Genomic DNA, 121,896 nt, shown 5'->3' on the forward strand with positions numbered 1-121,896 from the left:
TTAAACCAGGGTGCCCCGTTACTGAAGGAGGCAGGTCTCTGGGATGCTTTTCACCAAGAAAGGCAGGGCCGTGTTTCCACTGGAAATTAGTGCAAACAGCCCAACTACGATCCTGGACTACTCGCCCTCCTTTGTATCAATCACTGGGGGATCAGAGGGACAGAAAACCAACCCAGACTCCTCTCCGACCAGAGATGCCGGGGCCTGGCTCCACGGCGCCAAGGCTGGCCAGAGCTTTCCAGAAACCCCCGAGAGTGGCACCCCATCCCCACCCCCTCTCCTCCACTTGGCCGCCCCAGACTTCCTAAATCTGAGAACTACTGTTTGGCACACACTTTCTAATCCAAGGACCTCAGCCCAGCTAGTAAGAAAACCTCGCGCAGAGCCACATTCAGGCCCCACGCACACAGAACCCACCATTCTCCATGCGGGACAGCTATGCTCCAACCAGCAGCTCCTTTCTCCTGGCCCTGACCTCCGAAGACACTCGTAAAACGGTAGAGCCGGGCTCTGCCAAGTCTCTTTCAGCATGCAGGAGCGCCATTAGACCAGGGACAGAAAGCGATCCGAAGATCGCCTGGCCACCAGGCCACCAGCCCTCATTGGCTCCCCCAGCCCAGAGCGGAGCCCAGCGCCCTGCTGATTGGACGAGGGGCCACTCTGGCCTTCAGATCAGCCCCTCGGTGCCCCACTCCATCTTCCCGTGCCCAGCAACAGCGAGCTGGTTTTCGAAAAAAACTATTTCACTATTCCCTTAAGCGCCCCCCACCCACCCCCGACTGGCCCCCACTTATTTTTAAGGCTGTAATTACATTCTTGGCTCTCTTCCAGCTTGGGGGTACAGACCCATTCAGTACACGAAAATGTTACATCCTACTATTTTAGGACTGGGGAGAGGGGCCCCACTAATTTTTTCTTCGTGCGGGAGAGGAACAAAGGGCTTGTGAACGGGGTTAGCCCCGCGTCCACCGGGGCTTTTCTCTTCCCAGACCACAATGCTGATACCTTACAGCTACCCAACCTGGAAATAGCGCTTCTTCCCACCAACGCACAACCGGCTTTGTCAACAGTGTGCGGGAAGATCGATCCCCCCTCCAAAAACGGGTCCACTTGCTGGAAATGTCCCAACACCCTAAGGGTGAGAGTTCTTAGGTCAGGGAAACCGATTACTTTTCGCAGTGATTTTTCTGAAGAACCCAGAACAGGATACTCAAGCAGTCAGGGACTTAAGTGTGAACTCCTTTCATAAAATTATTGTGATTCACTACAACGAACTCACGGCAACTCTTGCTTCATCTCCGCCGGTGACAGGGCCATTTTTAAGCTTTCCTTCAGGGAAGAGTTAAGGACCCAGATGACACAGTGCCAACTAAAAACACCGTAAAACCAAAAAACAAAACTCCACTGACCTTCTACTAAGGACGTCAGGAGAGTGACGTGAGCAGCTTTCCGTCTCCCAGCTGGCAGATTCAACCCGATCTTGTCCAACTTCTCCCGCAAGGACCGGCCTCCATTTTTAGACTTGGCTCTGGGTACAAGAAAGTGAAGGGGCAGCTAATTTCAAAACACTGCCACTTCGAAATTCTAAATTCCAGCTATGCTGTGATCAAAGCAGAAATCTGCGGGAGTATCTACATTATGTGGCTCATAATCAGGTGATACAGGAGTCAGTCCCCTGTAATGAATGCTCTCTCCTATCATCCCCAACATTTTTTCTTTCCAATCACAGAACATTCCGAATTGTGCTGGAGCAGATGAATTTACTGTAGCAGCCTCCAGGGGCAACAAAACGCATGGGGGTCCCCCTTCTCCAATGGGATGCCACCACTTCATACGTGCAATCAAATCCTAAGCAAATGATAATCTGTGAGCGCTGTTTTAGCACTTCCTTCTACATCTGGCACTTTCCAAAAGGGAAGGAATGTACTAAAATTCTAAGCCGATTAGAATTCAGTGTTAAGTATAAATGTTACATAAATGTTAAAAATACCTCCTCGGTTCTTTTATGTTACTCACGGTCAACCACCCAACCACCGACCACCATGGCCAGAGTGTGTGTCCCCCCATGTACCTACCTTCTGAGAACACCTCCTAGCAAGGAGGCATTTAAACATTCAGGCGGGGACAATCGCCTCTGGACTTCAGCAACTGTTACTTTGTATTTAGACGTGGAGCTGAGGAGGGACAATCTTCCCGGGACTGAGCAGAAGACCTCGCTGGGATTCATCACAGCCCCCACAAGCTCCTTCTGACATGGGAGACTCAGTGGGTTCTTGGTCATTGAAATGGGACCTGTAAAGAAGATCACGAGTGGCAGTCCCAAAAGCTGCACTTAGGAAAAAGGGACCCTTGCAAACCACTCACCAAATAACACTGCACGTTGGACTATGTAAATTACAAGCAGATTTTTTAAAGTCATAGTCTTCAAAGAGAATCGAATCTGAAATTCACAAGTTAACACTTTACAGATAACTAGTCATGACCCCAAGCATGGAAGGTTTTCATTTTTGAGCCACTGTTAAAATCTGTTTTATTAGAACACTTGTTTTCGAAAGACTGCTTCAGCCCTAAATAAATGGTGATTTTTTTTTCTTCCTCACTCGTCAACCAAAATCACCAGACACATGCAGATCCCCGAGACTTTCAGTGTGACTATCATGGTAAAATTTTAAAATACAAACAAACACATTCTATTACGAGTTTCCTGGGAAATCCAGTTTATTTTCTGAGTTTTTCTTCAAAAAACCATTTCCCAACTGATTTCGAGCAGTTTTAAGTTCCAGTAGCAGAACCTAACTACCTTTCACCCAGGACCAACTCCATCTCCAAAACAGCCGGGTGGACTGCTAATCCCCTCAGTCCGCAAGCTAATTTCTCCAGACACTCCCTGCCTGATCCTATTTTCCAATCCCCTCCCCCACTACACCCTGCAGAAAGCCCAGCTCTCACACACACTGTCCCACCACCGTCCTTTTCAAGCTGTATATTTGGTAGGCCAAACTGTTTCAAAACCTTTTCTTACAGGTTAGAATAGAATCACATCCACTCTTTCAACAATGGTCACAAAATCGACCACCCAACTAAGGTATGTGGTGTCTTTTTTTTTCATCACTCTGGAAGACTAACAGTGTAAAACCACCGCCCAATTCAAGGGATCGTATTCCCCAAGAGAACACTATGGAGTAACAAATCCGGATTAATCTCTTACTGGAGACAGGTCCTAAGAGTTTTCCTACCATCCTTTCTCATTTAATGTGGAAAGAGATCTCTTTTTACTCAGAAAAACCTACCTTCCTCCAGCCCCCGTCAGTCCCTTCCCCAGCACAGATGTCCCCGGCCGGCCACCAAACGCCCCCACCTTGCCAGGTTACATGCGTGGGCCCGGGGGGGGGGGGGGGGGGGGGGGAGAGTTCGCTCTCACTACCTACCTTTGCGAATAACAGTCTGATCGTGCAGAAGCAGGTGCTGCTCGTCAACATTCTGGGAAGAAACAACAAAGTTTCTCTTAAATTCGGGGGAGCTGGGGGAGGGTGGTAGAAGCTGGGGGGCGAGCAGGTCCCGGTTCCCGGTTCGAGGGGCAGGAGCTCAGGAGCCGCTCACCTGCACCTCCTCCATCTGGTGCGTCATATCGTGCAGCCCCAGGTTCTCAGCCAAGCCCGCGGCGTCCAGGGCGTGCGCGTGGGGCAACAGCAGGTCCGAGCGGCGGTAGGCATCCCTGCGGGCGCTCATGGCGCCACCCTCCAGGCCGGAGAGGTGGGGTAACAGGCCCGCCGGGCGCCCGTGGTGCGAGGGCAGGCCAGCCCCCTCCTGGCTCTGGCGGCCCGGCCAGGCCTGCTGCTGGCTGCCGGTGGGGGCTGGCTGGTGCAGGGGGTTGATGGCAGCGGCGTAAGCTTCTCCCAGATGCGAGTAGGGGTCGGCCGACTGCGAGTAGGCCAGCTGCTGGTACGGCGGTGGGAAGTAGGGTGGTGGTTGGTATTCAGCGACTCCAGTATGGGAAAGGGGTGGCGCGGGGCTGTAGAGGTGCTGCCCGGCGGAGGAGAGGTGGGGGAGGCGCGGGTTCCCATTGCTGCTCGCGTCGTGGCGATCCTGGGAGAGAGAGAAGCAGAGACCCCGCTAGTACGAAACCCCGCTACTGCGAACTGACCGCAGCCGCGGCGCTGAGCGGCGAGCCCCCACGGGACCCACCACACCAGTACGGACCCAACCCGCTGGGCCTGCCCTCCGGCCGGGGGGCATCCGGAGGCAAAGTGCCCCGGGGGGTTCGTTGCAAACCCCGAGTCCACGGAGTAAATAGAGACTTCGAAAAACCTGGGGGAAGGCGTCCTCAAAGCCCGGCGGCCTGGGCCCTGCGACGCCCAAGGCGCTCTGAAGCGCCCAGTCCGAACCCCAGGCCTTGGGCCGGGAGAAGGCCAGGTCCGGGACAGGCGAAGAAGTCGGCATGCGGCGAGCACGATGAGGAGCCCGCTCGCTCACCAGCCCGCACATGGCGGCGCCAGACCAAAGAACCTGGGGCAGCTCGGAGCGCGGATAAAGCGCACAAAGCGGGAAGTGCGCATCTTCCCCGCCCCGGGGACCCTCCCCTTCCACGCCCTCAGGACAAAGACCTCCCGGGAAGCAACACTCCCGAACAGGCTTGCCACCCAGCGCCGCCGAGCAGCTAGGGGAGGCACGCACCGCAGCTGGGGCTGCCCTCCCTGCTAGCCGCGTCCCGAACAAGAGGAGATGCAGCAAGTGAGGCCGCCCTGCCCGGCCGCGATCAGTGTCCCCACAGATCGGGGCAAAGGGGGAGAATGAAGGACCCCGAATATTGGGCAACCTTGCCTGCGCACGTCCCTTGCCCCAAGGCTCTCTGACTTAATTCTCAAATGACTTGTCTCCCTGGGTTCGAGGGGTCACAGGGGTAGCGGGGAACCCGGAGAAACATGGCACTGTCGCCCCCTAGTGGAAGTGCCCGGGCCTGCCGACAGAGGCAGCCCCTTGAGGTCCCGCGGGCGCGCAGCCCTCGCGCGGCCCCCCAGCCCGGGCTCCGCTCCGCCTGCGCCCTGGCGCGCACCTCCGGCCGCCCGCGTCTTCCTCTTCCCGCTCGCCGCCTCCCTCCCTCCCACTCTCCGAAACTCTAGCTCAACCTGTCCGACTGGCTGGAGCACTCCCGAGCGCTTACGGCCCCATCTGGCCCCAGGGCCCCCCCCCCCCACCAACACTCCCCAGCCCCCACTTCACTTAAAAGCCAAACTTCTGTCCTTTTCTTGTTTCCCCGAGGAGTTAGCGGGGCAGGTGACAAGCCCGCCTCGGAAGAGACTCTGCAAAGGTGTCGCCGGCAAGTCGCCTCGTCTGACCCCTTTGGACCGAGATGTGGTGCGTAAAAGCCACGTCTAAGGGTTGTAGACGGGACGCTCTTCCGAGAAAAGGGGAAGAAGGGACTGTTTTGCTTCGCAGGAGACCGACCGGTAAGCTCCGCGGGTGGGATCTGCCATTCTCGTTCCAGGCCCTGTTCCCGAGGGTGGGTGTTTAGGAAAAGGCCCGATTCAGGAAGAGAGCCCCGGAGAAACGGACTAGGGGGCGCCCGGAAAAGTGGACCCAGTCCCATCGAGGGGCAGAGGCCGGTGCCTGCTCGCTGCTCCCGCGCCCTCGCCCTCGCCGTCGCCCCCACCTGGGTCCAGCGGCCCCCGCCTCCCGGGCTGTACTCGGGCGGGGCCAGAGTGCGCCCCTGCGCCCAGCTCACCTCACAGTCCTCTTCATACTTGACATTATCGGTTATTTTCCACAACATGGCGTCCGGCGTCCCCCAAAACAGTCGCCAGTTCAATCCAGGCTCCCCCCACCCCCCGAGCGGTAAATCCAAAATGGGGGTCACGGTGGCTAGCCGTCTGCCGCCGCCCCCGCCACGCGAGGGCCTCGCTGTCCCGGTCACTGGACGCGCATCGGCGGCTCTGCGAGCGTAGATGCTACCGCCGCGCGTGTACAAGCCGCTGCCGGGGACCCGGGAAGCCGCGCCCGCACTGTGTGTCCCGGCAATAGCCGGGGGACCCGGGCGCCTTAATGAGAAGGAAATTATCATAACTCCTCCCCGGGGGCCGGCACCAAGGCCCAGGCTCCGGGCGGGGCAGCCCCCAGCCAGTCCCAGCCTAGCTCCGCCCTGCACCCCGGCGGGGCGCCGAGCTGAGAACCAAGCTGCGGGGGGCAAGGAGAGGAGGCGCGTGGGCGGCCCCTCTCTGACAGCCGCCGACCAGCTAGGTCCGGGTCCCCAGTCGCGCCTTCCATCAGTCATCCCCGACATGCGAGGATGGCAGAGCTGGGGCCCGGGATCCGCATACCTAAGAGCCCCCCTTCTTTTTTCCAGCGCGCCGTGCCCCATCCTCCAAAAGACGTTGTCACCTGGAATTAAGAGACCCCGCGTTCGGATATCTTAGCAGCTAGGGCCCCCCTCAGCTGGGAAAATGTCCCACCGCACCCACTCACGGAGACTTAAGGTTTGGGCTGGGATCTTGCAGCCAGAGCCCCGACCCCTCCGAGAGACGCCTCCCCTTCCCTCCCTCTCCGTGGTCATAGCGCCGGCCCATTCCTCCGAGGGGCTGGAAGAGCGAAGGCCTCCGGGGAAGTCTGCCCCGAGCCCCACGGAGCGGGCGGGCCTCCACCAGCCAACGGCGTCTGGCCGCCATCGCCCCAAGGTGCATCTCCGCCGCTGACTGCGGCTGGGGGTCACCCGCGCGCCCTCACCCAGCCCTGCCCAGCCCTGCCCAGCCCTGCCCAGCGCTGGCTCGGCAGCTGCCTCCGAAGGGCCAGGCACTCAGAAGCCTCAACCCATGCAGGAAAAGGTGCGGGGCGGAATACAACCCAGGCGCCACGCGCGGGGGAAGGGAGGAGGTGGGAGAAGAGGGGGGGGCCGGAGACCGACCCCGCGCGTGGGATGTTACCCCAGTTCTGCAGATGCAGACGGAAAACGAAAGTTACGCAGAAACCCTGCCTCTAGCCCCAATATTTATTTGCCACCCAAACCTGAACGCAATGCGCAATATTAAAAAATTTTTAAAGAAACGAAATCCATTGGCCCAATTACTGTAACTGACCTTTTTCACTGCAGGGAAAGTCGCTAATTTTCAAGGGTGAATTTTACTGGGACGTCCCGTCTGGCTCCAGGATTTGAATTTAAACATTCTGACAGAATTGGAGAAGGGGACTATTTCGATCTGATTCCGAATCCGGCTGTGCAGTAATTAATACCCGTGGGTACAGGGCCCGGCCTGGGGCGGACGCTGCCCCATCTACAGAATGATCTGCGCACACCGCCTTCCTGCTCCGTCTCGGGGTGGTCTGAGCTCTGGCATGTCTTCAGACCCACATGGGCCTAAAATAAAATAACTGAAATAAAAATGGGCGCCCTCCAAGCGAACGTCCTCTGTTGCCTTAGAGTAGACAGAGCTGAGGCGATAGTCCTACCAAATGTGGGAACAAAACCTGGTAGTGAAACCACCGGGGGCTTTTCGGGGCTTTGCACTATAAAATACAAAGGATGTTGCACACACTACCCCGGACACCTCGCTTCCACCGAGGCCTGCGGGCAAAATAACCTCAAAAGCAGCGTTCCTGGTATGCGGGGTGGGGGGCGGGGGCACCTGTGCAACGCAGGAATCAGAAAGCTGGCGCAACAGGACGTGGAAGGTTGGGGTCCCGGGCACTCGCGAGAGGGAAGCTGCGCGCCTCCTTCGGGCTCTCCAGACTCCCAGAGCCGTGAGGCGGAGGCTCCACGCTGGGCCTTCTAGACCCGGGTTTGACTCAAAGACCCCGCCTGGGGTGCAACTTGAACAAGTTGTCTTGTCCACGCCGCCAACTTTTCCCCCAGGCAGGTTTGGAACCTGGGCAGGGCAGAAAACGGGCCACCACCCCACCATCACCACCACCACCACCACCAAACCCCAGGCCCCGCTGTCCCTCCTTCCCGCAGCAGCTGTGCCCGAAGCAACCCGTAGGGACAGAGATTCCTCCCAGCCCGGGGGGAGAGGCAAATGGAGCCGATGGCCCCGAGGGACTGCGCGCCTCCTTTCGGGGAGCCCCAGGGGCCTAGACGTTTCCGAAACGCTGGGCAAGGGCCATTCATTCCCCAGGCAGCGCCCTGGACACCCGCGCTGCCCCCCTCTCTCAGGGCACGCGTTCAAGCCAGAGCGCAGCTTCCGCGCCCGGATGAAGGCGGCGCAAACAAATGCTCCATCTTCTCGGCCCTGCAGACCCTGCCCAAACACGCGCACCCCCGGCTCGCGGCGGGAACCCAGGCACGCGCGCGCCCAGCTCGGGGCGGGAACCCAGAAACGCGCGCGCCCGGGAGGGAAGCCTCAGCCCTTCTTTGAGCTCTAGGTTTTTTCACTCTGCGGGAAGCAGGGAGCGCATGGCTCCCGCACCCGGGACCGACCTCCCTCCGAAGCTCCCGCCCCTCACCGCGGGAAGACCCGGGCCCGCGCGGCGGCGCCCCCGGGAAGCCGCCGCTCCAGAAAGGGTACCCCCTCAGGACCCTCCGAGGCTTCGCAGCCGCTTAACTGTAAACAGAATTAGGCGATCCCGGGGGTGAGCCTCGCAGGACGCCACGCAAAATCGGGGACATGGGGGTAGGTAGTGGGTTGTCCGCTGCTCTCTCTGTCGCCCCCTAGGGGGCCTGCGCTCGCACGCACTCGAAGCGGGGACCCCGGCCCCCACCCAGCCCGCTCCGACCGCCCAAGAAACCCGAATCGGAAGACCGGGAGGCGTCCGCGTAGACGCGCAGGCGGGAGACCGCGGCCGCCTCCAACTTTCCGCCCCCGCAAACCGAGGAAGGCTGCCGGGCGGGTAGAGCTGGATCCGGGTTGGCCCGAGTCTTTTCCCGCCCCAGGGAGGGGGCGCCCGGAGCTGCAGGTGGAGGCCCCCGAGCGCTCTGGAGGACGCAGCGCCGCGCAAGGTGTCTGTCCCGCCCCTTGGAGCAGCGTGAGCTCCCGCAGAGACCGCGGCTAGGCGGCCAGCCGGGTTAAGCAAAGCACCAAAGCGGGGGCCTGCAGCAATCGAAGAGCGCGCCCCTTCACGCGCCCTACACCCTACTCCACGACCTCCCTTCGCGGCACTGTCATCCCACTGGACAAACACACTTGGCAGCAGAGTCCTCCCAACGGTCTAAGCCCACTCCAGGGGCACGCCCTGGGGCGCCACATGCATCATTTCACAGCCACTCCAAAATAACAGCAATAACATAAAAATAGCAGGTTGTTTTGATAGTGTGCGAGGCGGCCGCCGCACACACATAGAGGCTTCCTACTTAACCCAGGCTCCGACCGACTCCACTTACTGCTCACGTCTGGGCGCGCGGCCACAGGCCGGGGCTGGAACAGGGCTTCGCGGCCTGCAGCTCTTCTTCCCAGAATCTGCTTTTTACAAATGAACAGAGAGTCGCGGGTGCTAAGGGAACCTGCGGGACCCAGGCCCCGGGAGCGCCCAGGTGCATCTCTGAGTCCCCGGCCCAGTCCGGGCGCTCATTTGAAGAGCGCTCGCCAGGTGCAGAGCCCGTGGGTATAGTCTCTAACTTGACGATCACAGCCCCATTTCGCAGCAGGCGAAGGTGAATTTTTGGTCGTCCAACTACCTCAAAGCCACAAACATGCCTGCTATTCAAGGCCACCTCCCTCGCGGCTCTCCTGGAAACCTGTTAGAGACAAGCCTAGCTCTCGCCTCCCCCCTCCCCACGCCCGGGTGGACCGCCGCCCTCCAGAGGCCACGCTCGGCTCCAGTGCCTGTCACTTCCCCCACTAAATCCCAGGGCCCACCGGGGCGCATTCTAACCGCTCCGAGCGCAGGCAGCCGGGCTAAGGCTCCAGCCCCGCGTCCCCGGAGGCCTTCTGGGCTCGGTGTCCTGGGACACCATCCACCTCCAGGCCAACTACGCCCGGCGGCCTTAACGCATTTCTCTGATCGCCTCCAGGCGACGAGGAGGCCCATTGTGGCCAGGCGCCCCGCGACGCGGACTCGGCTTCCAGCGCCCGGGAGCCACCCTGCGATCCCACGCGCGCCCTCCCCACCCGGCGGGCATCCTCCCGCACGTCTCTCCTCCCTGCGGGTCGGCCCTCCACCCAGCACCTCTCTTCTCACCCTTAGGAGCTGGAAATTCATGTCGTCACCTCTTCCACTTCTGTTGAGTGGAGGATTTTAAAAATGGGAGCAACGCTGGAAGAGATCCCCAAGGGCCCAGTCGTGTGCCGCAAAGTGCTCCGAGGTTTATTTAATTAACGGAAGGGGGAAGTGCAGAGGGGTGGGGGGGGGGTTCAATTCACAGCCAAAACCGGCTATCGCGATTGGAAGACACACCTGAAAGGTCGTGGTTACTCCTCCCCCGCCCCCTCCCCTTGGAAACTGTAAACTCGCCAATTGAAAAGGGTCTTCCCCGGCGTCTTGAAGGATCTTGACGCCTGTGTGACAAGCAGTGTGCACGAGGGCTGCTTGCAGCGCGAAATTCTCTTAAATGTCCTCTACGGCTTGCTGGCAAAGGACATTTTAAATCTATCTGGTCTCCGAAGCTGGATCTGTTAACATTGCCGTCAGTTCTCAGACGTCTTTTCTGGCTCTGATGGAACTTGAGGCTCCACACAGGGTTCCAGGTCCCGTTCAAACTGAACCACACTGCGCGGTGAATTCCCTGGAGGAGAAGGAGTTGGGCGGACTTGGGGCGTCTTCCTCCTTCCCCTGGGGAAATTTGCCTGCACCTTGGTTATCCCCATTATTTGCCTTAAGAACAAGGGTGAAGAGCTGTGGCTACAACAAACAAACAAAACCCCCTAAGAAACAAAAACAAAAGGGGCGCCTGGGTGGCTCAGTGGGTTAAAGCCTCTGCTTTTGGCTCAGGTCATGATCCCAGGGTCCTGGGATCGAGCCCGGCACCGGGCTCTCTGCTCCCCAGGGTCCTGCTTTCTCTCTAGGCTTGCCTCTCTGCCTACCTGTGATCCCTGTCAAATAAATAAATAAAATCTGGGGGAAAAAAAAAAGAAACAAAAGCAAAACAGTGGAGACAGCCCGGGAAAATGCAGTTTTCTAAAGGAAGACAGTCAACACAGAAGTAAATGCCCCTGAGATCACCCCGACCCGCAGGAGAAGTTTGATATTCAGAGAAGTGGTCCTTGGTTCCCTGTCTCCTGCATGGTTTTTACACAGAACCTGCCCAGGCAACCCAAAATTCTACCCCCCCTCCCCAGGGAGGTGAGTTGAAAACTTATCCAAGATATGCCTTTAGAAAAGAGAAAGGAGGGGGGGGGGCAGAAAACCTGCAGGTTTCAACCCCACCTACTGGTAAACACCTTCCAGTTTCTCTCTTTCCCAGTTATCTTCACAGGCACGGTGTTTTTAAGGGCGCCATGCTAGAACCATTCATGGAGGGAAATGCATATTTTTACATTTCTCAAAACAAAAACGGATACAGGCACAGCCACAATTTAGCATAAAGGGGTTTAAACATGGATTCTTAGCCAGCACCGATCTGGGCAAAAACAGAATACAAAACTACCTGGAAACTGAGCTTGGTTGCAGATATCACTGGGATTTTGATCATTAATATTCTTCTAATCTAAGATCAACACATGCTGCGCTTTCTGGTTCTGCTGCAGGAATACCTACAAGGCCACAGGCCACACAGTTTTGGGGTAGCCACACCCAGCAATAGAATAAGGCTGAGGGGGAGGGGTGTGGAGAGAAAACTGTCTTTATTTCCTTATGGTTGGGCTTTTGTTTTCCTTTGGAAGGGGGTTGCAATTAATGGGTCTTGCTTTAATTTTTTTAAGTTCTTATTTAAGTCGTCTCTACACCCAACGAGGGGCTCAAACTCATGACCACAAGCAAGAGTCGTTCATGCCTCCCACCAAGCCACCCAGGCGCCCCTTAATTGTTTTTGTTTTTAATGAACACACTAATCACCATTAACATCCTGAGATTATTTCAGAATTTCATCCAGAGAGGAAGATTTGTAAGTTATTGTTGTTGTATGTTTCTGGTCCTCTGGGTCTTAGTTTCATAAATTAAAAAAAAAGAAAAAAATACAATAGCCACTGTTAATGTCCAAATATATTGTTTGACTCTAGAAATGGGAGCACCTTGTAATGTTACAATTCATAGTTAGGAAAACCTGGCACGGGGGCAGGGTTTCACCCCCACCACCACCACCACTACCCCCTTTCCTCTAGTGGGGTCTTCAGGGAGCTGGAGTGGGACCCCTGTTGGAGAGCTCTCGGCTCCCCAGCAGCTCCATGGGTCCTTTCGCCTCTGCCCACTCTTTTCAATCCCCTAAGCCGGGCTGCAGTATCTTCCCTTTAACCCTGGCATCTTCCTCACGTGGCTTACAAACGTTGGCTTCCCTGGACCTGCTCCCAGGCTCCTGAGTTCTGCATGTAAGAACTCATTTCAGTGGGGCCTTCGGCCCAAAAACAACAACAACATTTAAAAAGCCAAAATGGCACCATGACAACCCAGGGATTCAGAGGGGAAACTTTAGCCAGCAAAGATCAACACCAAATTAAAAGCAGAACCTAAAAGAAAGAAAAGATATGATTCCTTAAATCCACGCTATACTATAAAATAAATACCTATTTCCAACCCTTTTGAACACCAGGCACACCAACCAAAAAAAACCTGCAAAGGCTAATGCATCTTTATATATATTTTCCTCACCAGAACAAAAATCTTTCGCCTCTAAAACTAATAATTAGAAATGTCTTGTACCAACATTTCCTTTTTCTAAGAAGCTTAGATATGCTCAAAGAAGATTCGGATCACGACCCTGCGCTAGTGTATCCTATTAGGCAATAATGAGTGTTTATTTTGTTGGAAGATGTTTCTGCTGCTGCATAAGCAAACCAGTTACGACCAAGTCCAACTGCATTTGTCAGTGGGAAAGCTGTCATTGGAATCTGGGACAGAGCACAGAACCATGATTCCCACAGGGAAGTCCAGGTCCAGGAGCGTAGGCAGTACCTGTGCGAAAACTCCCAGTTCTCAGGGGCCACCCCAGCCAGACTCACTGAGTCTAGAGCTCTGGTGGTGGGGGGCGGGGGAGGAGAGCCGGCAACTTCCATTGTGGCAAACCCCTCAGGGCAGTCCGGTACCTGCTGAAGTCGGAGACCTGCGGGCATAAATGATTCCCAGGAAAATAGTATGAAACCATTTCCTCCCTGGTTTGTATGTGAGACTCTGAAACTCTGTATAATGAACCAAACATACATGTTCCCAAACCATAGCATGTAAATTGGGTTCCTCTATTCGTCTCCACAGTCTAGGTCACATGAACTCTTTTTTCTATTAAAAGGATGTTCTTTGGTCTCATCACAAATTTGTCGTTTAAACAACCAGTTTGGGGCGCCTGGGTGGCTCAGTGGGTTAAGCCTCTGTCTTTGGCTCAGGTCATGATCTAAAGGTCTTGGGATTGAGCCCTGCATCGGGCTCTCTGCTCAGCGGGGAGCCTGCTTCCCGCCCCCCTCTCTCTGCCTGCCTCTCTGCCTACTTGTGATCTCTGTCTGTCAAGTAAATAAATAAAATCTTAAAAAACAACAACAACCAATTTGCCCTACTCAAAACCACTCCTTTATTATTTTTTAAGATTTTATTTATTTATTTGTCAGAGAGAAAGAGGCATGGGCAGAGGCAAGGGAGAGGGAGAAGCAGGCTCCCCTCCGAACAAAGAGACCACCGCAGGATTTGATCCCAGGACTCTGAGATCATGATCTGAGCCACCGAAGCGTCCCTCAAAACCACTCATTTAGGGGCGCATGGGTGGCTCAGTGGGTTAAAGCCTCTGCCTTCGGCTCAGGTCATGATCCCAGGGTCCTCAGATCGAGCCCCGCATTGGGCTCTGTGCTCAGCAGGGAGCCTGCTTCCTCCTCTCTCTCTCTGCCTGCCTCTCTGCCTACTTGTGATCTCCGTCTGCCAAATAAAATAAATAAAATCTTTAAAAAAAAAAACCACTCATTTAGACTTTGATTTTGTTTGTTTTAAAGAAACAACTCTTTCACTCATGTGTACATGGTATAAAAACTCAATCATTCGTATAGATTTGGGGGAAAGGGGAAGAAAAGGCAAGGAAGTTTAGTCTTTTCAACTTTTAAATATGAACTTATAATAAAAGAATCTGATGGTTTCTTCCTGTCTACATCCCTTCCCCCACCCAAAGGATTAGATTATAAACCCAAATTTCAATTACATTCAGGAAAATACTGGGACTCCAAAAGAAGTGATTGATTACCGGAAACCAAGTCTGCCCCGTCCCCATCCCATCCAAATATGTAAGTCATCTGTTTCTTCTTTGGACCCCCGTCCTTCAGACAAGTCAGAAAACACAGGTTCCCCTCACCTGGACCAGCTGGCTGCCCCAATGAGTCTTGGTGACCCCCAAAAAGAAGGGCAAGTTCAATTTACTTGCAAGGTCAGCAACAGCACGGTAATGACCAAGAACCAGGGTAAGGAAGCAAAATAAAGGACACCAAAAAAAACTGTAATCAAGACAACATTTAAGGGACGCCTGGGTGGCTCAGTTGGTTAAGCAGCTACCTTCAGCTCAGGTCATGATCCCAGCATCCTGGGATCGAGTCCCACATCAGGCTCCTTGCTCAGCAGGGAGCCTGCTTCTCCCTCTGCCTCTGCTTGCCATTCTGTCTGCCTGTGCTCGCTCTCCCCCCGCCCCGATAAATAAATAAAATCTTAAAAAAAAAAAAAAAAGACAACATTTAAATGCAACATTAAAAAAAAAAAAAATCAGCGCGCCTGGGTGGCTCGTGGGTTAAAGCCTCTGCCTTCGGCTTGGGTCATGGTCTCAGGGTCCTGGGATGAAGCCCCGCATCGGACTCTCTACTCAGCGGGGAGCCTGCTTCCTCTTCTCTCTCTCTCTGCCTGCCTCTCTGCCTGTTTGTGATCTCTGTCTGTCAAATAAGTAAATAAAATCTTAAAAAAAAAAAAAAATCAAGGGACGCCTGGGTGTGTCAGTCGTTAAGCATCTGCCTTTGGTTTAGGTCATGATCCCAGGGTCCAGTTCGAGTTCCACATCCCTGCTGGGCAGAAACCTGCTTTCCCTCTCCCACTCGCCCTGTTTGTGTTCCTGTTCTCGCTGTCTCTCCCTTGGTCACATCAATAAATAACATTTTTTTTTTAGATTTTATTTATATATTTGATAGAGAGAGATCACAAGTAGGCGGGGGCTGGGGGGTGAGCAGACTCCCTGCTGAGCAGAGAGCTCGATTCAGGGCTCGATCCCAGGACCCTGGGATCATGACCCAAGCTGAAGGCAGAGGCTTTAACCCAGTGAGCCACCCAGGCACCCCAATAAATAAAATCTAAAAAAAACAAAAACAAAAACTATTTAATCCTTTAAAAAAAATCAAATGAGCCCAAATAAATCCCTGATAAACAAAACATCGAAACTGTAAATGAAGTCAGGTTTCGGTTTTGTGACCCTGTGTTAGTATGCATTGGGAATAGTGCTTTCCAAGCCCGAGCCTCTCTGTGTCCCCAGGCAGGTGTCTGGTGACAGATGCTGGCCAACAAGCAGATTGGGCATGAAGGGGCTTTGTGCTGAGCCCTGCTTTTGATTGTAGGGCTTTAAAAAATATATTTTATTTATTTACTTGACAGAGAGAGAAAGAGAGCTCAGGCAGGGCGAGCAGCAGGCAGAAGAAGAGGGAGAAGCAGGCTCCCCAGTGAGCAGGGAGCCTGACAAGGGGCTCGATCTCAGGACCCTGGGATCATGACCTGAGCTGAAGGCAGGCGCTGAACTAACCAAGCCCCGCAGGCCCCTAGACTATAGTTTTTAATCACTTTTTTGCCAACTGAGAGGATATGTTATAAGCATATATAGACGCACCTGTTTTTGCCTGGCCTCAGGTTCCAAGCATTGCCTTGCCCTGTCTGGCAGGGCAGTGGGGAGGCTAAGGCCCCACCATCCTAAGCGTGAGAAAACAGGGGGCCCAAATGCTTGAACATCCTCTTGTATTCAGGCTTGCGCTTGATGATGGGAGGCTGGTGCTGTCTGTCTTTCCCAGAAAGAGCCACACCTCCAACCCTTACTCCTGTGGCTAAGACTACAAAGGTGGGAGCCCCACCTCCTCCAAATCCCAACTCTTTCTACCTTAAGTCCTTCAACGCTCCGTGCCTCAGTGTTCACATCTGCAAAATGGAGAGGATAGCTCTATCTCCTAGGGTTGGCGACTGATGCTTTAAGGAGATGACGTATGTAAAGTATTTCTAACAATTCCTGGCAGGGGCACCTGGGTGGCTCAGTCGGTTGAGAGCCCAACTCCTGATTTCCACTGGGGTCCTGATCTCAGGGTTGTGAGATCAACTCTGCCCTGAGCCCTGGGCTCAGGGCTCAGTGCAGCATCTACTTCTCTCTCCCTTGGCCCCTCCCCCTGCTCAGTAAATAAGTATATAAATAAGATAAAACAACCCCTGGCATATAGAAGCCTAAAATCTAGGAAAGTTTCCTCATTAAACTTTTTTTTTTCTTTTGGCTTTTTTCACATGTCTGCTTGCTGACCTATACTGACACTGTGTGTACCTTACTGCTCTAAGTCCTTTGCTTGTGTTTCTCGTTTAATCCTCATGGAAACCCCTTGAGGTGGGGGGCTACTACTGTCCTTTTTTTTTTCCCAACTCATTTGTATCACTTTGTTTATTCATTTATTTATTTAGGGAGGGGGAGGGGCAGAGGGAGAAGGAGAAGGAGAATCTTAAGCAGGTGTCTTATCCTCAGCATTGCTGAGCCTGATGCTGACCTTGATCTCATGACTTGAGATCACCACCTGAGCCAAAATGAAGAGTCGAGCAGTTACCTGACCGCACCCCCCAGGCATAACAGGATTTTTTCCTCCGCCGAGTGCCGTTCTTGGTCACGCCGCCGGGAAGAATGAAGAGATAGACCAGAGTAGGGGCCGCCAAGCAAGCTTTGTTGAGTGATAGCAAAATGATGGTACCAAGCTCCCAAGGAGGGAGGGTCCTGAGAGGGTTGCCCTATTACTTTCCACTGAGGCTTGCAGGGATGCAGGAATGTCGTGGTTGAGTAACAGGTGGGGAGCCAAGCAGGCGGCAGACAGGGGTAAGACATAAGGCGCTAAGCTGTGGACAAGGAAACACACCCCCTAAAGAGTTGAGTCCTATTGTCTCTTGAAATTGCCTGTAGCACAGACACAATGTAGCCACAGGCTGTTTAGGGCCTAGGGGCCCCCGGGGTGAGGGCTGGGAGACTTTCTGGGGCCTGCAGAAATGCAGGTGTACCCTTCCCAGGTGTGACACCTCCCAGAGGAGCTGGGTTCATCCGAACCTGGTAGCTGGCCTTGTGATCTCCAGGCTCCTTTATACCCCCATCAGCAGGGCAGAAAAAAATGCCAATTTCCTTGCAATTGCAATGTGGGGAGAGGTTATTTTACCAACCCCTCATTTAGCCCAGTCAGGTGGCCCCAAGGAAAATGGTACACCTGGGCGCCTGGGTGGCTCAGTGGGTTAAGCCGCTGCCTTCGGCTCAGGTCATGATCTCAGGGTCCTGGGATCGAGTCCCGCATCGGGCTCTCTGCTCAGCAGGGAGCCTGCTTCCCTCTCTCTCTCTCTCTGCCTGCCTCTCCATCTACTTGTGATTTCTCTCTGTCAAATATAAATAAATAAAATCTTTAAAAAAAAAAAAAAAAAAAAAAAAAGAAAATGGTACACCTGATTTGCATCTTTTCAAATATTTGTTGGTCATTTGTGTTACTTCTGCTGACCGTTAGTGCTACTTGCCCATTTTTCTATCTAGGAACCTTTTCTTTAACATTTTTTTTCTTTAAAATTTTTTTACCTTTTTTTTTTTAAGATTTTATTTATTTATTTATTTGACAGAGAGAGAGATGAGAGAGATCACAAGTAGGTAGAGAAGCAGGCAGAGAGGGGGGAAGGAGGCTCCCCGGCGAACAGAGAACCCAATGCAGGGCTCACGATCCCAGGACCCCCGAGATCATGACCTGAGCTGAAGGCAGAGGCTTAACCCACTGAGCCACCCAGGTGCCCCTTTTTTCTTTTCTTTTTTTTTTAAGGAAACTCTACCCCCAACATGGGGCTCAAACTCTACACGCCCCCCCCCCCCGACCCCAGCCAAGAGTCACATGGCCCCACTGATTGAGTCAGTCAGGTGCATCTCTCCAATCTTTGTTCAACTCCGTTAATAAACGGTGGTTAATGTTTAATTTTTTTTTTAAAGATTTTATTTATTTATTTGACAGAGAGAGATCACAAGTAGGCAGAGAGGCAGGCAGAGAGAGAGAGAGGAGGAAGCAGGCTCCCCGCTGAGCAGAGAGCCCGATGCAGGGCTCGATCCCAGGACCCTGAGATCATGACCCGAGCCGAAGGCAGCGGCTTAACCCACTGAGCCACCCAGGCGCCCCAATGTTTAAATTTTTGATGCGTTAACTTTTCCCAAAGGAGAGTTGAGAGTCACTTGCCTTGGCAGTGTGGATGGGGCCAACTGAAAGGCTACTCTTCCTCACCTAAGTGGGCCTGTAAACATGGGAGGTTTCCTGACCCCTTACCTGTTTCCTTCACTAGTCTCTTCCTACGCCCATCCCAGACTCAGTTCTAGTGACTCTACCTTTTGCCCTTATTTCCGGATTTGTCTCGACTCCTTGATTCGAGTCTTCCAGAATAGTGTCATGTTCAATATTGTCACGTTCTTCCCCACTGCCTCATATACACACGCACACACACACACACATCTCACTTCACTTTTGAGTGAAATTACTCTGGATGTATAAAGATCGGGCATCTTCATACAAGGCTGGGATTTGGCCTCTTTTAGGTCTAAAAGAAAAAGGAAACCGCCAGCCCTGAGCAGTGGCTCTCAACAGGGTGATTTTATCCCTAGGGGACGTTTGGCTATGTCTGGAGATATCTCTGATTGTCACAGCTTCAGGGGAAGGTGCTCCTGGCATCTTGTGGGCAGAAGCCGGGCAAACTGCTGACACCTAATGGGACACAACACGGCCCCCCCAGTGTTGGACCCACTTTGGCTCTTGGTCCTAAGTGGCAAGAGCGTTGAGAGAGGTTGAGAAACTCTGAGTTAACTTGGATTTGTTCATCAAAATCCAGATGGTTGACGCGGAAGGAAGATGGCCAGCATGGCCAGAGCACTCAGTGGCTCCCCTGCAGCTCTGGCCGGGGACTTCTCATGCCATGGGGGTGGCAGCCCAGGATGGGGGCTGGGCAGCACTGAGGTCCCCCACCAGAGTTGAGGCTGAAGCAGCATCCGGGGTCAGCGCTGTCCCCCTCTCCTCTTTGATATGCTCATAGGGGTGGGCATCACAATCAGCTCTTATGATAGATAGAATTTTTCTTTCCTTTCTTCAAGTTTTATATCAACTTTATTGAGGTCCAACTGCATACCATGAAATGCACTGATTAAGTGCACAGTTTGATGAGTTTAGAAAATCAAGATGCAGAATATCTCCATCATGGGGTGCCTGGGTGAGCGTCTGCCTTCAGCTCAGGTCATGATCCCAGAGTCCTGGGATCAAAGCTGGCTCCCTGTTCAGAGAGGGGGCTCTGCTTCTCCCTCACCCTCTGCCCCTCCCTCCTGCTTGTGCGCACTCACTCTCTCTTTCTCACTCTCTTCCAGATAAATAAATTTAAAAAAAAAAAAAAAAAAAGAATATTCCTGTCACCGCAAACAGTCCCCTCCTGTCCCTTTGCAGCCAGGGCCCAGCCCCTATCTCCAGTCCCACCCAACCTTCAACCTGCTTCCATCCCCATGGATTATTTTAAACTGTTCTCAAGTGACAAAAGGTTCTAGCAATACAATGGACACAGTATGTACACCTTACTTGCGGCTTCTTTGCTCGGTGTGTTTTGGGGGGTTTAGCTATGCTGTCGGAGCACCGGTGTTTCTTCCCTTCGCAATGCTAAGTAACATCCCGTTGTGTGTATGCCACAGTCTGTGTATTCTTTTGCCTGTTGGTTGACATGTGGATGATTTCCAGTATGGGACTTGTCTTAGCTCAGCTGCTGGGACATAATTCTATAGCCAAGGTAGCTCATAAACGTCCTCCCTGGCTCTCTCACAGCTCCAGAGGCCAGTAAGTCCAAGATCAAGGCTCCTGCAGATTCAGTGATCTTTGGAGGGCCTGCCTACCGAATCGGAGTGGGCCACCTTCTCCCCGCGTCCTCACAGGGTGAGAGGGAGCTCTCTGGGACAGCAATCCCATTCCTGAGGGCGCCACCCTTGGGACCTAATCCCCTCCCTAAGCCCACCTCCTACTGTAATGCACTGAGTATTAGGTTTCCATGGATGAATAGGAGGGTGGGGGCAAACATTCAGTCCATTGTGGGACCGTCACAAATAAAGCCACTTTGTACTTTCATGTACAAGTCTTTGTGCGGACATATATTTTCCTTTTCTTTTTTTTTTTTTTTAAAGATTTTATTTATTTATTTGACACAGAGAGAGATCACAGCTAGGCAGAAAGGCAGGCAGAGAGAGAGGGGGAAGCAGGCTCCCTGCCGAACAGAGAGCCCGATGCGGGGCTTGATCCCAGGACCCTGAGATCATGACCTGAGCCGAAGGCAGAGGCTTTAACCCACTGAGCCACCCAGGTGCCCCCTATATTTTCCTTTTCTGTGCTTAAATGCCTAGGGTGGGCATGGGTTATATATTTATGTGTACAGTTACGTATACAGTTATATTAAGTTACATACGTAGTTTTATATATAGTTACATCTCTGGTCATATACATAGTTATATATATATATGTATATACATATATATATATATAAATTATATTAGTAGTGTGTGTGCGTGTTTTGTTTTGTTTTTTTTTTCCCCCATATACTCTCTACACCCAGTGTGGGGCTTGAACTCACCGCCCCCCATCAGGAGTCACATGCTCTTCGCACTGAGCCAGCCCGCACCCCCCCCGGGAGATATATACATATTTTAAGGAGAAGTAGCTCAAGCAATTACGGAAGAGTGGGTAAGCCCAGGAGAGCTGCTGTCAGCAAGCCGGAGACCCAGGAGCGCCCACCGTGCAAGCTCCAGTCTGAAAGGCAGCAGGCTCAAAGCCCAAGACTACCTCAGGCTTGATTCCAGTCCAAAGGCTGAGAAAGACCAGTGAGTAGGTGAGTAGGCAGAGCTCAGGGGCAGCCGCAAGCACCTCCGCCTCCTCTCCCTCTTCCTTCCATGGAGCCTTCATTTGATGGCTTGAGGGCCTCCCTATTGTGGAGACCATCTCCTTTACTCAGCCCACCTATTCACATGCTGATCTCGCCCAGAAACACCCTCACACACCCAACCAGAGGATGTTAGACCAAAGGTCTGGGCGAACAGTTGCCCAGGTCGAGCTGACACGTGCAAGTAACCATCAGGACACCCCAGCAACGACTCAGGGAGGGGGGGTCCCCTGAGTTTTCTAGACTTCTCCGAGTTGCTCCCTCCTCTCCATTTCCTCATATTCTAACCAAACCAGCCTCCCTGACTCAAATCTTAGGCGCCCTGAACCGCCTACAGAATTCTCCAGGTCTGCTGCAAAAGGAAAATCCAGGTCCTGGGTAAAAGTTATGATTTTCCAAGATAGTAGCAAGGTAGCAACCCAAGCGCAAGGACCTTCTAGGTGTGGGACTGTAGGCAGCTGCACACATCACACACCCAGGGAACTGGCTTGCCACCTCTAACTTTCCTCAGCCTTGTTCTGCTTTCCCTGCCCTGCGTCCTAAGCCAGGAGGCACCTCTGGGCGGAGAGCTCCGTGCTCGTGGAGCACACATCATGGCCTCCCATTTGGGGAGCACGGTCCGGGACACTGGTTGGCCGCTGTCTGAAAAGGGCTCGTGTACTTTGTTCAATTTCCAGTTGCTTACAGCGGGCAGTAGGGACATTTCCCCTCCAAGCTGCTTCGTCAGCCCCAGAAGTGGAAGTCTTGGTCCCTCTGTGATCAAAATGGGGTGTCAAACAATGGAGTTATTTTTCAAATTCCATTGCATAGTAATACACGAGTATATTTGTCTGGTAAGAAAAAAAAATGTGAGAGACTGCAGGTAAGGTTCTTATCTCACTGGCTCACCATTCCCAGGTCCAGGTCTCGCTCCACCCTTGCCCCTGCCTCTCAAGGGGGATCTGGTGATCACGGTTACAGAGCCTTGGTCTCCGCTTTTACCTGCATACCTGAAAACCCACAAGAAATCTAGACTCAAGGGGGCCTGGCTGACTCAGTAGGCAGAGCATGCAACTCTTGACCTTGGGGTTATGAGTTCGAGTCCCACATTGGGTGTAGGAATTACTAAAAATAAAATATAAGGGGCACCTGCGTGGCTCAGTGGGTTAAAGCCTCTCCTTAGGCTTGGGTCATGATCCCAGGCTCCTGGGATCAAGCCCTCCATTGGGCTCTCTGCTCAGCGGAGAGCCTGCACACCCCCTGTTTTTCTGCCTGCCTTTCTACCTACTTGTGATCTCTGTCTGTCAAACAAATAAATAAAATCTTAAAAAAAAAAAAAAAAAAAGAAAAAGAAAATGTAAAAGAAAAGCACTATATTAAAAAAAAAAGGAAGAAAGGAAGACTCACAGAGGCAGTAGGCCTTTTATGACCTGGCAATTCTATACCTGGGTATTTGCCGGAGAGAAATGAAAGTGTACTGAAAGACCCGCGGATCCCCTAACCCAAGAATCCAACACTGCCACTGGATGCAAACAGCAAAAGGAGATGTTCAAGAATGTTCTGAGCAGGGCGCCTGGGTGGCTCAGTGGGTTAAGCCGCTGCCTTCGGCTCAGGTCATGATCTCAGGGTCCTGGGATCGAGTCCCGCATCGGACTCTCTGCTCAGCAGGGAGCCTGCTTCCTTCTCTCTCTCTCTCTGCCTGCCTCTCAGTGTACTTGTAATTTCTCTCTGTCAAATAAATAAATAAAATCTTTAAAAAAAAAAAAAAAAAAAAAAGAATGTTCTGAGCAGCTTTGTCTAAAACAACCCCAAACTGAAAATAACCCAAGTGTCTGTGAACAGTGGGATGAATAAATACGTTGAGGTATAAATACACAATGGAGTTCCGCACGGCAAGGAAGACACAAGACCCACCACTCAGTGCTAGAGTCTGCGTGCATCTCACGACATTAAAGCAAATGAAGCCGGACACCAAAGTATATCCTGTGGGGGTTAAAGTTCAAGAACAAGGGACCTAACCATTGGTGGTAGAAGTCAGAATAGGGTGAGGGGAACTTGAGAGGTCACAGAATGTTCTAGGTCTTCATGCGGGTACTGGTTCCAGGAGCGTATTTACTCTGTGACTGTTGATTGAGCTACACACTTAAGATGTTGTGCTTGATTGAATTGTATACAATTTTTAAAAAGTGAAAATAATCATATAACTGACCCCCTAGGAAGAAAGTAATTAAAGCAAGTATGAAAATGACAAGGATGTGATTGACCCTATGTGACTGATGCGTTAGGAAAAGTTTAATTTTAAGGATAGTGATGAGTTTTGTAATATAATTTTTTAAAGATTTTATTTATTTATTTGTCGGAGAGGGAGACAGAGAGAGCACAAGCAGGAGGAGCGGCAGGCAGAGGGAGAAGCAGGCTCCCAGCTGAGCAGGGAGCCCTAACGAGGCTCAATCCCCGGACCCTGGGATCATGACCTGAACTGAAGTAGACACTTGACTGACTGATCTGCCCAGATGTCCCTATAATAACATATTTTAGATCATGTACTTTGTAAGTCTATTTTAAATTTTTGCTTTCTTTTTTTTTTTATTTTATTTTAAGTAAGTGTCATGTCCAACGTGAGGCTTGAACTCACACCCCCTGACCCCTAGATCAAGGGTCACATAACCTTCAGACCGGGCCAGCCAGTCACCCTTAGTCTGTCTTAATTTATATGAGGTCTTTAATTATATTTGTAATCGACACTCAGATATACAAGATAAAAACACACTACTGCTTTAAACTATATAAGGGAAATTAGATTTCAAATTAACATCTAAACATTAGATATTTAAGAGGAAAAAATATGTGTTTAAATGCTTTATAAATAAATGGTGTCATATATTCCTGTTCATACATTATCTTTTGACAACTTGCTTTTTCCACTTAGAAATATATCTTCAGTGCAGGGGGAGGGGTGCCTGGGTGGCTCAGTCAGTTAAGCATCTGCCTTCGGCTCAGGTCATGATCTCAGGGTCGTGGGATCAAGCCCCATGTCAGGCTCCTGCTCAGCAGGGAGTCTGCTTCTCCTTCTGTCCTTCCCCCTGATTCTGCTCTCTATTAAATAATTAAAAAATCTATCTATCTATCTATCTATCTATCTATCTTAGGGGTGCCTGGCTGACTCAGTAGAACATGCAACTTTGATCTCGATGTCATGTTCGAGGCCAACACAGGGTTTAGAGATTACTAAAAAGATTTGATTAATTAAAAAAAAAGAAAGAAAGAAACGTACTTGATTGATCCATTTATTTAACTCATGATGCTAAGATCAAGACCTGAGCTAAAATCAAAAATTGGATGCTTAGTCAACTGAGCCACCAAGATGCCCCTAAAATCTTTTTTTGTTTGTTTGTTTGAGAGAGAGAGCGAGGGAGCCCAGGTGAGGGGGAATGCTGGTGGGGCAGAGGAGGGAGAGAACCTTAAGCAGGCTCCATGCTGGACACAGAGCCTGACACAGGGCTTGAACCCATGACCCTGAGATCATGACCTGAGCCGACATCAGGAACGGGATGCTTAGCCAGCTGAGCCACCCAGGCACCCCTTGAAGCTTCTAACCATGTTCTAATACCGCATGTTAAAAACGCTGCATAGAATTTCCTAATATGAACTCTGCTGCTTTACGCTTGTGACCCAGGGTCAGGCGCGTAGGAGGTGGTCGATAAATATTTGTTTTATGAATGAAAACTCACCTTTTCTCTAAACTATAAAATCCTCGAGGGCCGAAGAATGTGTTTGTGCATTCTCTGCACTGGGGAGAAGCCACATCACACGTACTCGTCGTACTAGTTAACTATAAAATCTCTTTGACTCTACAGTGCTCCCATGAGTCAGATCTCAGCTCCCTCACCACTGAGAGGGGGCGGATGAGGCTCAGAGAGGCTCTATAACTCGCCCAAGGCCACACACCAGGTGAAAACTGGAACATCAGGCTTCGGGTTCTGAAAAGTCTGAGCTGAGCCGAGACACTGCGCCTCCAGGGAAAGCTCTGGGGCCACATAGACGAACAGGAAGAGGAAGTCCAGGGAGGAAGATGAGGAGGGAAGAAGTCAGGGGAGGCTGAGGAGGAGGCTGCCTGGGCTGCAGGGTCTCGGAGGCTGGTTGGTGACCCCGCAGGCCCCTCTGACCCTCCTGCCCTGCACCAGCCCAGGGGGGTGCTTAGAGCCTGTCTCCTTAGCACACGAGTCCTTCTCAGAGGGTCATGAGGTCATGACTGTTTTGTAACCTGTCATTTGCCTCTCTCACTCTGTGCAGTGGAATTTTCCACAGGCTACGTGATGTGTGATAGCAGCACAGACTGAAGACAGAAGCAGATGTGAGAATGCAGTCTGCCTTGTATTAAGCCAGATATTAAAGGGAAGTCGCAGAATGCAAAGAGCAGAACAGAACAAAACAGTACCACCACCCTCACAAGACTTTTTTTTTAAGTTTTGGAAAATATGGTTATTTTTTTCCATAGAATGTTCTCCGGTTAATACATAATGGGTTTATTGTGACTTTCAAGTAATTTTTTTTTTTTTTAAAGTAGGCTCCATACCCAAAAATGGAGCCCAGTGTGGGACTTGAACTCACAACCCTGAGATCCAGATCTGAGCTGAGATCAAAAGTCAGACACTTAACGAACTAAGTCCCCCAGGTGCCCCTCAAATGAAAATTTTTTAATGTCTCAGTAATTCCCTATACAGTAAATATTGATAACCCACCTCATCGAAACCTTCTTGAGAATATCAGTAAGTTTTGAAAATGTAAAGAGGTCCAGAGAGGCTGGGTGGCTCAGGAGGTTAAGTTTCCTAGTCTTGGTTTTGGCTTAGGTCATGGGATGGAGCCCCGGGTCAGGCACCACACTCAGCAGGGAGTGGGCTCAGGGACTGTCTCGCTCCCTCTCAACTCCTCCCAAATAAATAAAACAAATAAATCTTTAAAAAACCCCAACAGGTAAAGAGGTCCTTAGACAACCACGTTGACATTCTCTGCCCTTGGGGTTCCTCTGGACACCACCACCAAGCAGGCGTTCATGAAATGGAGGCAGGAAGGGGCAGATGAGTAGGAAACGAATTCGGAATTATGGTTTGGGATACATTTGAGGACAGACGATCTACGGCTCTAAACATCCACAGAAGGAAGAGAAGCGGGGAGGGACGAGAGTTTCCTCCTCTGTCGAAGGACCATCAGAGCCTCCCAGAGGAATGTCCTGCTCAGGCTCTTCCGTGAGAGCAGCCCGCGGAGCGCCTGGCGCAGGAGAAGGAGGGCCGGGGGCACAGACGCGAGAGAAGCCCTCTGGGTGCCTTGCTGTCCTGCCCCCACCACGGGCAGGCCTCTGGTGGGAGCCTCCCGTCCACGTTCTCCCGTCCCCTCCTAGCCTCCTCGGCACCCCACCTCTAGGTGTGAAAATCTCCCGCGTAACTGAAGGGGAAGAGAAAGTTCTGGAACCACAGAGAGGAAATCCAACAAGATCTGGGCAGAACCAGGGGTCAGCCTGTGCACCTTGAGAAGGCAGCTCAGGGGGAAGGGGTGGGGGTCCGGTTTCCACAGCCCTGCTGAGGGGGGGTGGCCAGGGTCCCAGGGTAAGTACCCGACCCAAATTCCACCAGGAAAGGCTTCAGTCAGCCGGTGGAGAGAGAGGGGAGTACCAAGCGGCCATCGTGAGGGCTGACCCCTTCACGGAGTAAGGAGGTCTCCGGCGTTCCCTGTCCCTTGGCATCTGGGGGGCCGACAAAGTGAGAAGCGCTCTCTGCAAAGCCCCCAGGGAGCACCAGAAGGGCGGCTTTGAGTTTGGAAGGTCACTCTGGGGGGTGTCCAGCATCCACGGGTTTCTAAGGCAACCGCTCCCAGCAAGGCCTGGCTCTCCCTGGACCTCGTGTCAGCCCTATATGTCACCTTCTCCTGCTGGCCTTCCCAGCCACCCGCATCCACAAGGTTCCCTCCACCCTGTGATTCCTTATCTCTGCCCCGAGTTGTCTCTTTTGCATTCCTTCATTCCACAAATATTTACCCATCGCCTGCAACGTGCCAGGCCCTGTGGTGAGAAGCTCCTGGTCCAAGGGAGCCAAACCCCCGAGGGCCAAACCCCCGTCTTTGGGGCCCTACTGTTGCCAGTGGGAGACAGACCTCGGCGAAGGATGACACAACTTCCTCAACATTTACAGGGGTGGCGCTGGGAAGAAACGGGGTGCTGCCTCTGGAGGGCAGTCTGGCCCAGTTCAGGGACCGGACCGATTTCCACCGGCGGCAACACTGCGGTCCTGAGGGCCTCAAAGGACTGCTAGGAAGCTGAGGGCGGGGGGAGGGGGCCCCAGGCTCTGGGATGTCCTGAGCAGGAGCCGGGCTCCTGAGCTAGTAGCTAAGATGGGGTCAGGAGCTCCGGATTCCCGCCCACAAACACGCCTCCTGTTATCTTCGCAGAGCACGGCCCTGCCACTGTGGGTGTTTGGTAAATAGGAGGCTTGTCTTGAACTGCAGGGTGGTGGCCGAGCTCGTCCTTGGAGCACGAGCCCGCTGCCCTCCGAGGGCCCCCGAGATGCCCGCTCTGGCTGGGGGAGGGTGGCAAGGCCGAGCAGCAAAGTTCGTCCTCGAGCAGAGCTTACCGGGCAGGCCTGAGATCCCCAGACAACCGGGAACCTCATCCTAAGGTGCTACTAAGGGCAGGTGCTACTAAGAAGGAAAGAGAAGAGATGGGACATTGGGAAGAGGCGCGGGACTCCCCACTGCCCGCTGGAGGGATCCCAGTCACCCGGAGCTTTAAGCCTTGCCCTTGAGGGCCAGGTCAGCCGCTCAAGGGCGGGAGTCTGATACCTGCTGCCAAACCACTTGTTTTAAGACAGAACCATTAATTACCTTGCCTGATTGAGTCACCTTTTAATATGGCCAATGGCCCTAGCAAAAGCCACCCACAGGCCGTTGCCTGGCCAGGTCGCGTGAGGATTCAGATCCCATAGGATCGATGGGACTCGAAGAATCCCGCAGGTGTGTGCCTGGTGTAAAGGCAAGAAGGGTGGAGCACCTGGGTGGCTCTGGGGGTTAAGCCTCTGCCTTCGGCTCAGGTCATGGTCTCCGGGTCCTGGGATCGAGCCCCGAATCCGGCTCTCTGCTCAGTGGGGAGCCTGCTTCCCCCTCTCTCTCTGCCTGCTTCTCTGCCTACTTGTGATGTCTGTCTGTCAAATAAATAAATAAAATCTTAAAAAAAAATAAAAATAAATAAATAAAAGGAAGAAGGGGCAGTGTTGTGTCCAAAAAGGCAACGGTGCTTCATTTAGTTTCCAAAACGCTGTGAGGAGTTTAAGGACACACCCCAGTAATGCAGAGAGGGCCCAAGTCCTCCTAAGGTCGCCCACAAGGGATGGCCGAACTCACACTTATTAAAGAGGAGAAACTGCCTAGCTTCTCCCCAGAAATCACCACGATTAAGTGGGTTGATGAGTAAGAAAGAAAGAAAAATAAATAAAAAATAAGTAAAGAAGTTTGGTGAGTGCCCTTTGAGTCCTTCTTATATATACTTAAGTTCGTGTTGCCGCACCCCACTTGTCTAAAGAAGGTCTTATTCCGTGCAATTTCACCAGAATTGATCCCGGGGCAACACTGTTGGCTACCGTGCAGCTCTGGGACCCGCGCCCCGGCGGCTGGATCTCTCCGCACCTGATGGCGGAGGCGGTGGGAGGCCGGGCGGCTTCTCTCACACTCGCTGACCCCCCGCATCTCGGCTGTGAGCCGCCCGCTCGCTCCCGCTCAAGGTTCCACCGCGCCCTGCTTTGACCCGCCTCAAGCAGAGCCTCAGCCTCTGTCTGTGCCCGTGGGAGGTGAGCGTTCGTGTGTGTTTGAGGTTTGGGGAGGAGACCCATGGGGCAGGTTCCCCGTGGACAGACTGCAGCCCACCGCCCCCACCGCATTTATTTTACGATCCCTCCCATTCGAAGCGCTGCCTCTGTCACTGCTCAGGCTCCCTCGTGGGCGTGGGTCCCGCTGTCTTCTGTCCGTCCTGCCGTGCGGGTTAACCGGCGGGCTCCTCCGCCACTAGGATGGAGCGCGAGGGCTCTCAGGCGTGTTTCCACACCTGTCTCTCTGCCTCCCTCCTGCTCAAGAGCTGCAGGGTCTGTTTAGTTCTTCTCCAGCTCCCAACCCTACCCTATCCCCACCCCCCGCCTCCACTCCAAAAAAATCCTGCTTTAATTTTGAGTGGAATTACTGTGAATGCATAAACACATTTTGAGACACCTGGGATCGTTATACGGACGAGGCTGTGGTTAGGTCGCTTTTATGTCTAGAAGAGAGGTGGGGGCGGGGAACCCAACCCAGCTTCTTAATGCAGAGCCCTCAGGTTAAAAACATAAAAATCCAGACGGGTGACCTGGAGGATAGCCACAAGGGCATAGAGTCCTCAAAGACGCACCTGCAGCCCGGGCTCCAGAATTCTGACACAGCTCGCGGGCAGGGGCGTGGCCAGCCCCGAAGCAAGGCAGCCAGCCCAGGGTCAGCTGCTCCTATCAGCCCCGGATCAGCCCCCTTCTCTCCTAGGAACTGGTCCTATGAGTACAATCAAATAGATCTCTTTCTTTTAAGGCTAATTTACACACTGATCACTATTAAGTATTTTCATTGTTCAAAACGTTTTCGTAGACTTTCATTTAGCAAATATTTATTCTACACTTCCCATCCTAGCCAGGGAGAAAAGCCAGGAGCAAATAAATTGGCCACATCCAGGTCCAGTATCTGGAAATGAGGTCCGCAGGACAGGTGAAGCAAGAAGGGAGAGAGGCGGTGCCAGGGCAGTGGGGACAAGGTGTCCACACCTGGTGCGACTGAAGTCGGTGGTCAAAGGGTGGCCTCTCCTCCAGCTGATATAGGAGGGATCACATCTTGAAGTTTTGTTTTGTTTTTAAGATTTTACTTATCTATTTGACAGAGAGAGAGAGATCACAAGCAGGCAGAGAGGCAGGCAGCGAGAGGAGTGGGAAGCAGGCTTCCCGCTGAGCAGAGAGCCCGATGTGGGACTCCATCCCAGGACCCCAAGATCACAACCCGAGCCAAAGTCAGAGGCTTAACCCACTGAGCCACCCAGGCGCCCCAGGATCACAACTTGAATTCATTTATTTATCTGTGACTTTCCTGTCCATCTCTTCCACTAGAGTGAGAGTGTCAGAATGGTGGGGACCTCGTCCGTTCGCAGGAGCCTGATTGATGCCTGCTGCATGGTGGGGTCTCTCTGTTGGAAAGGCTGGAAGAAGAAGCAAGATCTACATCTCAGGGGAAAAGCGGATTAATCCAGAGTGGACTGGCTACTGCATTCTATTCAATGCAGATGGAGAGCCGTACACTTTACTCACCCCTGATGTTTTTTAAAGATTTTATTTATTTGTTTGAGAGACAGACAGACTGAGAGAGAGAGAGCACGCACGAGCAGGGCAGAGGGAGAGAGACAAGTAGACTCCCGGCTGAGCAGAGAGCCCTATGTGGGACTCGATTCCAGCACCCTGGGATCATGACCTGAGTTGAAGGCTTACACTTAACCAACTGAGCCACCCAGGTGCCCCACCCATGATTTTTTTTTTTTTTTTTAACTGCCCCTGTGGTTCAGTAGGTCTGGAGCAGGAACTTTGCACCTGCTAACCAGCTCCCAGGAGACATGCTGGCCTCAATCCTCACATCTCACTTGCCATTAAAACGACTCGTAGTGTTTGCCAATCTTTCAAAGTTTGCTGGGTTTTCCTTGGAAGATTGAAAAAAACATTCAGTTGGAAGAGCTCTGGTTATCAGATGATAAGAAATCATTAAGTTCTGTGGGGAGTGGCAATCCTGTGGGGAGTTTAGAATAACAAACAAGCAAGCAAACAAAAAGTGTCTGTCAGAGACACCCATTAAAGTATTTCTAGGCGAAATGATATGAAGTCTGGGGTTTGTTTTAAAACACTGGGGCCGGGAGTCAGGAGATGGTTGGAGCCCGGAGCAGCAGAGAGCAGTGGTGGAAAGAGCAGAGGGTCCAGGGTGAAGGGTGTGTCGCTGGACAATTCTCTCTCCTTTGGTCTGTGTTTGAAATGTTCTATAATAATAACAACAACTAAAATGGCAATAGGACGTGAGCGGGGCTTGCAGAGCAGCAAAGCTGTTAGGCAGAGTTGAAGCAGGGTCAAGCACACCCTAGTATTATTCTAATGAGTGACATTATTATTATTGTAAGAAACCACAGTCAACAGTTGTGTGTCTGAGCACCGTGCTTGGGAGAAGATTCCAGAAGTAGTGTTCACTTTGTGGGCTCGCTTCTCTTCCTCTCTCTTTTTGTGTGTGATGCGGTTTAATTCCCTTCTCCTGTGGCCGTACGCAACGCAAACCAACCAACTTTACCAATGAAAATGACTATTAACATTTTCTCTTAACACAAATATTCACTTGCAAAGGAGCAATTGCAGATCTAAGGAACCACTGTTTATTGGGGGCAGGGAGTGGGGCGGGGGACTGGGAGGGAACGGGTTTGCTTTGCTCCCACTTCATAGCTTTCTGTTGGTTTTGTTTTTTTTTTTTTTTTAAAGATTTTCTTTATTTATTTGACAGAGAGAGATCACAAGTAGGCAGAGAGGCAGGCAGAGAGAGAGAGGAGGAAACAGGCTCCCTGCTGAGCAGAGCACCCGATGCGGGCCTCGATTCCAGGACCCTGAGATCATGACCCGAGCCGAAGGCAGCGGCCCAACCCACTGAGCCACCCAGGCGCCCTGGTTTTCTGTTTTAATGTTTGTTTTTGTTTAGTGACCCAAGAATGCATGAATATACTTTAGCTATAAAATATTATTATTTTTTTAAGATTTTATTTATTTGTCAAAGAGAGAGAGCGCGCGCACAAGCAGACAGAGTGGCAGGCAGAGGCGGGGAGAGAAGCAGGCTCCCTGCTGAGCAAGGAGCCGGATGCGGGACTCGATCCCAGGACCCTGGGATCACGATCTGAGCCAAAGGCAGCAGCTTCACCGAATGAGCCACCCAGGCATCCCTAAAATATTCTTGATATATGTACAAATGTACACCTACAGAACGTAGAAATGTCTTTCCTTCTCTCTAGCTTTTTCCCAGAATCACACATTATTCCTGATAATGACCAGTTGCTTCTTTCCGACTCTTTCCTCTCTGGGGCCCATCCCTGTCCTGTGATGACAACCAGGAGTCCCTGAGTTTCTCCGCAGAGACAACCACGATTCAGAAGACGGATAGATGCTCAGAGTCCTCTTCCTACATATTTAAGATATGCCCACAAACAGCTTTTATACATATCTAACTCTTTGCTATTATACACCAGTAGTGATATTTTTGGCCGTCTTTCAGCATTGTTATCTATAACTATATCTCACTTTTAGATATCTGCAGAATAGTCCACTTTACAGAATTTAATCAATAAATAACAACACTAATTTTCTTCTGGGGTTAGAGACACCCAAGACGATGACAATGACGAAGACTTGAAAGTTTTGTTATTCTAGGAACTGGGAAGATATTCCTGAAGAATCTAGAACTTTTATCTTATCAGGTGGAGGTGAATCTTTGAGACAGTCTCCACCCCGTAAGTGTGGTGATTAAAGGGAAGCCTGCTAGAAGACCAAACAACAAAACAACCCACAGGGACTATGTCTAGAAGAGCCCAGTGTGTGGGCACAATTTCTCCCCACTTCCCAGGTCTAGATGACCGGGAAAGGTGGCTTGTTATCAAAGCGCAGCCCAAATGATGAGCGCTCTGTTGCTCACCAGGTTCATGTTACTCATAGAAACAGGACTGCAGCACCGAAGCAGACTGGGAAACAAGCTTGTCTGTTTCTGAAATGCATACCACGAAGCTGCAATTTTGGATACCCTTAAAAGATGCTACTGTGCTAGCCATTTGGAGACTCACTGCCTCCCAGGAGCTGGAAACCCTCTCAAATGTAATTATTAGCACGCCATGAGCCTTCTCTAGGCACCAGGCCGGAGGTTAAGTGTTACCCCGTCAACCCAAAACAACCACTGACCACCTCTTCCGCACCACCCCTGATTACAAGTATGGGGCGCAGGGCAGTGAACAAAACAGAAATCGTATCTGCTCCATGGGGTTTCTGATCTGTCCGGAGAGAGAGCCTTGATCACACATGCGGTGCGGCAGAGGGTCACGGTGTGATGGAGGAAGAAGATGCTGGGGCCAAAGACAGAGTGCACGCCTGCTCTGAACCCAGCCTGACGAACATCACCTATGGACTAGCAGGACAACTTTGGACAAGACAATGAACTGTTCAGAACTTCTTTTTTGTTATCTGTAAAGTAATAGCTCGCTCACAGCTCATGGGACTGTGGGCCCAAAGGTGCACCCTTTCCAGCGCATTAACGGGGATCTCCCTCTGTCTGAGAAGCTTGGTGAAGAGACTGTACCGTGCACCCCGTCCCGCTCGCTCACTGCTGGTCAGAGGTCTGGGTACGGCTGCCTTTAAATGCGGGTACAGGCACCCCGCTGGGCTCTCGTTCCTCACCATGCTGTGAACCTACCCCAGACCTTTATCTCCAGGAGATGGAATTGGTGGTGGTGGAGAATGATACTCTCCATGTGTCGTTCAAACATCCTTTACCATATAAATGTGTTCTTGGGATACTAATACCAACTTAAATTTTTTCCAACTTAATTTTTTATTAAATGATCTGGTGTTGGCACGAGGGCACTCAAAAAACTTAATGGACCTAAAAAGGGGGGGAGGGCCCCTGAGTGGCTCAGTCTGCCCTCCGCTCAGGTCATGATCCCAGAGTCCTGGGATCGAGCCCCATGTTGGGGCTCCCTGCTCAGCGCGGTGTCTGCTTCTCCCTCTCCTGCTGCCCATCTTGTGTTCCTTCTCTTGCTCTCTCTCTCCCTCTGTCAAATACATAAATAAAATCTTTTTAAAAAACCAACATAAATGTCTGAATAAGACATTTAGTCCCCTATCCACACATATATGAGGGCTTGGCAAGTGGTAAAAGGTCTCATTTCGTATCAGTGGGAAAAGAACAGGTTAATTCATATGTGACATTAAAAGGAAGCATTTTGCAGTGAAACCGTGAGTCCTTATTCCAAAAAGGAATATGGTGATAGGAAAGGATGAAAGGTATAACGTGAGAAAGGAATAAACAAGTTTAGTAATGGAAATAGTGTTAACACCAAGACATGAAGAATAATGTTGACAAGAATTTGCTACATAAAAATTTCAAATATGAAATACTTTAGTATTAAAAACTACCTGTATGCCCTCTCCCCCGCAGGAAAGACAGAAAGTCAGCAGCCTCAGCAAATGGAAGCTGGAGTGCTTCCTTCCCTACAGGTGCCCTTCCTCTGTATTTCCCACATAGGGTCCAGGAGTCACACACGGGTACAAATGTCGTAGACCGTGGTTTTCCTCCCACTGACATGTCCTGGAGACGGTGTGCATCAGGACGGGTCGCGCTCCTCCAGGAAAGCGCAGCGCGCAGCTGTAGCCCCTCGGGTTGACTGTCGGGTACCCAGCCCCGTGCTGCGCTCCCTTAGCGGTCGCCCTGAATTCTCACCTCTCCCAGCCGGGCTGGGACTTCCGTTTACTTCCCATTTCACAGATGCGGTAACTGAGGCCCAGAGAATGTACGGGTGTGTCCGGGCCTTGGGACCCACAGGAGGAGGAAGAGCCCAGAACAGAACAGATGCTGGCCCCAGTCCTTCCCTCAGCGGGGTGGGCTCCCCAGGCGGGCCTTTGAAAATGCAGGACCCCCACCCCGCCCCCACCCCCATGGGAACGAGAGTGGGCAGCGGCCCAGGAGAGAGCTGAAGGGCAGCCCCTGCCTCCACACAGGTCCTTCCACTGTCCTGCTGGGATGGAGCCCAGGTTCCCCTGTTGGCCCTCTTCCCGGACGCTGGAGCAGGGGTTCTCAAAGCAGGGTTCCCCCACAGGCAGCGTCCGCATCACCTGAGAACACGGGAGAAATGCGGGTGACGGGGAACCACCCCGGAGCACCTGAACCGGACACCGGCCAAGGGTCCTCTCGCTCCCGGAGACCCTGACGCCAGGTCAGGCTGGCAAACGTCTGCTGTCTGGGACGGAGGCTCTGCCCGGGGCCAGTGGGGTGCGGCTGGCACAGCACGGGCTCTCAGGGAGTGATCCTTCCGAGGCGAACCGGCAGCAAGTGCTGACAGATAGGCCAGTCCCTAGCGCAGACGTGCCCTGCGTGCCCAGCAGCTGCCAGCGGCTGTGAACGGGGCCCTTCTCCCGCCGCCTGGAGGTCGGGGCCGCGGGGCACACCTGGATGGAAAGAAGCCCATTCCAGACAGCAGGACCATGACCCCGGCTGAGTATAGCTCCGGTGTAGGGAGCAAGAGGGGGGGTCAGACCTGGAGGCAGGCTTACAGTCCCTGCCAGTCTGAAACATCTATTTTTATTTTATTTTATTTATTTATTTGAGAGAGAGAGATAAAGGGTGAGCAGGAAGGAGAGGCAGAAGGCAGGCTCCGGGCTGAGCAGGGAGTCCGAGGTGGGAGCCCGAGGTGGGGCTCCATCCCAGGACCCTGGGATCATGACCTGAGCTGAAGACAGACACTCAACCATCTGAGCCACCCAGGCACCATTTTTAATAAAAATGAATTATTTAAAATAAATAAAAACAAGACATATGTCTGCCCCCCAAAACAAATGAGAATAGTACAGAAACGCAGAAAATAAGGGCTTGACTTCTCCATTCCCCAAGCCATCCACCTCCTCATTGTCATATTTTAAAATGTTAAAGTATTTTATGGATTTGCAAAACAGATGGCCCACTCTGTCCAGCATCCCCACGGCTGGAATGCCTTTTTCGTTTTGCTGTGTTATAGGAGTCTGTGATCCACTCATGTCTAAGTACAAAGACAGTTAAAGTGTCCTTCCTGGGGAGCTTTCAGTCCAAACAAATCTAAGACGTGTGGCCCTAACCCCACACCATATCACTTCCTGTCTCCTTGGTCTTCTCTTTAACCCTGATCTCCATACTGCAGTCCCTCACCAACAAAAGAGGCTTCTGGGAACACCACCCCCATTAGTATCCATCCACCATTTCTTGATCCATCAGTTGGGTCCACCCAGAGTCCCACTGCAGAGCACCATGGGCCACTGTCCCTTCCCTTGTCACTCTGCACATCGCTTAGTTTTGCTCTCCATCTCTCAGTCTTCTAGAATTTAATGCCACAGAGATCAAGTCACTGATGCCCCTGCTAGCACACTGATCTGGAATCGTACTGTTTTGCTTGCTTTAGAAGAAGTGTTAAAATCTTTTCGGGTATATCTGCTTTTATTTTACTTTGCAAAATTGGAGAAAAAAGAATTGAAAGGGGTCGGAGACCTTGGTGGTTGGCTCCTCCGGGACGAGGGTCATCTTTGATTTTGCATTTCCAGCACCTAATGGGATCAACTCCAGAATGGACAGTTGAGAAGCCTGGAAATCCCCGTCATAACCCAGTGGTCACATCTCTCATCAGTACCCGGTACAGAGAGGTCCTCCCTACAGAGCACACAGCAGCCCTATGATTTCACTGGGTTGCCAGATAAAATACAGGATGGTCAGTTAAATTTGAATCACAGGTAGACAACCTTTCTTTTTTCTAGAGTTTTGACAAAGACTGGAACACAGCTGTCTAAAGGAGGCCCCCAGTCATGGGCTGTGGTGTATAGTCAACTCTTGGCAAATTAACTGCTAAAAAGATACTTGAAAATTTACAAAATCATAAGAAATGAAATCAAAAGGCGAATGACCTAGGATGGAGAAGGCTGCCTTTTATTTTCTACTTTTGTGTGCTCTCGTGCCTCGATTTATCTGGATCTTGGGCGTACCTTGGTTTTATAACTAAAAACCAATGATTTCATTAAAACGAAGACCAAACACACACACAAGGACATGAAAGCCCATTGGAAACAGCCTTAGCACAAGCCCTTCCCTCCGGACCAAGATGCCCAGACTCAGGCAATCTCCCACCTTTGGGGGGTGACGGGAAGAGGATCCTTTGTGTTCCTGCGTCTCGGTGCTAGGCCCTGGCCACCCTGAGTACAGAAACCATCTCCTCTTCCTTATCTCCATAAGGACCTACCTTGTGCCAGACCCTGTGCTAAAAGGGACCAGAGCTTGTCTTGTTGAGGTACAGTGGGAGGCTAGTGGGTAAATGTCTGCACACACCGGGCCCCCAGTTCAAGTAAATGGGCTCATTCCCAGCAGCAGGGCTCAGAGCCAGCTCTTTCCTGGCTGACTCTGTCCACTACTGGTCGGGTCACCCACCTGGGGAGCAGGCCACGCCGAGGACAGGATGGAGGCCGCGTCTGTTCTCTCCAAATCTCTGAGGTAAAATAATAACAACAGTAACAATGAGGATGATGAAACATTAACCTAAACACAACTTCAGACAAAGTCTTTAGTTCTGATGCAGGTTTTGTTGTTGTTGTTTTTTTAAAGATTTTATTTATCCATCTGAGAGAGAGAGAGATTGAGAGGGGAGAAGGTCAGAGGGAGAAGCAGACTCCCCGTGGATCTGGGAGCCCCATGCGGGACTCGATCCCGGGACTCCAGGATCATGACCTGAGCCGAAGGCAGTCGCTTAACCAACTGAGCCACCCAGGTGCCCCTGATGCAAGTTTTTAGGGGAAAAAATGACTATTAATGAGTGAGTGGCCAAGACTGACTCTTCGAAAGGAAATTTCCAGATTGGCACCTTGGCCTCAGTCACGTGGGGAGCACGAAGACACCAGAGTCATCAAGTCAGTGTGATCAGTAAGTGGAACCGGCTACGGGCGCAGCTTGGCACAGCACTGGCCAGCGACCGTCCCATCATCACGGTCAGCGGCGACTGAGGCCGCAGGGGAGGGTCTTGGCTGAGCTTGAAAATGATCCTGACATAAGACAGAGAAAAGCACCAGAGTTTTATTAAATGTTCCTTCGCCCATGGGGGCCTTCAGAAGGGAATGAAGCCTGAAGAAGGCACCGTGGCAGGAAGCTTCTATACCTTTGAAATAAAGACCAGAGAGCCAGAGAGTAACGAGACAGAAAGGTTTCCGCTGGAAGCTGCAGGAAGTGACTAGGAATGGCAGGGGTGGGGGGTGCGGGGCGGGGAGGGACGAGCAGAAGATAAGGTTCTGTTCCTGGGCTTGTCGGAACAGATCCAACTCAGCCCTGATTCCCAGTCTCCGGAATGTTCTCCGCTTCCTAGTACAGGGCGGGCAGGCACCTCTCTCATGGGAAACTTTATGGGCAGTTTTTAGCTAGAAAGGAGGAGTTCGCGGAGCCCTGCCTGCATCCGCTGTTTCTCAAATGCCTTCAGGTCAAAGTCATCCATCGGCCAAAGCCGCGCAGTCGGGGCGGCCCGCTCTGGGCTCTGTCGAGCCTCCCCGCGCTCCTGCGGTGCGCGTGTGAACAGGACGCTGCCGAGGGTCAGTCGCACGAGCGTCTCCCGCATCCGCCAGGACGGCAGGGACGGGAGACCAGGGCACCCCCGCCGCTGGGAGCCCATGAGGGTGCGCTGGGGACATGTCTGCCGGCGGCTGTGAGTCACCGACCGCACTTCTAGGGAGAACCTCCAAGGACTTAAGACGGGATTCAAACAAGAACGTGCGCGTGAATGCACGGACGGCTCTGTGCCCCAGAGCCCAAGGCCGAAACAGTCGCAGCTGGTCCCCGGCAGACGGACACACCACATGCCGCCGCCACCCACCGGTACCAAGTGTGAAGACTTGTCCCCACAGGAACGGACCTCAAGAAACATCATGTTAAGTGAAAGAAGCCAGTCACAAAACAGCGCATACGACATGATTCCACGTATAGGACATATCCCAAATAGGCAAATCCGCAGAGTGACTGCTCTATGGGTCCAGAGTTCCCTTTAAGGGGGATGGAATGTTCTGGAAGTAGACAGAGGGGACGCTTGCACCACACTGTGAACGTATTACATACCACGGACTCATGCTTTAACATGGTTAACATGGTTTTACGGGATGTGGATTTTAGGTCATGTGACTTCTCCCTCGGTGTAAAAAAGCGGCATATCAATATGGTAGATTTATACCAACTTAAAAACCTGCAGAAGACGTATCAATACCTCCGCGGGGAATAAACGAATAAAAACGTGAAGGGGGAAAAATCTCTGAATTCAGACAACTGCCGTGAGGAGGTGTGGAGAGCCCCCCAGGGCTGCAGCTCTGGCTCCCATGTCCCAGAAAGTCTTGGTCTGTCATGTTCCCTCTTCTCACTTTGTGCCTGAGATAGTTCCCGTCGGAAATCCTTCTCGAGTGAGGCGAGTCAGGCTTTTTCTTCATTGTCCTGGTATTTCTGGTACCACTTCTCTTTTCTTTCTACCATTTTCCTGGTGAGATTTTTACTTTATGCGTTTACCAGTTTGCCAAATCTGTTCTTTCTTCCGGACGACTGAATGAAACCTCTTTTTTTTTTTTTTTTTTTTTTTGTCTTTCAATAATATTATTTCAAAGGATCAATTCTCCACTGACGTGAAATGACACGTTTTACTATTTACCAAACCCCCACTGAGTTGACTGCTTTTCCTTCTACTAGTAACCATCTTCTATTCCTTTCGATCAAAAATTGGAATAATCCAGGGAGCCTGGGTGGCTCAGCGGGTTAAGGCCTCTGCCTTCGGCCCCGGGTCATGATCCCAGGACCCTGGGATCGAGCCCCGCATTGGGCTCTCTGCTCAGTGCAGAGCCTGCTTCTCTCTCTCTCTCTCTGCCTGCCTCTCTGCCTACTTGTGTTCTCTGTCAAATAAATAAATAAAATCTTTAAAAAGAAAAAAAAATTGGAATAATCCAGGGGCACCTGGATGGCTCAGTCGGTTAAGCATCTGCCTTCAGCTCAGGTTGTGATCCCAGGACTCTGGGATCAAATCCCCCATTGGGCTCCCTGCTTAGCAGGGAGTCTGCTTCTCCCTCTGCCTGCTACTCCCCCCGCTTGTGCTCGCTCTTTATCTCTGGAAAATAAATAAATCAAATCTTGAAAAAAAAATCTAAAAAAAAAACTAGAATAATTTGTATCATCGCCACAAAGACATGTTTGTAGCAACTAAAGCTGAAGCAACATATAACAGGTGGGTTTCCCACTGTGTCTGTAACCCCACCTTCCGGAGGAGGTCTGGGCTAGGGTTTCCAGCAGGACGAGGGAGCAAGAGGCTAGCTGGGGTGCCAGCAATTTCGTGGAGCTCCTGGATGGTCCTGACTCCTTCAGGGGAGATGAGGCCCTCTCAGAGAGCTGTGTCCACCGGCTCCAATGCCACGCCTCCTCCCCCCTTCCCGTCTCCCTGTCGTCCGGCACGGTCTACTGTGCCAGGCCAGAGGACCTGGTGGGTGTCAGGGACAAGAGGCTGAGCGGCCCGGGCAGTCGGCCCCCACGCTGCCCAGAGCTGTTCAAGGGCATGGGGATTCCAATCCCATTATTGGCCCTCACTAGCAAGTGACCTAACCTCTCCGTGACTCAGTTCCTCCACATCTAAAATGGAAATGACATTCTCACCCTCTTGGAGTCTGGGGGGAGGGAGAAGGGGAAAGCCATGTCTGCCAGGCCCATGGTGCGCATCCTCAGTGGGTCCTCGACCTTAAGGAGGGACTCAGTCGGTGCTGAGCTCAGTGTCCATGTTTCTGGGGCACAGGCGCTAGAGAAGACCTGACTAACTCTCCAACCGGTGTGAGTCACAAGTGTCATCTTCTCAAGCTGGCCTTCCCCGGCCCCCCGGGTGCACCAGGTCTCTTACCATGTGATTCCCTATCTCGGCTCTGAGCTCTCTCTTCTGCATTCATGCATTCCACAAATATTCTGGAGCATATACTGTGTCCCCAGAGCTGTTCCAGGCATTCGGGATTCAGCCATGAACAAAAGAGACTACAAATCCCATCCTTGTAAATTTCCCATTCTAGCAAAAGAACCTAATAGTCAAAAGAACCTAATAAGTCAGATACATAGAGCATCAGAACCCACCAGGAACCCAGGAGAACAGGCAGGTGAGAAGGGACAGGGGGAGTCACTCGATGACATTTGCACAGGGCCTCCCCAGGGCATTTGAATTATGACAATACAGCAGTGTTTCATTTGTCAGTTTCCTTCTTTGTTGTCTGTGGGTCGATGCCAACACGCACTGGGGTCCACTGCAACGTGAGAGCCCCAGGAGGTGAAGCATTGGTTCACTACGGTGTCCCTAAGGACTGCCTCAGTCCCTGGAACGTTCGAGCCCTTGATGCCCATTCACAGAATGGCAAGGGACACCGCCCCCCCCCCTTCCAGCTGTGGTCAGATCTCGGAAAAAAAAATATGTTCCAGTGGAACAATGCAGAACTGGCTAACAGCCTCTCAGAAGAAGTTCGCCCAAATACCTTCCATGGCTTTGCCCATTGCCCACAGCTTCCCAGTTTCCATTCTGGCCTTAAGGAAAGCTGGAAAATACAAGTGGACGGTGGGAGTAAGAATGACGGGCGCTCAGAGTTCAGGAAAGGTGACAGTTTAGCTGCTAATGCACCTGATTCAGGTTCACAGTGTCATCACTGATGCTAATAACTTTATCACCCCGGGGGACCTGGATGCCACCTGTCAGGGTGCTGACGCCATAATCACAGGGACATTGTCCTGGCGACGAGGGTCAGGGCCAGGGTGCTCCTACGACTTGTGAGACAGGGCATTTTTTTTTTTTTTAATTTATTTGAGAGAGAGACAGTGAGAGAGAACATGAGCAAGGAGAAGGTCAGAGGGAGAAGCAGACTCCCCATGGAGCTGGGAGCCCGATGTGGGACTCGATCCCGGGACTCCAGGATCATGACCTGAGCCGAAGGCAGTCGTCCAACCAACTGAGCCACCCAGGCGCCCCGAGACAGGGCATTTTTGAGAGTGGGGTGAAGCTAGTCATTACTCTCTCTCCTGAGATGCCAGCCAGAAGGGTCTAGGACACCTGTCTAGTGGCTCTCAGGGGGTAGGAGTGGGGTCGATTGGGCCCCGGGGGACATTGGGCAATGTCTGGAGTCATTTGTGGTTGTCACGACTTGTGGTGGGGGTGGGCGGAGTCCCGGGCTGAGGCCAAGCGTCCAAAAGTCAGCAGTGCTGGACCGGGTTTGACCTTTTACCTGCTACAGCATGGGATTGGGGTGTACTTTTCGGGCTTTTTGGAGGGGTCTAGGTAACATCTTCATTGTAATCTTAATTTCGTACCGCGGCTGCCCAACCCTGGCAAACCAACTACAAACAACAACTCTAACTTGACCCGGGGGAGCCCCGTGAGCTAGCAGGACCAGCCTTTGCCCCCAGTGCAACTGAGCCGGGCTAAGCGCCCCTGCCCCTCGCCTCCCCCACGCCCCCACGCGCCCCCTCCCGATCCTGTTTGTTTCAGTGCTGTGTGTTTTCTAGGCGCCCAGAATACAATCCCTTTTGTTCCTGCCGCAGAGGTAACAGACTCGAATTTTGCATTTCTAGGCCCGCATCTGGGCAGTTACGTGAATATCAATGCGCGACCGTCCAGCCTCAACTCCCGCTTTGTTCTCTGCGCTCCGCCCGGGATGGCACCTTCCCGGGACTCCAGACGCTGCGCTTAGCACCGGGGCGGCCCTCCATTGTGTGCATAGATCTTGATGCGCAGCCATCAGCCCCTTCCCCCTTAATGGACCTTAGGTCATTCCAGTTTTTCCTGTTATTACGAAGGCAGATAAAAGGAGCTTCCCCGCGCGCACCTGCTGGTCCTGGGCGCCTCTGCGGAGAGGTTCCAGGAGCTGAAACTGCTGAGTCACGGGGTCTGCTCAGACTTTAGAGGGCGCTTAAAAATTCGCCATCGGCTGAGCTTTGAATGCTGCGGCCATATAGCCCATAAGTAAGTGCACAGGGACATGGGTTCGTTTCCTCGCGGGAGTAAAACCCGCGCCGGGGAGACCGGACAAAGGCGTTCCTTAACATCTGTTACTCTTCAGAGGAGACGGAGTTTATCAGAGCCCAAAACTCCCACCTGATTGGATGGTGATAACTTTGTGAGGGCCAAGCCCAAGGTATGGTAATTACAGGAAAAAATCCTGTTTGCTGGGGACACTGGGGTCAGGCCCCAGCCCAGCACCGAAACCAGACCTGAGTGAGGCCAGTGCGTGGGCAGTTTCTCCCGCTCCCGGGGCCTGCCCGACGGTGGAGGGCGGATGGTTATCGGAGCTCCGTCAGGTGGAAGTATGGGGACCGTGGTGACCCCGTCACTCACCAGTTCCTGGATGCTTGCTAGACGGAGGCCGCGGGCCGGCCGTGGGCGCAGCCCTGGTGGGGGGCTGAGGGCGCTCCTCCCTGGCTGGGGTGGTGGGCCCTCCCAGGACTTTGGGGCTGCACCTTTGAGCCCCGGTCTCTGGAAGGGAAAAGCTGCCAGGCTTAGGGTCTGAACACTTCCCAGGCAGCAGGCTGAGTATTTGCATGTAAATGACAACAGCTGTGGTCCTGAGGAGACACGCCTGGTCTGGGCTCCCACGGGGCTCCTGATCTAATAGGAAAGATGCATTTAATATAAAAATCACACAAATGGATAGTCCCAAAGTGTGGCCCCAGGCCACGCTTTGTGAATGGGGGACAACCCCCCTAGAAGGAATAGCACTTGACCTCCTATGTACCTACAATTGGGCAAATTCTGCCCTTTCAGACTGTGGTCTTAAAGAGATCACTCAACCTCGGGGCGCCTGGGTGGCTGGGTGGGTCAAAGCCTCTGCCTTCGGCTCAGGTCATGATCCCAGGGTCCTGGGATTGAGCCCCCGGGCTCTCTGCTCAGCGGGGAGCCTGCTTCCCCTCTCTCTCTCTGCCTGCCTCTCTGCCTACTCGTGATCTCTGTCTGTCAAATAAATAAGCAAATAAATAAATAAAAGATCACTCAACCTTTCTGAACTTTCCTACAGAGTAGAAATAATAGCCATAGATTCACCGTATGGAGCTGGGCCCATGTAATTTATCATCTACAGAGGAACACTTAGAGAGTAATAAAAGGGCACAACTGCCAATGAGGCCAGGAGGGTGGGCCCCCCAACCATGCGGGCACGTGGTGTCTACCTGGCCAGAGCCAGGGTGCACCTGCCTTCATGCTTGGAGGGGGAAGTCCTGTCCTGATTTACGGATGGAGAACTTGACCCTCACCCGCAGAATCCACCTGCCCCGTATTAACCTGGAAAGTGCGAGGAGGAACCAAGATTTTCATGCAGGACCCTAGGGCTCCCGAATCCAGGAAGGCAATTACTATGCTATCCTGATGTTAGGCTGAAATACTTGCCTTTAGGGTTGCTGAATTGCTGACAGGGGATCAAGCTGTCTGGCCTGTAGGAGGCGCTTGGAAAAATGGGAACCCTTCCTCGCGTTAGCAGTGAGAACGAAAATCGGTTGTTAAGCAATACCGAGATCAGGCAAAAGTCACCTCTCTGCCCGTCCAGGAAAGTACCTGCCCCTGGAAGATAAGATTACGCCTCTGCTCTCCCTTCCAACCTCACCTCCCTGGCCCACCATTCCAAGGCTCTTAAGTCAGAACCTCTGCCCTGTCCCCACCCCGCTCCTTGCCTTGCAAGACCCGCTTCAAAAATCCCCCAGCCAGGGCTCTAAAGCCCTATAAATACCATCCCTAATTTCCCTAATTTGAGACTCTGCTGAAGCGGTGTGTCGTCCTCTCCTGCAGGAGGTCTAATAAACCCCGTGCGCTCGAGAAACAGGTTTTTCTGGTGGGATTGAAGTCTAGGAAGGCATTTAAAAAATTTTTTTTGTAATTTTCCTAAATACAAATCACTGAATGTGGAAGACCTAACAATGGCTCCCAAAGACACTCACATCCAGATCCCTGGAGCCTGGACTGTGTCATCCTGCGTGGCAAAAGATACTTTGCAGACGGGGTTAAGTTAAAGATCTTGAGACTGGAAAATGATCCCGGATTATGGGAAGGGGCAGTGTCGTCACAAGGGTCCTTTCAAGGGGAGATCAGAGTCCCTCATAGATGCTGTGATGGAACCAGAGGCTGGTGGCTTGAAAGATGGAGGCAGGGAGAAGACCCCGGCTGGCTCAGTCAGTTGAGTGTCTGACCCTTGGTTTTGGCTCAGACCACAATCTCAGGGTCATGAGATCGAGCCCCATGGCAGGCTCCACACTCTGTGGGGTCTGTTCGAGATCCTTTCCCTCTAACCCCACAGATCCTACTGTGCTCGCTCTGCCTCTAAAATAAATAAATAAAATTCATCCTTAATAATAATAATAATAATAATAATAAAAAAGATGGAGGCAGGCACTCTGAGCCAAGAATGCAGGTGGCAGCTAGAAGCTAGAAAAGGCACAGGAATGGATTTTCCCCTAAAGCTTCCAGAAGGAGCCTTGCCAACTTTTTTTTTTTTTAAGATTTTTTCTTTTTTTAAGGAAATCTCTATGCCCAACATGGGGTTCAAACTTACAACCCCAAGATCAAGAGTCCCATGCTCTACCAACCAGCCAGCCAGGTGCCCCTCATTTCAGACTTCTGTCCCCCAGAACCAGGGAATAAATCTGGATTGTTACAAGTCACTGGGTTTGTGGGCCTCTGTCACAGCCGCCATAGGAAACACACACACACGAGACGGTCCAGCATGAGAAACTGCGCGATCGTTTTTTCACTTGGTGCCGGTCTCCAGACTTGGAGACCTGGTTCAGATTCCTCCCCTGACCGTTCCAGGCGGGGCGACATTGGTTGAGTGACTAAGTAACTCTGGGGGCTTTGGTCTCTCCGTGTATAAAATGAAAATGAGGTTCCCGTGGCGGAAAAACGAGGGCTAGCGTGTGAGCAGCACATAGTAGGTGCTTCGTACACACATCTCGGCGCTGCGGTTAGGCAGGGAGGGGTCGCCCCTCGTCCATCTTCTCAGGATAGAGAAAGAGCCTGAGTTCCTCGGATAACCGGGCAGTCTCCCCTCTGAGTACTAACCCGCCGGCCCTGCCCGCCTCACTCCCGAAATCTGACGAGCTCAGGCGCACTCTGGGGGCTGCAGGGGAGCCGGCCGTGGACAGCCGGCCACTCTCAGTCACACTGTGCTGTAGGCCACTGGCACATAACTCATCCCCTGGCATTTTACGTCTTAACCCGCACAGCCAGTGGTGTCTCCTCCCAAATAACTTCAGTGGGTCCACAGTGTGTCCACGGGTCCACGGTGTGTCCACGGGTCCACGGTGTGTCTTTCGAAGTGGCCGCTTGCCTCTTAGTGGCAAATACACGTGGACAAGCGAGACGCAAGGTGCAGGAGGGCACTCAGGCCACAAGGAGGGGACAGGACAGGAACTGGGGGGGCGTGTTTCCCTCCCCGCTTCCCCTCCTGCCCCCTCTCCCCGTCCGCCCCCTCCTCTTTGTTCTGTACATTTGCACAGAATACTGAGAAGGAGAAAGGCGAGGTAGGGGTGGATAGTAACGCCAGGGGTTTGAAACCGAAGTTCCAAAGACGACAGAAAAAGAAGGAAACTAGAAGGAGCTTTTCAGGAAGTTCTTGTGTTGGACTGCCCACCTCTCTCTTGCACACACACAAGCACACACACTTTTCTGGAGGCGGGAGACACGGGCTTCAGGAAGCTGTGGAGGCCCTGACATAGTGGGCGAAAGCTGGCCGTCCTGGGTCCCCTTGAGAAGGGCGCGGACCTTGCCCCGGAGTTCCCCCAAAGATCGGAGCCTCTGACCGGAGAGGTGCTGGGGTTGCTGCCGCCCCACGGCTCCTGCCCTCTCTCTGACTCTGGCTGTTCCAGGCCCTGGACGCGGCCTTGTGCTCCGTCTAGGGTTCAACGCTGCTTTCTCAAATGGGGCTGAGCGTGTGTGCGCGTGTGTGTGAGTGCGCGGGGAGCCGGGCCGGGCGTGGGGCACCCACAACACCACGTGGCTGGCGGAGCAAGGTGGTCACACGTGGGCCCCTGTCGCAGAGGAAGGGCCAGGACCACCCGGAACGGTGGGGAAAAGATACAAACCGCCCCAGGCCTGGTCCCGGACGGCCTTCAGAATGGACCCAGGGGTCCCTAATGACATTTATTTTTAATGTTATTCTGAGAACAAGATTTTTCTGAAAACAATCAAATATGGTTTTAGTTCAAAAATAAAAAAATTGGAGGAGGGAGTGAATGCCTTACTATGTGCCTAGATTTTGTGTGTGAGAAGACGTATCATTTTCCCTTCAGTGAGAAGTGGTTATCCAATACACCGTGGGAAGTTCCATTTAGAAAAGTCAAAATAACTCAATAAAGCACAGCTTTATTTCATTTATTTATTTTTTTGAAGATTTCATCCATTTATTTGACAGAGAGACACAGCGAGAGAGGGAACGGGAGCAAAGGGAGTGGGGGAGGGAGAAGCAGGCTTCCCGCTGAGCAGGGAGCCCGATGCGGGGCTCGATCCCAGGACCCCGGGATCATGACCTGAGCGGAAGGCAGATGCTTAACGACTGAGTCACCCAGGCGCCCCTAAAGCAGAGCTTTAAAATGAGACTATGGAGGGACCCTGGATTGCTCAGTTGGTTAAGTGTCTGCCTTCCGCTCAGGTCAAGACCTGAGGGTTCTGGGATCGAGCCCCACCTTGGGCTCCCTGCTGGGCGGGGAGTCTGCTTCTCCCTCTCCCTCTGCCCCTCCCATTGCTCATGCTCTCCCTTGCTCTCAAATAAATAAAATCTTTAAAAAATAAAATAAAATGAGAATATGGGACTTGAACCATAAGCCGCCGGCTGGGTCATCTTCCCTGGTGGGTGACCAAAAGGGCAGACAGACCCCTGTGGGAGTACCATGGGCCCCATTTTGAAATTCTGCCGGACCCTCAGAAATTTTGATTCAGTGGGCCTTCATCTGTGTATTTTGGAGTTGAAAGCTTTGAACTCTTCCTCACTTTGGAGCATGAAAAGACATTCCAGGACCATCTTGCTCTACTCCTGCCCCAGCCCTAGGACCCTGTGGCTCTCTATGGAGTCCTGTTTCCTCTTAGCACAGAACAGAATTTAGAAACAAGATCTGGTTGCTGGGTGTGCTCTAGCCCTGGCTCCTGGGATGTCGTTGCTCCCAGGCCCTCTCAGTGGACAGACGTGGGAAATGAGTGTGCATGTACGAACATTTACATCTGTATTTACTTCAACATCTGTATTGAAAACCAGGCATTCGTATCAATCCTTGCAATTCTAAGTCAGTTCCATGGGATTCATTCTGGCATTTTTTTCCTTCCATATGTGGACCTCTTTTCTCTAATACTAATACTAAGAAACCTGGATCCTGTGATTTTTGGTGTATTTGCTTATTTTCCCAATCCCCTGTATCCAGCATATCTCCTGGACCCCTGAGCCCTGGCTCTCAGACACCCCCCTTAGGTGGACACCAAGCCCCACAGGGCTGTCACCCGACCCTGTTCCAAGGGCCACCACAGGAGGGCTCCGTGCCCGTGTATGTCCTGCATCTCCAGGTCCATTAGACTTGATGACACTTTATGGACTTTTGAATCCATGTTCACAAACGATATCACATTTGTTTTATTTCTTACAGTTTCTTCTCTGGTATCCTACCAACATAACTCTAGCCTCAGAAAATAAGATGCACAATTTTCTTTCATTTTTTTTAAAATCCTCTGCAGTCATATAAGGATTATCTAGGTCTGGGTAGAACTTTCTTGCAAACTCATCACGGTCATGTGGAGTGTCCCCTGGCTGGATGTTAGACTGCTAGGACAGGTGGATACAGTAATGTGATGGATACAGGTCTCTCGAGGTCCCCTAAGGGGATGCTGGAATGTTTTAGTTGCCCAGAAAATGGTCAGTCCCTTAAATTTTCAAACATGTGTGTATAAGTTTGCCCTGAAGTATTCTCTAATTTTCTAACTGGTACAGTGTCTGTACTGCTCCTTTTTCCATTCCTAAAATGTGTATTTTCTTTTTAACCTGTAAAGCCTATCATCAGGGTTTTATCTATTTGTTTTTATTTTTGAAGAGCCAACTTTTGGTTTGTGGGTATGCCAAATTGATTCTGATGAATTCTTACTATTTTTTCATTCTCTTCCTCCCATTTTCTTTGGGTTTACCCGCTGTTCTTCCTATAATTTGTTGAATTAGACATTTAGCTCGTTTCTATGTGGTGGGGTCATCTTCCCTGTAGGTGTCCCCTGAGTCGCCATCACAGGGCTAACAAGTTGGGTTTTCCCTGTCGTGCTGTTGTAATATTTTCTCATTGACATTATGATTTCTTACGTGACTCAGGAATGTCTTCAAACCTCCACATACATATAGGATGTTCTTGGTGTTACATAGAAACAATAAATATATAAAATTAGAAACCCAAGGACAAAGTGAATGATTTTTTTCCTAGTAAAACTCCGGTATAATTTTTTTCCTCATTTACACCAAAGACAATATTTTATTTTTTTTAAAGATTTTATTTATTTATTTGACAGACAGAGATCACAAGTAGGCAGAGAGGCAGGCAGAGAGAAAGGGGGAAGCAGGCTCCCCACAGAGCAGAGAGCCCGATTCGGGGCTTGATCCCAGGACCCTGAGATCATGACCTGAGCCGAAGGCAGAGGCTTTAACCCACTGAGCCACCCAGGCGCCCCAAAAACAGTATTTTAAACGCATGCAGTATGTGTCTTTCCAAATGACTTACAGTTTGTGGGGTGGCACTAACACGTGTCTGTGCCTGGGCCCCATGAAGACCTTGAACTTGTCTGCAGAGATGGGCGTGGTCCCCAGGCAGACCAGAAGGAGGCAAGACCCAGGGGCAGAGGAAAGATACCTTCCCCGGCCCCATTCCAAGGAACCTGGAGGCACTGGGCACTGCAAAGGGAGCGCACAGTGCTTCGTCCGTCGTGCATCCATCTACAGAAAACCATTCTCCCACCTCCGGTCTGCTGTCTGCGGAGGGACTCCCACTGATCCCAGCGCTTACTCAGAAGTGATTCCTTCCGAGGAGACACACAATCAATGAGAGAGTCATTTCCTGGGAGCGCCTGGGTGGCTCGGTCGTTAAGCGTCTGCCTTCTGTGCAGGTCGTGATCCCAGGATCCTGAGATGGAGCCCGCATCGGGCTCCCTGCGCAGCTGCAAGTCTGCTTCTCCCTCTCCCACCCACCCTGCTAGTATTCCCTCTCTCTTTCTCTCCCTTCGTCATATAAATAAGTAAAATCTTTAAAAACAACAACAACAACAAAACAGGGACTTCCCATCCACAGGGTTGAGCACCCAGTGCAGGGATGTCGCTGGGACACCGGGTAGCCCAGCAGCTGAATGCTTGGGGAAGGCCAGTGTGTGGTCTGGGACCTGCCTCTGCTGCGGTTCAGGAATGGCATCCGCTCCCCGGCGCGCACCCGCCCCTTGGCCTCTCCCAGGACTCTGGGGGCAGATCCTGGTTCTCATTTAAATGAAGGGGTTGCTGCCATCCCTCAGGAGACTGGGGTATTTCCCAGGGATGCCCCTGCTCCTTTCCCCAGGGGTATACTGTTCAGGGGGTAGGAAGAGATCCAGAGACATTACCACTTAGTACCTTCTAACTCCGGAGGCGTCATCCGTCCGGTTCCTCAAGCAGGTGTGCGCTGGGGGAGAGGAGGAAACGTTTTTCTTTGGGCCCCGAGTTTGCACCACGGCCCTGAGGCTGGAGCATCAGACCCACCACTTGGTCTTCTTGATTTCATTTTTTCAAAAAGCAGTGAGTGAAGGTCAGAGCACCTGGGTGCCGCAGTCGGTTAAGCCTCTGCCTTTGGCTCAGGTCATGATCCCAGGGTCTTGGGACCGAGCCCCTGCTCCACGGTGAGTCTGCTTGTCCTCTTCCTCTGCTTCCCTGCCCCATGCTCTCTCTCTCAAATAAATAAAGAACATCTTTAAAAAAAAAGAAAGAAAGAAAGAAAGAAAGAAAGAAAGAAAAGGAAAAAAAGCAATGAGTGAAGGTAGTCCGTTCCCTCCAGGTCAGAGAGAAAATCGTACGCTCTGATACAACACCTCCCTTCTCGTCGCCTCTTTATAACCCCCCAAAGCACGCAAAGCTTCTCCTGAATCTTTACACTTTGGTGAACATGAACCCCATGTCCAGAGTCAAGAAGAGACGCTTCCCTTCTGGACCCCTCCTCTCCCTAATCTTGGGCACAGCAGGACAGCGAGGGGAATACGCCTAGTCTAGTCGCAAGGCTGCTGGGAAGGTTAACCAGAATGCCAAGGTTATAAAGGGCGTGGTTCCCTAACCCCTCTAAGAAAAAGGTACTTGGTCGACGGCTAAGAAGAAGCAGCCACTAGACCCACCCAGCTCCCCCACCCCGGGAGCCCAGGGTCCTCCTCTGTAAAGGGGCAGGTATGGGCAGAAGTTTATTCTGTGCATCTGGAGCCCAGAGCCCCGCTCACAGGTTCAGTGCATGCCTCCTCGTCAGCATAGGGGAGGACTCGGCTTCCAAAGGGCCATGACCTCCACGGTCTCTGTCCTCACTTGCCCGTTTCCTGAACCCCATTTCAGGTGCCCACCCGGGACCCTCTGCCCTCAAGCATCCTCGCTGAAGCCGGGGTTTGGGGGCGGGTGGGGGCAGCAAGTCTGCATTCTGCAAAGGTGGCCTTGAAGAGTCTGGACTTCGTCCTGTCTCCCTGTGTCTGTCTCTTCCTCTCTAAAATAAGGTCACCCTAATGACCCCTCAAATCCCTTCCATGGGACAAAACGTCCAAACCACCCAGGTATCTCATTTTCTTGTTTTAAGGTAACACCGAAGACAGATTTCACCCTCAGAAAAACTGTACCTACCCATCAACCACAATCAGGAACGTTTCCAAAAGTCTGGGATAATGAGAATCGTATTTCTCTCCTTACCAGAGAGATGAGAGTGTCGCTGTCCCCACGATTCCGATGAGAAACTTGAATCCTCGTCAGCCACTGGCTGGGAGTGGACTTGAACAGAGGCCTTTAGACCCCAGATCTGGTGGGAGCACAGACTGGGGTCCCAGTCCTGTCGGCTCCACTGCAGGGGCCCTGGAGCGCAGGCCGGGCAGTGTGTGGTCCCGGGGTTGGACCACAAGATGGCAAGCTGACTCAAGGCATGGCCATTAAGGGGGCAGGGGGAGGAGGCCGGGGGGAGGGGCTAGGCTCTCAGGTATCACAAATGTGTGTTGACACTCTCAGCTAATAATTGACTCACTTTCTCCTGTGTCAGATCTGGCTTTCCAGGGATTTGCAATGAAATTAAAAAAAAAAAAAAAAAAAAAAAAAAAGACAAGAAAGAAAAATTCGGACCAGGCTGTACATTTCATTTCCAAAGGGCTTCTCGCCTTACTGAGAATAAAATTGGTAAGGTCCGGTGAGACCGAGACCCCGCTCCTTCCTCATACTCCTTTCTGACAGTCCTGTGATCGGTGGTGATAGAGGCGGAGAAGGGGCTGTGGGCGCTCCAGGATCCATGCCCTCCCGTCCCAGGACGCCCCGTGATTCGGAGAGCGGAAGCTACACCTGGTTGGAGGCCAAGAACAGAAAACCCGGAACTCTGGTTTGAGAGTTACTTCATTCATTCCTTTGTTCCATTCATTCCTTCATTCCTCAGTACGGATCCAGCCCCTTCTCCGTGCCAAGCCCTTGCAATACTACTAAGTGACGCCACAGGGTGTCACAAATGTGCCAGAGCCAGTCTCCTAGGTCACTGGGGCCCTCCAGCCAGCCCGATGTCTATACTGGCAACAATAATATACATGAGATGGAATTAGCCAAAGGTGTGTTTCAAATTTCAGAAGATGGCCTTGTCCTGTTGTCCTGATTTAACATGGGAAAGGCAGAAACCAATTTTGTACCATGTTACTGGCATAAAAGTCCCCCCATCAGGAAGAAAGAAAAACCTGATTTCTATGAAGCCCAGTTAAGTATCTTTTTATGTGAGCAAAGAATAAGTTCATTATCGAGTCTCTGCTTTGGCTATTTCATTTCCTGGTGATCTGTCCCCATCAGTTGATCACGTGAGTCCCATATCCGGTAGAGATTTGTGTTTTTTCTAGTGCCATGTAATCATGTATAGATGGGATCCTTACCCCATCTCCACTAAGCCCCAACAAAGAAGCCAAGTAAAGATTGTGTGCCTGTTATGCAAACATAGCTTTCCTGATCTCTCCCCAGGGAAGAGAGGAGATTATGACTCAGTTTTTTGATCTGATAGGATTTTGTTTTGTTTGGGGAGGATGAGTCAGGGAAGGCTTCCTGGAGGAAAAGACATCTAAGCCAAGCCAAGGACAGAGGGATAAAGAAGAGCTAACCAGAAGTAGGGACTTGGGTAGGAGAGGGACGGCACCCAAGAAAGGAGTAGCGAGTACAAAGGCCTGGAGGGGAAGGAACATTCCGGAATGTGGGCACCTGTCCCTGGATCTGGGACCTGGAGGGCAGCCTGGCAGGGGAGGTGAGAGCAGCAGGGAGGGGCCGGGCTCTGAAGGGTTGTGTCAAGGCTTAAGGAGGTCAGACTTCACCCTAACAGCAATGAGCAGAAGCACCATGAAGTGGTTTTTAAGCAGGGACTGACCTGATGATTCAATTTTCGTTCTAGAAAAGATCTCAGCCGCGGCAGCAGCGAGAGAAGTCAGGGCTGGCGATCACTTAGGAGATCGAGACAGGTAGGAGTTGCTGGTGGCCTGACCTAGGGTAGCATGTGGGGGGTGGGGAGCGTGGACCTGAGGGACATCCGTGGAGCAGAATGACAGCTGGAGGTGGACTGGGAGGGTTGCAGGGGCAGGGAACGAAGGAACCGGGAATGACAGCTCGGGCCTCTGGGCTGGGGGGCCGTCTAGTCCCACAGGTGAGGAAGCCTGGGGAAGAAGAGCTTTGTTCTGGAGACGTGAGGTGTGCAATGCCCAAGAGATGTTCACTGGGGGGTGTCAGTGGGCTGTCCCTTGTGAGGGGCAGCAGGACAGGAGGGACGTGCGTGGGACCCCCAAGCCCCTAGAGCATGGGAAAGCCACAAGGAGCCAGCTCTGAGAACCCCACACTGAGACAGCAGCTTGCGGGGAGGCCGGGAAACCGTGAACATGGCAGGAGGGAAGCAGGGAGAGAGTGCTCCGCTGGGTCAAAGGCCCCTAAGAAGCCCCATGACAGAGGACTTGAAAGTGTCCCTTGTCTAGTGGAACCTGGGCACCGGTGGCCCGGGCAGGAGCAAGTCTGGGGGGCCGAGTGGGCAGGAGAATGCATGCGAGTCGAGGAAACGCAGGCTTAGAGAAGCTGGTTTCCGAAAGAAGGCGGAGAAGAGGCTGGAGGCCTGTGGGATCCCCGGAGCTCAGAGGCTTTCTGCTCTCTGCAACCGGGGAGCAGCTCTGTAGCTGATGAGATGCAGGGGAGGGGGGAGGTGGGGTGAGTCAGGAGGTGGAGAGAAAATTAAAGACTTGCAGTCCTGGAGGCGGGGGAAGGGTGGGAGCCGGGCACCGTGGCCGGGCCTTAGGTAAGAGCAGGTTGTGCGTTTCCTTTGTAAAGCAGGACCGACAAGGCAAGGGAACACAAAGGGAGGCCGGGCTGCGATGACCACAGGACCGCACCCTTGGGTGCTGGAAGTGAGGAGCCGGTCTCGCGGCGTGCTGTGGCTTGTCTCCGACGTCTGAAGCAACTGGCCCTAGAGGGGAAGAGACTTGGCCCTCGAGTGGAGACCCAGCCCAGTGCAGATGTCCTGGCTCACCCACCCGGACGCTGGCAGCCCTGGGCTCCCTTCCTTGCGCAGGCTGCACGCAGGGGGAGCTCCACCCAGCCGGAGGCAAGCCAAGCAAGGCCCGGAGAAAGCGGTTACCAGGGGAATGCTTTAGCAATCCTTCAGGTCTTGTCTCTGCAGAGAGGAGATGAGTAATGGACAAAGGGCCTTAATCCTCCCTCAATCCGGCAGTGCCAAAGGAACCACCAGCCTGCTTAGCGAGGTTCTTAGGAAGAGGCTTAGGGTATTTAAAGGAAAAGAAAGGGAAGGCAGAAGGGAGGTAGGCAGGAAGACAGAGGAGCAGAAGAGGAAGATTCCTGAATGTCAGGGAGCTTGAAGGGGAGAAGCTTGCAGGCAGGGGAATGTTGGCACAAGGCCGTCAGTCGGTCACAGCTGTCACAATTGCCCTCCGCAGAGCGCCAAAGTCAGGGGCTCTGTGGGGATCCCCACAGCTCTGGAAGGACCCTTGTTCTGCAGATGGGGAACCCAGGCTCAAAGAAGGTAAACACGCAGGCTTGCTCAGCCAGTGAACCGCCAATCCAGAAGCTGGGCCTCTCGGAAGGCAGGGGGGGGCAGGAGGCATCGTGGTTTCGGGGTCGTGGGAATCCTGTTAACTGCGAGCTCTGAGCGAGCTTGGGAGGACCCACCTCACACTGAGGTTTAAATGAGTTCCTATTTACCGTGTACGTGGAAAACCTACGTGCTATCTAGTGTCTGGCCGCTGCACTTTGGGGTCATCTCTCCACCTCCCCATCTCCGTCAGCACCCCAAGATCAAGGCTGTCCAGATGAACATACCATCTAGCTGGAAGGGGTGAGCTTCCCCAGACACTGGTTTGAGAGCAGTTTCTACACTCCTCGCCCTCCTCTTAGCTGTAGAATTTCAGGAACTGTCCGTCCACTTTTGCCGTCATGGTTATTTTATTTTATTTTATTTTAGGTGATCTTTACACGCAACATGGGGCTTGAACTCACGACCCTCAGGTCAAGAGTGGTCTGCTTTACCCACGGAGCCAGCCAGGTGACCCCTGTTATGATTATTTTAATTAAAATCGTTTGGGATCAAAGCGAGAGCTATCTGTGGATACTCTGTGAACAATACTTAACTTCCCCTAAAGAAAAAAAGAAACCCAAAAGAGGTCTTAGCCACATTTCTAGGTCATCACTCTGGCAATTTCACCAGACAACCAAATCTGTCTTTTTAGCCACATGTGAATAAAATGAGAACCAGAGATGATTGAAGTTTGCCTCAATCAGTAGAATTTCATTCTTTGCTCTCTGGGTTTCCACCCCTACTTCCGGTCCTTACTGAAAGGCTCTTGGAAAGATTTTTTTCTTATATTAAAATAAAGGCTTTAGGGGTGCCTGGGTGGCTCAGTGGGTTAAGCCTCTGCCTTTGGCTCGGGTCATGATCTCGGGGTTCTGGGATCAAGCCCAGCTTCCGCTCTCCGCTCAGCGGGGAGCCTGCTTCCACCTCTCTCTCCGCCTGCCTCTCTGCCTGCTTGTGATCTCTGTCTGTCAAATAAATAAAATAAAATCTTCTAAAATTTTCAAAATAAAATAAAATCTTTAATACATTTAAAGGAGGAAAAATGAAGAGCATCCCAAAGGAGGAAACCGTGTTTCTTTCCTACTACTATGCTCACACCAGACATATGGGGGAGGGGCTCCCAACCAATTCTCCAACTCCCTGACATCAGTGGGGTGCCCGCCAGTGAATTCCATTGTGACGCTAATTCCCAGCGTTAGAGCAGACCCCCCCACACCGCCCCCGCGCCCCCCAGGGTAAGGGCTCAACCTGTACGTCTGTCCCCCACTTCAGATGCCGGACGTCCAGAACCTCTGACCCCCTGGCTGTAAATTAGGGTTCCCGTGACCTGCCCTTGGGGTTCAGTCATTTGCCAGAAGGCTCACAGAACTCAGGGAAATAAGTGTGGTCGCTGGACGACTAGTTTCTTACGAAGGACGCCACTCCGGGGCAGCCAGGTAGCAACGATGTCTAGAGCAGAGTGTGGGGGAAAGGGCCAGAGCTCCCGGTCCTCTCCGCACCCCCGCACCCCCGCACCCCCGCACCGCCGCAAGGTTCACCAACCTGGAAGCTCCCGAAGCCTGTGGTTCGGGACTTTATGCAGAAGTGTCATTCCTTAGGCAGGACCGAGTAAATCACTGGCCTTTAGTGTGATTGGCTCAAACGCCAGCCCCTCTCCGCTCCCGAAGGGTCAGGGGGTGGAGCTGAAGGCCCGGGCCCGCCCAGCACGAGGTTGGTTACCCCGGCAACCAGCATCCCTCCGGGGCTACCCGGGAGCCGCCCCTTCGCCAGTCCTCACATTCCCCTACCAAAAGACACATCATCGGAGATGCCAAGGATGACCGCGGCTCCGTGCAGGAAAGAGGGGCAGAGACCAAATATGTATTTATGATGTAGCATCTCGAAATGAGTACGGAGGTATTCGCGAGAGCCGTTTATGTGCCACAAACTCTCCAGGCAGGTGGGCCTACTGGGGCTTCCTCTGCTTGTCTGCTCCCCATGACGCTTTGGAGCCCTCCCCTGGGATTTTTCCACGAGATACCTTGTAGTTCCTGCCTCCTATCCTTCAGGGAGGAAGACACGAATCTGATCGGGCCAAATTCTAAGACACCGAGTACGATTTACTGAAGGGCCAGGACAGCTCTGACAGCTCTGACCCCAGCATTCTAACCTTCAAGTTCTCACCCTCGCTGTGTCGTCTCTTGTCCCGGCGGCCGGGTGGAAGTGGACTGGCGGTTGGCAGGAGACACAAGGCTACCCTGTCCCCCCATCTTCACCTCCAAGCCAAGAGATACGGCTCTATTTATGAACAGCCTGCCTTCGAGTTTTGCCAAAGCTGGGTTAATACGAATGAAGCCAACTTTTAATTTGCCTTTGCCTCTTTTTAAAAAAACATTATATTTATTTATTTGACTAACAGAGATCACAAGCAGGCAGAGAGGGAAACAGAGAGAGAGGGGGAAGCAAGCTACTTGCTGAGCAGAGAGCCCAATGCGGGGCTTGATCCCAGGACCCTGGGATCGTGACCTGAGCCGAAGGCAGAGGCTTTACCCCACTGCACCACCCAGGTGCCCTGAGTATGTCAGCTGTTTTTTTTTTTTTTTTTTTAAAGATTTTATTTATTTATTTGACAGAGAGAGATCACAAGTAGATGGAGAGGCAGGCAGAGAGAGAGAGAGAGGGAAGCAGGCTCCCTGCTGAGCAGAGAGCCCGATGCGGGACTCGATCCCAGGACCCTGAGATCATGACCTGAGCCGAAGGCAGCGGCTTAACCCACTGAGCCACCCAGGCGCCCATGTCAGCTGTTTTTAATGACTCTGGGAGACTGTCTTTGAATGTCACGTTGCATGGAGAACGGATGACAGTGGGGGGGGGGGCATCCTTTTACTCGGGATATATATATTTCTCTCACAACCAGTGAAAGTGAAATGGGCCTCGCTGACAACCAGACACAACGTTTCCAACAGAAGAGAAACTGCTGGGAGCAGGTGGCCGATGAGGCCACACAACAACCATAAAAATGACACAACAGGGGCACCTGGGTGGCTCAGTGGGTTAAGCCACTGCCTTCGGTTCAGGTCATGATCTCAGGGTCCTGGGATCAAGCCCCGCATCGGGATCTCTGCTCAGCAGGGAGCCTGCTTCCCTCTCTCTCTCTCTGCCTGCCTCTCTGACTACTTGTGATTTCTCTCTGTCAAATAAATAAATAAAATCTTTAAAAAAAAAAAAATGACACAACAGCCCTGTCTTCTCCTAGGAGTGACCGCCAGCTCGTCAGAGTCTGTTCCTGTCCCGCTTCGCTCCAGCTGGATCTGCTTCCGTCGTTAAGATAGTTGCCAAATGGCCCATCTTTTCAACAGCGTCCAGAACTGGCCTGTTTCTCGCTTCCCTCCCGAGAAGCCGCCGGTACAGCCTCCAGCTCCCTCCACTCCCCTTTCCAGGAATCTCCTCGGGCTCCTCTCCTGGGGGCGGGGGGGGGGGAGGTTTGCAGCGACAGCAAAATCGGCCCATCTTCATCCGATGTGGTCGGCGGCGTCTACAACATGATACCCACTTGTGGGCGCACACACACACACACACACACACACACACCACTCAGTTCTGATGCTTTTCACGACGGAAACCGAATCCCGACTCCAACCGTCTTAACATGTGGGAGCATCTTCTGTCCCGTAAGAAGAGCAGAAGCAGAGCTGGCCCTGGGCTTCTGCTGGATTTCCAGCTCTCCGGGCTCGACCTTCACCCCCACGTCTGCTTCATTGCGTCATCGTCATCGTGGTTCCAAGTGTCCTGTCTTGTCCCCAGAAAGAAAAGCAGAAGGGCGTCTCCTTCTGGGCGGCTCACCGAGGAGGAAGGGAACCTTCCCCAGGCGTCCCGCAGCAGATCCCCGTCTTCTTCCCTCGTCACCCATAATTACGTCCCAGACTCCGGCCCGAGATGCCTGCGGGGAGGAAAACGCGACCATGACAAATTAATCTCAAAATACTTGTCTGGAGCGGATGGCAGGACAAAACCAGGGGTTCCTGAGGAAAAACGAAGAGAACAGATGTTGACGAGACACCGCACAGTGCCTGTGACGGTCCTGCAGTGTCGGTGTGCGCCTCCTTGAGTGTGGGCTGGTGGCGAAAGTCAGTTTATCTTCCCAGTCTAAGATGTCTCAATTCTCTAAGGACCGTGTGTCGTTTCATAATAACAAAAAATAGAACTTCAGACAAATTTCACATAAACTTCCAAGTCCAACATTTTTTTTTAAAGCGATCCTAATCAATTTGAAAAATGAGCAAAATGATTGCGTCTATGTCTTTGTGGCTTTTCCAGTTTCTCTATAAGTGGGTTGGGAGGCGACGTGTACATTTGGGGTATCGGACACCATAAACGCGGGCTTGAGAGTTTTGGTTTTTCAAACTCCACTCTTGGTACAAGAAACACCCTCCTGGCTCAAGAGGAGAAAGGCTCAAATATTTCAAGTGAAAATGCTACTAAGGAAACTTGGCAGAAGCCCAAGGTTAGAGGGTGCAAAGACTATAATTCCTCTTTTATATAAAAGAAAAAATTTAAAAAGGAAAAGCATAAGAGGCAACACTTTCCAAACAATTGTCTTCTTCAGGGGCTCCCGAGGGATCTAGGGCAACAAAGAGCGCCGCGTCATTCATAAATCCAGGTAAGTTTCTGCCTTAGGAAATTAAACCCACAGAAGAATCTGGAGAGTGCCCTGGAACTAGAAGAACGGGTTCAAGCCTCTGCCTTAAATCCTCTCCGTTGATCCAGCAGGAAGACCCTCCCAGCCCAGCGTGATGACCCCCAGCCCAGCATGATGTACAGTGGACCCGAACAAGCAAGGAATCCTTTGTTCCGAATAAGGCAACGTTTAATTAAGAGAAGAAAGATTTCAAGGAGCTCCTTGTATACTGCTTGATGTGAAGGGGAACCAGTTGCAAGGAACAGAGGGACTGTCCTGGACTCTGAGGACAGCGTCAGTGGGCTTCCTCAGCAGGGGACCCAATTATGGGTCTGCAGATTGGCAGAAAGATCCAGGTGATCGTATCCATGGGTCATGAGAAGTGACTCAGAAAATGCCCCCTTTTCGGCCTGTCAGAGCTTAGAGACCACGGCTAGGCTGGGAGAGGCTTTGAGGACATTATTTACTGCTTCTCAAACTCAGAGGGCATCTTCCCATGGCAAACCGGGTTTCTAGAACATTTGCCAGGGAAATGAATGTCCTCGGTACAGCAGCTTTTGAAACCCTAGTGGAAGGGCAGCAAAATGTAGTCGTTAAAAAGGATAGTGGCAGGGGTGGCACCTGGGTGCCTCAGTGGGTTAAGCCTCTGCCTTTGGCTCAGGTCATGATCCCAGGGTCCTGGGATCGAGTCCCCAATCCGGCTCTCTGCTCAGCAGGGAGCCTGCACACCCCCCCCCCCACTTGTGATCTCTCTGTCAAATCAACCAACCAACCAATCAATCAGTGTTTTAAAAAAGGATAGCAAAGGTGGGGGTGGCGCCTGGGTGGCTCAGCTGGTTGAGCACCCGACTCGGTTTTGGCTCAAGTCATGATCTCAGGGCTGTGGGATGGAACCCTGCACCGGGCTCCTCCCTGGGCGTGGAAACTGCTTTAAGATTCTCTCTCTCCCTCTCCCTCTGCCTTGCTCCATCTGTATAAAACAAAAGAGTTTTAAAAAAGGTAAGGAAAGATAGTTACTGACTTGAAAGATATTCCTAGTGCATGGCAAGGCTGGTAAACTCTGTCAAGTGCCAGAGAGAAATTTTCGGCTCTGCGGTCCATATGGTCTCGGAAGCCGCCGCAGGCAGTACGTAAATAGTGCGCCTGCTGTCCCTGCGCCGGCACCTTGAGTCGTTGTGACAGAGACCATATGGCCCCCAGGGCCCCAAATATTTACAGTTCCTCACCCTTTACAGGAGAAGTGTGTGGCTCTTGGACTCTATCGGCTGGATTAGGAGCCAGGCGAGGGAAGGAAGACTGGAGAAGCTGCTTCCTTGAAGAGTCCCTACGCTTGTCATTACTGGGATGGGAAGGTGGAATTGGAAGGGAAGTCACCAGTCTCACAGCCACTAACCCCCAAGCCAGGGAGTCCCAGCAGGTGCTCCTTCAGGGAAAAAAGCCTAGAGCTGGGGCCGACAGACGCTGGATGGGGCTCACTCCCTCTGGGATGCCGGCCCACACCCCTGGCTGCGTCTGGGATGCGGGCCTGTCTCCCTTGGGTCCTCCAGGATCCGGCCCCTCCTACCTGACCCTGATCCCCACGGCTTCGGCTTTCACATCGTGTTCCCAAGACAAACCCAAGACCATCTTGGATTTGTATTGGCTAAATCGGCACCCTCCGTGGAAAGCCCCCGGAACCCAGAATCAGCCTCTGGTTCAAAGCCTCGCTCACCCGCTCCAGATGTGCACCTGCCGCCCTTCGGTCAGCCTCGCCATCATAAGCCCCTGACGGGCCCCCGAGCCTGGGGCTTCTGTGGGCGTACCCCGCCGCAGACCAGAAACAGCCTCGTGCTAGTGGTGCGGCCACTTGGAGCCACGCCCTGGTTTCTCCGAGTGGCTGCCGCCGGTGCTCCCAGGCACCCCTCTCATGGCCTCGCACACGTCTCAAGAGACCAAGTGTTGGGGCAAATGCGTGACACTGGTTTGCTGAATGAAGACCACTGTTTGATTTCTTTTTTTTTTTTTTTAAGATTTTATTTATTTGATAGACCGAGATCACAAGTAGGCAGAGCGGCAGGCAGGCTGAGAGAGGAGAAAGCAGGCTCCCCACTGAGCAAAGAGCCCAATGTGGGGCTCGATCCCAGGACCCTGGGATCATGACCCGAGCTGAAGGCAGAGGCTTTAACCCACTGAGCCACCCAGGCGCCCCAACCACTGTTTGATTTCTAATGACAGGCAAGCTCTGGGCTCCAGGGGAAGGATGCTGAACCCCATTACCCTGCGTCACCAAAAACTGTTAAAAGATGTGCAGTCTACTCGGTCCAAAGGCAGAAAAACACATGACACATCTCCTAAGACGCAAATATTTTAACCCTTTCTTCAAGAGACATTGTTTCTCTGGGTTGTCCAAAGCACTTTTTTTTTTTTTTTTTTCTGGAGCAATAAAGTAATATTACAGGCGAGGGAAGACATCATAGTCAGGATTTCATGGTGCTCTGCTACTGAATCTTGGTAATGACCCTGTTCCACCCCCTCGGCCCCCACAGCAAACCTCATTTTACAAATGAGATTCAGAGAGGTTAAGGAAATTGTTTAAGGGAGCACAGCTGAGGAGAGGCAGCACTGGGTCTAGGAAGGTAGGACTTCCCAATGCCAACTCCCATGCCCTTAAACACTGTCAATCCTCACCCCCAACACAGCAAATGGGCCACGTCCTGTCTATCCTGTGACAGAGGCTTGTGCCTCCCAGAAGCCGGCCTGGAGCCGAGAGCTATGTGCCCATCACCTTCTGTCCACGGTGAGGGCAGGGGAGGGTCCGGAGCCTCTCGTTGGACAGTGGCTGTCTCTCCAGCCTTGGCCCTTCTCTGAGAACCCTCCCACCCCGCACCCAGGGCAGGGACCGGGGACCGGGAGGGTGGCGGCAGAGGGTGCGTGCCCAGGAGAAGGCAATCCCATCTCCCAGCTTCTCCCACCTGCCGCTCATTTCCAGGGACTTCTGGCCTCGGCCCCCACACGGTCCTGCTCACCCATGCTTGTCGACAACAGGAGGGAATGTGCTAATTAGGCATGCAGAAGAACACCAGGACCGAGCTGATTGCCCAGAGGACAGGACCCTGGGCTCAGAAAGGTCCCCCACTTGATTCCTTGCTTTTCTGGAGTTGTCTTGAGAGTCACGATTTTTGGATGTGAGGCCCGAAGTTTTTTATTTTGCACCAGGCCCTCGAACGACACAGCCAGTCCTGCCTGAAAGGAATGAGCCTCTTTGTTGTTTTTGTTTTTTACATTGTCGTTGGAACTGCAGACGAGCTGGAAACCTGAAGGGAGAGCGTGTGGCCCTCCGCCGTCCGCATTGCTGCATCCTGACTTCACAGCCTTGGGCTGCTGGCTTAGAAATCTCCCTCTGGGAGCTTGTGAAGCTTCTCCTTGGAGGTCACCCAGCTTCTCCCCAGGGCCCAGAGCCCCTCAGACAAGCCAGGGAGTGGAAACACCAGGGCACTGGGGCTGGTCACCTCTTGAGACCATGAGCACAGAGCCAACATGCTTTGGGGGCAGGTGAAGATATGAAAACAGGTGCAAGGTACAGGGAAGTTCCCCCCCATCACCTCCATTTCAGCGGAAGATGAAGCTCAGACCCTCTGTCTTTTGTTAAAGTAGCATATGACCTAGTGAGTCTATCGTTTCTTTTTTAAATTTATTTTTTATTCTAAGTAGGTTAGATACCCAGTGTGGAGCCCAATGTGGGGCTTGAACTCACAGCCTTGAGCTGAGCTGAGACCAAGAGTCTGACGCTTACCTGACTGAGCCACCCGGGTGACTTTTCCACTCCTTCAGTTTCACTTTTTTTTTTTTCTGGGAACTCCTGTGCACATGAATATTCATAAAAATCACATGTTCTTTTCTCCTGTTGAGTGATCTTTTCTTAGTTTAATTCACAGGTCCCCAGGGTGAGCACCTAAGAGGGTAGAAGAGAAATTTTCCCTCTAGAATCTGAGGGATCATATATATTGTAGGCAGTCTTTTGTGCCTGGCTTCTGTCACTTAGCATAAGGTTTTCAAGGTCTTTCCATTTGCTAGCATAGGTCAGCCTGCATTCCTTTTTACGGCTGAGTAATGTCCCATTGCATGGATAGAGCACGTTTTATTCATCCGTGTGTCAGTTGAAATGGACAAGTTTGAGCTATTTCTGCTTTTTGGCTATTATGAATAACAGTGCTGTGAACATCCATGTACAAGTTTTTGTGTGGACACATGCTTTCATCTTTCTCCAACAAACATCTAGGAGTGGAATTGCTGGATCATTTGGTGACTGTATATTTAACACTTTGAAGAAATGCCAGACTTTTTTCAAAAGGAACTGCAGAATTTTACATTTCCACTAGTATTGTGTGAGGACTCCAACACTTGTGACTGTCCTTTTTTGTTTTTTGTTTTTTTCTGTCTGTCCTTTTAAATCCTAACTGTTGGGATGCCTGGGGGGCTCAGTGGGTGAAGCATCTGCCTTCGGCTCAGGGTGTTGGGATCAAGCCCCATGTCGGGCTCCCTGCTCAGCGGGGAACCTGCTTCTCCTTCTCCCTCCCTCTGCTTCTCCCCCTGACTCATGCTCTCTCTCTCGCTTGCTCGCTTTATCTCAAATAAATAAAGTCTAAAAATATATATATATCCTAACCGTCCTGGTGAGTATGCATGGCACGTCGTTGTGGCTTTGATTTGCACTCGATGGCTTCATGGTGCCGAGTGTCTTTTTCATGTACTTATTCGTGCATCATCTGTGAAGACGTGTCTATTGATGTGTTTTTCCCGTTTTTTAAAAATATTTTACTTATTTATTTGACAGAGATCACAAGTAGGCAGAGAGGCCGGCAGAGAGAGAGAGGGAAGCAGGCTCCCTGCTGAGCAGAGAGACCGACGCGGGGCTCGATCCCAGGACCCTGAGACCATGATCTGAGCTGAAATCAAGAGTCTGACGCTTGCCTGCCTGAGCCACCCAGGTGCCCCTTAATATAGATATATTTAAGACTTTATTTATTTATTTGTCAGAGAGAGAGAGAGAGAGAGCACAAGCAGGGAGAGCAGGAGGCAGAGGGAGAAGCAGGCTCCCCGCGGAGCAGGGAGGCCGACCTGGGGCTCCAGCCCAGGACCTGGGCCGAAGGCAGATGCTTCACCAGATGAGCCACCCAGGTGTCTGCCTTCATATATTCTTAATACGAGACCCTGGTCTGATACCGGGCTTACAGATGTGTTCTGTTCTGTGAGTTCTCCTCTTGCTTTCTTATCATTTCCTTTGAAGCTCAAAAGTTTTTGATTTTGATAAAGTTTACTTGATCTGTTTCTCTTTGGCTACTTGCATTTTCGGTTGCTTTGCTTTCAGGATCAGAAAAAAAAAAAAAAAAAAAAAAAGGAAATACCTTACAGAAAAGTAGGCCCAGATGAAAGGCAGTTTTTTTATTCAACCGCACCTCCGTCCTCAAGGAGCTGACACTCAGCGGACATCCGGTGGACTGACCCTCCGCGGTGGAGAACCTCTATTGCTTCCTCTGGGTTTCTGTGCCAGGTCGCTAGGCAAAGTCTTTCATATTCTGATGAACAGATGGCCCATTAAACAGCTTTGAATTTAAGTGGGATGAGTCATCATATAACGGGGACTTGGGAATTCTAAGATCAGTGAGGTGTCAGGCATTTCAGGCTTTTTGTTTTCCGTGCCTGGCCTGGCTGTGGCGGCTCTGTTTGCTGACTGTGGAAGCCACCCAAACGCCGGCAGATGGTGGTTGTGCTGTTTGAAGTGACGATCACCGAGTCCTGCCCACGCTGGAGAAAAACATACCATATGCCTTCGTAGTAACAGAACACTGGGAAGAATCTAGACCTCCCTCAGGTAGGAAATGGTTAAATCATGGTGCATCCGAACTCTAGACTATTAAGAGCCCAGATACATTGAGGACGGAGAACTGAAATGTCGGAGAGGATAAGCTTTCCCTTTACCCTCTTAGGTTGGGTAACTGGGGGGTTGTCAATTAAACCATAAAAGGCAGAATAACAGGGGAAAAGACAATTTTTCTTAATACTTATGGGCATAGGAGTTCACAGAAAAGAAGGGAAATTCAAAGGAACAGTTAGAATCAAGGCTTAGATACCATTTTAGCAAAAGAAAGAGGGTTTAGGGCTCAAGGGGTGAGTGGTGGGGAAGTGGCTCACACGGACGGAGCTGATGGGCCACGTGTTAAGGTCTCTTTATGCAAACTCGTCCCGGTTTCAACTTCCATCTTTGGTGGCAAGAGTCACCCCTCCTTTCCTGGTATGAGGGAGGAGGAAACACCTTCCTCGTCAGGAAATTTATGTCCTGCTTTTAGGCAGAGAAGGAGAGGGCGAGAACTGTTTCTGCCTCAAGTGCCTGCAGCTGGAAATCATCTTTATGCTAAAGCAGCGTATGTGCGAGGCATGTCCTGATGGTCTTCTCGGGGATCCAGTTACAGCGGAGTGCAGGTCTGAAGAAGGATGAAGGGTCCTGCGGAGGCAGGAGTGGCTCTCTAGGAGAACTTCAGGGCCTTTGCACTTGCTATTCCGCCTGCCCAGAGGCTCTTCCCCGTGCTCTCGCCTCCCAAGGTCCAAGGTGTTCCCCTGAAGGTCTGCCTTCACCGTCTGGCTCAGGATGCCTCCCCTCTGGTGCGTTTTTCTTCCCAGCATTTACCGACTCCTGACCCACCGCCGTGTTCGTTTCTCCCCGTGTTTGTTGCCGCGTCTCTCTCCCCTAATTGTCTGCGGCCTCCAATCCGATGGCAGGATTCGACCACTTCTGCGCTCCCAGGATCCACGCCACACGGTGCTGGCCTTCGGAGACAGATGTACCAGCGTGCCCATCGACCACAGCGTCTGCCCATCCATCCACCAGCAGACCCTTGGCTGCTGCCGTGTCCTGGCTGTCGTGAAACCCGCCGCTCGGGGCATCGCTGGGCAGCCGTCTCTTCGAGATCCTGCTTGGGATTCTCGTGGGTTTCTACCCAGAAGAGGAGTAGCTGGATCCCGCAGTAATTGTGTTTCTAAGTGTTTGAGGAACCTCCACGTTCTCGCTGGCAGGTGCACAAGGGTCCGGTCTCTCCGCGTCCACGCCAACACACCGCCACCGAGCACATGCGGACTGGTGCTCACGTGTTAGATGAAGGACAACCGGCTGGATGTCCGGACGAGAAAGGGATGATGGAATTTCTGCACTGATGGAGTGGGGCGATGTGTGTACGGGCGGTGTGGGTCCAAACGAGAGGCAAGGGATCCAGACGTGTCCATCTGCTGTCTAAATCCACAGCCAAGGAGGGCAGCAAGCAGCCCCGTGCTCCCCCAAGTTCCAGACCGTGGGAGTCCCTCCTCAGCCTTCCGAGGTCTTCCCAAGCCCCAACCCCCTTGCCTACCAAGGGCAGGGCTGTTTCCTGAGCGCCAGCACTTGGCGGGGCCTCTGGGTCTCACGGAGACCTCAGCCCTGGAGGGTGAGCCCGACTGCAGTGCTGAGTGAGGAAGGACAAGGGAAGCAGGAGGGGGGCCCGCCCCCCCATGGAGGTGAATCCAGTTCACCTCCCAGAGCCAGACCCTGGAGGTGTGTGGGTTCCCGCACCCGCCATCCCGCCATCCCCGGAGCTCAGGGAGGGGACTGTGGTGGGCACAACCCTGGCTCTCACGATGGCAGACGAGTGTGCATTAGAGCTTCTCCAGCTCATGAGGTTGGCAGGGGATCAGTCGGACGCTCCAGCCTGTTGGAGGGACCCCTGGAAGGACCGAGCAGGGGCGCACAGCGGGGACTCAACCACAGACAGCATGAAACCACATCCCACCCGATCCGATGCTTCTGTGTGTTTGTGAACACGAGTGCTTTACCTGTTATCCGCTTTCCAGAGCGGACAGGATTGTTAAGTAGCTGGAAGACCAGAAGGGCTCCCGGGAAGATGCCTTGTTTCTCCGGGGGAGCTGCTCACAGGTTTTCCCAGCAGCAGGATCCTAACCTCTCTGAGTCCTGAAATTGCCCCAACTGCTGTCCCTGCTATGAGAGTCCCCTGAGAAGAGACCAGGCTCTTCTCCCGTAGGTGCCCCGGGATGGGGAGGCCCATAGCTCTCTGGTGAGGGATGAATTGCAGGTTCAGGGAGCAGGGAGGGGGGGCCCTCTGTCCAGGCTTCTAGGGATCTGATCTTCTCTCCCATGGCTCCCATCTCTTACAGAGGAAAAGTCCAAAGTCCCGTGGATGGTCTGCGAGGCCTCCATGACTGGCATCCCCCACTCTCCTTGTCTCTTACATCATCTCCTCACTCACCCAACCCCAAGTACATTGAGGGCCCCTCCACCATGCCAGCCATGCCCCTGCCTCAGGGCCTTTGCACTTGCCATCATGTCTGTCCTGCACACTCTCCTACTAGGTTGTCCTCATGGTTTACTCCTCAGTGAACCCTTCTCTGACCTCCTGCTTGACTGTAAACTAACCAGCCCCCCTCGCCAATCACCAGCCCCCCTCGCCAGCCCCCCTAACGCCACACCTTCACACATACCCGTTCCCCTGCTTATCTGTTTCCAGAGTACCTGTGTGCACCTGACAGGCTACATATTGGACTTCTCTGTGAGTGTTTAAGGCCTCTCTCCCCCAGGCAGGGTATTTGTCTGGGCTGTTCTCCCCTTTCTCGTCCCCAGAGCCTACAAGAGTGCACAGAACAAATAAATCCTTGAGTGAGTAAATAATCATACAGTAAATGTCAATTGTTAATAAAATTATGGCATTCTGATATAAACTAGTACTGTGAATGCTAGTTGCTGTTGCTAATAAAAGCATGACGACTACTCCTACTTCGCCTGCCCCATTCCTGTCCCAAGGGCCCTAGAAAACAAAATCTTGGCAACGAGGGGCGCAGTCTCTGCGGTGGGCGTCGTCTGCCACCTCGTGGCCGTCTCTGGAACTGCAGGCCGCCCCGCGCCCTCCGAGAGCCTTTCAGGGTTATTTGCCCACATTTGCTTATAAATCTCTGTATGTGCATCTCTGGCCGGGACGCACACTGGCACCGCCCCTCTGAGGGAAATTTGGCAAGAAAGCTATATGTGCACTACCTTTCTACCCAGCAATCCCATGTGTAGGCATCCCTCGGACGATACCCCCCCCAACCACACAAAAACACTCGCGTACAAGATTATTCATTGTGCCATTACTTGTCGTTTCAAACAACTGGAAACCACTTGAATGCCCACACGGAACAGTGAAGCAAACTCCTCTCAGTTTTGCTCTGTCCACACCATGGAGTTCTCTGCAGGCGAGTAAAAGAATGAGGAAATTCTCTTTGAGCCAATGAGGAGCCGTATCCAGGACCCGCTCTTAAGCAAAAAAAAAAAAAAAAAGCAAAGCCCCAAAGAATACTGACAGCAAGCCACCCTTCATGTGAGAAAGAGGGGTTCTAGGAAAACACACGTGTCCGTTCATTTGTGTAAGAGAAACACAGGAAGGATAAAACAGAACCCAGAGAGTCTCATTCCTATCCCTTGGGAAAGAGGCGGGGAAGAGGGAATGGGGTCCGTGTGCCCGGGACAGGGACAGGGGCCGAGCAGCAGTTCTCTGGGAATATCTTGTCCTACATCTTTGACTCTCAGAACCACTGTGACACATCAGGTACCTTCACATACAATGAAACAAGTAAAACCAGCCGGGATGTGGGGGAAACCAAAATGGAATGGATCTAACACACACCTGTGGACTCACTGGCCCACTGAAGAGAGGGGAAGAATGAAGATCGCCTAAGGAACTCTGGGAAAAAGGCATCTTCTTTTTTTTTTTTTTTTTTTTTTTAAGATTTTATTTATTTGACAGAGAGAAAGATCACAAAGAGAAGGGCAGAGAGCCCGATGCAGGGCTCAATCCCAGGACCCTGAGATCATGACCTGAGCTGAAGGCAGAGACTTAAACCCACTGAGCCACCCAGGTGCCCCTGGAAGAAGCATGTTGACAGGATGCTGCCAGGCTGCTTTCTGGTTCATAAATGTGTTCCTTGTGGGGTCGGAGCCCAAATCTTGAACTACCTTATGTGTGTCCTAGAATTGAACAATTCTGTAAATACAGATCTCGAGGGCTGGGTTTGTCCCTGTAGGAGGAAGGAGTTATACCCACGGGGCAGGGGGATGGCTAGAATGAACCCAGATGCTAGGCTGGAATCAGAGCTAAGTCACAGTCACTGATACAGAAAGAGAGACCGCGGTGGGGGACAGCTAAGGCACGCGAGCGGGCCGAGAGCTGGGACAGCCCCGTGCAGACCAGCGCGGCTAGCTGCCTGCGCCTGGTTGCCAAGCGCCATTCTCCAGTGCAAGGAACGAGAGCTCTTTGGAGCCGTGGTTGACTCTGAGGCAGGGACTGGACAGGATGGTCCCGGAAGGTCTGGAGTTGCCGGAAAGTAAGAAATTGCTCAAAAGAGGATGGGGCTCATTCAAAGTACACAGGATCCCACCGGAGAGAACTAGCAGATGTGAGCAAGAAAATAAATAACAATATTGGATCTGGGAGCGTCTGGGTGGCTCAGTCTGTTAAGCATCTGCCTCCCGCTCAGGTCATGATCCCGGGGTCCTGGGATCGGGTCCCGCATCAGGTTCCCTGCCCAGCGGGGAGCCAGCTTCTCCCTCTCTCCTCCCCTGCCCTCCGTCCCACTCACGCTTCTCTCTCTCTCAAACGGATAAATAAAATATTTTTTTAAATATTGGATTTTAATACAAGAAAATAAAATATCTATGTGTCTATACTGGTGGCAATAAATAATTAAATAAACGGGGGAGAAAGGACAGGAGTCCCTTACAGTCGTCTCCCAATTAATAAATGAAGAAGGAAAGAGGGACACCAAAATCACCATCCGGCAAATGCCGATGTAATTATTGCAGAAAAGACCGCGGATGGGTGCTCGCAGCAGTGGGTGAAAGCTTGAGGGGCCGACTGGTGGAGACTCAGAGCACCCTCTAAGGTGTTTCTAGCTCGCAGTGAGGCAGCAGCCGGTGCCTCTCTACTCAAACGATGAAGGTCAGTCAGTATGAACAGTGCAGGGGGGCAGGCACCGGGACACCACACCAAGTCTCTGGTGCTCTTGCCGAGGAGGCATAACCTCATCCCCATCGTGAGGAAACAAGTGTCGTTCAACCCTGACGGAGGGACACTGCCCAGAACAGCTGATCGCTATCTTCTCCACTGCCAAGGCCATCACAGGCGAGCCTGGGGACTGTTCCACTAAACGGGATGGCCACGTGCACCGTGGGCTGCTGGCTGGGATCCTGGGACAGAGAGGAATGAAGTGAAACCCACATTAGTCCGTGCACAGCGTTGCCCCCATGCTACAGCTTTGGGTTGTCACGATTCTAGCCCGGTTACCAGAGCGGCCAGCATTCGGGGACGCTGGGGGAGGGGCGTCGGAGAACTCTCTGAGCTCTTGTTTTCTCTAAATCTGGAATGAGTTCCAAGTAGGCATTCCGAGATCTGGGTGGAGTTCCTATCCCATGCCCGCTCTATTCCCGACACCGAGGACGCTGCAGTCACCACAGCCGACACCACCCCGTACCTCATGGAGCTCACGTTCTAGGGGACCAGGAAGAAACAGCTCGATAAAAAGCACAATGTCACACAGTGATGGTATTGCAAAGAAAACAAACGGAAGTGGATGAGGGAGATCACCGGGCGGTCAGTGAAGGCCCCTCTGAGCTAGGGACCCTCTGGGCAAAGGTGAGAATGGCAAGCATGGCAACTAGCTCTGTGGCATCTGGTGGAAACACTGACCATAGGGAGAGAGGCCATGTGCAAAGGCCCTGAGGCAGAAGCGAGCTTGGTAAGGCAGAGCTGGGAGGAGCTGGGTGACAGGGCTCAGTGGTTGGTGGGACGCTCCTGGGTGTCTGTTGGGATGGCCCAGAGGGGATGCGTCCTGGCCTGCTACAACTCCTGTTGGGTTTGTGTGTGTTTCATCAGACTTTTTGATTTACTGCGTGGCCCTCACCAGAATATAATGTGGAATCTCATTGTAAAATGTTGGCCACGCATCCAAAGTCATTCGCATTTTACTGGGGGCCAAAATATACCCTTCCCCACGCGACCTGACATAAATCTGGGCAGAAATCCCCCAGAAATAAAAACGTATGCCCACAGGAACATCTACGGCGCGATCCTCCGTAGCAGACCTGTTGGTGAGAGCCGGAGCCCGCAAATGTGTCCCTCGGCACGCGGATGCAGAGATGTGCCCGGAGCGCCAGCGCAGAGACCCGCTCACAGGGAACTGCAGGGCGCGGTGCAGAGGGGAGAAGCCAGCCTCAAAGGGCACGTATGCGGGACGCCCCCGCACTCACCGACACCCTCCAAACGACGGCATCTGCGAGATGGAAACAGACGCGCGGGTGCCCGGCTGGGTGATGGGGGCGATTCCGGAGCCCACGCGAGGGGCAGCGGGCAGAGGCCACCAGGCCACCGCAGACCTGTCTTGGTTGTGGGGGCAGGTGTGCCGGTCTCCACGGGGGGCAAAATGGCCCAGAACCCTCCACACACACCGTCCCAGTGCCGGGTCCCTGCCTTTGTTTTCCTCCACTGTCATGCCCCGCCCCCACCCGTTTAAAAGACTTTATTTATGCGAGTGAGTGAGTAAGTGGCCGGAGAGGGCGAAGGAGATCCCCGCCGCGCCCCCGCCGCGCAGGGAGCCCAGGGAGCCCGGTGTAGGGCCCATCCCAGGAACCCGGGATCACGACCTGAGCCGAAGGCAGCGGAGCCACCTGGGCCCCCGGATACCCCGTTCCTGATCCGCTGTTCATAATCCTTTGGTGCCACTTCTCGGGTTCAGAGGCTGGTGCCTGGGTCCGCGGGAAGGTCCCGCAGGCCCGGGAAGCGGCACGTGGAGAGACCCGGCAGGTTTGTGTGTGTGTGTGTGCGTGTGTGTGCGCACACACGTGCCGCGTTACTGTTTTCTACTTCCGTCAAGAAATGAGCACACACGGAGTGGCTTAAAGCAACCTGCATTCCTTATCTCCCAGCTTCCGCGGGCTGGAGTGCGCGTCAGGGCGTCGGGGCTGAAATCCAAGGGTCAGCTAGGGCTGCGATCACGGCAGTGACCGCTCTGTTGCAGTCATTTGAGAGAGAGATTGGTTACACGAGGCTGGGTGCCCCCCGGGGACCCCAGGTTTCTGCCCACCCCCCCACACCCGTGCGCAGATACAGGACAAAGGCCCTGCGGATGACCGTGCCAAGGAGGGCACCGACGAGCCTCCCACTTCGTTAGTCCCTGTACCCGCCTGCGGAGCAGCCTCCTTCTGTGCCGCGGGGTCTGGCTTGGGCCCCAGTCCGGGCGCTCACACTGGGTGTAACGCCCCCCCACCCCCGAGGGATTTGCTTCTAACCAGCGGCTGATGTGAGAGCGGCCACTCCTGGATCACCCTCCGTCCTGTGAGACTGGGTCTTCCTCCTCCCGCTGGCCTGGAGGGAGCAAACCACTGGGTGCGCCCCCCCCCCAGCCCCCCAGGCGAGCACAGAGAGCCAGCGGTTACCCTGGCCTGTCAACTGCTCTTCTGAAACCATGGAGTGTGGTGAGAGGAGGAATTGAATTTCTGCTAGAACAGCAGATTTCAGTCGTTTAAGCTCTAGATAGAGAATCGAATGCATTTTTTGCAGGAAAACATTGCATGCGATTGACTGGGTTCAGAAAACACTGTTCTCCAGGCCAAACTGGTCTGTAGAGCCCCGCAGGAGGCTAGGCCGAGACTCGGGGACACGATTGAATAGAAGGTGCTGCATCCACACACACAGATTCTGTTCTAATGTATAGCCTCGGTCACCTTGCTCTATTTTCTTACACGTCGCCCCCTGCTCCCCCACCCCCCAAACCCGTCTTTCCTTGCTTGTGACCAGGACGGGACTCCAAAAACTGTGATTTATAAAATTCCCTGTTCGCCTAGCAGACAAATGTGGGAGGTTTGTGACATTTACAGCTGAATAGATCTGATTCCCTGGAACGCTCTCCCTGCTTGTTAGCATGTAAATAAGATTAGCATAAACTAGGAGTTGGCAGACTTCCCGTAAAGGGCCGGCAGTCCCTGTTTTCAGCTCTGTGGGCCATCGGGTTTGTGTGGCAGTGACTCAAGCCTGCCCCCACAGGCCGTCTGCACGTGAACGGGAGCGGCCCGGTGCCAATGAACGTTATGGACACTGAAGTCTGAGTTTCGTGTCACTTCCATGTCATGGAATATTACTCCTCTTTTCTCAACCACTTAAAAATAGAAAAGCCATTATTAGCTCGTGGGTGGTGTAAATAAATATGGGCAGCAGGCTGGGTTGGGCCCCTCAGCCGGGATTTGTTGCTTCCTGGCCTTTTAGATGATCTCCATTCATCTAACATCTACACCATGTTGAGATCAAGAGATGACAGCCGCAACATCCGGTGCCTCCGAGTGTGCTCGGAAGACAATTCACGCAGTCCCATTTGCTTGAACTACTCAGAATACTGAAGGCACAACTCAACTGCTGCCATTTCCCCCATCCTGTTAAGTCAAGACCAAGAGTCAAGTGTTCAGGAGTGACAAGACGGGGAGAAAGGGTCGGCGGCTTTGGTCTGAGGTCTGACTCCTCCACACGCATGGGACAGAGCCTGAAGACTTTGCCCAGACAGGAAATCACGGATGGTGATTCTGGACTCCTCTGCCAGCCACACACAAGATGGACTCAAGTAGGTACAGGGACCTTCCTGTCTTCTCCAGGCTCACACCTGTGTGTCTGCTGGGCTGCCCGCTGACCTAGACTGGGGGTCAGTAAAGCTCATTTAAGGGTGAGTGTAGTTCCCATCAGCCGCACTAACATGCCAAAATGTCCCAGTTTAAAAATGCTCTATAAAGATTTTTTAAAAAATTTTATTTATTAGACACAGAGAAATCACAAGTAGGCAGAGTGGGGGGGGGGAGAAGCAGGCCCCCCGCTGAACAGAGAGCTCAATGTGGGACTCAATCCCAGGACCCCGAGATCACAACCCAAGCCGAAGGCAGAGGCGTAACTCACTGAGCCCCCCAGGCGCCCGGTTATAAACATTCTTATTGACTACCTTGGGAAGCCCTGGTTAGCTCATCCGTATCTAAATTCCATTGAAAATACAGATCTATTCTCTATTTCTTAATCCAACTAGACATCTGGTAGAAAAAAAAGTCAATACATCTCATGCACAAGACAGAATGAATAAAAAAGACTTTTCTGGTGAGAAGAAAATCAAATGTTTCTAGAATCCAGCATTCCCTGACCTAAGCACACACGCACATGCATACACACCCTCTTAATTCGATCATTTCCTTTTAAACCTATAATTAAAGTTGGCCTTTGTAATAACTTATAAAGATAAAAATTGGTTCCATCTTTTGTACAAACCACTACTAGAAAGGTAACTACTATGAATATGGTATCTACATCTTATCCCAAATTTTCTAAGCCTAATCGCCCCCCAGGGCCGGGGCGTCACCGCTGAGCAGGCTGCCTCTGCTACCATGTTGCTCTCTGCTCTCCTCACCACTCACTGCGCTGGGGCTGGTGAGGAAGGCAAAACCAAAAGAGTAACTGCTGTGGTTACTGGCCTCCCATTTATTATTTTTTTTCTTCCATTTTAAAAAAGGAGAAAAAAGAAAAAAAGAAAAAAAAAAGGTGCCAACTTGGAGAATTCTTTCTTCAGAATAGTTTTATTGGTTTGCATATGGTTTGCCAACACTCAACTTTGTCTCTCCTACTCTGACACACAAGTCCACTCATTCCGAGTCTTCTTCGCCCCATATTTCATAGATGGTGATATTATTGTGTGGGTCTGCAGGTACCTCCAAGTTCTGAACCTTGAGGCCAGTGCCGGTTGCCATGGCTACTTTCAGATTCCGCACCTTGGACACAAATTTCACAAGGTCCATCTCCAGTTGGGTTAAGGTATTGAACGCGTAGTCTTTGTTGGGGGAAGCATTTTGATTTTTCCTTAGTGGAGAGCGAAATGAACAGCCTCGAAGGGCAGGATTCTGCTCCTGTCAAGAAAGATACTCAGGGTGAATAATATGGTTGCCTTTGTTGGTTTTGACACAATTCCAAGAGTCGGGCTCCCCTAAGAAAAGATGGTTCTCACACTGCGCTCTAGCTCAGGGATTGGCAAACTATGACCCAGTCTGGCCCACCAATTGTTTTTGTAAATAAAGTTTTTTTTTTAAAGATTTTATTTATTTATTTGACAGAGAGAGAGATCACAAGCAGGCAGAGAGGCAGGCAGAGGGAGAGGGGGAAGCAGGCTCCCTGCTGAGCAGAGAGCCCGATACGGGACTCGATCCCAGGACCCTGAGATCATGACCTGAGCCGAAGGCAGCAGCTTAACCCACTGAGCCAGGCAGGTGCCCTGTAAATAAAGTTTTATTGGAACACAGCTTTGCTCATTTTTTTGTGCATTACGTAAGATTGCTTTCAGGCTAAAATGGCAGCGTTGGGTCCGTGCAACAGAGACTGTACGTGTTGCAAAGCTGAAAATAGCTACTCTCCAGTCCTTTCCAGAAAAGGCTTGCCAAGCCCTGCTCTCTCAGTTTGGACACAGGGTCATGAAATGTTGGGCTGTCTAGCAGAAAACATGCCACATTTCTCTCCCTTTTCCCATCTGAGGACTGTTCAGTCACTTTGAGGAGCTGCTACTTCTGTACACTTTTATCCCTTCACGACAGGTCTTTTTCCTCACCTGGAATAATGATACCATTTCCATCAGTTTGGCAACTTGTAAAAAATAAAGAAATTTAAAAAACAACAATAAGAGGAAATAAAGAATTTCTTTTAGGGAAGTTAAGAATCAGGGGCAGTGAATCTGTCTGCGAATAATGTTGACATGAGACACACCAAGTTCTTAAATCTCTCCTTCATTAGAAAAAATCTCATTTATTAGGGCACCTGGTGGCTCAGTTGGTTAAGCGGCTGCCTTCAGCTCGGGTCAGGATCCCAGGGTCCTAGAATCAAGTCCCACATTGGGTTCCCTGCTCAGCGGGGAGCCTGCTTCTCCCTCTCCCTCTGCCTGCCTCTCTGCCTACTTGTGCTCTCTCTCTATATAGCTGTCAAATAAAAATCTTTAAAAAAAAAACAGGATAAATATCAAGCCAAGCTTTTAATCAGCCAATAAGTGGAAGGTCATCTTCAACCATTAGCCCTGACCCCTGAGGGTCTGGGGACCATCGTCTTCCCTAAGGACACACCAGGAAATGAATGTGCCCGCGTGTCGCAGGACCACCAGGCAGGCGCCTCACAGCCTGCTTTGTTCTACTGAGAGGCCCCGCCTGTAAGGACTAGCTCACTCGTCCCTCCGAGCCTGACCCACCTGAGACAGAAGCGGGGGAGGAAATGGGGCGGTCCTTACCTTAATCTTCTCACTATCTCCTCGAAACTTCAGTATCCCATACAGCACAACTACGAAAAAGAGCCAGAGCCATTTGCTCCCAAGCCAGCCGGGGGCGTGCTCTGGGAGATTCTGCCTGATCCGAAAGTGCCCTCCGCAAGGCACCTTCCCCTGGGGTTCTTTGACTTTCTCTCGCACAGGAGAAAACACAAAGGCGTAGCCGCAGCAGAGGCACAGAGGCAAGAACAAGAACCATGTTAGCATCCGCATGGTGAGCCGTGATGGGGGACGAAGTTGCTCATGGTGGGTCTGTTTGCCTGCGCACCTGGAGACTGGGTGCCTGGGGCCGGGCCATTGGTGATGTCACAGAGCCCATTGTGATGACTTCCGGTCAGAGGAGGAGGCTCCCAGGGGTGGTTGTCCGGGAGCAAGGCTTAAAGGGAGGGGGAGAAACGTCAGGTGGACAGTGAGAGCGGGAGGACGGGCACCATGGGACGCCAGCTCCTTACCAGAACATTCTTTCTGACTCCCGGGACAGGCCCTCACCTAGTTCTGTTTCTCGCTTGTTGAATCCAGACATGATGGTGAGCAGGTCCCCCAGCACATGTCACTGTCGGACCGAGAGCCGAGTGGAGGAGAGATGACGCCAGAGGCCACAGACTGGGAGCCGCTGGGGTGTGTGGTCTTGCCTGCGTTGTTCCTAAACATGATGATTTGCCAATTTTTAGATGTTGGGAGGGACTCCATTTTTAAAACCATGGTTTTTGGCTTCCTTTGAAAATAGGGGTGATCTGATCACACTGGGCTGTTCTCTGCCGGAGTCCAACAGGCCCTCTGGGTGGCCGCGCGCTCCGCAGTCCCCACCACTCCCTCTCGCCTCCCACCTCCACTCACTGATGGTCCCTGAGTGTGCGGTGCCTGCGTCAATTCAGGGTATCAATTGCTTCATTAAAATTGTGATTAAAACAGAGTGCTTTAGGAGACTAGAACAAAGGGTCAACTCTAGGTTAGGTTGTGCAGGGAGGCTTTCCCAAAAAGATACTTGGGTAGTTTGAGGGGGTGACGACGAAGTGCTGGCATCTGCGTGGCGTGAGGACCCAGAGGGGAGAAGGACCCAGCCTGTAGGACGACCAAAGCCGATGCCAGGAGGAAAGCCAGGGCTCACTGGCCGGTGTGTTCAAAACCATCAGTTTTTAAAATGGTGAGAAACCAAAAGAATCTCGTTAAATGGAATACGAGGCGGCTTGCGTCTGTTTCCCTGTGTCCTCTGATTCGCAGACTTGGTCCCGGGAATGAACCGTTCTGCTATCATTAAGGATCCACTGGGAGTCCTCCTTGTGCCTCACACTGTGCTGAGCTGTGGGCATAGAGCAAGGATTCGTAGGACGACTTGAAACCACAGGGGGAGACGTCTCCTGCGTGTGCACAGCTCATGCAAAGGCGGGGGCCTTCCTGCAGGAGGTGGTCTGCGGGGGGCTGGCAGGAATGCAAATCCAAAGGTCTGACTAGAAAGTAGGCAGTTAAAGAAGCCCTCCCAAGGGGCTACTTTGTAGCTGCTCCTTTGGGAAGCAGGTGGCTGGTGTGTCGGGCCACCTGCTAGAGTGGGGGGGGGGTGCACCGGTGACCCTTGGGGACTCATTCTTGGAATTGAGGCTCGGTCCTGATCTCCCAAGCAGACTCATGTGGCTCTTGGAGAGTCACCCCTGTTGCTGAGCTATGGCTGCAGGATATTTTGGGGTGGCCCCGTGTCTGTGTGGACCCTATGATTTAAGTCACCTCCCCCAACGGTGCTCTAAAATGTAGCAGTTACGGTGCGATGCAGTGAGGGGCGCACAGACTTCGCGTCCATGGGTGACCCCACTCCGTGGGAACGCTTGGGAAATCGCGTCCCCACCTGATTTTTGTCATTCGGAAATGTTGACATAGATTCCACGACAGGTGTATACTGTGTTCAAAAGTCTAAAGCACTTTTCAAGAGAATGAGGACAAGTGGAAAAGCAGGTACGAAGCCAAGATCTTTGAGCCAAAGTGCTCTCTGGGTCCAAATCCAAGAACAGGGTCACGGTGTTGAGTGGAAATCTCAGTTTATGGTGGGGAGGCTTTCGTTAGGTTTCTTGGAAATCAAAGACTGAAACAGCCTGTGTTTGGAGCTCTCGCCCTCCTGGGTTCCTCTGGCCTGGCAGAGCGGCTCGGGCCCTGCGGGGTGGGCAGAGGCGGCGGGAGCTTGCGGGCGCTCCTCGACACCCTCCGTGGAAGCCTCGCCCCCGCTTCCGCTGACCGACCCACTTGGCAAGTCTTTGTGGGAGAGACGGCGTGGAGTCCCGACCGGACACGAGCTATGACCATGTGTGCAATGCTGCGAGATGTGTGGTGGTCACCGGCCCCTCTCTGTGGTGGGCGAGTCCCAGGAGAGGAGGCCCATTGAGGCGTCACTCAACATAGCGGCAGTTCTGAGCCATGACCGCTCTGCGCTCCTTCTCCTGTGTCCCTGGCACCCTGCCAGGCCCGGAGCGACACAGACCGTTCCCCACCTCCAGAAGAAGTGCTGCTCCTCGGGCCTCTGTGGACTCCACACCTTGCCAGACACGAAAGGCTGGGGCTGCGGTGCTCGTGGGGCTGGGGGGAGCCGCAGGGGTGGCTGCTGAGTGCGGCAGAGGCTGGGGTGGAAAGGCAGGGCTGGGGACACTCAGAGCTTGGAGGGGACTTTGAGGGGAAGCAGGCAGCCTGAGCTGCTCCAGTTTTCATGCTGGGGACACTGTGACCGGGTAACGGGGAATAACTGGAGACAAACTAATCCCCACAGAATAAGATGAAGGCTAAAATGAGGTAAATTCAAGTTGGCAGAAATAATGGCTGTTAATATAAAGAAAAATGCAACAATTAGGAAATGGTTTTACTGGGCTATATAGGAAATGGGTGAGGAAAAGAAAATGGGCAATTCAGTTTTGTTCTGGAAACGTCCCCCACAAAAATCCACTGATGGGAATTGAATTCTGATTAAAATGATTCTCTGTTCGTAACAGAGACACCTCAGGGCCGAGCTTCCATTCCTCGGAGACAGAGGACATGGGGACACAGTCCTCCCGCCCAGGCCTCCAGCCTTTCTCCCAGGCTCCGTCTCCCACGTGCTGATGGCAACCGGCCAGGCCCGACCACCGTGCGACTGTCCCCAGAAAGCCGGGCTGACGTGGGGTGTTCCCAGCTCTGAATCAGTCCCACGGGACGTTTCCATGCCTGACGTCCGTCCCCCACACCGGACGGACCAGCAGGACACCCCGATTTTACAATTGCCTTCATCATCTGTGAGAAAAGGGAACTGATCGCCATCAACGGAGAGGCTGTCATTTTCTTAAACATGGGAGAGAGAAAATACAGACAGATGAGAGAAAAGGCAGACTTGCTTTATTTTTATATCAAACCCTCAGGTGCCCAACTAAAATGCTTTCAACTTGAAAGTGATAAAAATAAAGGAAACTCCTTCGAGACGCAACCAGGAAGGCAACAGCTCCGCTGCGGGGCACAGGGGGATGCCCGCCAACGGATGTGCCAGCAGGGTGCACGGAAAGCTCATGTTCTAAAGTCCAATTCCATCTGGTCTGTTTCACTACCGGCAGCAAAATCACTAGAATTTTAGGCAAAATGGGCCACTCCCACCCCCCAAGGAATCTGGAGTCTTTATTTCAGCCATAAAAGGTACAGCGAAGACCTCTTGCCAGGCCGCGGGGAGGGCACGAGCCTGCAGGAGGGGGCGGGCAGGGCCCAGCACGTCACCACGGGAACCCACGCGCGGCACAAGCAGGGGAGACCACGCCAGCTCTGGGGGTTGGGAGGACGACTTTATAGCTCGGCGCAAACGGAGAGCCCGCAGAGGACGGCACGGGCATGCCCCGGCCACCTGCCCTGGTGGAAACCGGACGGGCCTGTGTGGCACAGGGTGCAGCCCGTGCTTCAGAAGCAGTAGGACGTGTGGGTGACCCAGTGGGCGGACTCCTCCTTGGAGCGCTTGGCGGAGCTGTGAGTCGTGAAAAGGGACTTGTAAGCTTCCGACTCTTCGCTGTCGGCAATGGACCGCTTTGGGGGTCCACCCAGAGGCTTCCCGACTTTTCCAGAAGAGCTCCCGTTTGCTGCTGAAGAATGAAAAGCCAAATACGTTAAGGTTGGGCCTACACCTCACTCCACGTATCGCGTTCTTAAAAAGGGAGAACAAACGTCTGTTAATCTCAGGAATCTCCCTCTTCCTTTCTTGCGGGAAATGGAAGAAAGTACATCATCTCAACTGCCGACTCCTAGAAACAGATGAGGCTCCTGCACCAAAGTCTTATCACTGAAAACCACACCAGTGACTGTTCGCTGTCCTTTGCACTCTGGTGCCAGCCCTGGGAAAGCTGCAGATCAGATCGCCCTCAGGAGAAGTGCCACCAGCCTGCCTCACAGTGGCAGGTGCGCAAGTTCCAGGACGCCCGGTCACCTACCCCCAGGCCAGTGGCCACGCGGTGCAGGGTGAGGCTGGAACCCGTTAGCCGTGGCGGGTGCCACTCACAACACAGGATTACACCACCTCTTGCCTAACAATAAATCTCTGTTTCCTTCTTGTAAAGTCTATCTTTCCTTTAAGATAAAGGTGGAGAGGAGAAACGCACTGACTTCTGGGCTATGCGTCAAATGTCCCTCTGACACTTGGCGAGAAGCAGGTCAAGGGAAGGCTGGTGGAGTGCCAACGTGTGGTGCACGTGAAACCCCAGCTTTATCAGGGACGTTCCCGCCCATGCCCCGAGCCTCGGGCCACTAACCAGTTTCATGGTACGTCTGAGTCCGGCTCCCTGGCAGCCTGGGTAGCCTGGCACCAGAGGCGGACTCAACAGAAAAACAAGTAGCATCGGTGGCCAGACTCCTTCAACCAGGTTTTGGGGTAGAGCGGCTGTCTCAGGCTCCCAGAGAGCTCAGGGACTACCAGAAACATGACTTAGGATCAGCTCGAGCTTTCAGATTCGCGCCGGTGGAACTGGGACCTCAGCTCCTGGCTCGGCAGCCCTCCCACCAGCCCCTGCTGTCTCAGCAGGACCCACCTGCACTCCGGGGAGCTGAGCCGGCTTTCTTCTCTCTAGAATCAAGGCTGGCTTCTTCAGGCTTCCCTGTCTTCGTTTTTGATGGCCCTGGAAATTCTGTTTAAAAAATTAAAAAAGTAAGGCAGACAAAAACAAAGCAAAAGCATGAAATTTTTTTTTTAAAGTTTTTTTATTTATTTGACAGACATCACAAGTAGGCAGAGAGACAGGCAGAAAGAGGAGGAAGCAGTCTTCCCACTGAGCGGAGAGCCCGATGTGGGGCTCCATCCCAGGAGCCGAAGGCAGAGGCTTTAACCCACTGAGCCGCCCAGGCACCCCCAAAGCATGATTTTTGAAAGAAATAGCTCCACAGACTTATTTTTGCAGAAATACGGCCCTCTTTTAGTGTCTTACCTTCACTGACACCTGGCTTTGAGACAGACTCTGCAGCCTTGGGTTTCTTTGCTTTCTGTGAAGAGAAAGAGCAAACCCAAGATGTGCTGGAACTCTACTCTGGCGGAAGCGCGGCTGCCACCGCCGCCCCGGAGCCCACCGACAGGCCGATGCGGTCCGTGTGAGGAGGTGCTCGTTCTGGAGCTGACTCTGACCGCGCGAGTCCTGAACCGCGACCCTTGGCCTATGTTTCCAGTTTCGCGCTTCCGCTCCCTCAGGAATACAGCTGAAGAGATCTTGGTGCTTCTCTACTTATCTTCCCAAAGCCACATTCTCAAAAATCTTAAATGAAGGCGCCAGATTTCAGTGGTACCTGCATCAGCGGTGACTACCGCACACGGAAGAGCGAGTCCACGAGCCGCGAGGTTAGGGACGGGCGCCGCAGGCCGGCCCGTCTAAGACGCACCGAGCCTCACCCACGCCGGCCTCTCGCGTTCAGAGCGGTCGAGCTGCTCTGAAACTTGTTTATCTCACCACGGAGACTTGAGGCCAGGGACACTTGGCCGGCTCAGTGTAAGAGCGCGCCGCTGTTGATCATGGGGTTATGGGTTTGAGCCCCACGCTGGGTGCAGAGATTCCTGAGAACAAAGACCTGACACTATGCTAAAGGACACTTGAGCCCATCCTCCTAAACTCTGGATTACTCCTGTTAAGACTTCTAGGCACTAGAATTCTGTCACTCAGAATAATGACATTGGTCAGCAAAAATTTAAGAAACGAAACTAACCATTCTAAAATCACACAGCTGTGTCAGAATGGATTCAGAGCAGGGACAGAAGGATGTTTATTCAATTTACTTTAACATGCACTTTCCTAAGTATCCAAAAGGTGGCGCTAACGACACACGGCCTAATTATGACCAAAGGCTGCGGTCACTAGAAGCTGGGGGAGCACACCTTGACCTTGTAATACAGACAGGCAGAATGACTTGTAATGCTTCTACACAATGTAGAAACTTCCCGTTTGCTTCACACATGCAAGGCCGACATTCAAATCCGTGAGGCTGATACCCAGTCCTCAAGGAAACACAACGGGGTTTTGGAGCCTTTCATTCACAGCTGAGGCTTATAAAAGCAAGAGCAGTAAGAAGTCAGAAGAAATGCCATGTCCTGTCCTCGGCTGAGAGTATATTTGGGAAATATTTTGGTATCCTGGTAGCAGTATCTAAGAGGCATTCCCAGAAGCTGCGGAGAGGGGTGTGCTGGCCCCCCTGGGCTTTCAACACCGCAGCGGGAACTCTGGGACTGGAGCCCGCTCCCCGCAGCGGCTCCGTTAATGACGACACAAATGCCAGGAGCCTTGGAAACACTTTTCTTCCCCTTTCGCGCTTTTTAAACACTGAGCTTGATCAATGACAGCAAGGAAGAACCAGCAGGTCCTTTCTGATAACTGTCAAAACTCTCTCAAGCTTTTTTCGTTTTTGCTCATACGGTAACAAAATCACACAAAACCAACAGAATGAGTGCACTTACATTCCGGGGGGTGTAGGGTCCTGTTCTTTCCTCTGTGATGATCAGAAAAACACAACTCCGAGAAATCTTTGATGATTACATCACTGACACATGGATGCCCACAGAGGCAGGCAATTTTCCCCACTACTTTATCGTCCTCAGGACACGGAAACGCATTTCCTAGTGCTTCAAAACATTCCTCTGACTTAGTTCTGATCACAAAATTTCTCCCACATTTGCCCTGAAGCTAACTTCTTTTGTATTTTTAATTTTATAATTTAAAATTGTGATTATTTAAAAAAATTATTCTCTTTTAACAATCTCTACACCCATCGTGGGGCTAGAATTCACAGCCTGAAGATCTAGCGTTCGGAGCTCTCTGGACTGAGCCAGACAGGTGCCCTAATTTGTTTTCTTTGAAGAATGAAAAACTTGCTGTTCACAAAAATCACAGGGATCATTTGTAAATATTTAAGAAATAAAAAATTTGCTGCTCGCAACGGATGGCACGTAGAAGGAATTCTTAGCTAATAAACTGTTTCAAGCCTGGTCCTTAGGCCACGTCAGGAGGCAATGAATCCACTGCTCACGGAACAGGATCCTAGGCCCAGGACCACAGAACAAAGCCTTTCCACCATGTCTGTGTCCACACAGAGCATTAGTCATGGCTGTGGGTCCCCAGCACTGGTCTCCCTTCAAAGAGCAGAGGCAGCCCTCGCAACTAGAGGCCGGGCAGGGCTCAGGAAGGCCGGGGGCGGCCCCCAGGCGTGGGAAGGCTGCTCAGCCCCACACTACCTGAGGCGCCTCAGCAGTGGGTGGGGGTCGCAGGCTCCCAGGCTCCCCAGATCTCTAGGGGATTCGCAGGACATTCAGACCTGGACGGATAGGCTCTCCGGACGTGCTGTCCACTCCTACTGTCCAAGTCTTACACACCCACACTCTTAAAGCCGGCACAGTACAGTGGGGGTGGCGGCCGCACCCCCTCCCCGACGGGCTGCAACCGGGCCCGATCTTGGTGGCCCTCCTGAGCACCCTGCCCCACGCAGGTGCTGTCACCAGCCCCACGTCACAGATGAAGCAACTGAGTGAAAGGGCAGAACCGTCGTGCCCCCCACAGTGAGCCCAGGCCGGTCAAGGCCATACAAGCGCCTCCATCACCTCGCGTCCAAAAGCCAGCCCCCGCGGTGCAGACCCGGGGTCTGCCACGGCCCCACAGCAGAGGCAGCAGGTGGCAGCTGAAGACTCCAGGGACGGGGATGGACCCCAGGCTCCTCACCTTCTCCAGCTTCGCCCTCAGCCGCCTCTCCTCCATCCTCCCCTTCAGCGTTTCCACGTCCTCCTTGGTGCCGTTGAGCACGACCACGTCGTCCTCCTGGAAGGCGGCCCCGCACTGGAGAGGGCAGAACACAGGACAGACTCCATGAGCACGCGGAGGGCCGCTCAGCTACACCCCCCAGGTGCTCCCCGAGCCCAACCACAGCTCTGCGAACCCTCGAGAACTTCCTGCCCGGGTCTCGGCTGAGCCGGCTTGAGTGTGAGCCCTGCTCTGGCCAGTGCTGTGTACGCAGGCAGCATGGCAGGCCCGAGAGGGGCTCTGTGAGGCCAGCCCCACACTGGTGGCTGCGAACCCAAAGGGGGCCCACCATTTCCTTACGGCATCGGGCTTCTTTCCATCCAGGTGTGCCCCGCGGCCCCGACCTCCAGGCGGCGGGAGAAGGGCCCCGTTCACAGCCGCTGGCAGCTGCTGGGCACGCAGGGCACGTCTGCGCCAGGGACCCGCCTATCTGTCAGCACTTGCTGCCGGTTCGCCTCGGGAGCATCACTCCCCGAGAGGCCATGCTGTGCCCGCCGCACCCCACTGGCCCCGGGCAGAGCCTCCGTCCCAGACAGCAGACGTTTGCCAGCCTGACCTGGCATCAGGGTCTCTGGGAGCGAGAGGACCCTTGGCCGGTGTCCGGTTCAGGAGCTCTGGGGTGAGGCCCCCTCACCCGCATATCTCCCGCGTTCTCAGGTGATGCGGACACTGCCTGTGGGGGAACCTGGGCTCCATCCCAGCAGGACAGAGGAAGGACCTGTGTGGAGGCAGGGGCTGCCCACTCTCGTTCCCATGGGGGTGGGGGCGGGGTGGGGGTCCTGCATTTTCAAAGGCCCGCCTGGGGAGCCCACCCCGCTGAGGGAAGGATTGGGGCCAGCATCTGTTCTGTTCTGGGCTCTTCCTCCTCCTGTGGGTCCCAAGGCCCGGACACACTCGTGCATTCTCTGGGCCTCAGTTACCGCATCTGTGAAATGGGAAGTAAACAGAAGTCCCAGCCCGGCTGGGAGAGGTGAGAATTCAGGGCGACCGCTAAGGGAGTGCAGCAGGGGGCTGGGTACCCGACAGTCAACCCGAGGGGCTACAGCTGCGGGTTGTGCTTTCCTGGAGGAGCGCGACCCGTCCTGATGCACACCGTCTCCAGGACACATCTCTGCGTTTCTAACTAGCTTCCCTGGGAGAAACCTCACACACACATGGCTGCATGTGTCTTGAGGACAAAGTGGGTCTCTGTGCCCTTTCACGGAGGGAGAGCGCACGATTTCTGCTGACACTGCCCAGGTCTGTCCCTTACCATCAGCCACGCAGCCCTACCAGCCTGCTGGGATAAGTGTGAGCCGTGAGCACGACGACGTGCTGACCCCAGGGAGGCCTCGAAAGCCTATCCTGCCCAGAAGAGGAACAGCCACAGACCTCCTGTACCCAGAATCTCTTTTCTACAACACATTCTCAGCACAAGACACAGAAGTGCTCTTCTTAAAAGCTGCCAAGTTCTTCCCAGCACCTCCCCACACACAGGAGAGCCACTGGACACGGGCTGGCCCCCCAGGGGCTGCCTTAGCTTGGTTATTTACTGTGGTTCTCACCCCCAAAACCCACTGCACAGACCTAAGACACCTCCTTTCCCAGGAGGGACCCGGTAAGATGTCCCAGCTGAAGAGAACCCCCACCCCCACCCTCTGGCCCACACAGCCCGAGATGAGGGCCACAGGGAGGTCCTAGGAACAAGAGAAGGGGCTGTTAGCACCTCACTGGGACTGCCTTGGAAGAAAAGGAGCTTGTTTGTTGCCATCACTACAGGGAGGCCTCCAGGCTCTACAGGAGGTGGCCCCCAGGGAAGCCCCACGCTGGGGGAGATTTGGGTAGAGCCTTCCCTTGGGGATGGCGTTCTTGAGAAGGGAGTGAAAAGGGATCCGCAGGAACAGAATCCCGCGGCGGATCCGGCCCAGCGGGGCTGGGGCAGTGGCGTCAAGAAGCCTCCCGAGCACACGAGCAAGAGGCAGAAAGGAGCCCCCTTTGTCCCATCAGCCCGCCCCCCTTTCTTCCCCACCGGGGTTTCCGGGGCTGATTTCCCCCAGTTCTCCGCACCCCTTCCTGGAGTGTCGGCAGTCAGCAGCCTCCCTCCCTCGCTGTCTAGATCGGACTGGGGACCCCACTCTACCTACAGTGGTGGTGTGTTGTGCCCAGAGATCGAGTTTTAAAGTTGAATTAGCCACTAACCATAAAAAGTCAGGAACACCTTTCGTACTAAAAATTGAGATATCTTGCTTTCTCCCCCAAATTCAAAAGATCCATTAATACTAAACCCACGCTCTCGAGGCCTTAATTGCTGGGACCTGAACAGGGCTGCCCTTTAGAGCCCAGGCACATGAGTTCCCACTGGCAGCAGGCCCCGTCCTGCTGGGGGTGCCTGACCCTGGCAGGCTTCTGCCTCCAGGAGCTTGCGTGAGTGGCCCATTCCTTGGGAGCAAGTGAAGCCAGAGCAGGAAGCAGCTTCCCATCCACAGTGCCCGCTGCCAGCCTAGGGCTCTCCTCTCGGGACCGAAGGGAGAGGGAGGGCTACTTCTGCAAGTGAGGGGAAGGCTGCAGCCGAGACACGGCTGACCCGAAGGGACGGACACTCTCTGCTTATAAAGTAACTCACATCATAAGCAAAAAACACCCATACTTTCCTGCAAATGCATTTTTCTAGGTGTACTGTCACCGCACAGCTGAGATCAGGTATTTATTTTAAATTAGCCTCCTTTTATCACTTATAACTTAGACGCCCCCAAGATGGGGAAAATAAATCACAACACATTCTTAAAAAGGGCAGGCAGATAGTTATTTTAGAGTTTGACAATGTAGAAAGTGCTTATTAAGCTAAAAGAAAAAGAAATTATATATCCATGATCTCTAGATATTAACTTTTTTTTTTTTTAAGCATTAGGGAGAAACAAGCCAGCCGAGAGAACGGGTAGAATTATGGTAATCTGCTCCTCTGCTCTTCTGCCTGCAGGTCTGTATCCTGCACAAATGCAAAAGTGGTGTCTCCATCACCGTCCTTACAAATAATCTTTGCAATGAACACCCAACGGCATACATCTCAGACCCCAAAACCCCACTTGTGGGACTCGTTTATTCTCCATCACTGAAGTCTGTTTCCTACATAATACTTTGTGACACGCAGTCAATGGACGTGTGCCCGTACGTGGGTACTGACTTTTAAAGTAGTGCTTCCCTCTGTCACACTGGAGGCCCCGAGAGCGAAGGACTGGTCGTTATCTGCCTCAGCTGTGGCCGAGTCCTGCACACACTGGGCACCAGGAAATAATCGCTCTATGCATAAATGAAAAGACGACCCAAAGAAATACCTCAAACAAGGATGAAAGGGAATAAAATTTTAAAGCCAAATAGTTCTCATGAAAAGTCATATGAACTTTACACTCCCTACACATGTAAGACTTCCCATCACACCATATAATTTAAAGGAACAAAAACACTTACACTGCTCTGAAAGGTAAAAGAAGATAGTTCCTTTTTGGCTTTGATTAAGAAACAAAAATCCCCACCGCATTCCTACTGCCCCTAGTGCATTCCGTGTATATGCTGTAGGTCCACTTTACTTATTAGGATGATTTTTATTTTTATTTTTTAAAGATTTTATTTATTTATTTGACAGACAGAAATCACAAGTAGGCAGAGAGGCAGGCAGAGAGAGAGGAGGAAGCAGGCTCCCCGCTGAGCAGGGAGCCTGATGCGGGGCTCGATCCCAGGACCCTGGGATCATGACCTGAGCCGAAGGCAGAGGCTTTAACCCACTGAGCCACCCAGGTGCCCCCTATTAGGATGTTTTTTAAAGACTTTATGTGAGAGAGACAGAGAGCGAGCATGAGCGGGGTGGGAGGAGGGGGAGAAGCAGCTTCTGCGGAGCCGGGAGCCCCACTCGGGGCTTGATCCCAGGACACTGAGATCATGACCTGCGTGCGCCAAAGGCAGATGCTGAACCCACTGAATCGCCCAGGCGCCCCTACGTATTAGGATCTTCATCCAAAAAATTTTTACTTGAACCAATCTGTGTAAGAAGCTGATACATTAGGCCTGTTGACCTTTGGTCCACTTATCACAATAATTCCTCCCGTGTGTCTGGTCTTAGGCTGTATTTCCCTTCGAGCTACGAGCTACGGAAGCGTAAAGCTGTATGCAAGCCACTGTGTTCTCAGTTGTTTCTTCCGCTGCTTTTTGCTTAGAGACTCTCTCCCCTCCCCTCCGCAGGTTCAGGATGTGAGGTCCCAGGTGAAGTCCAGCACCGGTCCTATCCCCTCGGAACGGGCCACTGCGAAGCGCCCGGTTCCCGAGCACCCACAGGCTGACCTTTCCGACAAGCACTCAAGGTACGGGGGACACAGCAGTGCAAGACTGCACCAGTGGTCGGCAGCCTTTCCTTTTCCGATTTTTTGTTCGAAAACCTCACCTCCCAGCCTCTGAAGATCTCCCTACAAACACATACAAGGTCTCATCACCACTGAAAGGTGGCACGAATCTGTTTCCGTATAAAAAGTACACCTGCCACACACAGCCACGCTGCGGCCCCATGAGCTTAGAGAGACTCGACCTCATCGGCCCAATTACGCAGTTTTCCTATGGCAACAGCGACATCTGTTCTGCAGAAGAGCGACAGGCACCTCGAATCACCTGCGACCAGGTGAAGCAAATCAGGACCCCCCTGACTAAATGTCAAGCTCAGTGCCTGGACACCTTCAAGAGGAGGCGTGTGACCCCCGCCTCTTGGCTCTGCTCTTTTCAGATCTGTGTGCGGGAAGCCTGGGAGACAGCAAGTGAGGGACGCTCTGAAGCCAGAGAAGGGAAAGGGAAGAGCACAAGCATCCTGCCGCGCAGAACAGCAGAGGGGAAGAGCCGCACCGGCGGCGCAGAGGCTCCCTCAGCCCGTGCCCGGGCCCCGCCTGCCCCCGGCGGAGCCCCCAGGCAGCGGGCCGGGCACAGCTCCCCTGCGTCCCTGAACTCAGGCCCTCTGGAGAGCCACACTGAAACGCTTGGATTATGCTGAATGCTACTGAGGAAGCGACAACAAAAAAAAAGATTTTTAAAGGACTTTGATTATTTTCCCCTTTAATGAAAAAGGCTCAGATAACCACATCTGGCCTCTGACTTTTAAAAGCGTTCATAGAATTTGCCCCTCGACTGCCAGGATCCCGTCCAGGCTTCAGAACGCCAGACCACTCTGCCACCCTCCGCCTGGGCCCGGCCGCCGTCGCTCGTCGTGTTCGGAAGGCGGTGACCTGGTCCTGGAGAAACCCTCAGAGAAGCAGATGCTATTTTTCAAACCTCAGGTCAGAGCCAACAAGAATAAAATCCTCCAGGGATGAAAGGGTAACAAAACCGGCCAAACAACTCCGTTCATGCGATCTGAGCGGAAGCCACGGGAAGAGAAGCACCGATGGGAGAAAAAAGCCAGACCAGGCACGGACGCGGCAGCATTCCGCCCCTCGGAATCTGAGGAGCAGCTTCTGGAAAGTGCTTCACTAAGTACGCCCGGCTCATGAACGGCAGAGGCTGAGCAGGTACAATTACGAAAATAAAAGTTTTTCTTTGTCTCCTTTAGTTCTAAAACAGAATATTGGGAGATGAGTAATATTTTTCAATGCAGATGCAGCAGGCATCTTTTTCTCTCAAAACCAGCCCTCAGGTCTTTGTTTCAGCCAAAGAAAATAAAAGTAGAATGTTTTCAAGTTTGAGATTAGATTTTTTTTTTTTTAAAGATTTTTATTTATTTGACAGAGAGAAAGCACAAGCACGAGGGGCAGCAGGCAGAGGGAGAGGGAGAAGCAGGATCCCCTCAGAGCAGAGCCTGATGCAGGGATCGATCCCAGGACCCTGGGATCATAACCTGAGCCGAAGGCAGATGCTTAGCTGACTGAGCCACACAGGCATCCAGGTGATTAGATTTTCAAATTTAAAATGCCGCCAGCTGCTCCTTCCTCACATAGCAGATAACAACTAAGCCGGCATCAAGGCCATGTCCTCAGGCCTCACTTTGTGCCAATCATATACATGCTATTTTTGTTGTGGGTTTTTTTTGTAGGATATCCTAAAATGAAGTTTTCCTCTTCATATTGGAGCTGAGAATTGTATACCTACTGTGACTAAGACATCTGTTTTGCTGGACAGTTGGGACAGTATTTGAACTCAAAACTAGTGTCATGTTTTAAACAGAAAGAGTTCAAGAAAACCAAATGTTTTTAACTTATGGGTATCGTTCTGAGCCCAGAGACCACAAAAATAACAGGCATCAAATTTTCATTGCTGCGGCTGAAGTGACTTTTTTTAGAACAAACCTACAGTAAATGACACCGTCGACATTCAGTCTTGGGGGTCAGCACTAAGCACCCCACTCCTGCTCAAGCTGAGTGTCCATCCCCGGCGAGGCTCAGCAGGAAACTCACACCCACCTGCTCCCAGACTCCTGTCCTGGCATTCCTATGGGGCAGGTACTACCTTATCTCCCATCTTCGGTCCAGCAAATGGAGACTACGATGTTTAATCTGGGCAAGCTAATGTTAAGGGTCCGAAACAATAATATTCTAGAATATGTGGCAAAATATTTTAAGTTCCTCTTTAAAGATGCCCATTTATTATCTGTTTACTTACAGATATTACCAAAAACTAAGTACAAGAGAGTCATCAAGAAGAGTTAGCTTATACAGGATATCGCCAACTCCCCTGAAAAGTCGTTACGATTCATCCCATCCTCACAAACGAAAACTGACTGCCCTTAAAGAAAGTGTTCTACTGGGAACACCCGGTACCGAACCCATGCTGCCCACTTGTGTTTCTGGCTGTTAAGGCTTGTCGTGGGGGGCGGGGCAGGGGGTGGGTGAAGGGGGTGGCCCTGTGGCTGGATAAAGAAAAGAAGAAAACCATACTCGGTCTGGTAATTAGGGGAGTAATGCGTTTTGAAGTGACTCCCTGATAATATTATATGCTCGGGCAAAAACATAAAAAGCAAAACAAGCCCATTTTGAGAACTATTAACTGAAAATCATTTCTGCTATGATATAGATTCTAACGCTATAAAAAAGGAAAAAATTAAACCCCATCCTTAATCACAACTTTGCTAGTTATTTCTACCGAAAGAGATTCTTGACTGTCTCTTGTATGTCATGTCTTCGGTCAACTGAATGTATGATCTTCAAAACATGAGTCATTGTTTAGAAGCTATCTGTGCACCGAACACATTCCCTGACTCTGTCTCCCAAAAGCTGCAGGGATGCGAGCACTAAAAGATTGTTAGAGAATGTGAGACTCTGGGGAGGTCATTTCAGTAACTGACAATAAAATAAAAAGAGACTTCGAATGCTCTCACTTACACACAAAATAATACATAGTTCCAGGAACCATGTGTGACTCCAATAACACATGAGGAAAGAAGATACTGGAATAGTAAAAAATGGGTCTAGTCTGAACAAACAACCTTCATATCTGCTCCATAAAACACAAGGATAACTACCAGTCTTTTTTTTTTTTTTAAGATTTTATATTTATTTGACAGACAGAGATTACAAGTAGGCAGAGAGGCAGGCAGAGAGAGAGGAGGAAGCAGGCTCTGCACTGAGCAGAGAGCCCCATGTGGGACTCAATCCCAGGACCCTGGGATCATGACCTGAGCCGAAGGCAGAGGCTTTGACCCAGTGAGCCTCCCAGGCGCCCCGCTGCCAATCTTACTAAAGCCTTTATTATTATTACTATTTTTTAAGATTTTATGTGTTTGAAAGTGATAGAGAACAAGCGCGTGCGTGCATGTGGGGGGGGGCGTTACAGAAAGAGAAGCAGACTCCTCACTGAGCAGGGAAGCCCCACATGGGGCTCAATCCCAGGACCCCAGGATCATGACCTGGGTGAAAGGCAGATGCTCAACTGACTGAGCCACCCAGCTGCCCCTTTCTAAGGCCTTTAAGATAAATATTTTATTTTATTTTATTTTTAAGATTTTATTTATTTGACAGAGAGAGATCACAAGTAGGCAGAGAGGCAGGCAGAGAGAGAGGAGGAAGCAGGCACCCTGCTGAGCAGAGAGCCCAATGTGGGACTTGATCCCAGGACTCTGAGATCACGACCCGAGCCGAAGGCAGCGGCTTAACCCACTGAGCCACCCAGGCGCCCCAAAGATAAATATTTTATTTTATTTATTTATTTATTTATTTTTTTTTTTTAAAGATTTTATTTATTTATTTGACAGAGAGAGATCACAAGTAGACAGAGAGGCAGGCAGAGAGAGAGAGGGAAGCAGGCTCCCTGCTGAGCAGAGAGCCCGATGCGGGCCTCGATCCCAGGACCCCGAGATCATGACCTGAGCCGAAGGCAGCGGCTTAACCCACTGAGCCACCCAGGCGCCCAAGATAAATATTTTAAATACAGTTTTTGCAGACGGGAAAAAAGGGTCCAAAAATCAGTCTCCCTGCCCTTCTACGTGATCTGCCGATCCCTCACACTTGAAAAACACCAAAACCGAAGGTGGGGCATGCCACCCATTTAAAGAGGATGGGCTGGCAGCCTGGCCCGGAGATGACACGCCCGGGGGGCGTGGGGTGTCACTGGCCTGTGAAAGCCAGGCAAGAGCCCCACTCATGGGGCGGGCGAGCCTGCCAGGAAGAGCCTGCAGTGAAGCAAGTACAACGAAGCTCCACCCCACGGCCCCGGCCCCGGGCACCGGAGGGCACAGTGGCTTCTGCAGCGCAGAGGCCACCCGGGCGGGAAGCTGCAGCTGCACAGGCCTGAGCTCTGCGTGGCCAGACCCGGGGTGGGGGGAGAGAGGCAGCAGGTGGACGCAGCCCCGCTCACACGCCCGGGGCTGCAGAAGGGACCGAAAACACTTAGCTCAGGGATGGCCCGGAAGGACAACGGATTGCACATGGGACTTGTCCTCATTTAATTATTACGAACTACTGAAAAGAGCCAATTCCCTGGGGCGGAGCCACAGTTTCCATGGGGTGTGACCTGTCAGCGAAGCGGGGCTCACAACAGTTCTACCACGAAACCAGAACCTTTTACTTTGACCCCAAGCCTAGAAACCACCCTGAAGAGCACAAGCCCCCAAACCACCTCCCCCCACTGCAGCTGTCACACAGTGCCACAATCTACAGTATGGGTACCCTGGAGCCAACATCTATAAAAGTAGCTAAATTTATTATAATTTCAGGAAGGTATTTCCTTCCTGCTGAATTTCTAGGTTTTGTTTATTTTACAGACCAGACAGGAAGTGTGTTCATTATAGCGAGTTTTTGTGTTTATAAAAAGTATTACAGAATTTATACATTTACAACCTTTATTGGCTCATAGTATAAGAACACAAAAAGAGCTCAAAGGCTGCCTAGTCCATGCTTCGTCTGTATGGCATCTGTAATAATGATGCAGAAGGGCAAAGGGACTAATGTCAGAGTGAGTTAGAACACTACTCAAAAGCAAATGGGCTTTCTAAACGGGCAATGATACAACTTCTTATGGAAACCAGGAGTCGGGATTTATAAACAAGAAAAAAGTAATTACTATCACGTAGATGTTTTACCTGATCAGTTTTCTTCCTAAATTTCAAAGGTGATGACATCTCCATGCATTAATAATGAATCAAAATGCTTCTCTGGTCCCCTTTGTTCCTGCTACTAAACCTATTCATGCATTTCTGTAAGGTTCCAGAAAGGCAACTCCTTATCAATTAATTTTTATCAGATAAAGATGCCATGTTTTTAATCACGAATTCTTCTCTAAAAATAATCATAAACTCACGTCAACAAGTCGAATTCTGTGATCACAAAACTTCTCTCCATATGTTGCTTCCTTTACTGGAAGGAGTTATAACATGATACAGAGTAACAGCATAAAATGAACTGTGAATAGTGCAGAACATGACAGTGTCTATCTACATCTATTCCAAAACAAAGTCTTAAGTAGATCTGAAACATCATGACTATAAGCTCGCTGAAGCCATCATCAGGGTTTTCTGCTGTAACATAAGGAGACCTCCAGCGGCTACTGTGTGCAGTGGGCAGCCTGAGGCCATCCAGGATGGCTGTGCCCAATTCTGACATAACGTTATGGGTAAATAACCCCTGGAAAATAAACCACAGACCCACAGTATATCGCATACTTTGGTAAACATGATTTGTGGATCGCTTTTCAGTTTTCCCGAAGGCTGATACAAATTTCAATCATTTGAATACGTAAGTGTTAATTCCGAGTCAGTAGCGGTCACCCAACCACCTACCATCATGTTTTGGTGCTAAGGGCTGTACCTTTCAATAAAGCTACTGAAATAAACAAAAACAAAGGGCCAAAGACTTGTGCATGAATGCTTATAGTGTCCAGTAACATCCGAAAACTGGAAACATTTTCAATGTCCACAGCCGATGAACAGATAAACTGTGGAGTGCCCATGTGATGGAATCGGGACAGTGATAAACGCAGTGATGTGGACGAAATCTCAGAATGAGTATCCGAAGTGAAACAAGCCAGGCAAAAAGCACACAGTGTAGGACTCCATTTATATGAAGTTACAGAACATGCCAGCAAATCCAGTGACGGACAGAGCATCCGAAACTGCCCAGAGACACGGCGGAAGGAGGATGGAGTCTAAGGGGCCCGAGGGAACTTTCAGGCTGAGGGGATGCCTGCCATGGGATCGTAGGGAGGGTTCTGCGGGTGCGGACGTAGAGAAGAACTAGTGCCTTATACAACTTAAATGTGTGCACTTCAGTCATGCTGCAGGTTAGGGGAGAGCTGCACACCCTAAATTCTCCCTCTTGTTCTCGTAGGAAGCTTAAAGGAAATCCCTTTAAAGCATGGTGCTGACAAGGCCGGAGACATGAGCCAGCTGCGAGCCACAAAGCCCGGGCTCCTCGTGTGCGCGGCCGTATGCGTCTGCGTTTTTCTTTATTTACGGAACCCGACCCCTGAGGAAGCAGAGGAGGAACCCACCTATCCGGCAGTAGTGGAATGTGGCTTTTATCCGGATGAATTGTGTTCAGCTTTACTTGAAGGGAAAGGGGCCGCCCTCCAAATCGCAAGATTTTGTAAAAACCCTCATGGTTCTCAAATTCTTGCGCATTTACGCACATCAGGAAATTGCTCTAGGATTTCCCAGGAGTTGCGTTTCATAACCAGACCCTTGTCTGCAGAAGAGGGCAATTTCTCTCTGGCATATATTATAACAATTCACAACGAGCTGGCGATGTTTGCACAGCTTCTCAGAGCGATTTATGTGCCTCAAAACGTTTACTGTATTCATGTCGATGAAAAGGCTCCGAAGAAGTACAAGACTGCGGTGCAAACCCTAGTGAACTGTTTTGAAAATATTTTTATTTCATCAAAGAGAGTAAGAGTGGCCCACACTGGCTTTTCAAGACTCCAGGCAGATATTAACTGTATGAAAGACCTGGTCCGTTCCAAATTCCAATGGAACTACGTCATTAACCTTCGCGGGCAGGATTTTCCAATCAAGACCAACAAAGAAATCATACATTACATCAGAAGCAAATGGAATGACAAAAACATCACTCCTGGAGTAGTCCAACCACCGAATGTGAAATCCCAGACAAGTGAAAGTCATCCTGAATCCACCCCTGAAGGAAATATCTACATATCTCCAAATAAAAGATTCAAGCACGAACCACCCCATAATTTAACAATTTATTTTGGAAGTGCTGACTACGTCCTGACCAGGAAGTTTGTAGAGTTTGTCCTGACTGACGCCCGCGCGAAGGACATGCTTCGTTGGTCCAAAGACATCCAGAGCCCGGAACGACATTACTGGGTGACTCTAAACCGACTGAGAGGTAAGAACAATCCGGCACGTGGCGTCTGTTCAAATCAGAGGCAATGACAGAAGTTTACTCTTGAGTGAAAACTCTATTTCACTGTTTTCTATGGCTTGGTAAATAGCTCTGCATTTTGCAAGACCTTCCACTTGAGTATGGGAAGCGCTTTGGTTTTAGGGGTCCCAAGTTTGCTAAGAGCGTGCCATGTTCCCACACCAGCCCAGCTGTTCCTGTTCCCTTTTTAGAAAGAAGTCCGACCAGCACCTGAGCAAGAATCTTCAGAAGCTTCTTCATTTAGTCATTAAATACTCCTGCGTACCTACTAAGTGCCAGACGTAATGCTAGGGGCTCTTTAAGAATAGAAAATATTGGGGGGCCTGGGGGGCTCAGCTGGTTAAGCAACTGACTTTGCCTCAGATCATGATCCTGGGGTCCCAGGATTAAGTCCAACATCAGGCTCCCTGCCCAGTAGGGAGTCTGTTTCTTCCTCTGACCTCTCCCCTCTCATGCTGTCTCATTTTCTCAAATAAATAAATAAAGTCTTAAAAAAAAAGAAAATATTAAAAGTAGTAATTTTGGGGGTGGCAGACAGGATACCTCAGATAGGTTCCCTGAGAGGCAGAGGGAGGGCTGATGGTCTTCCTTAGGTGACTGACTTTCTCTCTGCATAAAGCTGACCGGCTCCTGTAGGGGATGTGGCTTCAGGCTCCAACAGCTAAGCTCATCGGTCCCGATGACAGTGCAAGTGCCCAATCCAACAGAAACCATTTTAGGATCTTATTATAATCTTATTAGGATCTTATCATAATCTCTCAAAGCCAGTGAAAATCCTACTTCTGAATCCCCTCAGAGGGCTGTCACGGGGAAGACACCCTCCCAAGAAACCCAAGATCACCAGGCCCAGGGCACGCGGTGCGCGGTCCGCGACTTCGGGGCTGCAGGAACGGGTGAGAGCGGAGCACAGGCGCCGGAACACGAGGCTAGCGTGGGGCCCCCACTGCCCCCAGAGCCTTAGCCCCTCGTCGGACGACAGCAGAGAGCCGAGCCCTTGTGGCGAGGCTGGACTTGCCCTGCACCCCGCCTCTCCCCCGGACTCCTGCCCAGGGAGCAAGGGGAAGGGCCAAGGTGCTGCCCACGCGCACCGGGCCATGCCTGTTCTGCTTCCCCCCCAGATGCCCCGGGAGCCACCCCAGACGCCGGCTGGGAAGGAGGTGTTCGCGCTGAGAAGTGGAGACACGAGGAGGGACGTGTTCATGACGGATGTAAAGGTAAAAATCGAACCAAACCAAAAGCCAGCCTTCCCATTTGATGGAAACTGTCCAGCTGCCACTGGGGTCCTGTCGGGAGCCGCAGACGATCGAGCGCCCAACGGGGATGGGACGGGCGAGCTTCCCACGCCACGGGGTCAATTTTTTTAAAACTTCTTATTTAATTATAATACCTAGACAGAAAAGTGCACAAATCCTAGGTATTTGGGTTGACACATTTTCACAGAGTGAAGCCAAAACTGGGTTGCAACTTTAAACGTTTAAGATAAAAATGCACAAAAGCTAGCGGGTTTCTTCCACCTGCTCCTAGAATTCAAACTCAACCATCACTTCAAAATGCTGTGTGTCTCCCGGGCTCTCCACCAGAACAGACGATCAGTAACAAACACAGGGGGAAGGTCCCAACCGGGTTCTTAAGTGGTTTTTGCTGAAGGAAGGTCTTTTTACCCTCAGGAGACTCTCCTGGGGAGCTGTGAATTCTTATCTGGTGTCCCCGAGGTTTTAGTTACCAGGACAATACAGAACAGCACAGCTCGGGTGGGGAGGGCGGTGTCCCTCGGTGGCGAACAGGCTGGAAAAGCACAGGCTGCTGGCAGGGTCTCCAACACCTGGAGCCCAGGGTCGGACGGCTGCCCGCGAGGAGCACATGACCTTGGGGACAAGCCAGAGGCCAGCGGTCACAGTGCCACGTACACAGGTCCCACAGGGAGAGACGCAAACCCTCTGGGAGCCCGCACGGAAAGGCACACGAGGGGTCTGACCTTTATAGGGCCGCGGACGCGTGGGACGGAGAAGGCCGCAAGAGCGGAGCACATATGCGTGCGGGCGGCCGGGGCACAGCAGCCCTGTCCCAGGGGACCCAGCCTCCCTTTCCCGTCTGCACGGGGCTGCCCAGCCACGGTGGGGGCTACCGCCGGGTACAGCCCCCTCCTCTCAGTGGGCATTTGGCTGTGGTCCTCGGGCATGAGTTACAATAGACCAGAGAGAACCGGGATCACCCAATTTTCAAGCTGTTTAAAAGACTGACCTAAAAGAAACAGGTTGCAGACAAATGGAAAGTCTAACACCTAACGCCAGAGTAATTCGAAGACAAGCAATTCCTGCTGCTGTGTATGCAGCCATCCTCCTGACAGGAACCAGGTCAGAAGGGCTGGAAGAATTTTCCAGATTTTTAAAAAAACATTTGTTTTCCCTTCCCTTTTTTTTAAGATTTTAATTATTTACTTATTTTTTTAAATTATTTACTGATTTGACAGAGAGAGAGCACAAGCAGAGAGAGGGGCGGAAGCAGGCTCCCCACTGAGCAGAGAGCCCAATGCGGGACTCGATCCCAGGACCCAGAGATTATGACCTGAGCCAAAGGCAGAGGCTTAACCCACTGAGCCACCCAGGCGCCCCGTAGATATTTTTAATAAATATTTTCACCAGGATTCAATTAGGAACCTAAGGAGCAACTTCAACCTTTCTTTACAAAACAGGCACTTGCTGCCATTACACAGATGTGGGGGAAACAAGCCTGGTCAATAAATGCTCGAGTGGGGCTGGGGGGCTCAAATGCTTCCTGAAAACATGATTCACTCACAGTATAAGAAGTCATGAAGGAGGGGCACCTGGGTGGCTCGGTCGTTAAGCATCTGCCTTCGGCTCAGGCATGATCCCAGGGTCCTGAGATCGGACCCCACATTGGGCTTCCTGCTCAGCAGGGAGCCTGCCTCTCCCTCTCCCCCTGCTTGTTTCCTCTCTCACTGTCCTTCTCTCTCTGTCAAATAAATAAATAAAATATTTAAAAAAAAAAAAAGTCACGAAGGGCTGTTGCTATCAATAATAATGATTTTGAATTCTCTGAGTGACGACCTGAATACGTCAATGTTGGCAAAAAAGCCCAATTATTATGAATTTTTTTTTCTTTTAATTATTTGACAGACAGAGATCACAAGTAGGCAGAGAGGCAGGCAGAGAGAGAGGGAAGCAGGCTCCCTGCCGAGCACAGAGCCTGATGCGGGGCTCGATCCCAGGACCCTGAGATCATGACCTGAGCCAAAGATAGAGGCTTAACCCACAAGCCACCCAGGTGCCCAATTACTGTGAATCTTAACAAAAATCAGCACTGCTCCAAAGTAAACACTTCAGAAAGTTCTCGCCCTTGCTCACTTCGGCGTACAGACCACCTACAAGGAAAGCAGTAATATGGTCCCTGCCTTTGGCCGAGCATCAGCAGCGAGTGTGGCAGACCCGGCCCCCTTCCGGGGTCTGGCTCTGGGCCCGCAGTCAATCCTCACAACGACTCTCAGTTGTTAACTATCGTAGTCACACTTTACAGAGGAGGAACCCCAGGCTTTGAGAAGTGAGGTCACTCCCCATGTCACAGGAAGCGGCACAGGAAGTGGTGGAGCCGGGTCGCAAACCAGGTGCCGCTGCCTAGTGCCCCTCCATTGGACGAGCGGACACCGAGAGGGGTGTCACCCTGTTGCTATCAGCAACAAGGAGTTTATCTGTAATCACCAAAATAACAGGAACCCGACTGAGGACTTTCCATTCACTTGTGCACCCTTCTGGCTCAAACTCATGTGTATGCAAATGACAGAATTATCCAAACACAATCAAGATGCTACTCATTTTTTTTCACTCTATCCTAAGTATTTTAGACTGCTTTTCTTCATAGTCAGGCTTTTCTTTCTTTCTTTTTAAAAATATTTTATTTATTTGACACAGAGAGAGAGAGAGAGACAGCGAAAGAGGGAACACATGCAGGGGGCATGGGAGAGGGAGAAGCAGGCTTCCTGCAATGCAGGAGCCTGATGCAGGGCTCGGTCCCAGGACCCTGGGATCATGACCTGAGCCAAAGGCAGACACTTAAGGACTGAGCCACCCAGCCGCCCATATTCAGACTTTTCAAATGGTGCAGTATCATTCTATGGCGACTCTGCGACACTGTACCAGGAGTGTCTATCAGTAAGAAAGATTTCAATCATGACGACAGGTGCCTTTTCCAGAGCGCTCACTGTGTGCCAGCTGCTTGGCCTCTTCCTGGATAAACGCCTGCTCCCAGGGGAAGGTTCTCTCTGCCTTTCTCCAGCCTCACAAACAACACTGGACGGTTCTGTGCTTGCAGTTCTGCCCCTTTCCCCTCGTTCTCTCAGACAGGTTTTCAGAAGTAGGGTAGCGAGTTGGTGTGGAGAGGAAAGCTGGGCGGAGCTGGGCAGAGAGAAAAGTCTCCAGAATGGGTAGACCATCCCCTCACACACAAACTGGGCGTCTGCTTCTCTGGGAACCGAAGGTGGTAACGGGAGCCACTTCACAGTGCTGGTGGGAGGGGGACAGAGAAGTACTGAGCACGGCATCAGGCCCACGAAACATGCTACTGAGTTCATCGCAAAGGAATGAGCACTGGATTCTATCATTCCAATTTTAATTCTTCCATTTGTATCACAAACTCACTCAGCAAGAACAAGAATGGCCTGTAGCAAGGGCCTGTGGCCACCAAGGCAATTCTTGTGAACTACCCACAACCAAGGAAAACAAAGTTCAAGGGACCTAACACAGAATTTAGAGCGGGCCAGGCAAGTGAGCACTATTAAACCTCCCTCGTGTGTTTGTGACTAATGAGCCTTCCACAGCATTCCCTTAAAGTAGCCGTTAAACATGCCAGAGATCCCGGACAGAAAGAACGGTGACATCCTTGTCCCCACTGACTCAAAATCCTACACAGAAGCCCCATGAGAGCAAGCTGGGAAATCACACTCGGTCTGAGCTCCTACAAAGCAGGGGCCTTCACAGATGACCTTGGAAAAGTGTCCCTTTTTGTGTGTGAATGTGACCTGATGAGGACACAAGGGCAGCTGGGTTTTTGTGCTTCTCTCCGCAGGCCGCTACGTCCACGAGAACTGCGTGTATGGCCTGGGAGACCTGCCGTGGATCACTCGGTCGCCTTCTTTGTTTGCCAGCACATTCGACTCGACAGACCCTCTGGTGGTGACATGCCTGGAGCGGTGGCACCGGCTGCGGGTGCTGCGACAGGCAGAGGCCCCCGTGGAGCCACACTGGCGTTTCCCACAGGACAGTCACTTCAGCAGGAGACCGAGCGGCTGAGCGGGGAGCTGCCGAGTGTTTGCTTTCTTACTGCTACCGCCTGCTCCTGACTCGTAGTAAGAGAACTTCCAGCCAAAGAAGGAAGAATGAGAAATGATGACTTGATACAAGCTAGTCATCAGATGACTTTAGCAACACACTGTTGACAAGCCGTTCCTATTAATCGTAGGCCACTTTCCCAGCTTTGAGGAAGAAATCACGAGAGGAAAGGTGACTCAAGGTACTGCTGGGGGCCCCAGACCCGCCAGATGGTGGGCTGACTGCTCCCGTAAACAGTGGCTGCGACACTAGATCCTGACTCAAGTCAGACAGGAACATGTTATCTCAGAGACCTGCTGTGGATGAGGGTCTAATGCAGAGTGAACCCACTGGAAACGAGACTTCGCTTGTCTCCAATGGTGCTCTCTGGCTGCAAGCCACGCACCTTCATTCTGCTAATCCTACAAAAACACAGAAGCGTCTACTTCCTTTGGGTAAAATGAAACTAATCGAGTTCAAACACACTTTCTTAAAAGGGCTGCCCTACGTCTCTGGAGTCTCACGGAGCTAATGGCACCATCAACCCCGATGGCTCCGTGCTACATCTGAGCTGTCCCATACTGATGAACACAGCCATGGCCACAACCACAGGGGGCTTCGGGGCAGCAGTGGGACTTTCCAGGACCACACGGCTAAGCAGGAGGAGCTGGGATTTGGACCTGAGCAGGCGGCCTGGCTCCAGAGTCCAGCCTTACTCTATGTGGAGTCAGACTCTCCCTGTGTTCATTTGTAAAAACAAAAGTAAATCGTATGCAAACAGAATGTCTGAAACATACCACTACAGAATGTATCTTTAAGGTGATACATGTATCAGATCTTGAGATAATTTCCCTTTTTTGGGAGCAGAACCTTCTTGCTTCTAATGCAGACTCTACTGTTCAATTTTCCTACTGGTTTTCTCTAACACGTGAAAAGGTTCAAGGCTGCCTGTGCTGCGGGTTATGTAGTTCCCTGAGGCTGAATACTTCCAACGATCCTAATGATGGCAAGAAAGCTAAAATTGCCTGAAGAAGGTCAGAGCATGAAAAAAAAAATCAGCATTCACAGACCCCTTCTGAAGATACCCCTTTCTCTAACATTCTCTCCCCTTTCCATTCCATCTCCCCACGAAAAGACAGCAGAAGAGCGGTGCCTGGCTGGCTTGGTCAGTGGAACATGCCACTCTTGATCTTGAGGTGGTGAGTTGAATCCCTATATTAGGCTTACAGATTACTTAAAAAAAAACCCAAAACCCAGCATGAATGTAAATTTTTGTTTCACTTCTGACTTTAAAATATCTACACACCCTACTCAATGACTTCAAAGCCTAAATAAATGAAGTCAGTGGAAAGTCACACCTAACTCTCAATCAGGGATTTAGATCACTCTAGCATCAACATCAGGGATTCTCAAACGTTATAGAGCACACAGATCCTTAGGGCGGGGGCATCTTGTTAAAATGCAGGTTTTGATTCCACGGGTCTGGAGAGGGACCCAGGAGTCTGCATTTCTTAAAGAGAAAAACAAAGGACGTCCCAGATAATGCCAATACGGCAGGACCGTAGATCACTCTCTGAGTGAAAAGCACATAGTTCATTTGGCAAACTCTAATTATTACTCCAATGTGTTTCCATTATTACAAGAAGGAAAGAAGACAGTGGGGAATACAGTTAGTTTTTGGCTAGTGACTTGTTTATAGTGAAAACAAACATACACACAAACCTAACAACTACATCTCCTAGGACCTTGTTTACGGAAATGAAGTGTGCACACCCGTGTGTTTCAGAACACACAGCCGGAGTGATCTCAAAGCCCCGAATCTCTTCTAGTGAACTGCAAACCCAAATGCTTATGGAACTAGAGTGAAAAGTAGAGAAAACATACACCCTAAACGTCCCTGAGTTCAGGAGTCATTCTTATGACACTCGTTTCTCTAGATTGTAGATGTTACTTAAAAAAACAAAAATACTTGTTTTAGACATCGATACTGTAGCTTCAGCTCCCTGCACTGACATTTTCCTAATGCGCTGCAGCTCCCGGAGCTGCACATGACTCTTCCTTTTGGCAGCTTCGGCAGAAAAGGCTGGTGCTCGCTCCTTCCTGGGCATCCGGCTCTAGCACCTTCCCCAGGCTTCCCTGCAGTTCGGTGGGGCCTTGGAGCTGATGGACAACAGAAGTGATGACCCACTTCCCGTCCTGGGCCATAAAAATCTCCCACGTTGTACGCTCCCTGCCCCGTTCCCATCAGTCAGCTGAGAGCAGAGTACTCTAAACCCCGGGGGGGGGTCTGACCCGTAAGGCAGCAGGAGCCCTAGTCCTTGAGTTTCCCGTGAAAGCAAGCTGCCCACCCAGGAACTGTCCCTGCGTTAGCCACTGGAATGTCAGGGCTGTGGGTCGGAGCAATTGGCCAACCCTGACTGATCCGCTTAGTTCTCCTACACTTGAGAGACTTTAAATGAGAAGCAGGAGTTCGATTCTTGATGGCAGCATATACATTTGTAATTCATTATTTTAAAATGTTACGGTTTGGAATCTGGATCTAAAAGGAAAGCTGTCTAAGAATTTACTATAAACTTTCACTTTATGTATTAGAATCTGAAGCCCAGAGAAGAGACAGTCTCAAGCTAGCGCTGGTGTGTGACCCAAAGCTGACCGGTACCAGGCTCTCTGGTTATGCGGACAAACGACCCCCACTGAAGGGGCCACGGACTGTCCCACGCTCTATGGTTTTCTAAATTGCACAATGTTATACACGGAATGTGTCCCCCACAAAAAGCTAAAGTCCTAGCCCTCAGTATTTTAGAACGTGAACTTCCTTGGAAATCGGGTCGCTATAGATGCAGTTAAGATGCAGTTACTGGGGTGGGCCTAAGCAGATGACTGGTTGTCCTTACAAAAAGGGGAAATCTGGACACAGAGACCGCCTCCATAGAGAGAAAACCACATGAAGCCACGCAGGGAGAAGATGGCCATCTCCCAGCCCTCAGAAGGAACCAACCCTGCCAATACTGTGATTTCAGACTTCACGCCTCAAGAACTGTGAGTAAACTTCTGAGGAGCTCCCCAGTGTCTGGCGCCTTGTTGCGGAAGCCAGTATGAGCAAACCAGTATTCCATCTGGCTCTGCGAAGGCAATTTTTTTATGTGGATCCTGAAGTGAGAAAGTGCTCGTTATCTTGCTCTTCTGGCAACAGATTTATTTTCCCAAAAGTTCTCTCCCCAAGGGATTCCTGGAGGGTAGCCAGCGCCCTGTCTTGTCTGTCAGAGGTTTCGACAGCCATGGCAGCCGCCCTCATGAGAGAGGAAGAGCCCGCGCTCCTGGTTCTCACCTGCCCCTGCCCCCCCTTGTGCAACCCCTGACGCCCTCAGTTCCTCTTTCCACCTGCTTCCTTCCCTTCCCTTGAAGTACCCAAGGTGCTGACGTTTAAAAGTTCACTAGCACTCAGTAAAACTTGTCAAGTACCAAGAAAAGTGTCAGACTTTCCTTGCAATGCTGTATTTCCATGACATAAAATCAACTTCTCTGTGAAGCTCTGCGCAGACAGTCCTGTTTCGCTACAAGTTTGTTAACGTGGTCACCGATGCTGTGCGAGGTCAGCCCACACAAAGGGCAGCTTCGGGCCATCCGAGGGATGGTTACCGTTACGGGTAGAAGAAAAGAAGGTCTGGCTGCTTTGGATTAGCCACTCCCCCCTGCCCCCTGGCCTGACTGCCCACTGGAATCGTTCTGGGAACTCTAATAAAAGCAGAACTCCGCGGGGTTCTTCCCCAACTGTGAAGATCCAGATTTAGTGGCTAAAATGGGGGACGGGAACCGACACTGCTGTGGAGATTCTACCGTGCGGCCTGGTTTGGCAGCCACGGATTTAGTGGATTTGGCTTCTCTAATATATTTCAGCATTTCCTACCTCCCCAAGCATACTTCCGGTACTTGCACTGTGTCCAACACAGAAACAACACCTTCCATACTACATGGGAAAACACACACACCTGAACACGGTGTGTACAGAGCTCCCCTCCTGCCCGAGGGAGCCCCAGGCCAGCCGCGTGCCGGCGCCCACGAGGCCTCCCCCACGGGAGCCCCACGCACACCTGCTGCCCAGTTCCTCCCCTTGGTGGGCCGGCACCCTCTGCATGCCCTGCACAGGACTACATTTATGCTCCCACAGGCATCGACAGCGCCACAATGCACGTGCAGCTGGACCTGCTCCTTGCACTGGCCTCGAACTTCCCACCACTCAGTGCAAATTCCTTCCCAGGCCTCTCTCCTGGCCTGTATGCCCCGCCCTGCCCATGTGTGGACGACCCCTCGCACTGCACCTCCCGGCTCTGCCAGGCCGCTTTCTCCTTCTGACGCAGCAGCAGCGCCTCTCCCTCCTCTTCTCAACAGCCTCCCCCTCTTCCCAGAGCCCCACCCACATCCTGCGTCCTGCGCCATGTCCTGTGCCACCACCTGCGACCTGTCCCATAGCTTCAGGCTTCAGCGGGGGCTGATGTACCATCAGTGTCTTGATGTATTTCTGTAAACATGCCTGTCATTTCTAATTTTACTTAAATTTACTCTGAACACTAGCTTTACTCTCCTGCCATAAAGAGCAAAGCGGCAGCCCTTGCCACTGCAGCAGCCCCTCTCCCTCGGGGACATCAGCCTCTGTTTCCTTCCCAACAGCTGTCACGATCCCTACTGCCGTGCTCAGCAATCTGAGCCCCTCTTTCCAACGGGACTGGGAGTCCCGTGAAGGCAGAGTCTGTAGCAATCTTTTTTTTTTTTTCCAAAGATTTTATTTACTTATTTGACAGAGAGAGATCACAAGCAGGCAGAGAGGCAGGCAGAGAGAGAGGAAGGGAAGCAGGCCCCCTGCCGAGCAGAGAGCCCCATGCGGGACTTGATCCCAGGACCCCGAGATCATGACCTGAGCCGAAGGCAGTGGCTTAACCCACTGAGCCACCCAGGCGCTCCAGTCTGTAGCAATCTTATCCACCAGGCTAGCCCACTGTACCGTGCTTCGGACAGAGGCTGGCCCCTCACAGGTGTTCAGTGAAAGCCGCTGAATGAAAGAACATTCCCAGCAGGGAGAAGCAGGGCAAGTGGCCCGGTGAAAGCCACAGGGTTAACGTGGGTGAAAACACTATCATGAGTTGCTGGCATCCACAACATGAAACTAAACAGTTTCCCATGGCCAAAGGAACACCAGAGACACAGATGTCTGGTCTGCGCCAGCGACAGCAGGAAAGCAGGGCCATCGGCACTTCCGGCATGTGAGCTGCAAGGGCAGCTCCTACATCAAGTATCTGCTGCCCTGTGTGAGCGCGCACAGACGCGCTCTGCGGGTGCGAGACAGACACACCTTGCTCCCTGCTCTCACACACGTCCAGGCGAAGCACAGAGGGCCGTTAAGGCGGCGACAATACTCTGCCTGACACCGTGATGGCGGATACATGTCAGCACCCATCCGTCCAGACGCACAGAACAGATGCCACCAACGGAACCTGCAGAGATCGGGGGCAATGGTGGACTGATGGAGGCTCATCAGTCCCCCGACGAGGGGGACACTGATAATGGGAGAGGCTATGTGTGGGGGGGAGGGGGGTAGAATGAACAGAGGAAATCCCTTACTTTCCTCTTAATTTCACTATGAAAACGACTCTAAATAAATAAATAGTCTTACAGGAAACAAAAAGGGAAAAAAACAACGGTCCCAGTCCAGTGGGGAAACCACAACGTAACTACCAATGACATTCTGATGAGATCAGCGGGATAACAAGGTGCTCGGGGAATGGGGAGGGAGGCTTGGCAGCAAGGGTTCGCAGAGGAAGCCATCGCTCTGCAGCTAAGGTTCACAGGGGGTGCGACCTCCCCAGGCTGGGCAGGTCAGAGCAGAGGGAACAAAGGCACGCATGGGAGCTGGTCAGGCAGCGGCCTGAGCTCAGCCTGAGTTGGTCAGACAGTCAGGGACACGTCACAAAAGGTGGTCTGAATCCACACGCAGCCAGGATGAGCCATGCAAGCGTTTCAAGCAGAGAAACAACGAAGTAGATCTGTATTTTGGAAAGAACTGAAGGATGATGAAATGCCGCATGAAGGCAGGGACCCTAAACCATCTGATTTCCTGAGCTACCAAGACGGAACAAACGATGTATGTCAACTACTCACTGTGTGACAAACTTCTGCTTTTATCTCTTTCAAGGCTCGCTCAGAAAACACACAACCACAGCACCGCAGGAAGCAGAACCTGGAGAAATAATCCAAAATGGAGGATGACTTCAATAATAATTTAAAAATGATTGCCCAGATTATCAGTTAACATTTGTTCAGTTTGTACATAGGCCAGAAACTATAAAGAGAAAAATGGTCACATTTAATCCTATTAAGGAAAAAGAAATTAGTATGTCCCATATATACTTACTTACATACTACTTTATATACTTTTTATATATACTTTATATATTCTGGTCTACACAGACCAGAAATACAGGCCGTAGTCCCATTCCTGATCCCTTGTAATAATCCTTTAGAATAAAGTCTCTCCTACAAAAAAAAATACAACCACCCCCCACAAACATAAAAAGTCACAAGACAGAATAGGAATACTGGGAGAGACTATTTTAAATATATGTGAGATTCAGTGTTTTATGAATATTCACCACGGTCTCAAAAAGCAAAAATAAACAATGTATTAGAAAAACGGGCAAAGGCATTAACATGCGATTCATGGGAGAAATATAAATGGTCAAAACATATCAAAGATGCTTAACCTCAACTGTTAATTAAAGAAATTCACGGCAAAATAATGATGTACCACATTTTACGTATCCAGCAGTAGTGAGAGAGACTGAGTTACCCTGCTGGAAAGAGGCGCATCCGCCGGTGGTGGCGGGCACAGCACTGTGCATCTTGGAAGGACAATGCGTCAGTATTGAGCAAAAAATCACTTTTCGGAGCATCGCCTATATAAACATGCTCACAAGTGTGCAAATGCATAAATATGTATTTAGGAAGTTGTATAGGACAGTGCCACTCTTTTTTTTTTTAAAAAAAGATTTTATTTTATTTGACAGAGAAAGAGAGATCACAAGTAGGCAGAGAGGCAGGCAGAGAGAGGGGGAAGGAGGCTCCCCGCCAAGCAGAGAGCCTGATGCGGGGCTCGATTTCAGGACCCTGAGATCATGACCTGAGCCGAAGGCAGAGGCTCAACCCACTAAACCACCCAGGCGCCCCAGGACAGTGCCACTCTTACAAGGAGAAAGGAAAGCACCTAGATGTTCATTAACAGAGGAATGGTTACATAAATTACGAACACTCACACAGCTATTAAAGGAGCAGGGTCAATCCGTGTGCACGGCCATGGAAACACGCTCATTAGAGAAGTACGAAAGAAAAGTTTCAAGTACGAAAGAAAGAAAAGTTTCAAGATAGGTTACAAGAGGCGTATAACACGTTCCCACGACTGGAAAAGAATACACAGTTGTTTCTATTTCTGATGGCAGGGGTGTAAGGAAGTACAGAGCATGTGTGTTGGTGCTGGGCAGGTCTAGGGGGGCGTGGAACTCCAAACAACTAAGAACATGACACGGGAGGTGGAAACTGGGGGAAAGGGAAAGTCATGTTCACAGTTTACTTCCTACAGTCCTCTAAAAACACTACAACAGAATCTCTGCAAGGGGCGCCTGGGAAGCTCAGTCAGTCAAATGACTGCCTTCAGCTTGGGTGGTCCTGGCATCGAGTCCCACAGGGCTCCCCGCTCAGCAGGGAGCCTGCTTCTCCCTCTTCCTCTGCTTGCCGCTCTGCCTATTTGTGCTCTGTCAGATAAATAAATAAAATCTTAAAAAAAAAAAAAAGGTCTCTCCAATTCTCTAGGGATTATAGTGGATACAGATTACCTTAACAAAAACCCAATTAGTAACATTGTACTACATTCATTTACTGTGTTTGGGGCAAAAAAAATATTTTTTTATGGATGCTTACTAATTATTAGTAATTTAGAAAATTATTTTTCTTTAAACAAATGCTCAAAGTTTTCGTTACATTAAGTCATTTACTTCTATTTTTCTCTGTATTTAAATCTTTATTATATAAGCTTTTAATAAACGTATGAAGTCACCCCCTAATCAATTTTCTACTGTGGAGGCCCTATTAATAGCAGGAGGGCAAAGCCAAAACAGGCAAAGCTCAATTAACTGGGAAGAGAGAAGAGAGGAGACTAGTAAAAAAGGGGAAAAACTAGGGAACCCATAATCAGAACAACAGGTTATAGGTAACCCCTGCTCAAGACCCCAGAGTTGAGTCTTTCTGCTAAGTTCCTCTTTTGGGGTAAACCATGGTTTTCCTAAAAAGAAGTGGGAAGCCAGACACAAAAGGTCAAATGCTGAGTGATTCTACATATAGGAAATCTCCAAAATAGGCAAATCCACGAAGACAGAGCAGACCAGCGGCGGCCAGGGGCTGGGGCTGGGGGTATGCGGAGAGGCTGCTGCGTGGCTACAGAGTTTTCCTGTGGGCTGAGAGAAGTGGAGGGAAATGCCAGGAGACAGAGGCTGGTGGCTGCGCGGCACTATGGTTGTACCGAACACCTCTGAAACCGGTACCCTAAAGTGGTCACTTTGATGTTACAACTTTTACCTTGAAATAATGTGTTGTACACCACATACGAAACCACACACATAAGTGGGATGAGGTGAGGTACGTTTGTCTGCTTCCCTAGAACTTCAGCTTTTTAATTAATTCATTACTTTTTCTTTCTTTCAGCTTTATTTAGGTACAACTGACAAACACAACTGTCTATACTTAGGGTGTACAGCTTGATGATTTGATATATGTACACACCATCAAATGGTCATCACTATCAAGCTAATTAACATATCCATCACCACTACATGGTAAACTTTGAGAGGCTTAATAAAGTCAGACTATCTAAAGAATATAATCTTTAAAAGCTCCTTGGCCCTAAAATTTTATTTCTCCCCAAATCTACAAAGCCACAGGTTCCACCATTTCAGGGCATGGTGGTCATGCTCTCGGATGCAGTTTGCCACACACGTCTGTTAAACAGATGTGTAAAATGTGCCAGAATGCTCCAGATCCTATGTGGTTGTTTATAGCTCAAAGTTTTTACTTACTTGAGATTCTCCCCCTACCTCAGTCCCAACCCGTTTCCTGAATGAAAATAGTAAAAAAAAAAATACTATCTTTCAACAAGTAATATCTTAAATGTAAGATTCCAGATGGCAGATGGGACCACCAGTTATTAAAGGTATTTCTAAATGGTAGGAAAAGAGCTGAAAGCTTTGGCTGGCTGAGACATCTTATAAAAAGGCACCAATTAACCATTCAACACTCATAATTTTTAAGGCAGAAATATACACATCTCTTATGTCTGCTATAGAACTCTCGACCTCAGATTTCTGGTGTCAGAGGATTCGTTTGCTACAAATTCAGAGCAAGCTATAATCATCAGGTAGGTCTTTAGGTGACTGACCGACCACATATTCGGTGACTGTTTTCCACTGCATAGTTTTCAGCAATTATAAGGAAATGGGAGTTGTCTGATGGGCAACATTTGTCCTCTGCTTTCTTCCCATAAGAAAAGACCAAATAACCCAACTCAAGTCTTCTAAGTGTCCCGTGAGAACTTTTTAAAATCCCTCTTGAGGTGTTCCTACTTTCAAGTACAGAAAGCAGAGACACCGAAGTTAAGGGTCTCGATGGGACACCACATTATAAACAGCTGTTAGGGAATGAAGGAGGTCTTATGGCAGCACCACTACCTCTAAGGCGCCACCCAAACCAAAGGACCCCTTCAAGAGGACTGTGTGATTACATGGCTATAGCAACATTATCTAACCAGACTCCACACCAGCTGCCCCACAGCCCTACTAACCTGTGCCGGCCATTCATCTCCAAGCCCACAACGGGGCAGATGAAACGTGCCCGCTGGAGGTCATCGTGTTTGTCACCTTTTGTGTTTCCTTTGTCCCCTTCCCAGGCAGGATTATCAGAAAGCCTCAGTTCTGTCACATTCTGTGAAAAACCATCCATAGTTTATGAATTCATGTGATAAACGGATCATTCTTAGCCTCAATAACCACCTAAATCGATCGAGAAACTGTTTTTCCAGACCTTTCTCTTCCAAACCTCTTCTTCCTAGCTCCTTTCCTTCTGCTATCAACTGTAACATGGGTAAAAAAATTAAATCAAAACAAGACTTCTAAAATTCACCGACTGGCAAGTGAATTAGTTAACTTCTATTTTACAAATATTTTGCTATTTAAGGAAAAGTAACTTTGGACATGAAAAATGACTCCACTGAGAGAGAGCTTTGAATAGGCTTCATCCAGAAAGCAACATTTTCTTTCCCTGCCAATCCTCACTGAGGCTGCTCCATATTCCGGGCGGCCCAGGTTTATTTAATAACTGAACAGACAATAACATCTATGAGGCCACCGTCCAGTGAGTCCAGCACAGAACATTAGCCAGGGAATAACACTGTATTCCAAGAGCTGGCTGTTCGGGGTTTTAGAAGTTCGCCTTCACAAGGACTGATGCAATGGCACCACTAAAGCACTTGGGCATTCTTGACATTTAGCTGTGCCACCCTGATGTCAGCACTCCGGACAGCACCTGAGTGCTCCGAAAGAAAAGCCACCACATGTACCGTCCGTACAGTCAGCTTCCTGTGTCTCATCCAGTTCTCCACTCAAGAGTATGTGAGGGCTACCAACTGACAGTAATGACTACCTTGCATGTTTGCACTGTTTTATTTGAATCCTTCTGCCATTACAGTTCTGATTTCTTGGAAGTCTTTTTTTTTTTTTTGCATTAAAATTCAAAATTCAGGGGCACCTGGGTGGCTCAGTGGGTTAAGCCGCTGCCTTCGGCTCAGGTCATGATCTCAGAGTCCTGGGATCGAGTCCCGCATCGGGCTCTCTGCTCAGCAGAGAGCCTGCTTTCCTCTCTCTCTCTGCCTGCCTCTCCATCTACTTGTGATCTCTCTCTGTCAAATAAATAAATAAAATCTTTAAAAAAAAAAAATTCAAAATTCAATCATGTACCTTGAATATTATTTTAAATATAAAACTGTATAAATTAATTTCAAAGATGATCACTTTTTTTAGATAAGATAATCATCTCAAAAATAATTATCATTATAATGGGTTTTTTAAGAATGAATTCTCTTTCCCAAATAAAAGATGATAAAAATCAGCATGGTTCTTTCTTTCTTTTTTTATTTTTTTAAAATATTTTATTTATTTATTTGAGAGAGAGAGAGAGAATGAGAGACTGAGCATGAGAAGGGAGAGGTCAGAGGGAGAAGCAGACCCCCCACCAAGCAGGGAGCCCGGTGCGGGACCCGATCCTGGGACTCCAGGATCATGACCCGAGCCAAAGGCAGCCGCCCAACCAATTGAGCCACCCAGGCGCCCCAGCATGGTTATTTCTAAAGCACTACTTTACCTACATTCCAGAACTGCTGATTTGCCTATAAACAGCATATATCCTGTAATCACTCCAAGAATTCAAACAAAAGGCCTAATATAATAAAAATTTACAAAGAAAGAGGAGAAAAAACCCAAAGCCTTTTATGGGGAAGCAGGGACTCTGGTTCTGGGTTAGGCACCTCATTAGCTACGGGGCCTCAAGATGTCAAGGACAGTGAGTACTCTCACCTGTGAGATGAAGTGTCTGCCAAAGCAGTGCCTCTCAAATTCTTTACCCCTTTCCGGATTTTTCTCCCATTGACCGATTTGTAAGATTTTGTCCTCTCAACTTCCTTTACCAAAAATCTTAATTTTTTCCATTTTTATAAAAGAATTTTAACTGCCAATCAGAACATCTAATTAGCAGGAAATACCACACTGACTTAATAGTGATCTACCTGTTAAATTCTCCAATTCTATTAGTGTCTTCCAAATCAAAACTTCAAGTAGCTGAGTTTTAACTACAAAAGTGATGTCTCTAAATATTTGTACATCACATTAAAAGTTTTCAAAGTTCTTTTGTATGTATTAAATTGTAACAGATTTATAAGGCAGGAACGATAGGCGTGGGAACTCTTGGCTTGAGCTTTAAAGTGACCTGCCCCAAGTTACACTTTCATTAGGTGCTGGGTGGGAGCAGAATTCCAAACTTCTAAGTTCAGTCTATAATGTACATGAATTCTTTAAAATAAACGTTAGCCACTGAGACCCCTGGAGAACTTCAGAATCACTGGTCTTACCTTAATGCTTTTAATGTGAGATGCTGCCTTCCCAAGAGCCTTTTCGGAAGATTTGTCCAATAGAAACTCAATGACAGCATCTTTGTTATAAAGTCTGCAACAGTAAGGATGAGTCAGAACACTCTAGCAACAATCAACCTCCACACAAAGGAGTAAGATGAAATTCAGTACAATCCAAAGTCATTTACATCTGATAACAGGAATGCCCTGCATTATTAAAGAAGTAAATTAAATCCTGTCTCAACTATTTCCAGAGTATACAAAGAAAGAACTAGTTTAAACCAAGGGTTGCAAACTGGCGGTCTGAGGGCTGAATGTGATCTGAACAGGATCTTAAAAATCGGGAAGTTTAATATAAAAGTGCATTTTCCACTTTTCCTGGGAAAAACCAAGCTCTGGAATCTACTAGGCCCACATTCGTGAACTGCAACATCTGGCTGGAAATGAGCAGCAGCTCCCCTTTCACAAAGGACATGAACTCTCCAGTTTCCTCCAGTCCCCACCATTCCCTACTACCCCACATAACTCCTTCATGCATTTCTGTTTATAAATGAGTTCTTACTGGCCCCTGAACTTTTAGATCACAGATTAAATAAACCAAACTGAATAGAAATATGCAGACATATGTTCTGAGACAGGGAATAATAACCTAGGCTTCAAGAATTTGTTTGAGATGATTCACATTTCAAGAATCAAGCACTGCATTTACACCTTAAGAATCTTTTTTTTTCCACATTAAAATTCTCTTAAAAATTAGTTAATAAAAACTCATCTTAAGTAAGTAAAAGGAATCATACCTGCCAAGTTCACAGGCAACTATTGGTCGCCTTAGTATTTCTTGACTTAGAGTACAATAGTTCCATTGGGCCACTAGTTCAGCATCTTTGTCAACCTGAGACAAGAAAAAAAAAAAACCCTTTCAATTAACTTTTACCTCTGAAAGATAATATGGGCCACAGTTCTACATATAAAGGCTTATTTAGTTATACCACATGTGATGATTTTTTGTCTTTTATATCAAAGATAGTGACACATGGGGGCACCTGGGTGGCTCAGTGGGTTAAAGCCTCTGCCTTCAGCTCGGGTCATGATCTCAGGGTTCTGGGATCGAGCCCCACATTGGGCTCTCTGCTCAGTATTTGCATTTTTTTTTTAAAGATTTTATTTATTTATTTGACAGAGAGAAATCACAAGTAGATGGAGAGGCAGGCAGAGAGAGAGAGGGAAGCAGGCTCCCTGCTGAGCAGAGAGCCCGATGCGGGACTGGATCCCAGGACCCTGAGATCATGACCTGAGCCGAAGGCAGCGGCTTAACCCACTGAGCCACCCAGGCGCCCTGCATCTATTTTTTAAAGTTTATTTTTTTTTTAGTAATCTCTACACTTACTGTGGGGCTTGAACTCATGACCCTGAGATCAAGTCACATGCTCTTCCAACTGAGCCAATCAGGCGTCCCCTAGCATTTGTACCTTAACAGTAAGTTAGAAAAGTCATACAGGGGTGCCTGGGTGGCTCAGTGGGTTAAAGCCTCTGCCTTCAGCTCAGGTCATGATCCCAGGGTTCTGGGATCTAGCCCCGCATTCGGTTCTCTGCTCAGCAGGGAGCCTGCTTCTTCCTCTCTCTCTGCCTGCCTCTCTGCCTACTTGTGATCTCTGTTTGTCAAATAAATAAATAAAATCTTAAAAAAAAAGTCATACTGAAAAAGTAAGCAATACAGGTTAATTTCTATCAATGGGAAAGGCTATAAAGTTTTAGCTGAATTTAAAGCCTAAGAATTTATAATATAGGTTTTTTTTTTTAAGTTCAGCATAAAGACTAATATAATTCTTTATAAAAATCACCTATTTAGGGGCACCTGGATGGCTCAGTGGGTTAAGCTGTTGCCTTCGGCTCAGGTCATGGTCCCAGGGTCCTGGGATTGAGCCCTGCATCGGGCTCTCTGCTCAGTGGGGAGCCCCTTCTCTCTCTCTCTCTCTCTCTCTCTCTGCCTGCCTCTCTGCCTACTTGTGATCTCTGTCAAAAAAATAAATCTTTTTTCAAAAAATCACCAATTTAACTTGTTCATTACGGGGTATCTCAAATCCTTACCCACACTCTGAAAATCCAAACACAAGAACTTCTATTGCCCTCAAATGATATTTTACCTATATAATAGTCCATAGCCCTCTCTTTTCCCCTCCTAAAATGCCAAATCTGAATAATATAATAGAAGGGCACAAGTGGGAGAAAGTAGGAAGAGAAAAAAATACAGAAAAATTCCCTTAAATTTACTTTTTGCAGTAACAACTGCTTGTTTACTGTGTACCAAGTGCTATGTTCAGCAGTTTCTGTGACTAAATCTTTTAGCCCTTATAAAAACCCCAAACTTAGTACTTTTTACTCTGCTACTGAGGAGATGGGAGGTACCAAGAGGTTAGGTTACATGTCCAAGGTCGCAGAGCAAGTAGATGAAGAAGCTAAGAACCCATGTGGCTGGCTCCAGAAACCATGTCTTTATGTTGGTTTTCTTTTCTTTCCTTTTAGATTTTATTTATTTGAGAGAGAACGGGGGAGGGGCATGGTCAGGAAGAGTCTCAAGCAGACTCCGTGTTGCGTGCGGAGGCCAAAGCAGGGCTGGATCCTGTAACTCTGAGATCACGGCCTGAGCCAAAACCAAGAATCAGACCCTTACCCTGTGCTACCCAGGCGCCCCAGAAACCACACTTTTAATCACTACTTTCTACCGCTTTTCTATTATTTCAAATAGAACAAAATAAAAACAAAACCCACACTACGGCAACTGTTATTCTATCCATACCCCAGACCCAAGGGCTATACTTTGGCTCCTTAAGTAACTTTAATCAAAATTCACAGTGTAGGGGAGCCCCAGAGAAACCTGTCACCGGTGAAGTCAATTTACTACATCCTTTGCAGAGTCAAAAAACCCATATCCAACATGTTCAAGATCTCCTTTCTGAATCCCTCTCCTGCTTTACCCACAGTCCTTTGCTGATTAAAAAAAATAACTGGAAGAGCTGCGGACAGGGAGAAAAGTGATAAACTAATCCTTACCCAGGTTGATAACCCCCCAAAACTTCTGAAACCCATTTTTTTTTTTTTTTAAACCTGGGTCTCTCTTCTTTTCAGGGCAAGGACTTAAATTACAGCAATGGTTTGGCCAGACCACACATACCATATGAGTGATCAAAAATATTAATTATATATCTATATGAAAGGTAAGCAATGCAAAGGCTGACTCTGTTTGCTGCTGTGTCCCCAGGGCCTAGAGTGGTGTCTGTGATAAGCATTAAATGAAGTATTCGTAGAATAAGTAAGGATAACAAAAATCCATCCTGCCTGAGGACTCTGGTGGTCTCAGATCATGCTTTCTTCTTTTCTATCCCCTTCTGACACCTTGCCAAGCTTCGCTTTAAGCTACTCCTCGTCAGCCCTGGCCGCAAGTTAACAAAACTAGCTGAACAGTTTTCTGGCAAAAGCTCTCATGAATGCTAACGACCTGCCACTGACTACGCATCTGTAGGTGTGATGAGAGGACACACTCCATCCTCTTGAGACTTCATTCATTCTCAAATTCAACACATTTACCAGGTGTCTACTGTGTGGTGGACAAAGGTAAGACACAAAGTCTCCATTCATGTCCGAGAAAGACAGACAATACACAAACGAGAACAGCGACAAGCACTATAAAGCAGCGACGGAAGCGAGATGTACGTTGGCAACAGTGAAGAGCATTATCAGGTCATGGAACTTACACTCCAGGCTGAGAAACAGAGGCCGGTATAGCTGAAACAAAGACCCAGAGAGGGTGGAAGCTGCGGTGGAGAGGCAAGGCATCCGATCATACAGGACCTTGTATGATTTTGTTCTGAATATGACAAAAAGCTGCTGGAGGATTTCAAATATAGTAGTGATACAGGAGATCCACCTTTTATAAAGATTTTCTAGCTGCTGGAGAGTATGTGCAGCATCCACGTGTGCCACACTGTTAGCTACTTTACATGCCCTCTGTAGTAAAAAGTAATTACTGGGGCACCTGAATAGCTCAGTCTGCCTTTGGCTCGGTCATGATCCCAGGATCTTGGGATGGAGCCGCATATTGGGCTGCTTGCTCAGTGGAGATTCTGCTTCTCCCTCTCCCTCTCCCTCCTGCTCCCCTGCTTGTGCTTTCTCTCTCTTAAATAAATAAATAAATCTTAGGGGAAAAAAGTGATCACTAATGTGGGGCACCTGCCTTAACTGGTAGACCACTTGACTCTTTATCTCGAGGTCATGAGTTCAAGCCCCATGATGGGCACAGAGATTATTTAAAAAATAAAGGCTTGGGGCGCCTGGGTGGCTCAGTGGTTTGGGCTGCTGCCTTTGGCTCGGGTCATGATCTCAGGGTCCTGGGATCGAGCCCCGCATCGGGCTCCCTGCTCCGCAGGAAGCCCGCTTCCCTCTCTCTCGCTCTCTCTCTCTGCCTGCCTCTCTGCCTACTTGTGATCTCTGTCTGTCAAATAAATAAATAAAATCTTTTTTAAAAAAATAAATAAAGGCTTAAGAAAGTAAAGTAATTATCAATGCTAACTTTGAATTCCTGAATAAAAAAAATGGTTGGCACTCCTGGCTTCATTGCCTACCCGTTGTGATTTTGGTTATGTTACTGACTCAATTTTGCTGTTAATAGCATGAAAATTATCATATACAGTTCTTCTCAGTTACCTGTGAGAATTAAGAATTATCCACTCATGGGGCACCTGGGTGGCTCAGAGGGTTAAGCCTCTGCCTTTGGCGCAGGTCATGATTTCAGGGTCCTGGGATCAAACCCCGAATCAAATTGGGCTCTGTGCTCAGCAGGGAGCCTGCTTCCCCGCCACCCTCTACGTGCCTCTCTGCCTACTCGTGATCTCTGCCTATCAAATAAATAAAGAAATCTAAAAACAAAAAAAACCTATCCACTTATTCATTTAATCACCGTATTTACTGGGCCAGGAATTGCGCTAGCTGTACAGGGGAAAGGCAGGACTGTGCCACAGGGAGCTTATTTTTATCTGTGGCTGACACTAATCAGCCACGGAGGCAGTGTGCAGGGCGGCAAGATACGAGAAGGGCCTGATCACATGTGGGTAAAAGAACCTTTGGGACGAATTCCCGGAGAAAGTGGAGTTACGTGTGTACAAAGCCCAATGAACAGCGGCCGTTTGTATCACTGTAACTGACGGCGCAGATAAGCTGTAAATCCTGGCCCTGCCACTTACCGGCGTTGCAATGTTGTCCTCTTGGCCCTCAATTTCAAGGTCTGAAAAGCGAGGATCGTGACAATACGTGTCCACGGGGCTGCCGCGAGAACTGTACGCGCTACCCCACACTAAGCCCGCCGCCAGGTGAACGGCAACGGCAAGCACTCCGTAAGAGTCCGATCCTAATACTGTTGCTAACTCGGAATTCTCCAAGTGAGATAAAGGAGCACGGCGGCGTCAGGAACCCCACTAGCTCCCCGCCCCCACCCCCACTCCCTGGGTCCCCACCGGACCCACGTCTCTGACCTTCTCAACCTTCTTCGGCCCCTTCACCAGCTCGTGTCTTTTGGGGATTGTTCCTCCGTCGCAACCCATCGCAAACCAGGAGTCCAGAGTCAGCAGCCCCACTCCGCAGCGACCACTTCCGGGAGGTCCCTGGCGACGGCCGCAGTCACTTCCGGCGCGCTGGGATGACGCAACGCGCCGGCCGCGCCGCGGCGGGGCGGGGCGGCTCCGTGGCCAAGCCCCAGTTGCCAGGGAGACCGTCGCGAGGCGCTGGGCGAGGCGGGGCTGCTCGGGCTCCCTGGACTCGAGCGGGTCCTCGCCGGCTCCGGGGCTGGCGGAGCGTCCCCATCTCCGCGCCCGGCCCGTTCCTCCCTCCTTCCGGTGGGGGCAGGGCGTCTGCCGCGCCCCGGCGACCGCTCGCCGCGCTGCGGGGGGACGGGGGGACTCGGGAGCAAGTCACGCCCTCCTTACGCCTCGTCCCACCCTAGCGTGTCTGACTGTGGGCCTGGCGCGTCCTAGGGCGGGAGCGCCGCGCCCGGAGGGTCTGCACTTTGTGAATGCAGCTACGCTGCAGCGGAAGGGCGCCCGGGGGGTTAACCGAGAACTTGGCACGGAGCGCCGCGGTGTCCTGTGCCGTGGAGTGGGAGCGGAGGGTGGGGACGTGCGACCCTCTGAGGCCCGGCGCCTCGACGTGCGGTGCGTACGGCCGATGCGGGAAAGTTGCAGAGTCTGTACGTGCGTGTGTGCGGTTCGCAGCCTCCTGCGGCTGTTTGCTAATAATCCGCTGCAGTGAAGAGAGGCCGCTGGACAAGCCACACTCCTGTGTACCTGCCTTTCCCCGGAGACGGGCTGCGTCTCAACGAGCAAAACCCCTGCTAAAATCCACGACTGTCCGCGTCTATCCTCTTCACGATCGTTCCAGTGGTTCCTTCTTTATTAGGAATATTTGGGGAAAGTCTAACCACGGCGAGCAGGGTGGACCTACATAATTGGGTGTCACCTTGTTGACCAAAGTGAGACATTAAAAAAAAAAAAAAAAAAAAAAAAAGAGGAAAGAAATGTGAAAACATTCCCCAGTTGGGAAGGAAAATATGTGATATAAAAACTTCATGGATTGTAGGGGCGCCTGGGTGGCTCAGTGGGCTAAGCCGCTGCCTTTGGCTCAGGTCATGATCTCAGGGTCCTGGGATCGAGTCCTGCATCGGGCTCTCTGCTCAGCAGGGAGCCTGCTTCTCTCTCTCTCTCTCTGCCTGCCTCCATCTACTTGTGATATCTGTCAAATGAATAAATAAAATCTTTTTAAAAAAAAACTTCACGGATTGTAACATTGTGTTATCTTTTACTGCAATGAATGAGAATTAAAACAATATAACCCCTTTAATCAGTTCGTCTCTCATTACCTTATGATTTATTTTTTAAGCCGCTCACAGGAATTGTAAACTCTGTGATGGTAGGGACTACGCTTTAGTCCC

General features: G+C 51.1%; 4 protein-coding genes across 8 annotated transcripts in view; 1 reads left to right on the top strand and 3 right to left on the bottom strand.

Moving 5' to 3' along the window:
- TFAP2C (transcription factor AP-2 gamma) overlaps positions 1–10,210 on the bottom strand; it is a 12,986-nt gene extending 2,776 nt beyond the window's left edge. The window contains exons 1-5 of one of the 2 annotated variants that reach the window (XM_045082046.1): positions 10,102–10,210; positions 3,601–4,086; positions 3,429–3,480; positions 2,076–2,292; positions 1,410–1,528 (exon numbers count right to left, since the gene is read on the bottom strand). In XM_045082046.1, coding sequence (XP_044937981.1) covers positions 1,410–1,528; positions 2,076–2,292; positions 3,429–3,480; positions 3,601–4,086; positions 10,102–10,122 — 895 coding nt within the window. In that variant the 5' untranslated portion in view covers positions 10,123–10,210. Of the gene's footprint in view, positions 1–1,409; positions 1,529–2,075; positions 2,293–3,428; positions 3,481–3,600; positions 4,087–5,722; positions 6,022–10,101 lie in introns of those variants that run through there. The other variant, XM_004759901.3, reaches the window with a different exon arrangement.
- A 64,737-nt stretch (positions 10,211–74,947) lies between these two features.
- Positions 74,948–77,682, bottom strand: LOC101684637 (protein FAM209A). The gene is made up of 2 exons (XM_004759900.3): positions 77,285–77,682; positions 74,948–75,926 (listed from the first exon to the last, which is right to left on the bottom strand). The coding sequence occupies exons 1-2, from the start codon at positions 77,531–77,533 to the stop codon at positions 75,666–75,668; spliced, it is 510 nt and encodes a 169-aa protein (XP_004759957.1). The 5' UTR covers positions 77,534–77,682; the 3' UTR covers positions 74,948–75,665.
- A 2,961-nt stretch (positions 77,683–80,643) lies between these two features.
- On the bottom strand, positions 80,644–120,606 carry RTF2 (replication termination factor 2). 4 transcript variants are annotated; one of them, XM_045082050.1, is made up of 9 exons: positions 120,446–120,606; positions 115,718–115,812; positions 114,921–115,014; positions 112,584–112,723; positions 108,860–108,938; positions 85,489–85,602; positions 82,723–82,777; positions 82,330–82,416; positions 80,644–81,387 (listed from the first exon to the last, which is right to left on the bottom strand). In XM_045082050.1, the coding sequence occupies exons 1-9, from the start codon at positions 120,512–120,514 to the stop codon at positions 81,212–81,214; spliced, it is 909 nt and encodes a 302-aa protein (XP_044937985.1). In that variant the 5' UTR covers positions 120,515–120,606; the 3' UTR covers positions 80,644–81,211. The 4 variants fall into 4 exon arrangements, with proteins under 4 accessions (XP_044937985.1, XP_044937984.1, XP_004759955.1 ...); XM_045082049.1 differs by having other exon boundaries at positions 80,644–81,390; positions 120,446–120,605; XM_004759898.3 differs by having other exon boundaries at positions 82,330–82,425; positions 120,446–120,605.
- LOC101683693 (beta-1,3-galactosyl-O-glycosyl-glycoprotein beta-1,6-N-acetylglucosaminyltransferase 7) lies at positions 96,366–103,664 on the top strand. The gene is made up of 3 exons (XM_004759896.3): positions 96,366–97,349; positions 98,504–98,599; positions 102,465–103,664. The coding sequence occupies exons 1-3, from the start codon at positions 96,380–96,382 to the stop codon at positions 102,686–102,688; spliced, it is 1,290 nt and encodes a 429-aa protein (XP_004759953.1). The 5' UTR covers positions 96,366–96,379; the 3' UTR covers positions 102,689–103,664.
- Positions 120,607–121,896: the final 1,290 nt, after the last annotated feature.

This window comes from Mustela putorius, unplaced genomic scaffold, assembly GCF_011764305.1.
Source record: "Mustela putorius furo isolate JIRA1106 unplaced genomic scaffold, ASM1176430v1.1 tig00000592_pilon_pilon_pilon, whole genome shotgun sequence".
In the NCBI taxonomy this organism is placed as follows: Eukaryota; Metazoa; Chordata; class Mammalia; order Carnivora; family Mustelidae; genus Mustela; species Mustela putorius.

Excerpts from the sequence above, each read along its gene's own strand:
- LOC101683693 (XM_004759896.3), top strand. The coding sequence starts at position 96,380 with ATGAGCCAGCTGCGAGCCACAAAGCCCGGGCTCCTCGTGTGCGCGGCC. Across the intron at positions 97,350-98,503 it reads GACTCTAAACCGACTGAGAG|ATGCCCCGGGAGCCACCCCA; the intron begins GTAAGAACAATC and ends CTTCCCCCCCAG. Across the intron at positions 98,600-102,464 it reads TGTTCATGACGGATGTAAAG|GCCGCTACGTCCACGAGAAC; the intron begins GTAAAAATCGAA and ends TTCTCTCCGCAG.
- LOC101684637 (XM_004759900.3), bottom strand. The coding sequence starts at position 77,533 with ATGCGGATGCTAACATGGTTCTTGTTCTTGCCTCTGTGCCTCTGCTGC. Across the intron at positions 75,927-77,284 it reads GAGATAGTGAGAAGATTAAG|GAGCAGAATCCTGCCCTTCG; the intron begins GTAAGGACCGCC and ends CTTTCTTGACAG.
- RTF2 (XM_004759897.3), bottom strand. The coding sequence starts at position 120,514 with ATGGGTTGCGACGGAGGAACAATCCCCAAAAGACACGAGCTGGTGAAG. Across the intron at positions 112,724-114,920 it reads CTCACATTAAAAGCATTAAG|AATGTGACAGAACTGAGGCT; the intron begins GTAAGACCAGTG and ends GGTTTTTCACAG. Across the intron at positions 82,426-82,722 it reads AAAGCCAGGTGTCAGTGAAG|AATTTCCAGGGCCATCAAAA; the intron begins GTAAGACACTAA and ends TTTTTTAAACAG.